Source organism: Hippocampus zosterae, chromosome 6, assembly GCF_025434085.1.
Source record: "Hippocampus zosterae strain Florida chromosome 6, ASM2543408v3, whole genome shotgun sequence".
In the NCBI taxonomy this organism is placed as follows: Eukaryota; Metazoa; Chordata; class Actinopteri; order Syngnathiformes; family Syngnathidae; genus Hippocampus; species Hippocampus zosterae.
This window is the reverse complement of record NC_067456.1, coordinates 24,131,600-24,275,778: the sequence shown is the minus strand read 5'-3', so window position 1 is coordinate 24,275,778 and position 144,179 is coordinate 24,131,600. Positions and strand designations below refer to the sequence as shown.

Sequence of the window (144,179 nt, the reverse complement as noted above, 5' to 3'; positions counted from 1 at the left end):
ATGTTTGTTGTTTTTTTCTCTTTCTTCTTTCTTCTTTCTACATACATTCTTGCTGCTGGAGGCTGTAAATTTCCCCAGTGTGGGATGAATAAATGATATCTTATCTTATCTTATCTTAAAAGAAGACAGAGGTGATATTCTTTGGTCCCAGTGGCCCTTGTACATTCCATCCTGTAGACTTGGGCCCCCTGTCTCCTTATTTGAAATCAACGGTCTCAAACTTGGACCTTAAACTGGACAGTGATTTCAAACTCGATCGGCAAATTGGTGCCGTTGTTAAATCCAGCTTCTTTCACCTTAGACAGCTGGCCAAAATAAAACCTTTCCTCTCACATGAACACTTTGAAACAGTAATCCATGCCTTTGTCACATCCCGGCTCGATTACTGTAATGCCCTGTACTTTGGAGTCAGCCAGTCCTCCATTAAGCGCCTTCAGCTGGTCCAGAATGCCGCTGCTTGCCTCTTGACTGGTACTCGTAAGAGGGAGCACATAACTCCTACTCTGGCATCCCTTCACTGGCTCCCCATTCATTTTAGAGTTATTTTCAAGATCCTCCTCTTTGTTTTCAAATCTCTGAATAATCTCGCGCCACCTTACCTCTCTGAGCTCATCCGCTCCTACACACCTGCCTCAGGTCTGTGGACCAGTCTTTGTTAGAAGTACCAAGAACTAAACTGAGGCTCAGAGGGGATCGAGCCTTTTCTGTTGCTGGTCCCTCTCTCTGGAATGACCTCCCACTGAACATTCGGCAAGCCTCCTCGCTGCCCATCTTTAAAGCCCTCCTCAAAACCCACTTAAGATAAGATAAGATATCCTTTATTCACTTGTATTCTTTGGCGTTCGACTCAGCATGATTTTACTGCTTGGTGCTTTCTACCGCCTTTATTACCATTTCATCTTACTGTTTATTGTGTATGTTAAATCGCTCCATGTACAGCACTTTGTATGCAGCGATGGCTGTTTGAAAGTGCTCTATAAATACTGTTGACTTGACTTGACTTGACTTGATATCTGCAACTAGTCATTTAAAGTCAGTATTTTTCCACCAAAAATGAAAACAGCTAAGTCATTCCAATTTTTAAAAGTGTAGAAAGACAATTCTTTACAAATTATAGACCAATATCACTGCTACCCCAATTTTCAAAAATATTAGAAAAATTATTTTCTCGCAGACTTGATAACTTCATATATAAACACATGTTATTAAGTGAAAATCAATATGGCTTCAGAGAAAAACAGACCACCTTAATGGCAGCAATGGAGTTTGTGGAAGCAATAGCTACTAATATAGATAATAAAGAATTCACGGTTGGGATATTTCTAGATCTTTTGATACAATATGTCATACTATATTATTGAATAAATTAGAGAGGTATGGTATCAGAGGCTTAGCATATAAATGGATTGAAAGTTATTAAGAAAACAGATATCAGTACGTGCAGTTCAATAACAAAAATTCAAATTTACTGAAGATTATCCATGGAGTCCCTCAGGGGTCAGTGCTTGGACCAAAACTATTCATTTATATATATAAATGATATCTGTAGTGTGTCAAAACAATTCAAATGCGTCCTATTTGCCGATGACACAACCTTTTATTGCTCTGGAAAAAATATGAAACAACTCCTGAAAACTGGAAAATGAATTGACAAAATTAAAAAACTGGTTCGACAGAAATAAGTTATCTTTAAATTTATCAAAAACTAAGTTAGCTGTTTTTGGCACGAGACCAATCAAAGACCAAGTTAAAATAAAGATAAATTCAATTGAAATAGAACGAGTTTATGAAAATAAGTTTCTTGGACTAGTAATAGATACTAAAATGTCCTGGAAGCCACACATAGATAACGTTAAAAGAAAAATATCCAAAACTAGCGGGATACTCCACAAAACTACTAATGTGTTGAATAAAAGTTCCTTGCACTCATTATATTACTCATTATTACTCCCATATATGACATACTGTGTGTAAATATGGGAGAAAGCCTGTAAAACAAACACACTCCCTGTTTTAAAACTACAAAAAAAGCAATCACAATAATCAGTAGGTCTAAATAAATAGAACTCACAAATCCAATATTCATCAAATTAAACACAATGAAATTCTAAGATCTGGTTGACTTCAAAAACACCCAATTAATGTACGAAGCACATAACAATCTCCTTTGCCAAAATATCCAGAAGCTTTTTGAAATTAGAGAGAGCTGTTATATTCTAAGGGGTACTAAACAATGCAAAAAATCCAGAACAAGAACAAACATCAAGCAAAGGTGTGTATCGGTAATAGGTGTCAATCTGTGGAATAAGCTTGAAACGGACTTGAAAATGAATAAATCGTTGGAGGAGTTCAAAAACAAATTCAAAAGATTAGTACAAAAAATCTACATGAATCAAAATTAATGTCGATTTTTCGAGATACATTTGATATACTTATAAAATATAGTATTACAACTGTTTGTTCTTGTTTTGGATTTTGATCAACTTATCAATTGTATTCAAGAAATGCTAATTGTAATGAATATGAGAAAATTGAAATAAAAAGGAGAAAGAATAATTATATACTGTATATACAAACCGAAAGATGTATAAATAGAAAAGTATAGTATTCATAAGGGTAAGATTATTTGATGATATGTAGATTTTTCTTCTTCTTAGTTTTGAAAAATGATCAATTCAAATTGCTACATAATAAGGGGTAGGACTAGATTTACTTCTTCCTCGTCCTTTCAGCATACAACTGTGATGATGTGTTTTTTTTCTTTTACTTACTTTTAATTTTCCTTCATAATTTTTGTTTGCCTTTTGTCAATCTGTTATTGTGTGTACTATATATGCTCAATAAACAAACACGAAAATAAAACATTCGTCACGAGGTATAGCAATGCTAATGTTAACCGTTGGTAGAACTAATGATGACGTGGTTCAATTCTTTTGTCAAATTGACTACACATGCATTGTCTTAGGAAAAGGATGTCAAGCCACATCAATGCTTACCTGTATTAACGATTATCAGAAAATTAAACTTTTCAGTGTGAGATTGGAAAAAATACTCTGATGATGCCACATGAGTACACCAGTTTTTGATCCATTTATTAAACCCTCCTCAAAACTCACTTGTATTCTTTGGCATTCAACTCAGCATGACTTCGATTTGTTATTGGTTTTACTGTTTGGTGCTTTCTACCGTCTTTATTACCATTTTGTCTTACGGTTTATTGTGCATCTTAAATTGCTCCACTTTGTATGCAGCGATGACTTTGAAAGTGCTCTATAAATACAGTTGACTTGACTTGACTTGGCTTATTTTTTTGGAATAAACCTGGAGTATGTGTTGTGTTTATTATTTTACTTTATGTTAACTGTTTTGTTAAGCGCTTTGTTACAGCTGCCGCTGTTGTGAAAGCGCTATATAAATCAGCATGTATTGTATTATTGTATTGTATTGTATTGTATTGTATTGTATTGTATTGTATTGTATTGTATTGTACACAGCTGCTGATGTAATGTTCATTGTTAATGCATAGTTTTCAAACATTTACCCTTGAAACATTATACTTTTGAGTGTCAGAATTCTTGATTATGAATATCAGTCAAAATAGAAAAATGGGTTCCCATACAACCGCCAGCGTACGGACAATTAGCTACGTACCGTGGTTTCCCATTGGGTAATCCGACGGAACTGAAAAACAGTTACCGTGAATTTCTGAAATCCTCAGGCCTGCTACTAAATTATTAAAATCTTTGCAGCTATGTATATGTTGTTGTTTGTGTTATTATCATATGCAATCGAATAAGTAGACCATTTCAGAATTTAAAAATTGGGACTCTCTAAATGCATAATGGGACTCATAATTTTCTGATCATCGAGTCCCTGGGACTCACTGGCGGTAAACTGTAAAATTATCACTGCTATACACATTTACATTGTGATGCGATAGGTAGATATATTCATTCAATTGCATTTGTTTACTTTAGGTTATTACCTGCTACTGCTCCTTATCCTGAATCTGCTACTTATCCTGCATTTGCTTATAGTATCTGCTACTGCTTCTGATATCATTCTACAGTTTCTGCAACTACCATCTGCTTCAATAAATGATCAAAAACGGACAGCGCGAGTAATCCTTCCATGCCGACTGACAAACCCTATTCAGAGGGCAGCGAAAACGGAAATAACTGAACACATATAAAATTACAAATTTTTTTCGCCTACAAGTGATACATCATTCATTCATATTCCGTAACGCTTGATCCTCACGAGGGTCGCGGGTGTGCTGGAGCCTATCCCAGCTGTAGGCTGGGGGGACACCCTGAATCGGTTGCCAGCCAATCGCAGGGCACACAGAGACGAACAACCATCCGCGCTCACACTCACACCTGGGGACAATTTAGAGTGTTCAATCAGCCTGCCACGAATGTTTTTGGAATGTGGGAGGAAACCGGAGCACCCGGAGAAAACCCACGCAGACCCGGGGATAACATGTAAACTCCACACAGGGAGGCCGGAGCTGGAATCGAACCCGGTACCTCTGCACCGTGAAGCCGATGTGCTAACCACTGGACTACCGGGCCGCCCGTGATACATCATTTTTGGCTATTTTATCACCCAAGAAATTACTTTTATCGCAACTCTTGCTTTACTTCACGAAAACATAATTTCTTCGATCGCCATGTATATCAATACGGCTATTTCGCCCAACATATTACTTTTATCACAGCTGTTGCTTTACTTATGTGATCATTATGAAAATTAATTTGTTCGATCGACTTGTATAACATGCTTATCTGCGTATTTTTTTAAAGCAGACTTTTCGCTTGACTCCTCTTAGTATTCAATATCAGTCCGTGGCCTTGGCCTTGGCCTCGGGTTGCCGGTCCTCGGACACAACACTGATATATATGTGTGTGTGTGTGTGTGTGTGTCCACCCATCCATCTTACTTTGTAATCCGCTGGGGTGCTGGAGCCGATCCCAGCTGTCTTCGGGCAGTCGACAGAGGACACCCTGGACTGGCCATCCACGCTCACAATCACACCTCGGGACAATTTAGAGTGTTCCATTAACCTCCCATGTATGTTTTTTGGAATGTGGGTGGAAACCGGAGTACCCGGAGATAAGCCACACAGACACGGGGAGAACATACAAACACTACACAGGAAAGCCGGAGCCAGAATCGAATCCTGTACTTCTGCATTGTGAGGCAAACATGCTAACCAGTCGGTAAAACCAACTCAGCTTGACTGATTCCAAAATGTTAAAAAAAAAACAACAACAACATTGTTGTCATAACAAGTAAGTTCTCTTAATAGTCTGGCATCAACAAAGTCAAGCAAAAAGTCAAGAAAAAATGGATGCTGCATAATTGCATTCAGTTTTATTACCTTGGGGTGGAGCTTGGTCCATGTATGGGCTTGCACAATGCTTACCTGGTGTATATCTGATGCTGTGGGAGGCAAGTGTGTGTGTATGGGGGGGGGGGGGTGTCAGGTAACAAGGCCAAAGTGGGTGTTATCAGTGGTGTGCGTGTACGTGTTTGCGTGTAACATCAACTGCACTCAATCTGCCTGCCTGATAAAGATATGGAATCTCTCGCCTGAAACAACAGTTGACGAGCCCCCCAAGGGCGCGGACCACACACTAACACACACCTGTACTCGTAGCCATGGCAGCAGGCACCTTGTGATCTCCAAGGAAGGTATTTATGATCACCCACCTGCTATTGGCAGCTGCCCTGACTCACTGATGGACCTGACAACAGAAAAACATCTATAAGTTTAACAAATGTTTGGGAAAAAAACGGTTTTTTTTTGTTTTAATCAGTCATTTATCCTCTTCTGCTACAAGCAAACGGGGGAAATTCAATACAAGAACACTTACAGAATGCACGTATTGACCAAATCCTCAACATTATTTACTTGAAAAATCAATGAGAACGCAGGTGCAACCCTGAGTACTGTCAAAAGTGGAAGTCTTATGATAGCAACACACACACACGTACAACTTTATCTCCTTGACACAGGTGAATAGTCGATTAATATATCGCACTGGTGTTCAGTTCAATGCAAAATGAAAAAATTCAGACCTTGTTAAAGGCAACATACTGTACGCTGAACCATTTTAAATTTGCTGATAGCATTTAAACTGAGAGCATCCTGCCTCGAGGCCAAAGAAAAAAAGATAGTCTGTGCCCAACAGGTGGGTAGTCATATCTGCAATCCATGCGTATCTCACTATTCACAAATGAACAAGAGAAATGTGGATCTTTCTACCTTGGTGACCAAGTAACACAAAGGTAATTAAGCCGCATTTGTCTTCAAGGATCTCTTCATTGGCCCTTTGAAGAAAGAATTTTAAATAAATAAAATAATACTTGGTCATACCCTGCATGGAGGATTTGTGTTCTCTCTGTGTTCCAAGCAGCATAGCTTTCCCACAAATTAAAAATAAAACATGCTGGGTAGGTTAATTGATGACATTAAATTGCCAATAGGCGTGAATGAGAGCACGACTGGTTGTCTAAACGTGCCCTGAAATTGACTGGAATTGACTGCCGAGCAGTCCAAAGTGTAGCTGGGTGAGGCTCCAGGTGGAGTGGTTTAGAAAACAGACTGATGAAAGGATGTTTTTGCTGAAAGAAAATGAAAGTTTTAAGCTGATTTTAACACAGAAATAAGTTAATAATAATCTGATATTAAACTTAAATTCATTTGTATATTTTCTAGTCGAATGGTTGAAATTTACACACACACACACGCACGCACACACACACACACACACGAATCCAATAAGATATCTCCCTTGGCAGTGTGCTGTGGGAGCTGGTCAGCAGCATTCGTCAATTGATTGAGCACGGAGAAGGAGAAAGCGGAAGGAGCCGCAGGCCAAGAACAGCAGAGAAGGTGAAGACCTATTGGAAATCACTTCATCATGAGCATTTCAACCCCACATGGGCAAACACGTTCAGACAGCCGCCACAGTCGTAAGCAGCCTGCCCCATTGCCAGCAAACATTTTACCATTCAGGGCTTTAATAGAATTGACTTTGTGCTCTTAATTTTCCATTTTGGATTTTCAGCAATGACTAAGACCTTTTTTTTTTTTGCAATGTTACTTTTCTTCCTAAGAAATCCAAAGAATGCAAAGACAATGTTTGATCATTCCACTTTCACAAGGCACAGAATTGGTCAGTCAATAGACATCTCGTTCAAAAACAGAAAATCATTTTAATATTCCATAAGAAACTTGCTTTGACGGCATCCAAATAGAAGACATTAAACCACCCCACTTAAAAGGTACGTCCTGGTGTTTTTGGCTTGCAACGGAGGTCAAATGGGCTCCTCAGCAGTGGCCGACTACATTGCAATTGTTGTTACCACACTTTTTTTTCCTCATGGGAAAAAGAATGCAATTTGGGAAAGGTGTCTATTTGTTTCAAATGTGCGGCACTGCAGCGCTGAATTGAGACATGAGGCTTATTAGAACGGAGACCACTATGTGAGAAAGTATCGTAATATGGCTCCCGGTACCTATTTTAAAAGGCAAAATTGGTACATTTTCAACCACGAGGCTTCACTTTTTGCCTCATTTTTTTCAACTAATCATTAAATGCACTCAGGTTTTAAGCCTTCTATTATCCTCAAATATTACTAACACATTTTACCCTCTGGGTCAATTTGAGGGCGACTGGTTAGCATGTCGGCCTCACAGTGCAGAGGTGGAGTTTGCATGTTCTCCCCGTGCCTGTGCGGGTTTTCTCCAGGTACTCCTGTTTCCTCCCACATTCCAAATACATGCATGACAGCCTGATTGAACACTCTAAATTGTCTCTTGGTGTGATTGTGGGCGCGAACGGTTGTTCATCTACGTGTGCCCTGTGATTGACTAGCAACCAGTCCAAGGAGTACCTCGCTTACTGCCCGAAGACAGCTGGGATAGGCTCCAGCACGCCTGTGACGCTTGTGAAGATAAGTAGATTAGAAAGTGGATAGATGGATGGGTCAAAATGACCCAAGGGATATTTGGCTCCAGAAAATGATGTACACATACATGTTGACCCAGCTTATGTGTCAGGCACTTTGTTTATTTGTTGAATACGTAAAACTCATCAGTGAGTATACCTGTCCTCTAGCGCCACCGTCAGGTCAAATTATATTCAAAGTCATGTCTCTCAAAAAGTTTTCATACAAATCAGAAATTTTCTGACAACGTTAATAGACGCAAGAGGAAGAAACCTATTGGTTTTGGTAATTTCAAAAAAAAAAAAATTACAAAAAAGGTACTACCTTTTCTGTAGTATCAACATCCATCCATCCATTTTCCGAACCGCTTGATCTTCACTAGGGTCGCGGGGGGTGCTGGAGCCTATCCCAGCCGTCTTCGGGCAGTAGGCGGGGGACACCCTGAATCAGTTGCCAGCCAATCGCAGGGCACACAGAGACGAACAACCATCCACGCCCACACCCACACCGAGGGACAATTTAGAGCACCCAATCAGCCTGCCATGCATGTTTTTGGAATGTGGGAGGAAACCGGAGCACCCGGAGAAAACCCACGCAGGCCCAGGGAGAACATGCAAACTCCACACAGGGAGGCCGGAGCTGGAATCGAACCCGGTATTTCTGCACTGTGAAGCCGACGTGCTAACCACTGGACTACCGGGCCGCCTCAGTACCAACATTGGGTCAAAAATTCTATTTTTAGAGTTCGGGTCTTTCACCCAAATTGTTTTCTAATTTGGGGTGTGCATTCATGACTCTCACAGGATGAACTCAACTGATTAATGTTGGGAACCTTATTTCCCCACTCTGCCCTCTCTCCTCATGAAGATGTTTATTTACTTATTTTTATCTCCTTTCTAGGTCAATTAGTTGTCATCTTGCAGAAATAGTTACTCTCCCCGCCCCCTGCAATATATCAACTCAAAAGTATCAACTCTACACCTGCAAGTGTGAGGATGTTTGGTCACACACACACAGAAGTTTTCTGCAGCTAAAACAACTAGCCGTCAAATTGACCACTGAGGATCACCAATGCGTGCAAAATGTTTTCAGGACATTGAATACGATAATTCTTATGTTTAATCAGTTGCCCCTATCAAATAAGAAAAAAGTCTTGAAATATGGAGCAAAAGGAAAAACAAAAGGAAAACAATTATTTTTTTAATGATAAAGATACCCCCTCCCCCAATTTTGCTGCTGTAGACTGCAAATTTTCCCAATGTGGGACAAATAAAGGTTATCTTATCCTATCTTATTGAATGGGGTCAAAATGACCCCAAGGTTAATAGGAGGGTTAAATGAGGAGACCAAGGAGTATTGCCTCATATCCCCTAATGACGTGCCTGCTCCTGCCTGGCTACTTGAGTACTTTAGATAGATGAGATTATAAAATGAGCCCCCCCCCCCCCCCCCCACCCACACACACACACACGGGACCACTTCCGTAAATACGCGCAACGTGACGTGTTTTTTTTGTTTTTTCTGTTTTTTTTGCACGTTACTCAACATTGTGCTTTGTGCACAGGCATGTTCCATCACGGATGCGTTTCTCATTACAATTTTTCGTGATGTGAACGAGTACAAAAAAACCCATCACATTTAATAAAATATTTTAATTGGGAATCATTTCCTACAATGTGAGCAAAAGACATGGTGGTAAGTATTTGCGATGTTATATCAGAAAAAAAAGGGATCCTAGTTTTACCGAGTATCACCAGCCATCACAATATTGACTGCAGCAGACCAGTACATGAGAAAAGAAGAGTTTTAAAGTGTCTGTTTGAATTTGTTTACTCAGAACAGTTATGTTTCATTATTAGCCATGGTGCAAGAAGAGCTGTTCTGCAAATGGCTGCTCATTTTTCAGTACAGATCTCAGTGCTTTCATTGGCAAACACAGTTGGCAACTTATGAACAAGCTGACCAAATAAAGCATGCTCTTTTGTCTTTTCTTCAAGCAGCGATCAAGTTTTTTGCACAGCAACAGCAAATCTCTTCAAATCAAAATCGGATTCAACTACCTTTCATGGCGCCATCCATGCTAGCACTGCCACTGCACCCAGGCACACAGCTTTTCCTCGGGTGCAAAACACTTGAGCAGCCAGTGTCGTTTGTGGTCCAGTAACATGACACAAAAACTGCCTTGCTCTTACTTTTTGTTGTCGTGTTCAAAACCATTCATTAATTTATCCATTTTCCGAAGCGCTTCATCCTCCCGAGGGTCGCGGTGGGTACTGGAGCCTATCCCAGCTGTCTTCGGGCAGTAGGCACGGGACACCCTGAACTAGTTGCTAGCCAATAACAGGGGACACATAGACAAACAACCATCCGCGCTTACACTCACACCTAGGGACAATTTAGAGTGTTCCATTAACCTGCCATGCATGTTTTTGGAATGTGGGAGAAAAGCGGAGTACCCGGAGAAAACCCACACAGGCATGGGAGAACATGTAAACTCCACACAGGAAGGCCGGGCTGGAATTGAACCCTGTACCTCTGCACTGTGAAGTCGACGTGCTAACCATTCAACTACTGGGCCACCCAAAAGCGTTCACATTCGTTGTAATATGTAACATTAAATATGTATTCGTACATTCATGAATATCTCAAGTAGTACCAGTCGTGTTCGTGCGTGTGTGTGTGTGTGTGTGCGTGTGTGTGTGTGTGTGTGTGTGTGTGTGTGTGTGTGTGTGTGTGTGTGTGTGTGTGTGTGTGTGTGTGTAAGATTGGATAAAACAAAATAACCTATATTTGTCGTATACTGGGAAAAAATGGGGTGCGGGGGGGATATGTCAGTAACAGGGCAGCCGCCCTAAACCTTTTTTATGCCGTCTACCAACTGACATTATGTAATGGCAAGAAAACATTAAAAGTCCTACAACGGGCGATAACATTAGGGCACATATGCTCCGCTCTAGAAGTAATCTTATTGATATACTGTATATTTTTTAAATATTGTTGCAACCTCATACCCAATGGCCTGCAGACTCATACGGGGCAGAAGACTGGCAGTTGACCAATGTAGTCGGGGGCCTGTGTCAGAGTAGAGCTATATGCCTCGCAACACGCCTTGGTGTGACATAATTGAAGAAGGTAAAATAAAATGGTATCTATTGTATCATTTGCTGTGGTCTTGTCTTGGTGCCTGGATCCCATGTTGTACTTTAGGAAAAGTTCCACTGAGCAAATAAATGTATTAACTTCATTTAACCGTGCTAACTTTTCGCACTGGTTGAACTTATTTTATTATTCTCATTATTTTTAGGGGTTGCACCAATATTTTCAACCGTATCACATTCACAGAGCAGTAGTAAACCTATAGAAATTCACTTCCTAAACATTCTACCTGTATTTTCGTATTTTTAAGTTTTCTCAGGTAGATTACAACACGACTGCTCGTGGGAGAGTGTTTTATATACCGAATTGGCCCGAATATAAGATGGCCCTGATTACAAGACGACCCCCTCTTTTTCAAGACTAAAGTTTGAAAAAAGACAAACACCAAAAAAAAAAAAACCACCAAAAAACACCAAATTAATTCTTATACATAAAATAATGACAGTACATCTGAAACAAATGATCATAACAATACATTTGAGAGAAAAAGCATGTTATTTTGCCTCATTCAAATCTTAATATATGAACATTTAAATATGTAAACTAAAGTGCAATCACATTCGTAAATGAATGGCTTCTGGTTTTTGAAATGCAAATTACATCATAACTTCTCAGCTGCCGGTTAACCTGGCCGATCTTCAACCCACTTTTCTCCAGATTGTTGCTACGTTTCCCCATTTTCTATTATCTCTTCTATTATTTTCTTCTCTTTTCTTTTTTTATCACTATTTTAATTTTTATTCTTCATGACAGGGGTTCACTGTGGTCTGGGGAGTCAGGTTCAGCATTCGCTTCAATGATCTATGGCGCCATCTAGCGTCATGAATGGGTATAATGTCGAGACCCCGAATATAAGATGACCCCCACTTTTTCTTCTTATTTCAGTGCAAAAAAACAACAAAACGCCGTCTTATATTCGGGCCAATACAGTATATTTAAAAGTACTGCTTCAAAGGATAAACAATTTTCAAAATAATAATTTACTTTGCAGTGACATTTCAACGATGCACATTGCGCACACACCTATTTTTAAATTAAAGGCAGGATCCCAAATATTTTAGTGCGGCTGGTCATTTTCATGTAAAATCAGTTTCAGGGAACAGATTTAAAACTAATGATTAAAAAGATCATGTACTATTGCTATAGTTCAGCGAGCCGTGGATTTTTGTATTCTAACAAGTATTAATTACGATTAATGACACAGTACATACAGTGTCATTGCGTCTGTTATCCACGATTTTACTCTGCTTCAAAACCCCAATTTAAAAAGCTGTATTAAAACAACTTGCTCGTGAATTGTAGGTCTCCCCTACCATTCCCCAGAGACAAAAAACAAGGAAATTACTTTGCTGAATGTATCATCCGCAAGATGAGCTTCTATTGTGTGAGGATGGCTTCTTTTAGTTGTGAAGTGAAATTTGTGTGATTTTAATCTATGGCGAAGAGCTTGAAACCTTTGTTTTTTTTAGTGTGCGTGTGTATGTGTGTGTTTGCGTGTGTGTATGTGTGTGTGTGTGTGTGTGTGTGTGTGTGCGCCGAAATTAGCCTTTTGCAAATATTCAAACAGGTTGTAAAACAGAATGTAATGTATTGGAACAACTTTGTGATATTGTTAAGGTTCAATACACAAATCACAATTTCAAAATTTGAAAAAACATGTTCTAGTACATGGTGTCAATAAGCAGGTCTTTCGAGTGGCTGCGCTTGTGTGTGTGTGTCCAAGCGTCCTGCATGTGTGTGTGCATGCGTGTTTATGTCAGGAGTCTGGGCACAAAATGTGTTTTTGCACCAGGTCCTCTGGCCATGATGTTACACCTCAGGATGGCTTAGAAATGAATCAAATAAATATATAAATACAAGGTTCAGAGTTTGGACCCAACCCACTGCAACATGATTTGTCTCCACGCTGCTCAAAGGTTATGACACACATCGTCATGGATGCCGCTGCAGCCATGCACGCCACCATCTTGGATTAGCGCTCGTGAGAGAAAAAACAAAAAAAAAAAAACGCTGTGCAAAAGGGGCTGAATGCAATAGCCTCTCACCAAACCAATAGTTTTTTCAAAAACCATTCCACCCCTGCACAAGACATTTGTATTGAGAAAAAAAAGAATGACAGGTACACTCATTTGTAAAAATAATGTTCAACTCCTGTACTTGCATGAAAAAGAAGAGACGCTGTATAAATAAGCACTTTTTCTTTACTGTCACTCACTGCTTAAACATGACCTGTTTTATTAACTTGCCAAAAACTTCTACCCTGTGCCACAAAATAACTTCCCCTCTTTATCAGTTTACAAAGAGCTCAAATGAAAAGACCAAGAACACCCATAACGTTGCATATTGCTGTTAAAACACGAGCTAACATTGGTTTGACTTTTATGCTATCAAAACAACATGGTTCCATACGACAAAAATGCAACCTACTTGAATGATTAAATCAGATTAAATGGAGAATTTTTGGAGTGCCAGAAACTAGTGGCTTTGAGGCAGGCACAAGAAAACACATGCCATGATTATTATTTTAGTGCTCAACTTAAACAATTCTCTTCAATAAGACCAAGGATGGGAAATGCCTTGCCTGTTTGAGACTGTTGCCATCAAATTTGATGCTCCCTGGTTCAGTTCCATCTTGCCCTATGTTTTTCATACAAGGGTCTTCCATTGTTGACTTTACATCGAACTTTTTCTCTTTTTTACATTTTGTAACCATTGCAGAAGTTGTAAAAAAAAAGGAAGCCTACTTTGAAAAAGTCAAAAGGATAACGTGTCTTTTTAAAATGTAGGGAGTAGAAATAAAAAGTTGACCGAAGAATAAACACTCAAGCAAAGTACAGTTACCGTAAAAAAACGCACTGGAGTACAGCCACACTTTTTTTGAAGCGTTCAAACGCAAGACGTCAAGAGAAAAAAAAATTAAAAAGCCACGCCTACTATAAGACCACGGAATTGTTCAATTGTGGCAGTCAAAAGGAGCACACACAATGGTGCATTTTCTAGCTATGCAAAACCAAACAACGAAAGAATAAACCAGTTTTCATTGCAGAAACCTAGACTCTCAATTGCTTAATACATCCTTTTCATTCATTCATTCATTCATCTTCTTAACCGCTTGATCCTCACTAGGGTCGCGGGGGGTGCTGGAGCCTATCCCAGCTGTCTCCGGGGAGCTGGCGGGGGACACCCTGAATCGGTTGCCAGCCAATCGCAGGGCACACAGAGACGAACAACCATTCGCACTCACACTCACACCTAGGGACAACTTAGAGTGTTCAATCAGCCAGCTATGCATATTTTTGGAATGTGGGAGGAAACCGGAGCACCCGGAGAAAACCCACGCAGGCCCGGGGAGAACATGCAAACTCCACACAGGGAGGCAGGAGCTGGAATCGAACCCGGTACCTCTGCCTTGTGAAGCCGGCGTGCTAACCACTGGACTACCGGGCCGCCCTGCTTAATACAGTGGTTTTCAATTTTGCCCACCAAGTACCATCTAAAAAAATGCATAACACTTCACGTACCACCCTCATGGCCAAGCTTGAGTCACAAAAGCGTCCTACAATTAACCCCCCCAAAATGTTTCGTCTGCTTTTGCATTCAAACTCTTCATTTGAAATTGGTTAATTTTCAACACTTTATCGGTGCTTTACGGTCAAGTGAAAACAACTCCAATACTAACCAGTCTTGAATAAAAGACAACATACAGGCGTGTACTTCCAACACTTGACTTTCAATGTGATTGGGATGGGAGGGGACCGACTCGATGGCTGAGTGCGTGTAGTACTCAAGATGGCCTCTGGATGCCAGTGTGGTGCTAGTAAATATGCTGGACGCGGTGACAGTGGCCGGGCTGGTTGGATCGGGGGGAGCTGAGTAAAGAAACAGCACAGGAAACTCTCCTTTCCTTTCACTTGGGTCCAGCTGTACCTCTGAGATTTAATGCAATATTCACCGTGAACGTAGATTTGTAGTTTATAGCCTTGACTTGTGGGGGAAAAAACTGTATGTAATAGGGGAAGACGTGGCTGGCTTCAAATTAATAATTTAGAGCCTCTGAGGTGTTTATGTGTATAAAATGCGTCGAGTGTGCATTTTCGCTCTTGCAGTAATATGGCTGGGCTTTGTGTGACACAACGGAGAGATTGGTGTTGGTGAGTATATTACCCGACACTCCCTCCCTTCACTCATCCTCCTACCCGAGACACCACACCCCCCAGAGGCATGAAGCAGACTGTAGGGCTGGTACAGGAACAGAGCTGGGATCATGGAGGGAGCACTGCAGGCATCTGCCCGCAGGAAGCAGCACCAGCCCCATGCATCTGGCACCAAGGCCTCCATGAGCCAGGAAATGGCACACCTCAGCAGCTACACCGCACTCCCCCCCCCCCCCCCCCACACACACACACAAACATTGCTCATCAACGGGTGTACATAAATCAAATTTGTGGATTGTTGAATGAGGGCTACATTTTGAGTCTTGTGGTATTTAATTTTGTCCATTCATCACGCATACTGTTTGAAAATTGTGTGGACAGTATTTACATAAACCGTTCTATGGGGAATTCAGTGATGGACAATTTGACAATTACCCCCACACCAACACACCCATGCTTAAGCAGATCCTCAAATTCCCTAAAGAATAGAGCTACCACGGCATAAATGCATGTGTATCTAGCTACCTCTCTGTAGATTTCATGGAAATATAGTTTGGTTTATTGTTTGCAAGTGTTGTGCGTGGGTGTTTCTGTCTACATATATGTTTCCAATACACACCATTATGTGGAAGCACAAAGCTCAGTCTACATATCTGGTTTGGTTTTCCATCGTTCTTCAGAGTATGGAGACAACCAGCTGACAGAGCGACAGACCCTCACCTTGCATTACTCCCATGATGAGGAGGCTGCTCTGGGCCTGGCCGCTAGGCTAACAGGGCTCTCGCCGTCTGCATTCGTACAATATACAGGCTGGACTGCAGGATACAATTAGGGGGACGGAGCGTCATTCCATTGCTCACCTGTCAGCTAGACTAGAGATGTGCATGAGGTGCAAATTGACACGAGTGCCACAACCAGGCAGACAGGGGATCTGTGGCAGGGACAAATCTCCCTAACAAACCACGTTGTCCTGCCAGTCAGCGTAGAGGCCACTTCACGTTGACCCCTGCATCACGTAGTGGGTTGTTGCCTGTTTCCTGGCGGCATACGACGACCACCACAGATCTAGTCATTGAGTTTTGATGACATGGTCACATGCAGACACAGCCATCCTCCTAAGTCATTACCTTCCATCAGCCAACAAGAACAAATATGACTGGTAAAAACTAGGAGAAAATGACCTAAAGGTCTGACCTGAAAATGGCACAAAAAGCTCAGAGATGGTACTTCTGCCCCTAAAAGCTCACCTGGCCACTAGCCACTGGCCATATCAGCAGCTACATAGAAGAGACAATAGCAAAACCTATGCTGTCAAAAATGGTCTTTCCCTCAGAAATGTGAATTTTCAAGCACAACAGATCCACAATGGCTTGGCTTGATAATTGGAGAGAAAAATGGAAGAGAACTTCAGCGCATGGTTGGCATAACAACAGAGGAGTGTGTGTGTCTGTGTGTGTGCGTGTGTGTGTCTCTCTCTCTCTCTCTCTCTCTCTCTCTCTCTCTCTCTCTCTCTCTCTCTCTCTCTCTCTCTCTCTCTATATATATATATATATATATATATATATATATATATAAATAATGTGGAAACTTGGTTCCAAACTGCCATTACACTGACTGACACATGATCGCTTGCTGATGAGAGGAATAAGAGTTAAAAAATAGAAGAAACACGTTGCTATAACAAATAGGAGGCAAATTTAATTTGAAAAAAAAAAGATACCAGATTAGAAATATTCTTAAATGTGTTTTGTGCAAATTATGCCAAAAAGGTGTTTGCCTCCCACTGAAGTGTTTCAAGTGGACTACTACGGAGCTCGGGCGTATCTCTTTTTGTGTTGAGATCCTCGGCCGGCACAACAATCTACTGTAAGTAAAATAAAAGTGTGGAGCATCGAGCATATATAAAATGTATGCCAACGTGTTTCTTCTATTTTTTATGTGTGTGTGTGTGTGCACGCGTGTGCGTGTGTATGAGTCTTTGGGACAAAACATTACTTCAGACAAGGAGCGGGAACTCAAGTCATCCATTTGTCCAACTGCGATTTGCCTTTTGTAAATGTTGCAGGGGTAATGCACCGCTAAATTTACTGACGTTTCCGCTAATCCACTTAATTTTCTTTTAAGGGGCAAGTGTCCACATGAGCGAGCTCCGTATTTTAAAGTAGATGATTTCACGATGGACAAAGTTATGGAAGCAGACAGATCCATCCACGCAGCCCACATGGGTAAAAGAATGAAAGATGCTCCGAGTTTTTAAATGGGGGTGGGGTACTACTCCAGGTGGAGTTGAAGAACGTTTTTTCGACTTTCATCTTTGTGGAATTGAGGGGGCAGGTTAGCAGTCAATTAAGGTTTCCATATCTTTTTGAAAGGAGTAATGGCTCTCCATTGTGGGGACTATATTAACCAAATGTTGTTCTTGTATGTGGGGCCGTCCCCCTGGCTAGGCGGGCTCATCCCAGCCCATTGTTCTCTATCAGTGGACAGGGCTGATTCCTGTAATTAGCTGTCAGCGCAGAGCCCTCAGCAGCTTAGTGCTGTCCGCTCAAATCAAACTAATGAAATGCAATCCGCTCAAATGTCCTGGATGCATATCTGTAACAGGCCTACGCACACGAGGAAGGGGAGGCAGAGGGAGCCTGTGCCACAACTTGGATACCTCCCTGCTATTGCCAAATTCAAGATTCAAATCCAAGCTCATTAATCTGTTAATTCAGCACATTTTGACAGCCAATTAATGCAGTTGAGGAGGGGGTGATCTATGGTGGACAAGAGGTGCCTGAGCGCCACAAGAGGAGAGGGGAAGGGGGGAGGGGGTGAGAAGAGGGGCTTGGAAAGAAGCAACATACGCCACTTTCCATATCTTTATCCCCTTGGTACCTTCATTTACAATTGACTCGAGTGAGGTATTTGAGACGCAAACCGTTATGGTGATGATTTTTAGTCTTGAGTAAAGGGCAAACATTTGTGTGTTGATAGCAGCAAACATCGCAACAAGTAGCAGTTGAGCAGATCGCAAACAATTCTGAAAAACGAGGCCAAGTGCTTGCTTCAAGCTGTTTTTTGCCAACCCCAATTGAAGTTTGCTTCAAAACTAAATGTAAAACAGTTTATTTCACTAAATAACATAAACTTTGTAATACGAAAGTGCACCACCTAAATGCCAACACACAACGTGAAATGCGCTGGATGAGCTAAGAAAATTTGCATCGTTGTTAATAATTATAAACCATTCAAAAACCTGGAAATACATGCTTAAAGCAACACGTGCAAATGGAGCATACATTAATACTCAAAGGCCTATATTCTTTATCATGTGCCAAAAGCAACAAATATTATTGCAGCTTTTTTTGTGTTTCATCATCAAATTTACATGTAGCATATCAATATAGTCCTGCTCCCTGGTGCCGAAGGCGTGCACGCCAGAATGAACAGCTCAACATCCGTTGAAATATGTTGCACAAACTGCTTAATTAAAACCCCTTAGGCTATGGGCAACTTTGTCTACAATGCCTGAAAAAAAGGTGCACCGAAAGTAAATTTGTAGCTGTTCTTGAACCATTTGGAGTATCAGCATAGTTTTGGTCTCTTTTTGAAATATTCAAAATGTTATCATCTTGAATATTTCTCTCAAACAGTCAGAATCTGTTGGATGTTTGAGAACAGAAAAAAAGGCGAATGTTATGTTCGTCTAATTTCTTTTCACAAAATCTCCTTTGAAAATGGATTGAGAATGTTGATTAGGACTTGAAAAGACTACAGGATCAAAGCTCGAGGTCTCCCCAAGTTCCAGTTCAAATTTGACAATTGTAAAATGTTGGGCACCATTCAAATCTCCAGAAACTCAGCTTTTAAAAGATGTATAAGATGTTCACACATGTACTCAGCTGACAACGTACATCAGCAATTTGTTTTGACAAATGATGGAGGGCCCCTCGGTGGTCCGTCCCAACTTCAAAGGGTTAAATCTTAATATTCTAAGGGAAATACATGGACTGCTGGAATGAATGAATGGTATTTCCATTCATTTCAAAGGGGAAATATGACTTGCTTTCTGATTTGAGTTGCGAGCATGGTCATGCAATAAATTAAACTTGGAAGTCAAGGCACTACTGTACAGTGATCCTGAATAATTAGGAATGAAATATTCCTTGTATTGTACGCCTTCCTGGAAAGACAGATATATGTGCATGTTAATATGTTTGTTGTATCAAATGATATTTCCGGAAATTTCATTCATCTCACCCCTACCACTTTGACACCCTCCCTTCTTTCCTCTCTATGTTGTGCAGGTGCGTGTGCGAGTCCAGGCCAATGCGATGTGAACGTGCGAGAAGCCTGGGGGCATTGAAAGCAGTCAGGGTTGTGCCGTAGTGTTGGTGGGCTCGTGGTCTCCACTGAGCTGTGATCAGATGGGTTTAGGCCACTCAGGGAGATGGCCTCAGGCATTTGACAACATTGCCAGCCCTGCCATGTGTGAACGCTTGTTCTCTTCAATTAAAACAGTCATCTGAATATTCAAATCACATTGCTTCATGACAGCTCTCCACCATACATGCATGAAATTGAAGAAGGGTTCAAACACGCCCTGCAAGGGCAGAAACACTGACCCAGACAGAGAAATGGGTTTCACTACTTCTCTTATTTGTCTAATTAGTTTGCCTCTGTAAAAGATTTACAGTAATTCATAATGAGTAGGTATTCTTTCTACATTACCAAAATATATTTGTGACAATCCTGCGATTCATTATACAAAACAAACTGTAGCATTTAAGAAAAAAGTTTCATTTTGCATATTATATAGAACTAAATGTAATAAAATTGAGTACTCATTTACCGGTACAGTGGTGCCTCTACTTATGAAATTAATTGGTTCTGGAAGAAATTTCCTGACTTGCATATTTTGTAAGTTTAGACACATTTTCCATGTAAATGCCCTAATCCGTTCCAAGCCCCAAGATTCAGACATAAATGTTTTAAGAAGCATAAAAATGCATAAAAAATATGTAACAAATACATGTTATGATTACATAATTGCGCAATAAATGAGAGTTGTGCATAATGTGAAAAAAATTGTCAAGAATAAAAATGATCGTCATTTAATTCTTAACTGCGTCCTCATCGGGGTTTTTTTTGCCCTCTTTAGTTCTTGTTCTCTCTCAGAAGTCTCTCTCACTTGTTTCAGCTCCTTCAACAGATTTTCACTCGGTTTTAGATGAGAGCTCTTCAATAGTCTGATGTTTTGTTCTTTGCCATTATTGGCTCTTGTCGCTGTGTGTTTCAGGTCATTTTCCTATTTCAGTACCAATGACCTGCTTCATTGTTTGCATCATTTTTGTATTTGCAAACATAGATGTATAGCCCATTTACTGGTAATGGTTTTTGTATGCTGGTCACGATAATTAATGTCACTACCGTGTTTTGTCACATTGAAGCAGGAACCATGAATGACTGAACAGGTGTGTCGCTAGACGGAGGGACACATGTTTTTTTTTACCGCTACGTCTAATTTGTTGGTTATATTAGAGCTACGTTCACACTGCAGGGCGTAACGCCCAACTTTTTTTTGTTGTTGTTGCTAAATCTGATCCTTTTATGCAGTCCTTTACAGTACAAAAATAAATATGACTTCTAATGTGATGTGCATATGGAAAAAGCATGACGTCGAGTAACATGCACCAAAAAGAAAAAAAAAAAACATCATGTGCTGCATTCTGAACAGAAGTAAATATGGGTTGACTGTAGGGGCTCGTATTATTATTCCATATTGCCAGAGTAGCTAGATGGAGGAAGGCATGAATATTTTGGTGAAATGAAGCAACTCTCCTCAATCTCCTTATTTCATGGAGACATTTACTGAAGATGATGTTTCGTCATTGTCGCACATAATGAATGAACTATTTGCGTGGCTCAATTATTATCACTACAAATGTCCACTTTAAGCTTCATCTTTCAAGTGGGATTCAATTCAAGCCAAATGAAAAAACAAAAAACAATTGTTTCTCAAAACAACTTTGCTGATTCATGGATGTTGTCCATAGTCTACCGAGCACCCTATTATGTCTGCGGGTGAGCGTTCTTACTGCATATGCATCATATAGATATCCGATTTATATCCAAATGCAAAAGAGGCCCAGGTTGGATTTGAACAAATTCGAATTGTACTGTTCACACCGAATGAAAAAAAAAAACATGTGTTGCATATGGACAATTTGATTTATATAATTTGAAATTCAATTTTTGAATTTGAATTTAACATTTAAAACCAAAGTACCTGAAGAAAATCCACCGATAGGACTTTCCACAATATCACTAATTGGTAGTGGTTCACTTGCCTGACTTCTGTGCAGGCCACGTGATGCTGTGAATGTGAGTGAGTGTGGCGTGTTGTCTCTGTGTGATGTGCGAATAATTTTCGACCAGTCAATGGTGTAGCCTGCCTTTTGACAAAGTCAGCTGGAATACGTTCCTCATTCTAAAAACAGGTGGGTTAAAAAAATAATAACCCCAAAATGGATGGAGCCAACTTTTGGGGTTATTTGGGTTGTTTAACTCTCAAAGTTGGGTCAAATGAATAACCCACAAAAGAAGACAATTTTCCCCCTGTGGCATTATGGTTTGAAATATTGTAGTGTATATTTTGAACGGATGCTACTAATGGACTGTTTTTCATGAATATTCATGCAAATATTATAGATTATGTATACGCATGTACATGCACTCACTGATTCCTTGGGTCCAGCTTCTGCCATTTTTGTCTGTGGAAAGTTATCTATCCAACCACTCATTTTGTATAAGGATTATCTTCTTGATAATCCTTATACAGTCCTTATATTTTGCAAGGTGCTGCACTCGAAAAACATCCATCCATCCGTCATATGAACCACTTTTTCCTCACAAGAGTCACGGGCCCTCTGGAGCCTACCTCAGCTGACTACGGGTAGTAGGCGTGGTACAACCTGAACTGATTGCCAGCCAATTGCAGGCCACGCATAGGCAAGCAACCATTCGCTCTCTCTTAATCACATCGACAAACAATTTTGAGTGTTCAGTTAACCTACCGTGCAGGTTATTGGAAAATGGGAGGAAATCAAAGTACCTGGAGAAAAACCACGCATGCACGGGCAGAACACGCAAATTCCACCAAGGAAGGCCAGAGCCGGGAATCGACCCCATGACGTCTGCATTGTGAGGCAGATGTACTAACCGTCCACCGTGCTACCCATTGGAAAATCTGCTAGATCAAAACTAACCCAAATTAGGTTACAAAATAACCGACCCAACTTTTTGGGTTATTCATTCAACCCAAGGGCGGCCCGGTAGTCCAGTGGTTAGCACGTTGGTTTCACAGTTCGATTCCAGCTCCGGCCTCCATGTGTGGAGTTTGCATGTTCTCCCCGGGGCTGCGTCGGTTTTCTCCGGGTGCTCCAGTTTCCTCCCACATTCCAAAAACATGCGTTGCAGGCTGATTGAACACTCTAAATTGTCCCTAGATGTGAGTGTGAGTGCGAATGGTTGTTCGTTTCTGTGTGCCCTGCGATTGGCTGGCAACCGATTCAGGGTGTCCCCTGCCTACTGCCCGAATGCAGCTGGGATAGGCTCCAGCACCCCCCGCGACCCTAGTGAGGATGAAGCGGCTCGGAAGATGAATGAATGAATGAATCATTCAACCCAAAAAGAGCAACAAAGCAACCTCAAAAATTGGTTGTTTAGCCCAAAATGCTGAAAATTGGATTGCTTTACACCCTATAATGTTTCAAAGCAAACTTAGTTTGTTTTTTTTAATTGCTCATTCTGTATGTGTGTTTTTGCCCAGGTATTCAATCTTCTTTTGCATGTGTACGAGCATCTGGGGAACCAAAAAAGCAGACAAGTTGTTCATTTAAAACAGGCCATATTGAGGCCTGGCCAAGCAGGTTCAGGTAAGGAGCTTTAAATACAGCTCATTACTCATTACTGCCGAGCCAGGGACCTTTAATTTGTGGAGCTTGGCAGCTGGACCACCTGGCCACACATTAAACACTAAAGGCTGATCTCTCTAATGGCCACAGATTAGATCATTACCTTAACAAATCAGAAAGGAGTTTGTCTGGGCCAAGCTGGCAACCATGAGAGATGTCAGGAGGAAGGACGAGAATGGCTGAGTTTACAAGCAAGGCCGAGCATGAAACCTTACACTGCATCCATTTATTGACTGCATTCATTGGAGGAGTTTGCATTCGGAGTCGTTTTGAAGAGATGTTTTCAAAGTCGCGTAATGAGGAATCTCATCTCAAACCCAACGTGGGGCAACTCTGGAATGAGGTGTTTGATAACAAATATTTTTGTCAGCCTTTTGAGATGTTGTGTCCACTTTAGTGTGTTGGGGTGGGAGTAGGAGGATTTCGGATCAAGTAGCACTTCAAAGCTTATATCATTAAGTCACGTGTATGTTTTTTGTTTTTTCGCTGGATGCTTTCTGGTGAATGTGCATGGACATAATAAACGAGACTTCAACTTGTCAGCGGGCATGTGAACAAAGAGTTCATGGAGTGAGACGACGGAAACACTGACGATCATGTGTGTGCAGAGCAAAAAAACAACGACATGAAGCTTTCCTGCATCTGCGTATTGAACGATGTTATGTTATCATGTACAAAGTATGTACATTAATTACATACAGTGTGTACAGATATCAGCATCTGGTAAAGATGAAATGTTGCTGCATCCTGGTCTACAGAATGTTCTTTCTGGGTCAAAACTAATTGGTGCGGCAACACAGAGACTTGCTCTGATAATGACCACAAGCACTACAGCTGCTCTCGCATGACCGACCGAGCACTGCCGACCCACTACGATCTTCTCCTCCCTCAGCCTTAGAACCCCCCCCCCCCCCCCCCCCCCACCGCCCAACCCCTCAGCACACAGAATGGTGCTGGGGCAAATAAGGAGGAGTGAGAAAGATGTCGGGTGAAAAAAGTCCAAGTCAGGCACAACTTAGGGTGGCACACAAAGCGATAGTGAGTATATACAGTATGCGGATTATGTTAAGACAAAACTTGGCCATCGTAAAATTATTGCGCCTGTTGCATTTAACATGTCTCAAAACATGATGTTATCAGACTGTAATTCAGGGGTGCAGATGGGATTTTGGAACAGTGAGGGACGGGGACCAAGCTTAAAAAAATATTTTATATATTTTTTTATATTTATATAAAAAATATAATTTTATATATAAAAAAAAAAAATCCTCATCTCACCCCTTGGGTGGTGTCCGTCCCTCATTCAGCTCGGGTCCTCTACCAGAGGCCAGGAAGCTTGAGGGTTCTGCGCAGTATCCTTGCTGTTCCCAGCACTGCACATTTCTGGACTGAGATGTCCGATGTTGTTCCAGGGATCTGTTGCAACCACTCATCTAGTTTGGGGGTCACTGCCCCGAGTGCTCCGACCACCACAGGCACGACTGTCAACTTTACCTTCCAGGCTCTCTCCAGCTCCTCTCTGAGCCCTTGGTATTTCTCGAGTTTCTCGTGTTCCTTCTTTCTGTCCCACAGGATCTTCGCTCTGTCATTCTCCACCACCTTCGGAGGTGTTTCCCATTTTGACCTTGGGGTTTCCAGTCCATACTCCGCACAGATGTTTCGGTAGACTATGCCAGCCACCTTGTTATGGCGTTCCATGTAGGCTTTCCCTGCCAGCATCTTACACCCTGCAGTTTATATATATATATATATACTTACCCAAGTGTCCATCAAATGTGGCATATACCAAAGTGATTCACTCTCCCCACTGCTGTTCTGCATAGGACTGAACCACCAATGAATCACCAAGACAGGCTCTGGATACCGCCTCAGAAATGGAGCTACAATCAGTCACCTCCTCTACGTGGATGACATAAAGCTGTATGCTAAGAGCGAAAGGGACATAGACTCCCTGATCCACACAACCAGGAGCTACAGCAGGTAGTGTGATTTTATATTCTGATATATATGCAGTATTATATATATATATATATATATATATATATATATATATATATATATATATATATATATATATATATATATATATATATATATATCTATATATATATATATATATATATATATCTATATATATATATATATATATATATATATATATATATAGATATATATATATATATATAAGATGCTGGCAGGGAAAGCCTACATGGAACGCCATAACAAGGTGGCTGGCATAGTCTACCGAATATATATATATATATATATATATATATATATATATATATATATATATATAGAGAGAGAGAGAGAGAGAGAGAGAGAGATATTTCAGAGCGGCTGGATAGCTCAGTTTGGCATACGGGAGACGGTGGTTCGAATCCCGCTTGGGGCAATAAATGAGCACTTAACACCATCCAGTGTGGGTCCTTGGGCAAGATCCTTCACGCTAATGCCTACCTCATACAATGATGAGAGACAATAAAATGAATGACATGACGTCAGACGTCGCCCGGCCAAACAAGGTCTACGTTAGGGATGTGAATCTCAGCACTGAGGACGATTCGATACACATCTCGATGCACTACCAGCGATACGATACTTAAACGATACATGGAATTTCCTGGCGACACGATGCGATACGTTTCACCGTCTTCACGATGTAATACGACGCGATACACATTTAGTTCAAATCAATGCGATCCGATACGATACAGTGCAATTTGTTGTGATATTGTGCAATTAAACATGATGCAAATAAGCAAAGAAAAAAAGTTTAAAAAAAGATGGAATTCAGTATGGTATTGTAAAAAGTAAACCACTTTATTCCTTATAAACAGTAGAACGTGCAAAACAACTTATTTAAGCCCTTCCACAACTGGGTTTTGTGCAAAGAAAGTGTAAACAATTTGGCACCTGAGACTCACAGCTGTTGCTGTAGTGTAAACACAAACAGACTACTCACTGAGTGTCTTATATGAAATATCCATCTCCACAGGACAGAAAAAAAATACAATTGAAACAATGTGGCAGTCACAGCCTCAAAGCCGCTGTGTGTATTGTAGCGTACACAGAGTGTCAAAATGAAATGTCCAAAATAGTCATCCATATATAGTTTTTCCTTGCGCGGTCACAGTGAGCTGCAAGGGGACCCCCAAAATAAGAGGCAATTTTTTTTCTGATCCTGACGTGGTTTGCCAAGAGTTTCTCCGGTGTCCAACGAGGAAATGGACAGGGAGGCGGGGGAGGGGGCGGGAAACTTGTCGGTGATGTGGGGCCAACATTTTAAGTGGTCTGCATATTTGTGGTGCTGCCGTTGTATGGCTTCGTAGTGCGACATTCTTTGCAAATTACGGAGCTTTTATCAATCTTTCCGTCTTTCTTTTCGAAGCTGTAGTATTTCCAAACATAAGATCTGAATGTTGCGGAAGCATTAAATACAGTAGTTTCCTCGCTGCTGCTTGCGCGAACTTCCATAGTGTTTCGCTAGTTGTGTACTGGACTGTATGTGACGCACGGCTACCGTCCGTATTCAACACAAAATGCAAAACAATGATGGTGCATTCATTGCGCCTAGGAAAGAGCAGATAGGTGACGTTTAACATGAATAAAACGGATTTTACCGATACCCACCAATGCATCGTGATGAATCTCGATTTCAGACGTCAATCGCGTCGTACCCAGTGAATGAGCCGATGCACTCGCATCGCGCACGCGCGCATCGATGTATCGATTAATATCGATTATTTTCCACACCCTTAGTCTGCGTCAGGTGCTGGGGAACCAGAGCACCTTGATGAAAAATGGGCTACTGGAAAAAAGCGGAGATGGGCGAGATGCGATAACATGGCTCTGTTGGAATGCTACTACTCAAGCAACCCTAGTCAGAGCGGTTACATGCAGAGAATGTGGGCTAAATGGTTACTTCGAAACCCACAGTCATGATTGACAACGAAACAACTAGTAGCTCAGTTTTCCAACATCCAAAAACGGCAACTGCTGTCACAACTTGAAATTCATGAGGTACAACGCAGTGAAGGGCCCCAGGCTGCCAGATCAGAGGAGGAGGTCAAACCAGAGATTGGGAGGCAAGCCCCAATGACTGCAGATGATCAGAATGGGAGGCCAGCCCCAATGAAGGAAATGCTGAGCGAGGCAGCAACTGACCTGAAAGCTAAGATCATGGCGAGAATGAAAGCTCGGCAACCTAGAAACCGATTACAACGGCTATGCGAAGTACCATCTGAAAGTCTCATAAAAAATGTGAATGCAGCACTGAGGGCGATCCAGACCGTAACGATCACAGAAACCAATGAGCTGATATACGCTTCAGCATTAGTGATCCTAGAGATGCTTGGCTATAAGAGCAACCATAGAAGCCATTAGATACGTTACCCACCATGGAAAAGACGGTTGGAGGCTAAGATCAAGGCGGCCCGGAAAGATGTGAGTCAATTGACGGAGGCCCAGAGAGGTGTGATGAAAAGGCCGATACCCGAGAGGTACATCCAGATGACCATACCTGAAGCACTCGAAACTGCCAAACAAAGGCTCCAAGCCCTGTCCAGCTGCCTAAAGCGGTACACGAAAGAGAATGAGGCCAGACGAATAAACAGGCTGTTCGCAACACAACCTGCCAAAGTGTACGCTCAGTGACAGGGTCCTAACAACAGAGCTGACCCACCAAGACTCGAAACTGAAAGGTACTGGAAAGGCATATGGGAGAAGGAGGTTGCACATAACAGCAGTGCACAATGGTTGGTGGCCCTGAGAGAGGAGCACAGCAACCTCCCTGAACAGAACCCAGTTACCATAACAGTGGCAGACATACAGGAAAGAGTCTCAGATATGAAGAACTGGACAGCACCAGGCCCGGACATGGTCCACACCTACTGGCCAAAGAAACTCACAGCACTCCATGAGCGCCTAGCAGTACAAATGAACCAGCTGCTGAGGGATGGGACTCACCCAGAATGGCTAATCGAAGGGCGAACGATCCTGATCATGAAGGATCCCTCGAAGGGTGCAGTCCCATCTAACTATCAATAACCTGTCTCTCCACAACATGGAAGCTCATGTCAGGCATCATTGCGGCCAAGATAAGTGGACACATGGATCAATACATGAACGAAGCACAGAAGGGCATTGGTAGAGATACCAGAGAAGCAAAACATCAGCTCCTGGTTGACAGAACAGTCGCACAAGACTGCAGGTCCCGACGTACCAACCTGTGCACAACCTGGATTGAGAACAAGAAAGCCTATGACTCGATGCCACATACATGGATCACTGAATGCTTGGAGTTGTATAAGGTGAACAGGACCCTAAGAGCCTTCGTTGCGAACTCGATGAGGATGTGGAAAACCACACTTGAAGCCAATGGCAAGCCACTTACCCAAGTGTCCATCAAATGTGGCATATACCAAGGTGATGCACTCTCCCCACTGCTGTTCTGCATAGGACTGAACCCCCTAAGCCAAGTAATCACCAAGAAAGGCTATGGATACCGCCTCAGAAATGGAGCTACAATCAGTCACCTCCTCTACATGGATGACATAAAGCTGTATGCTAAGAGCGAAAGGGACATAGACTCCCTGATCCACACAACCAGGATCTACAGCAGCGACATCGGGATGTCATTCGGGCTTGAGAAATGTAGTCGGATGGTGACTAAGAAAGGAAAGGTAGTCCGCACTGAAGGGGTCTCGCTCCCTGAAGGAACAATAGCAGACATTGAGGACAGCTACAAGTACCTCGGTATACCACAAGCCAATGGCAACCTTGAACTGGCAATCCTGGAGAACAGGATCCTGTACTCTCAACGGTAAAACGTCGCAAAATGACCTGGTATGGCCACGTTACAAGAGTAAGAGGCAGACAGAGAAAGTGCTGGATGGACAAAATCAAGGAATGGACTGACTGCAGCGTCCAGACCCTGCTACGAAAAGCCGAGGACCGAGAGTGCTGGAGATCACTTTCTGCCCAGACGTCCACCATGGCACCCCTACGGTCTCTTAGGCCATGGGATGAGTGAGTGAGAGAGTTAGTGAGTGACCTTTGTAATGTGTTGGATATTATTTTGTAGACCTTTGCATATTCTCCCCATGTCTGCATTGGTTGTCTCCTTTTCCTCCGGTTTCCTCCCTCATTCCAAACTCATGTATGCTAGGTTAAGAGATACATGCAGTCCTTTGTGGCGAAAGTCCGGGGGGGAGGGGGGGGAGGGAGACACATAGTGCAGCCATCATGAAGGTGGCCAGGACGTGTCCCTTCCGCCCACCATGCCATCTGCACCCATGCTGTAATTAAATTACTCAGGGTGCGTTTAAAGCAATTTTCTCTCCTTCAGAAAACATTGTCGTCCCAAATCTTTTTTTTGAACATGTCATCATTTCATCTCTGATTATTTCACAGCACTGAAATGTGACAGGTGGAGATTATTTTAATTTACCCTCTAAACTTGTTGTCTCCATTTTTTATTGATTACAACTGATTGTAACCGTAGATACTGTGCATCAGACACTCCCTCCGTCTCATGGCCGTCTTTTCCCTTTCCCAAAGATGCTTGTTTTTTACTCATTTTGCTAGCTCCATGATTTCATTTTAGCGGGAAACTATCACATGATCGAAAGCGTGGCCTTGACCTGCGTCAAGTGTTACATACTGTAGACGGATGTAACAGAGAATTCGGTTGTTTTTCAAAATAAAACATCTTTCAGATTCCGTTAATGAATAAAATTGAAGTAATATAAGTTATTCATTCTTTCTGAACGGCCCAGTACCAAATGACCCACGGACCGGTCGACTGCCGTAGTGGATCTTTCTGGCAGAACATGTTGCTCGTGTGTGTGGGTACTTAATTACCTGGATTGAGAAGATTAACCCCACCAAGCACTGCATAATATACCCAAATAATTAACGATGGAGGTTTGGCTCAATGGGCATGCCCTCTCTGCGTCATGTATTTCTGGTGAGTTTGCTTTAAAATCTGTTATTTTGTAACACATTTTCAAAATATGATAAAGAGAAGTTGTTTACAACATGAGTTCACATTTTGTAGTTTACTTGCATGACAATTAATACTATTAAATACTATTTTACTACTATTAAATACTATTAAAATGTTACTTATAATGCCTTAGAGGAAAAAAAATTCCCTAAGCTTAACCCCCAAAATGCTGTTTTTTAAAAACAATTCCAGTTGTTTGGAATCCATCAAATTGGGGGTCGACAAACTCCATATTGCATTTCAGCTGGAAGATGCTTCTGTATTATCTTGAACTATATTTTCTGTAGCACCGCCCTCTGCATCTAACTTGGTGATTGTCAATGTCTGGTGGGGGAACTCAATTTTCATCAGATCAGGTTGTATTTGTTGTGCTTATAGGACCTTATTATATTTTCATCTAAATCATTCAATGAAACAAATAATTTTTTCTTCAGTGTCAATGTCTCTTCTGACCACAGAAACACTCCCCTAATTTGTTCCATATGTGCCTGCGGACTCTGAAAATGACCGCATACCAAGCTCTGTCACCGTTGTGCCGTGCACCTCTCTTATCAAACAACTTTGACTGGTCTGTCTCGCACTTCATTTGCTGTATCGTAACTTATTGCTTCCATCCTGTGTCAACCCAGTGAAGTTGAGGAAACACCTTAACAGCCACCTGAAAACATGACGAGAAATGAAAACCAATCAATCAGCAGACGGCCCAGCAGAGTGGAAACGGAGACGGAAGTCAATAATGAAAGGGAGGAGTCGCTTAAAGCTTTATAGCATTCCTGTATAGATGGAGGTGCGGGCCTGGCAGGCCAGAGTGGCCTCTGATGTTCCACAGTGGTCCCAGTACTTTACTTTCATTAGTGGACTGGGCCATAAAGGGGCACGCAGAGCACCTGACGGCTGGCCCAGGCACCGCGGCACCCCTCTGCCTCCGTGCTTAATGCGTGCCTCCGCCATGCCGCCTACCCTATAAAACATCTGGTGACACAAGACTTCGACTGTTTCACCTAAGTCTGCCCAGTTCACTCGTAAACAGTCTCTGGTCTAATCCAAAACAGTGGTGCAAGCCAGACAAGATCAAGTTTAGCCCTTTTAATACAGGAGACAATGCTCAGCGTCTGAAACCCAGGAAGTAGAAGGTCTGGTGTTTACTCTCTGACAGTGGTTCCCAACCATTTTAGAGGGAGGGACTGATTTCAAGTAGTCATACTTGGACAGACCAACATAGAAACAAATACAAAACCAAATTAACCAGCAACTCACCATTAATTTTGTGGGGTGGGGGGGCTTTTACTGCCAAGTGCCACGTGCTTGGGCTCCATGCATGCATATCAACTTGAATGAAAACATAAGAGGACTTTCTTTGGGCCCTTAGCACAGTCAGCAATGGTGGCGGGCAGCTGTACTAAAAATAAATAAATAAATAAAATTCTCAGTCAGCGATCCCATAGCATATCATGTTCGTAATCTTAGCTAGCTTTGGATTTTGATCATACCGTACGTGAACAAACTGTGTGCCATTGCTGTAGTACATTTTAATATTCATATACAATTTACACAATACTTTTTACCTATACCAATTAGGCAATCAACTTTCAACTGTGCATGTGCAACGACTGTTTTATTCTCAACACGATTGTCAGTGATTTGACCCAACCGAATGCAATAGGAAAAAATGCCTCAGTTTATGAAAGGTGAAGTACCGAACTTAAAAAACAGATTCCGGACCATATTTAGAATGAGTCAGGCAGAGTGGCTTGGGCGGATCAAAGGCTAGTAGCGTGCCACTGCAGCTTCTAACCACTTATCACCTTGTCACTGCCTTTGATCACCTTATTAAGAGGCTCCTCCAAGAGCAGGTGGCACTGATAAGCATGGCCCAAAGCCACACAGAGAATTGACTATATTCTCTCCTAGTGTTGTTTTGTGTTTCTAAATTGACACAACACTCAGATGCAAAAGAGTCTGGCTCATCCATTTTGAAGTAAAACACAAGCCAGTGATGTGTAAATTGCACCAAACACTCCAGTCAATGAAAAGGCAAAGATGAAAGTCATAATAGTCGGAGCCTTGAAGGAGGATGTTGACCACTCAGAGCACGGAGGGGGAACAGAAAGGCCAAAAAGACAGAAGTAGAGAAGCAGGGCATATTAAGGTCGGTTTTCCAGTATAGAGTGTGAGCTGTGGAGGTGATTCTTTGTTGTTTTTGTTAGCCACATGTACTACATGTTGTTTCACTCTCTTTGAACTTGTCCCTACTTGGAACAGAATGAGCGCACCACAACACAACTCAGGTGACTGTTCAAGAGAGCATAGAAGAAGAGTTGACAGTTGAGATCAGAGTAGTGTGATGTATAAATTAAAATTCCTCATCTCACCCCCCCTCGGGTGGCGTCCGTCCCTCATTCAGCTCGGGTCGTCTACCAGAGGCCAGGAAGCTTGAGGGTTCTGCGCAGTATCCTTGCTGTTCCCAGCACTGCACATATCTGGACTGAGATGTCCGATGTTATATGTTAAAGGTTATCTTACGACTGTATTACTACTGCGTTTATTCTTTTGGATCCGTCCCTCTACATCAATATTAGCATACTACTGAATGGAACAGTTCCTCATGACTCTATTTAATTTTTCTCATGACTCTCTTTCATTTGTTGTACGTTATTACTGGTAGTATTACTGCACTGCTGGAGACTTTATATCACTTAATGACTTTTCAGTTGCAGCTCCAACTACTGGAAACAAAATGATTGTGTATTTTAACTTGTAAAAATGATTCCTGTTTAGATGATGCGTCTATATTTTTTTCCACTCCGATAATTCATGTTCATTTAATGGCCTTCAGTTTAAACCAAAAACTATAGTCTCTAACCATTCTCCGACTAGAGTGCAACATCAGCCAATATAGAATGAGAAGTTAGACATGCAAATTTCTTGAATGGAAATGTGTAAACACATTTTTTTTAACAAAGAGCAGAGTCCAAGTGGACCAAAGTATTGCAACCCACAGCCAATCCATCAACAGGAATTCACAGCTAATGAAAATAGGATTGTACTGTATATGCTTTTTGGTTTTTCCAGCAGATACATTTAGGATACTTCTCATCATGCAAAGGAGGGAGTTGTGTCTAAACTACATGGAGACAGTTCTCTTTTAAAACAGCAATGTTGGCAGACTGAGATAAGCAATGTTTGATAGTCAGATTAATGAAAACTGAACATTCTAATACTTTATATCATTCATTCATTCATCTTCCGAGCCGCTCGATCCTCACTAGGGTCGCGGGGGGTGCTGGAGCCTATCCCAGCTGTCTTCGGGCAGCAGGCGGGGGACACCCTGAATTGGTTGCCAGCCAATCACAGGGCACACAGAGACGAACAACCATCCACGCTCACACTCACACCTAGGGACAATTTTAGAGTGTTCAATCAGCCTGCCATGCATGTTTTTGGAATGTGGGAGGAAACCGGAGCTACTTTATATCAGTACTTTGAATTCTCTCTCCTGAGAGGAAAAAAAAATCATCTGTGCTGTATGTTGCACATAGAGCATATTTGACAATAAAGTTGACTTGCCTTGACTTGAATACTTTTAAGTTTTGGGAATTTGCATCAAAGTTAAATCTTCATGGCAAACCTCAATTTAATTTAGCTTTGACCTTAAGGAACAAAACAGAAGCACCCATTCGTATTTTTTTGTGTCTATAAACAGACAGTACACTAGAGATCAATGGTGCCGCGCGATTTGGATTAGTGTTTTTAAATGAGGCTGTCACAAACAATGGGGAACTGGATCTCTCCAGTAGCCTTTAAATTGGGTTTTATGAGTGTTGAGAGTTGCAAAGTATCACACCAAGACAAATGAGGTAATGAGAGGCAATAGAAAGTCAAAGACATCAGCCACAGGTTGTTGGGCTCCATCCATCGATGGCTTCCATAAATCAATGCTCTGGCTCTTCCCTCTCTAAACAGGAAAGCATCCAAACTGGGGTGAGGTGCAAAAACTCTCTCTTCGCTCTTCTTAATAGAGCTGCTGTGTGAGTAAGAAAAAGGGGGACATTTAACTTCAACACATACACTATTCTAATTATTCAGATGGAAACACTGATTTACACGTTGGGCCCTGTTTGCATTCCATGTGCAAGCTCAGCGCAAAGCACCATCTAACTGTACACATCTGTGGAATTTTCTCTCTTTTGGTATTTTGCTAGACTTTGTAGCAGTAAAACCGGGTGTAATGGGAGGTATTTGGCTTTGTGCATGATTGTGGGATGGATCGTAGTGTTTCCCAGCCAGTCGTTGCGGCATCCTTCATTTGCATCAAGTTCAGGGCGGTACAGAGCCCACATCCGACCGAGTAAGCCGTGCTTGAACACCGAGGAAACAGAAATGAGACTTTCCGGAGTTTGTGCCAGATATTGGCACTTAAGCAGCAATATCTACCCTTTTCGATGAAATCGTCGGTCCGCCATGTGTTACGTGTAACTGGAGACCGCCTAGCACCTCCCGATCATGCGTCCATGTGTGAATTGACCACATAGAATGCTACACAGTCTCTTTATATTCCCCTTTTAGTTTTTTCCCGATGCATATTCCGATGCCATCCAGTGGTGATTATTAGCATGAACCAAATGTAACGTGAAAGGGTTCTGTGCCACAAACATGTGCATTTGCTAACACACACTCAAACAGAGAGCTGCTTTGTAAACTCTGCGCAGCCACTATGAAATGAAGATAATCCCAAAAGTATAGTTAAATACTGACTAAACGAAGGAAGTAGAGAAGCAAGACTTTTAAGGATATTTAGCCCCTTGTGGATGTGAGCCCACGAGGTTTGTGCACATTTTTGTTGAATCAATTTTCTTCATAACATACATTAAAACAAACATATTTTGCTGGCAACCGGTTCAGGGTGTACCTGCCTACTGCCCGAAGACAGCTGGGATAGGCTCCAGCACGTGTGAGGATAATCGGATTTCAGTAGATGAATGGCTGGATGAATGAATGATTCCCTGAAATCCATCCATCCATCCATCCATCCATCATCTACCGCTTATCCGGGGCCGGGTCGCGGGGGCAACAGCTTTAGCAGGGAAGCCCAGACTTCCCTCTCCCTAGCTACTTCTTCCAGCTCTCCCCGGGGGATCCCGAGTCGTTCCCAGGCCAGCTGGGTGACATAGTCTCTCCAGCGTGTCCTGGGTCTTCCTCTGGGTCTCCTCCCGGTGGGACATGACCGGAACACCTCACCGGGGAGGCGCTCAGGAGGCATCCGAATCAGATGCCCAAGCCACCTCATCTGGCTCCTCTCGATGTGGAGGAGAAGCGGCTCGACTCTGAGCCCCTCCCGGATGACTGAGCTTCTCACCTTATCTCTAAGGGAGAGCCCGGACACCCTGCGGAGAAAACTCATTTCAGCCGCTTGTATCCGGGATCTCGTTCTTTCGGTCACGACCCATAGCTCGTGACCATAGGTGAGGGTTGGGACGTAGATCGACCGGTAAATTGAGAGCTTCGCCTTTTGGCTCAGCTCCTTCTTCACCACGACAGACCGATACAACGTCCGCATCACAGCAGACGCTGCACCGATCCGCCTGTCGATCTCCCGCTCCCTCCTACCCCCACTCGTGAACAAGACCCCAAGATACTTGAACTCCTCCACTTGGGGTAAGATCTCCTCCCCGACCCGGAGGGGGCACTCCACCCTTTTCCGACTGAGGACCATGGTTTCAGATTTGGAGGTGCTGATTTTCATCCCCACCGCTTCACACTCGGCTGCGAAACGCTCCAGTGAGAGTTGGAGAGCCCCGTTTGAAGGAGCCAACAGCACCACATCATCTGCAAAAAGCAGGGATGAAATACTGAGGCCCCCAAAACGGACCCCCTCAACGCTTCGGCTGCGCCTAGAAATTCTGTCCATAAAGGTTATGAACAGAATCGGCGACAAAGGGCAGCCTTGGCGGAGTCCTACCTCCACTGGAAACGATTCCGACTTACTGCCGGCAATGCGAACCAAACTCTGACATCGGTGGTATAGTGACCGAACAGCCCGTATCAGGGGGTTCGGTACTCCATACCCACGAAGCACCCCCCACAGAACTCCCCGAGGGACACGGTCAAACGCCTTCTCCAGGTCCACAAAACACATGTAGACTGGTTGGGCGAATTCCCACATACCCTCAAGGACCCTGCTAAGGGTGTAGAGCTGGTCCACTGTTCCACGGCCGGGACGAAAACCACACTGCTCCTCCTCAATCTGAGGCTCGACTTCCTGACGGACCCTCCTCTCCAGCACCCCTGAATAGACCTTACCAGGGAGGCGGAGGAGTGTGATCCCTCTGTAGTTGGAACACACCCTCCGGTCCCCCTTTTTAAAAAGAGGGACTACCACCCCGGTCTGCCAATCCAGAGGCACTCTCCCTGTTGTCCACGCGATGTTGCAGAGGCGTGTCAACCAGGACAGCCCCACAACATCCAGAGCCTTGAGGAACTCCGGGCGGATCTCATCCACCCCTGGGGCCTTGCCACCGAGGAGCTTTTTAACCACATCGGTGACTTCAACCACAGAGATAGGAGAGCCCACCTCAGAGTCCCCGGGCTCTGCTTCCTCCAAGGAAGGCGTGTTGGTGGAGTTGAGGAGGTCTTCGAAGTACTCTGCCCACCGGTTCACAACGTCCCGAGTCGAAGTCAGCAGCGCCCCATCCCCACTGTACACAGCGTTCGTGGTGCACTGCTTCCCCCTCCTGAGACGTCGGATGGTGGACCAGAATTTCCTCGAAGCCGTCCGGAAGTCGGCTTCCATGGCCTCACCGAACTCTTCCCACGCTCGGGTTTTTGCCTCGGCGACCACCGAAGCCGCGGCCCGCTTGGCCAATCGATACCCGTCAGCTGCCTCTGGGGTCCCACAGGCCATAAAGGCTCGATAGGACTCCTTCTTCAGCTTGACGGCATCCCTTACTGCTGGTGTCCACCAGCGAGTACGGGGGTTGCCGCCACGACAGGCACCAACCACCTTACGGCCACAACTCAGATTGGCCGCCTCAACAATAGAGGCACGGAACACGGTCCACTCGGGCTCAATGTCCCCCGCCTCCCCCGGAACATGGGAAAAGCTCTGTCGGAGGTGGGAGTTGAAACTCCTTCTGACAGGGGATTCCGCCAGACGCTCCCAACAAACCCTCACTATACGTTTGGGTCTGCCAGGACGGACCGGCATCTTCCCCCACCATCGGAGCCTACTCACCACCAGGTGGTGATCAGTTGACAGCTCCGCCCCTCTCTTCACCCGAGTGTCCAGAACATGCGGCCGCAAATCCGATGATACCACAACAAAGTCGATCATCGAACGGCGACCTAGGGTGTCCTGGTGCCAAGTGCACATATGGACACCCTTATGTTTGAACAAGGTGTTCGTTATGGACAATCCGTGACGAGCACAGAAGTCCAATAACAAAACACCACTCGGGTTCAGATCGGGGGGGTCGTTCCTCCCAATCACGCCCCTCCAGGTCTCACTGTCATTGCCCACGTGAGCATTGAAGTCCCCCAGCAGAACAAGGGAGTCCCCAGCAGGAGTACTCTCCAGCACACCCTCCAAGGACTCCAAAAAGGGTGGGTATGCTGAGCTGCTGTTTGGTGCATATGCACAAACAACAGTCAGGACCCGTCCCCCCACCCGCAGGCGGAGGGAGGCAACCCTCTCGTCTACCGGTGTGAACCCCAATGTACAGGCACTGAGCCGGGGGGCAATGAGAATGCCCACACCTGCTCTGCGCCTCTCACCGTGAGCAACTCCAGAGTGGAAGAGAGTCCAACCCCTCTCGAGAGAACTGGTACCAGAACCCAGGCTGTGTGTGGAGGCAAGTCCGACTATATCCAGTCGGAAATTCTCTGCCTCACACACCAGCTCGGGCTCCTTCCCTGCCAGAGAGGTGACATTCCATGTCCCAAGAGCTAGCTTCTGCAGCCGAGGATCGGACCGCCAGGGTCCCCGTCTTTGGCTGCCGCCCAGCTCACATTGCACCCGACCCCTTTGGCCCCTCTCATGGGTGGTGAGCCCATGGGAAGGGGGACCCACGTTGCCTCTTCGGGCTGTGCCCGGCCAGGCCCCATGGGTGTAGGCCCGGCCACCAGGCGCTTGCCAACGAGCCCCACCTCCAGGCCTGGCTCCAGAGGGGGGCCCCGGTGACCCGCGTCCGGGCAAGGGAAACCTTGGTCCATATATTTTGCTCATCATAAGGGGTCTTTGAGCCGTGCTTTGTCTGGCCCCTCACCTAGAACCTGTTTGCCATGGGTGACCCTGCCAGGGGCATAAAGCCCCAGACAACCTAGCTTCTAGGATCATTGGGACACACAAACCCCTCCACCACGGTAAGGTGACGACTCACGGAGGGGGATTCCCTGAAATGTTGCGATTATTTGTAAATTAAAGAACACATAGAAATTATGCCAGAAAGCCATATCCTTTCCATCAGACGCAACAAAAAATGTCAACATCTTTTGAGATAACCAGGTCCAGAATAAGACCTTGAATATGTGTCCAACTTTTCACGTTGTGAGAGACCAAAAGTATGTATGTAACAGGAATGTAAGAGTCTCAAGTTCTTAACGAAAAGATGTGTTCACTCCAGATAACTGAAAGCATTTCTTCAAACTCTTACATAAATTTACCATTTTGCCTTGGAGGTCTATAAATGACTATAACAAAAAAAAACTTTGCATCAACTTTGACTGAAAACCAAGATACAGTATTCAAAGGAGTTAGGGTCACCCAATTAAAGTTCCTTCCAATTAAATAGTGATTTAAAACTGGTACCAACTCTGCTGCCATTTTTTTTTTGCCAATATGACGTTTGTTTAATGAAACTAATATTTGTTGGTACTGCCTTATTAAGAATGTAGTGAGAGTGACCTACTGTCAGTCATCTTTCACTGATGAGTTAAGAAACTAGATTGGTCATAATTATGTCATTAATCAACAATGATTTGTTAAATCGTGGTCTAATATTGGCGAGAGCTAACCTTGTACAGATAACTGTGACGCTGTTTTGTTTCGAATTTGACAAGCAATAGTAAGACCTCCCCCCTTCTCCCCACTGACCCCCATTCTCATGACTTCACCCAACTTTACTCTAAGCAACCTGCTTTCTGCCCCTTGTAGTCACAGAAATAGAAAATGCTTCACATTCATCTCATTGACTAAGTCAATCACCTTTTCGTTTCATAATCAGATGTATATGAAAAGAAATACATACAAATGCTCAGGGCTTTTAAAACGACTTTTTTTTTACCATTGCCAAAGGGCATTACAGAAATAGGTCATATCGATGTTTACAATTAACCAAATGATGAACTCCTGCCACACTCTGCGAATGAGAGTCAGAGATCTACCTCCATCCCCCAGCAGCTAGTAGCACATGGTGAAAAAAGGTTGGGGGCGAAGAAAGAAGAACAGAAAAATAATTGGACTTCCCAACCCCCATGACCCCCCCCCACCACCCCCACTACACACACAAACACACACGTACACGTACACGAACACACACGCACACCAGTAACCATCGTTCACCGACACAATTAATACCGCCATAGTCAGGAGGCCTGGAGAGAAAATCTGCTGTTTGTAAAATAAAAATAAATAAATATATATATAGCACACGGACATATTGTCTCCTTTACATACATGCGTGCAAATCAGACTGCTGGCACTGACCATTGTAATGAACTGCTGCAAAAAGACTGGCAGTCATTCATTCATAAAATCCCAATGTGTGACTTACTCTAATTACAGAGCATGTCGGCCCCAATTAGCCCACTGCATCTCCTCTGTTTCATTCTTAATTAACAAAGCCTTGGTAATTACAGGTTCCGCGATGGTGGGGTGGGTTTAAGGCATTAACTGGCTGATGAAGCAAGCTGTTAACTTCATCCATATCAGTACGGAGTACAGAAAATTTTTTTTTGTTTGTTTGTTTTGTTTGGTTGTTTTTTACACCAAGGCCCATCCATGCATTGCCAACTGCCTGGCCTTCTTCATCAAGTTGTTGTCTTCGGCTGGCACTTTTAATCACAGCATGCAGTCCGGAGGCCATGATGCCTCCTAATAAAAAAGAGAGAGAAGGGTTAAAGAATTGTTGAGAAAAGGAAAGAAAGAGACAATGAGGTAAGGTTACAGAGCAGTGTCAAGGTTTGAGGCAATGCAAGCAGCAATGTGTTAATTACACATGTCAAACCCATTATATTTGGGGGTGGACACCTGCTGGCAAGAGAAATGAGGCCATCAAAAACGTGAGCTGCATAGGATAGAGGAAAATCTCTCTCTGCCGGAGTGATGATAGTACTATGATTACCTTTTCATATGGTCTCTAAATGGGAGGGCACACTTCAGGCACACATAATACCTATGGGCACTGTCATAGGTTTAAATGTTTCAGGTTGAAGGGTCATCACTTAGAGAAGAGCGCTCTCAACTCGTCATCTCCATCATTGCTGGGATGCAGGAGTTGAAGGGAAACCGATGTTGAGTAACGTCGTGCGGACCTGGATGACAATTGAAATTTAATATTTGATTTGGTTTATTATATTAATTGTTAGTGCTGTGTGTCATGAAAAAACAATCGGGATTTGGGCTATTTTATATCATAACGGTATACCATAATGGTATACCAAAATATATTTTCAGTTATTCTATTAAAAAAATATATATACCGTGTAGAAAAATTCCTCGTCTCACCCCCCCTCGGGTGGTGTCCGTCTCTCATTCAGCTCGGGTCCTCTACCAGAGGCCAGGAAGCTTGAGGGTTCTGCGCAATATCCTTGCTGTTCCCAGCACTGCACATTTCTGGACTGAGATGTCCGATGTTGTTCCCGGGATCTGTTGCAACCACTCATCTAGTTTGGGGGTCACTGCCCCGAGTGCTCCGACCACCACAGGCACGACTGTCAACTTTACCTTCCAGGCTCTCTCCAGCTCCTCTCTGAGCCCTTGGTATTTCTCGAGTTTCTCGTGTTCCTTCTTTCTGATGTTTCCATCACTTGGGACCGCTACATCCACTACCACGGCTTTCCTCTGCCCTTTATCTATGATCACGATATATGGTTGGTTCGCCAACCAGAATATATATATATATATATATATAAATAATTGGGGCTTGCTTCCCAATCTCTGGTATGACCTCCTCCTCTGATCCGGCCATGGAACCTGCATTGCACCTCATCAATCTCAAGTTGTGACAGCAGTTGCCATTTGTGGATGTTGGAACACTGAGCTACTAGTTGTTTTGTGGTCAACCATGACTGTGGGTTTCGAAGTAACCATTTAGCCCACATTCTCTGCATGTAGCCTCTCTGACTAGCGTTGCTTGAGTAGTAGCATTCCAACAGGGCTATGTTATCGCAACTTGCCCATCTTCGCTTTGTTCCAGTAGCCCATTTTTCATCACGGTGCTCTGGTTCCCCAGCACCTGACGCAGACCTTGTTTGGCCAGGCGACGTCTGAGCCGGTCATTCATTTTATTGTCGCTCATCATTGTATGAGGTAGGCATTAGCGTGAAGGATCTTGCCCAAGGACCCACAATTGATGGTATTATGTGCTCATTTTTGCCCCAAGCAGGATTCGAACTACCTTCTCCCGTACGTCAAACCGATGGCTTACCAACTGAGCTATACATGCATTCGGTCACACTGCTTTTGTTACATTATGCATTGTAAATCGAAACAATGTAACCTACATATTTTGCACAAATGTAGATATCAATCTATATAAGAGGCATAAAAATACTGTTTCCGACAGAAATTGTTTAAAAATAAATAAACAAATAAAAAGAGGAGCTTCGCTGTAATGACATTTTGAGAACATTTATTGTGCAGCTCTCCAAAGTCCCAAATCTCCAAAATCAAAACTCAGGACTCCATTGGGAAAACAAATCACATTTATTTGTGCTTGGTGGTTGCGCCTTCTCGGCAGCACATGTGTACCAGCACTGATTTTGATTGGGAGGAATGCCGGCGCCATCTCACTGTCATTGCTGGACCGTCCCGGGCGCTTGTGTTTTTTGCACCTGAAATAGGCAGTATTTTTTCACAGCCCCGCTTTGTGCAGCGGAAAGGTTGATGCTGTTGGACTGTATGCGGCTGGATGGATGCATGACTTGAGAATCCGACGATGAAAAGAAAGGAGTGTCAGCGCAGAGTGCCGATGCGTATGTGGAACTGGGAGTAGCGGCTTGGAATTGAACCGGATTTACATTGGACGGGGGATGAGAGCCAATCTCTTTTTCGTCAGTGGACGCGACAGCTTCTTGTTTGCTTTCAAACTTAGCTTGTAGCAGAAGTGTGCACATTTTCAACATGACGTCTTTGATCCACTGGTGAAAAGGACACTTTGATTCACTCCTCTTTGTCTATAATTGCTTCAAACAACAAAGTGTATGTAGGAAAAGTGATTACGATTGCACGACTGTCTGTGTCTTATGTGTTGTTGTGTTATTTCGTCATTTTATGGGAACTGTTCTTTTGATGGGGGCACAGGCACCCACAGCGGCTCCTCTTGTTGTCTTGTTGTCTGGTTGAGAGGGAGGAAATTTCATCTGTGCTGTATGTTGCACATACATTTGACAATAAAGTTGTACTTGACTTGACCATATATTTTATGTATGCAACTTTCTATATGCATGCATTTTCTAAATGGCTTATCCTCAATATTAACATACTTTTAATCTTCACTCCTTATGGCTGTGTGTTTAGCATTATTTTGTGTTCATTTCCTCTCCAGACACTTATTAAATTGCTTGCTGTTTTGCCATTGAAAGTTGGCTACGATTCGCCTTAATGTGGTTCCAGCGAGATCTCTGTGAAGTGTACTCCGTCACCTAAGCACTAAATTTCGGTCTTTTCACGGTTCCAGTAGGTTAGCGCAGCAGTTAGCAATGATTTCTCCGTCTTTCCCTCTGTTAATTCAACTAGTGGAAATAAGTTAAAAATCTGTGATTATCAATTTTGTTATTCTTTGTGCTTTGATGAGGCTCGAAATGGAAACCGTAATGAATAATTATGTTTTAGTGGTTTATTCTTTCCTAAAGTAGTAGCAGGAATGATTTGCATTCACCCACCTAGTTATTTATTTAATTTTCATTGACTTTTATTTAAATTTTGCACTGAATGTTTATAATACAGGATGACGTAATACAATTCCCTTTTATTGTATTGCTGTTCAGTCTGCCACCTGGTGCAGCTTTGTGGCATAAGTGAATGCTTTTGCCTCTCAAATCAAGCTTCCTCTGAAGTTCCGACTTGCAGAGTTCGCATTTTTCTGTTTAAAGTTTATTGACACTGGATCTACAAAGGAATGGATTGTCTATACTCACAGCCATGTTACAACGTCCAACATCCCTTTGTGGTGGCAGACAGACTATATTTATTTGTGTCCAGAATCTTTGACAGGACTCTTCTACATCGTACTGCATAGCACATTGTGGTCAGATAAATCTGCATTTCAAATGAAGTTTTGTTTTGCTTGTATGCATGTGTGTGTGTGTGTGTGTGTGTGTGTGTGTATGTGTGTTAGTGTTGTTTTTGTTTTTAAAGGATCATGTACACAAATGCTCTGGTAACAGAAACAGAGAATTAGCTGAACAGAAAATGGAAAACCCATCAAGTGGCAACAAGGCAATGAAATGGTCAGAAAAATGTTGATTGCTGATTCTGGATTTTAGGTAGTAACTACATCCTGGAATTTGACTAATTGTTCCCATCACGCTGCAATGATTTCTTGTATGCAAAGTCTTTTGAGGTGAGCCACATCACAGTGAGCTCTGGTTTAAATTCAACTAAATGAGTCCTACTCTCTGGAAGGAAATTATATGATCAACTTCACACCCATCAGGGGAGCTTGTGTACATCAAGCCTAGGGTCTTACATCCTCATACATATTCAAAGGAGGCTCACAGTTCATTATTATCTAAAAAATATCTACTCCTTCCCTGTTCTAGATGGCCATGTTACATTCATTAAAAGGGAGGAATACAAAGCCCAACCAAAATATAACGATACAAATTCCTCAAGCAATTATAATTTAACCATTCACGAGCTCACATCCACACATCGCATCAAAAACATCAAACGCAGGCCCGCCTAATGGTTGCCTCTCTATCTTGCACAATTAGCACTCAAGGACAAACAATAAAGCAGTGGAAATCGGGGGCTTCTGATGTCTCAGGCTTTTTTTTAAGCATATTTTGTCCTTCAAGGCCATTTGATATGCAGGTCTAAAAAGTAAACACCTTTGTTTCTATTAATCAAGAGTCATCCCTTGACAAAACCTAACTCAGATACAAGCACCTGTTCTTGACTTGTTCTTCCATAACCTTAACTCTTTTGTTGTATGGATTATGAAGATCCGTCGATACCAAGGACACCGTTGCAATTTATGTATATGCACAGTATGTGTATCAATCAAGCTTTGGATTTAAAAAAATTAGTGTATTTGTGAAGGCTACATCTCATATGAGGATGATGATGACTGATGCTAACAGTGCTCATTGCATCTCTGGGCTTGGCAGAGAAGAACTTCTCCTGCTGCTTGCCAGACCAGGCTGGCTGTTTCTAATGAGCCAGGCAGACAGGGAGCTGTCACACTGACTGGTGCTCCTGACACATGAAAATGAGACCAACAATTGACATGCAGGCATAGCGGGGGAATCTGGGGAGGACCGTGAGGCTGAAGGCGCAAAAAAGGAGGAAGGAAGGGAAAGAGGAGGGTGTCTTTGCAGCTGTCAGAGGAGTGAGTGACAGGTCAGAGAAGGTGGCTGAGCAGCAAAAACTCCTCCAAGGGCCTTTAAGTGGCAAAAGACAAAAGACATCTTTGCATGCAGAGGATTTAGTGCAAACTCCCTAGTCTAGTTTGTCACTGTGATCTGACGAGTCTACAAGAAGTTGTTTGAGAACAGTATTCTATACCAGGACTACAAGCTGGACTGATTATTGTTTTAATTTTAGAACCTCAACCCATTTCTCTCATTATGTCTGCTGGTTTTAACCCTTTCATGCACCCTGTAACCTGATAACATGATAAGCAGTCACCACTGTAGTAACCGCTGCCCCTGAAAGGCTTAGGCATTTTTAAAGCCCACACTTTCTCCATATTTCTTGGTTGTTATTTCATCCTATGATGCAACCAACGAGCATCATGGGTATGTACTTGTTAAATGTTGCAAAACACATCTAGCAATTGATACAAGATGCACTGAAGAGAAGCATTTCTGATTGAGCTCTGTTGATTTAGCACTCCATGACAATGAGTCTATCTGACAGGGCATTCTGTCACATCCCTCCATTGAAGATCCAGGTGCTCCCTCTGTGTCACTCACTTACGCACATATCCAGAGATTTGAGACAGCCCCGCATGATGTGTCATCTGCGTGGGAGAAAAAAAAAGCACTAGGGCTCAGCGACACTCCCTTCCTTCAAGGTGTTCTTGTTCCATCTGCTGGAGGGTCCAGCGGGAATACTTCTGTATGAGCTCCTTCTTCAGTCCCAGTGAGCAGTCTTTCATGTCAGACAGGATACCAGACAGGAATCCCAGCTAGCATTCAGCTTCATTTAAGACTTACATGTTGACAGAGCGAAAGAGGGGTGTTCTTTTATCTCTAAAAGGCCCCATTTTTTTCTTCGACAGCCCATACTCAGATGCCAAATTCAAAACGTATGTGGCATAGTCGAGGATGGATGACTGGAATACTGTACTTCCAGCAGTAGAGACAGTGCCGTCTTTGGCGTCTGTGCAGTGGAGGCAGGAGAAAATCAATTATGCCTTCATACAGTTTCAGACTCATAGTCCATGTGGAAATGAAGTGAATATTCTCAAATATTTTGAAATTGGGTACCAACCACGGAGCCGAAAAGAAATTCAGGTCAAATAATAATATTAATAAGGAAAATTGGCAGGTTTCGGACTGATGGAGATTTACATGAATTTATCCAATTTTTTGAAAATGTTTGCCTCACAACTGTTTTTAAATTGGTTTAAAATTCACTTCATTGCATGACATTAAATCGTTGATGGTGTATTGGTACAGCCGTCTGACGTTGGTGCAGGCAACATGGATTCAGTTTTTACTGAATGTGAGAGTGAATAGTTGTCTTTCTCGACATGTGACCTGTGACAGACTGATCAGACCTTTCATCCCAAGTCTGTTTGGATAGGCTCTAGCTCAGCGCAACCATATATAGGATCTGGGTGAGAATATAGATATATATCTGGGTGAGAATATAGAAACTGGGTGAGATATTTTCTTTTTTAAGGGAGAAAGGTCTTCTCTGCAAAACATGCAGCAAAGCTTAAGCTGTAAGCAAATTTTCCGATGGAAAAATACGGATTAAATGGAAGCTGGACTACCTCAAGCGGCACATTAAGCAGAAAAGTAATTTGAATGATGTTGGAATGATATAAAGACTCAAGACGGGATCAGGGATTGGTACAATATTGCAGTAGAGCGCAAACGACTGGGAGAAAAAGAACCGGCTGTCACAGAGAAAAAAATCTTATTGACTATATTTTACTTGCCATTAAAACGAATGCCCCAAATATTGCATTGATGTTGATTTGATTCATATTCAATGTGTTATAATATTGTGTTAATTTTCAATGTTAAAAAAAACGTTTATAGTTATATACGTATACATGCGCTTTTTTCACATTTTCAGGTAGTGGTATGCCAAGGCATTTTTTTCAATTAAATAAAAATGATGGATATGTGTTTTCAGACACACTTGATAAAGATTGGAAAACACTGCTCTGAATTGTCAGTCAGTCAGTCAGTCAGTCAGTCAGTCTATCTATCTATCTATCTATCTATCTATCTATCTATCTATCTATCTATCTATCTATCTATCTATCTATCTATCTATCTATCTATCTATCTATCTATCTATCTATCTATCTATCTATCTATCTATCTATCTATCTATCTATCTATCTATCTATCTATCTATCTATCTATCTATCTATCTATCTATCTATGTGAAGCTTTTGAGAGGAGGAAGCAGAATGACATTGCCAGTGAGTAAAAGGAATGTTGGGGAAATAAATAAAACTAGCTACCGTTTGAAAGTGTGGGTGAAGAATCAACATTGCTCTTCTTCTGGACAGAAAAAAGCAAACTGATGTTTAAGGTTGTTAAAACAATGTAAAGCTGGCAAGAAGTAAAGACTATATGTCAAGGAAGAGTGTCCGTGTGTGCTTAGTGGTACAAGCGAGGTGGCTTCTGAGGCCTCGCCTCTCCAGTGGAGTGGTAAATCAGCCATCAGCCATGTGACAGGCTCAGCACCCCCCTACTCTGCCCAATGAGACGTGACCCTGTTAGCCCATTTCCCGCCCCCTCCTTGACTGAGCTTTGATATCCGTCTCCGCTCCACTGACCAATCCATGGGAAGGGGGGCACCCGCAGCATTCCTCCAGACCAGCCGGACGGAGCAGCTGAGCATATCCCATCATGCAACAAAAGCCCAGAGGAACCACATTGACTTTTCGGAGGAAAGGGTGTTGGGGGAGGGAAAAGTGATGTTCAGACGGCCCCTTCAGACTTTTGTCCTGATAGAACCGGTCATCTTCTGAAGTCGCTGCTGACCCGGCAGGAGCCAACAACTGTTCCCTGTCGGTTGGCATCAGCTAAGCCAGTGGTGAGGGCTAAGGATAAGATGAGTGCACTCTGCGACCACTGCACTCTAACCTGGCTGCAGCTGAAAAGTTAACAAACATCCTGTTGCAAAGCACTGCAATCTTCAAAGACACAATGTCAGGGCTAGAGATGTAGACATTGGAATGTGAGTGCACTGTCCATCCATCCATCCATTCATCAATTCTCTTTATCCTCACAAGGGTCGCGGGGGGTGCTGGAGCCTATCCCAGCCGTCTGTGGGCAGTAGGCGGTGGACACCCTGAAGTGGTTGCCAGCCAATCGCAGTAAGTGTAAAGCATAATTGCTTAATGATCTTACCAACAAATGTAAAAAAAATTTTCAATTGAGTACAATAGCCATAATAAAACAGAGTGTACTATTTTCATCAACTAATTTTGCATTTGCATATACAGTGTTGTTTATAGTCGAATTGTAGATTGCAGTGTCAGCTCCTGCAGTGTCAGTTACTAAGATGGCAGTGCAGCTGATGTTGGTGTTTGCAGTATCTATGGCATCAGCCTCCAAGTTAAGCCACTGGGGTGCAACTCTCAAGAGGCTCAGGAGCAGGTTGCATTATGTAGCAACCTTGACACCTAATGCCACCGGCTGCAATGAGCACAAACACTGCCTCCGCCTCAGTGTGGTCCTCTGAGACAACAACGCACAGTTTCACTCACACACACTCATATTACATCACTTAAGGAGTAAAACAAAATCCTAGATCAGAGAAGGAGAGAGAGCGAGAACGAGAAAGAGCGATTAAGGAATTTACTTCCAGCTGCCAGGTGGAGATTACAGTTTTCAAAGCATTAAGATTGTACAATAAAGTTGCAGGGCAAGATTCTGATCTTTTGTGCACAGGACGTGTTTTTTTCACCACTTATTTCTCATTTTCACAATCAGACTGATCAATCAGCTTGAATGAATGAAACATTGTCATTGGGTCTAAGAAAAGAACTTGTGAATGAACAGAATGTTGGCAACTGGTAAAACTTTTAATATGATAACAGAGGCTGTTGGCAAAGAGGGATAGCCAAACTGGAGGAACTTTTTCTCAAGACACTTGAAGATGACCCCCCGTCATGATCTTCTGCTCTTCATTGGCCATGTCTTTGAGAAAGCTCCAACAACAGTGCAAGTAGACACGTTAGTACAAGCATCAGTAATCCATTCCCAAATTGTGGCATAATTTGGCCGATGCTGCCTCTCAGTCGTAGTAAAGTAGCCTTTCCATGTCGCTTGCAGCTTCACTCTGGCTGTTTCTCTCCATTGCCATGGCAACCAGGCAATGAGGGATACTACTAGGATTGGCCGAGAAAAGACTATTTCACACAAATACCCAGTTATGACCAAATGCCCCGTTACGACCAAGTTGAGCAAATACCAAAGGAAAGAAAAATCCACCCATATACACTGTTAGACTGTGCGTTTTGATACAGTTGCACTCTGAATGAAAATTGGTCCTTCAATGTTCAGTGATCTTTTTTTTAGTGCTGTCAAGTGAAAAATATGTGAGATTCATTATGATCTGTACTTAGTTGATCTATTTAATCTATATTTTAATCTCATCTAAAAAGTGTTGAGAAAAAAAAACTATTTTCATTTTTAATTCATTACATTATTGAGGCAGATCAAAATACACAAAAAAGTGGCATATATAAAGTCTTTCATTGTTTGGAAACAGACTTGAACAGGTGCAGTCCTAGCCATTCACTTGCTGCTGTACTTGAGACTACTCCTAAGTACTACCTGCAACCTTTAGTTTGGACTACCAGGGTGAGTATCACCGTTTTCTTTGTTCTCCAAATAATTAGAAAATAAAAATAAAAAGAGAACACAAGGTCCATAAAAAGTGCTTAGGTTAACATATCAAAAAACGCAAAGAACACTTTTCTGAGCAATACAAGTACTGAACATGGAACTTGCTTCAGATCATAAAAACTAAATAAGAGATCCTTAAATGACAGTGCTGTAAGTAAGCACTTCAGAAATAATACTGTTCATCATGAGAAAATAAAGTGCTGAAATAAACATCAACCACTTCTGGTAGGCTCCTGAGGACACGGCAACTATGCTGTCTTCATGCCTTGTGCGCGGGGTGTTCTCCTTGAGTTTAGTTTGGCGAAGAGCTTTGTTTCAACTCGCTATATTGCTCACACTTTCGGTGCTAACGTTAGCTGTGGATGCACTCACGACTGGGTGCTTTAATATTAATGTGGGAGGCTAAACCTGAGCTGTTTTGGTGGTCAGCAAAATCCTTCTTACAAATTAGGCACAACACTCTACTTTTATCAATAGTTCCATTAGGGCGTTTTTGAAAAGTAAATTTTTCATTCATTGTGCCAAGAACTCTCACATGCTCCTCCATTTTCACCTCTCCTCTCCTCGCCACTGCTTACTTAGACCGCCCAACTCCAATGGGAGCCAATCAGTTTATGCTAAACAAGCTTAACATAATGACAGCCAATCAATGCCCGCTTCAGGCTGTGACTGAGAGTTGTTTCTCCACCCTAATCTACACGAACACAGGAAGCCAACACATTAAAAGGGATATTATAAAAAAGTAACCCAGCTAAAGAAACAATAAAGTTTGAGATTAAAATTTAGATTAACGTGATTAAAAAACATAATGCGCTAAATACGACTGTAATTAATTATTCACACTTAACACGATAAATTCACACTTCTAATTTTTCCCCCAAATATTCTCTTTTTTTTTAAATTTAATAACATTCCAAAAATGCTAGCACAGCAAATCACAAAAACTGGAAAAGATGAAAGTGCTGAAATAAATAAAAACTATTTCGCACATTCCATTGGTGAACAGTTTAATTGGAAACAGGGACCGTATTTTCACGACTATAAGGTGCCATTAAAAGTCTTACATTTTCTCCAAAATGGACAGGACGCCTTATGATGCGGAGCATCTTGTGTATGCGCTGAGTTACAAAACCTGACTGACAGCCGACACGCTGTTTATATAGAGAAAAGGCGGAAGTGACTGTGGACAGGCATGCGACAAAGAAGTCGGCCAATCGGTGAAGGGTGGGTGTGTAAGTGGACGCTAAAGGGACGCCCCAAGCAGGTACCAACACCTGTATAGAGTGTGGCTATGTGCATTGTTGCAAAACTACCCCAAAAATAAATTCTACAAAGAGTCACGCCTTGGAAGCTCTGTTCAAACTTCAAGCCATCGGTTATGCTTTTGGCATGCGTGCCCAGCTCACAGCAGCAGTGAAAAACCAAGTCAAGCAAATGAACTCTTGAGCTTGCCGTTATTCCCGGAGGCTTGACTAAAGAACTCCAACCGCTGGACATCGGCATCAATCGGGCGTTCAAAGTAAAGTTGCGAACGGCATGGGAACAATGAATGATCGATGGCAAACACAACTTTACAAAGAGTGAGAGGCAGCGCTGGGCGAGTTACGCCACAATTTGCGAATGGATTGTGGCTGCTTCGACGAACGTGTGTCTGCTTGCACTGTTGTTCGAGTTTTTGGCAAAGCCGGCATCATTTCTGTGGAGCCACATGGCAATGAGAGTGACTCTGACAACGAGAGGGAACACGGCGTTTTTGATGGATTACCGGTACTTGCACAATTGTTCGATTTTGATACAGAGGATGAGGACTTTGGATTTCTGGGTGATGATTGATCGAAAAATGTGAGTACATTGTACGATGGCTAAATAGAATACAACGGAATTCAATTTTGCTTCCGTTGCCTTCTTAAAAACGTGTTTTTAGCTTGTATCTGTATGTCCATCACGGTTTGGTTTGGGGCCGCCACAAAAAAGGACAAAATCCGACTTCAACGGACAGTTAGGACGGCAGAAAAAATCGTTGGCACCGCCCTACCCACTCTTGAGGACTTGCACACTGCAAGAATCAAGACAAGGGCACGGAACATCCTCCTGGATCCCCCGCACCCTGCCCACCACCTTTTTCAGCCACTCCCCTCAGGCAGACGCTACAGATCCATGCGCACCAAATCCAGTAGACACTTAAACAGCTTCTTCCCTCTAGCCATTAACTCCTTAAACAGTCACTGACAGTCACTCTTCTTGCACCACAAAATGGTACTTCAAAACTAGTGGTTCCTCTAAAATGGTTCAATGATTTTGTTGTTTACGATGATACTAGTGCAGCGTGTTATACCGGAGACAAATTCCTTGTGTGTTCTACATACTTGGCCAATAAAGATGATTCTGATTCTTCTGATTCTTGGCATGCTACCGTATGCTTCAAGCTAACGTGTTTTTAGCGTGCCGCATGCATGCCGTATGTTTAAGCTGGCGTATGTTTTACCACTTTAAAACTGCGGCCAATAATACAGTGTGTTTTGTCCATGTGTAAAATACAGAAATAGCACCCATTAATGAGACTGCGCCCAACCATACGGTGCGCCGAATGGTCGTGAAAATACGGTAATTGGCTTCACTGGTTTTAAAAGGAGCATCCTCAAATAAGCAGTTGTAAGATTTGCCACATCAACATACAAAGTACAATTGCAAGTCATTTTGGGACTTCATCATCTATGGTCCATAAAATTATCAAAAGATTGATAGACAGCAGCATTAAAGCAACAAGGCCTTGAAGCTGAATTCCAGTGACCTTCGATTCCTCACGGCAGCACTGCATTAAAAAGATTCTCTGTGTGATGTGCACCAGGCAAATATAAACTAGAGTGTGAGTTCCATTTCAATTGTGGGATTATAATGAAGGTTACACACTAAATCAATTACATTCAAATTTTAGAAAGAAGTACACTGAAATAACTGACAAGACTGAAATTTACCAAAATGGATGTTGCTGCACAAGTCACAAAGCTTTTGAGAGAAGTACTTTGAGCGGTTGAGACAAAACTAAAACTTTTTGGCAAGTGTCATCAGCTCTCTGCTCACAGATGCAAAAATAAAACATACAAAAAACATGAGACTTGAGAGACTGTGAAACAGCGAGGAATCTTGATGATGTTCTAAAGTTGCGTTGCTAAACCTGACACGGGATGGCTTGTATACATGCAAGATAAAATGAAATTAGGAGACTCCTGTTGTATTTTGGAGTAAAACTGCAGAAAGCTTTGCTTCAGCTGCAGGTCATGCAGGTCACCCATCAGGATAATGACCAAAAATCACACAGCTAAAAAAAGAACACACACACACAACTGTATGAAATTATTCTGAATTTGCCTTTGATGAGCCCTGATCTCAGTCCATCTGTGAAGCCTGAGACAGCTGAGCAGTGTGCCATTGAGGAAAGGGCGCAGATGTGGAATGTGGAGCGCATTGAGATTTGGATAAATTGATGAAGAAAAAAAGAAACCGGACAGTATCGCCATATTTTTTTTTCAAGCTGGAAAAATTACTTTTTGGAAACTATTCTCTTGTCCACCATATCAGGGTGTGCACCGCCTCTCGCCCAAAGTTAACTCGGACTAAGCCCCCTCAATCGTAGTGAGTATAAGTGCAACAGAAAATGCAATACATTATTTCCTTGCTCAATTTTCATCCATCTATACAGCCATTTTCTACCGGGAGTGTCCTCAGTGTTGTGGTGAAATTCAATCTATTGCAGTTGACTAAAAAACTAAAAAAAGCAAGAGGTAGGGTACAAAATTCACACTTATATACTCCCATCTATGGATGATATGAAGTCTTTAATAAACCCACCATGCATATTTTTGAGAATGTCGGACGAAGCTAAAAGACCTGGAGAAAAAGCAAGAGTTGCACACACTGGGACCCGACCCAGCTTTGGAACCTCTACATCTCTTTCTTTTTCTTTGTTCTACGTGTGCATGTCACACTCCCTTAATCGGAAAAAAAAAACCCCACACTGCATAAATTTGATACTCCGGTGTGTATGTAAAACTCGAGCAAGAAAAACACAATAAAGGAAATCAACATCTACATAATCTCTGCTTTCCAAGAAAATTTGGACTTTTATACATTCACTGTCCGACCACCTTCAATAAATGTAACCTAGTATGATTAAAAACTATTCTTTCTCATACAGGCACACATACACACACACACACACACACACACACGCACACACACACACACACACGCACACACACACACACACACACACACACACACACACACACACACACACACACACGCACGGTATATGACATCACTCAAGGCTCCAATTGGCATTCATTTATTATTGCCCTGCCCATAAATGAACAATCATATCCATTTAGCCATTGCTTGTCAAAAATAGCCACTTAAATGGTCATAATTGGATCTATTTCTGTGGCAATGAATGGAATGGCTAATTACTACTTGCTCTCAAGGCCATATTCTCCATCCAGTAGAAACAGAGGAGACAGACTGTGTTTTAGCCACAAGGCTCCCCTGCAACTTAGAACCAACATCTTTCTTTCATTCCTCAGTCCGAGTGCATTCACACATCCGAAAACAGCCCATTGGAGATGGTTCACTGCCAAGTGAGCGCCCTCTATCCCAGAAACAAACACTAAAACAATTTTATGAGTCAAGCTGTTGTTTGTTCTCCTGGGCAGCAATATGACTGTAGCTGTGTGATTCCTCCCTCACAAAGCTTACCCTTGTTTGACCCATTTCTAAAGATTGAGTGCGGATGCGAGGAAGTGATCAAGCCGCAGCAGGTGGGATGAAACAATGTGCCAGTGCCTCGAAAAGGCTTTCCCCACCCATCGAGGCAACAACAATTGACAAGTGAGGGGATGTTTTGCAAATAGCACAGCTTTGCGTTAAAATTTTCAGTGCGTCGTTTCCTGACAACATCCGTTCGCGTGATTTCTTTGTCTTATCATCTTCATCTTTGGTTGTAATTTAATTTCATGTCATTGTTTTGTTTTGTTCATTATGAATCGGAGCAGCATACATTACTCCTTCGCAAGTCAAATCCAAAGATTGGCTACGAAAATTACACTCTCTGCATTCACTTGGCTAATTAAGAGCGTTGCGGCTGTGCACATTCCAGAGCAGATCAAACAGTCCCATCTTGATGTGGGAAACAGAGGAAGACGAATCTCCACCAACACTGTTATATCATAATCCTTCAACCTGATTAAAACATTTCAACAAGAAAAAGGATCGTGTGGAGTGGTACCGCCGCAAAGCTACTCCATGTAGGAATACTGTATGGCTGCGGCCTCATTAGTGAGAGGGGATTTCGTTTGCAATATCTCACTGTTCACTTTCAGAGAAACGGGCCGTATTTACTGTTGATTTAAAAGATCCAAAGTGAACATCTGAAGCTTTCACCCTCTGTCCTTAATTGCTGGCTTCGCTTGTCCATGAATATATCCACTTTATTACCGGCGCTCATTACTGGGTAGCAACAAGCAAAGTCTCTTTCTTCACCGCATCCATCTCTAAACGCTGCATGTCTCCGTCATTTTTCTCGCTCCTTTTCTCTAGATAGAGCACAACTCAATCAGAGTGGCAAATGTTCAAAAGGATGAGACTCTAATCCTGTTTTTACTTTCATTTTCCACATGTTCAAAAGAGAAGATCACTGGAGCATGCACTTCTTAAAGGCTAGACTCAGTGGTAAAATTAATTGAGGCACTCGAAAAACAATACTTTAAGTGATGGATCAAAAGTTAAAAAAAAAGAATAAGACAATGAGGCAACATTTTAGAAAGTTGTCAGAGTAGCCTGTGCCTGTGTTTTTCTTCCGTGACACGCTTAAATTAATTTTGAGGGTGTGTTTTTGCAGCACGCTTTTTTTTAAGAGCTTTTGAAGTCTGGATCTTGTTGACTCCCTGATTACCATTGCTGTCCTCAAATCGTAGCTGAAATTCTCCCAGGCTGCTAATCTGAATGAGCTTGGAGCATCTGAAATTTCAGGGATAGTAGTTACCGGGTCACTAATGGTATAGTGGTACATTCGCCTTCCTTCGGTGTGGGTAGAGTGAGTTCAGTCTGACTCAGTGATGCTGTGAATGTGTGTGTGAATGGTTGTCCGTTTCTGGATGTGCCCTGTGATTGACTGTTGACCAGTTCAGGATGTCTGAACATCTGAAGTCAGCTGGGATTGGCTCCAGCACATCATGACCAGCAGTGGAGATAAAGTTTGTATGGCAGTTGACAAGCCCTCAAATATATGAAAGGGACAGAAGCCGACAAATGTTTATGTTGACAAAAATTTATTAATTGTCCAGCGGTCAAACGGCGGTTTTGTCTCGGCCTTGAAGCTGATCGCTACCAGACACTTCTTTTTCTTCCCAGCAGTGTAGATGTCTTGAATTTGTAAATAAATCACATTTTCATTTTTCATGAATGAAGGGTTAGGTGAACGTGCATATGAACTGATTGGGTTGGGTCCCTCGAACAAGGTTAAGAACCACTGCTCTAGTGTTAATGTCTCCTCCATGTTTTTTGTTTTCATTTGTATTTGTGTATTTTGACTCTTTGTCCAGTTCAATAAATGGCTGACAGTGCGCTGGTGACGTTAACTCTCCTTACTGTTTACTTGTTTACCCTCTGGCATGAACAACAATATACATACACATACTAACGCACACTCACAATAGCATCAAAGAAGTGAAGAAATGCAACCAAGCACTTAAGCAGTAATTCTTGAAGGCCTCGAAGAATTCTATACAGAGTAATCCAACCCGATGTGGATAACTGCTATTCCCACAGGACAGATTGCGACTTTTACATCAACACTGGGATGACCTTGTTTCCCCGGGACCCTCTTGCCCTTCCTTCCTCACCATACAAACACATTAAAGGCTGGACAAGCCTCACCTGATCTATGTCACTCAACACATGGGCATGGAGTTTGTAGTACTGTGCTGTTGTGAACAATATGATGCTACTATCAATTTGTTTAAATGAAGACAGCAAGAGCATTAAATGGTCAAGCATAAAATGTAATAAATGCTGAAAAGCAAATAAAAAAAGAAAAAGGAAATCAGCGCCACATGTGAAGATATCAGAAAAAAATGTACAAAAGCACAGCACAGCTTGCTATACTTTCGTAACAACGACAAACACTACACACACGTGGCAAGTAATCATTCATTGTAAGCTACTAATATGGCCGAAATCAATCAGAGTAACATCCAAAGAATTTTAGCTTGAGTCCCAACAGGCGACATGTTTGCAGAAATGATCGCTGTATCTTTCATCATCCTGTGACATAGGCGGCGTTGTCTAGTTGTCAACAGGTTGCTGGGTCCAAAGCGGTGGGATTACACAGGAGCTGACAGCTGTCTGCTCCAATGTGTGGAAGCCACATGGCATCCATCCAAATGATTGCCCTGACACAGTTTTGTTGTTTGTTGTGGAAAAGTTCTAAATTCTCAATCTCCAAGGATGGTTTTTATATATACAGTGGTACCTCTACTTAAGAAATTAATTGGTTCTGAAAATTTTGTAAGTAGAGACGCGTTTTCCATGTAAATGACCGAATCCGTTTCAAGCCCCCCAAGATTCAGACATGGCGTTTTGTGAAGAACTGATCCAAGAACATTTGCTTTTGTCGGCTTTGAACAAATGTCCCAGGCAAAGATTAGCATATTGAGTAATCGCCCCACTGGTGAACACTTTTTCTGGGTGATTCACATTTACGTAAAATTAGGGAAACGCCTCATGGCCCAAGGGGTGAAAGACGAGGGAGGATAAGATAAGATAAGATAAGAAAACCTTTATTAGTCTCGCAATGGAAAAATTGCCAATTCACAGCAGCAAAGTTATGAAAGGAAGAAGTAGAAGAACAAACTATAGGAGCTGCTGGACAGGCAGCCACTCTCGCGGCATTTTGAAGTCAAAATAACAAAACAATACAACACATAAGACACAGAGAGTCATGCAATCTTAATCACTTTATCTGCATACACTTTGTTGTTTGAAAAAAAGAAAGAAAGATGCTGCACAGACACATATCGATTGATTTAACGACACACATAGACACAATAGAGGTTCGTCTTAGCCAATGGGATACCAGGAAAATGCTCACTAATAGCCAATGGCAGAGCAGCTATAAGTATGTTGCATTCAGGAAACTGTGTGTGTGTGTGTGTGTGTGTGTATGTATATAAAAAAAAATCCTCATCTCACCCCTCGGGTGGTGTCTGTCCCTCATTCAGCTCGGGTCCTCTACCAGAGGCCAGGAAGCTTGAGGGTTCTGCGCAGTATCCTTGCTGTTCCCAGCACTGCACATTTCTGGACTGAGATGTCCGATGTTGTTCCTGGGATCTGTTGCAACCATTCATCTAGTTTGGGGGTCACTGCCCCGAGTGCTCCGACCACCACAGGCACGACTGTCACCTTTACCTTCCAGGCTCTCTCCAGCTCCTCTCTGAGCCCTTGGTATTTCTCGAGTTTCTCATATTCCTTCTTCCTGATGTTTCCATCACTTGGGACCGCTACATCCACTACAACGGCTTTCCTCTGCCCTTTATCTATGATCACGATATCTGGTTGGTTCGCCATTACCATCTTTTCAGTCTGGATCTGGAAGTCCCACAGGATCTTTGCTCTGTCATTCTCCACCACCTTCGGAGGTGTTTCCCATTTTGACCTTGGGGTTTCCAGTCCATACTCCGCACAGATGTTTCGGTAGACTATGCCAGCCACCTGGTTATGGCGTTCCATGTAGGCTTTCCCTGCCAGCATCTTACACCCTGCAGTTATGTGTTGGATCGTCTCAGGTGCCTCTACAACCTACACCTTGGGTCTTGTCTGGTGTGGTATATCTGGGCCTCGATGGCTCTGGTGCTCAAGGCCTGCTCTTGAGCAGCCAGGATGAGTGCCTCTGTGCTGTCCTTCAGGCCAGCCCTCTCTAGCCACTGATAGGACTTCTTGAGATCGGCCACTTCAGTTATGGTCCGGTGGTACATCCCGTGTAGGTGCATGTCCTCCCATGATGGTCCCTCTTCCAGCGCCTCATCTTCTGTTCCCCATTGTCTGAAACTGCCAAACAAAGGCTCCAAGCCTTGTCCAGCCACCTAAAGCGGTACACAAAAGAGAATGAGGCCGGACGAATAAACCGGCTGTTCGCAACACAACGTGCCAAAGTGTACGCTCAGTGGCAGGGTCCTAACAACAGAGCTGACCCACCAAGACTGGAAACTGAAAGGTACTGCAAAGGCATATGGGAGAAGGAGGTTGCACATAACAGCAGTGCACAATGGCTGGTGACCCTGAGAGAGGAGCACAGCAACCTCCCTGAACAGAACCCAGTCACCATTACAGTGGCAGACATACAGGAAAGAGTCTCAGATATTAAGAACTGGACAGCACCAGGCCCGGACATGGTCCACACCTACTGGCTAAAGAAACTTACAGCACTCCATGAGCGCCTAGCAGCACAAATGAACCAGCTGCTGAGGGATGGGACTCACCCAGTATGGCTAACCGAAGCGCGAACGATCCTGATCATGAAGGATCCCTCAAAGGGTGCAGTCCCATCCAACTATCGGCCGTTAACCTGTCTCTCCACGACATGGAAGCTCATGTCAGGCATCATTGCAGCTAAGATAAGTGGACACATGGATCAATACATGAGCGAAGCACAGAAAGACATTGGCAGAGATACCAGAGGAGCCAAACATCAGCTCCTGGTTGACAGAACAGTCGCACAAGACTGCAAGTCCCGATGTACCAACCTGTGCACAGCCTGGATTGATTACAAGAAAGCCTATGACTCGATGCCACATATATGGATCACTGAATGCTTGGAGTTGTATAAGGTGAACAGGACCCTAAAATCATTTGTTGTGAACTTGATGAGGTTGTGGAAAACCACACTTGAAGCCAATGGCAAGCCACTTACCCAAGTGTCCATCAAATGCGGCATATACCAAGGTGATGGACTCTCCCCACCCTCTAAGCCAAGTAATCACCAAAACAGGCTATGGATACCGCCTCAGAAATGGAGCTACGATCAGTCACCTCCTCTACATGGATGACATAAAGCTGTATGCTAAGAGCGAAAGCAACATTGACTCCCTGATCCACACAACCAGGATCTACAGCAGCGACATCGGGATGTCATTCGGGCTTGAGAAGTGTAGTCGGAAGGTGACTAAGAGAGGGAACTTAGTCCGCACTGAAGGGGTCTCACTCCCTGAAGGAACAATAGCAGACATTGAGGACAACTACAAGTACCTCGGTATACCACAAGCCAATGGCAACCTCAAACTGGCCACAAGGAAAGCGGCTACGGCCAAATACCTCCAGCGAGTGAGGCAAGTCCTAGGAAGCCAGCTCAATGGCAAGAATAAGACCCGGGCAATAGACAGCAATGCCCTGCCAGTGATCAGATACCCTGCAGGAATATTAAGGTAGCCAAAGGAAGAGATTCAGACCACGGACGTTAAGACCCGAAAGCTCCTAACCATGCATAGAGGGTTCCATCCCAAATCCAGCACCCTGAGACTGTACACAAGCCGAAAGGAAGGAGGCCGGGGACTAGTGAGTGTGAGAGCCACTGTCCAGGATGAAAAATCCAAGCTCTCTGAATACATCAAGGAGAAGGCTCCAACGGATGATGTACTCAGAGAATGTCTCAGACAATGGGGAACAGAAGATGAGGCACTGGAAGAGGGACGATCATGGGAGGACAAGCCCCTACACGGGATGAACCACCGGACCATAACTGAAGTGGCCGATCTCAAGAAGTCCTATCAGTGGCTAGAGAGGGCTGGCCTGAATGACAGCTCAGAGGCACTCATCCTGGCTGCTCAGGAGCAGGCCCTCCGCACCAGAGCCATTGAGGCCCAGATATACCACACCAGACAAGACCCAAGTGTAGGTTGTTCAAAGAGGCACCTGTGATGATCCAACACATAATTGCAGGGTGTAAGATGCTGGCAGGGAAAGCCTACATGGAACGCCATAACCAGGTGGCTGGCATAGTCTACCGAAACATCTGTGCGGAGTATGGACTGGAAACCCCAAGGTCAAAATGGGAAACACCTCCGAAGATGTTGAGAATGACAGAGTGAAGATCCTGTGGGACTTCCAGATCCAGACTGACAAGATAGTAATGGCGAACCAACCAGATATCGTGATTATACATAAAGGGCAGAGGAAAGCCGTTGTAGTGGATGTAGCGGTCCCAAGTGATAGAAACATCAGAAAGAAGGAACACGAGAAACTCGAGAAATACCAAGGGCTCAGAGAGGAGCTGGAGAGAGCCTGGAAGTTAAAGGTGACAGTCGTGCCTGTGGTGGTCGGAGCACTCGGGGCAGTGACCCCCAAACTAGATGAGTGGTTGCAACAGATCCCGGGAACGACATCGGACATCTCAGTCCAGAAATGTGCAGTGCTGGGAACAGCAAAGATACTGCGAAGAACCCTCAAGCTTCCTGGCCACTGGTTGGTAGAGGACCTGAGCTGAATGAGGGACGGACACCACCTGAGGGACGGACACCACCCGACGGGGGGTGTGAGACAAGGATTATTTATATACACACACACACACACATATGTGTGTGTGTATATATATATATATATATATATATATATATATATATATATATATATATATATATATATATATATATATATATATATATATATATATATATATATATATATATATATATATATATATATATATATATATACACACACGTAAACGATATGAATTGCAAAATTGATTCATTCTAAATGTTATTGATCAATTGATAATGAAATCATTTTATTCTCAAATTTCCCAATGCCCTATTATCATTATTTTATTCAGGTTCGAAAGTAGTGAGTCTTTTTTTTTTTTTTTTTTTTTTTGCTCATGCACATCATCTCCGGTCAGCGTCAGGATGAAAGTCGCAACAAGCAACATAGATCATAATAGATCAACATAGATGTTGGTGGTGAGGGAGGAGGAGGTTTTTAAGATGAAGCGATGTGCTCGTTTCTATGGGAACAATTTGGGGTTGGAAGAAAGGAGAAAGTCTTGAGGAGATGGTTGCTCTGTATAACCTTTGCATATATGAAATGTAGCAAAAGGACTGTTTTATCTAAAAATGTTTTAAGACCAAGATTATTCATTCCGTATGTTTTCTGATTTTAAATGACACAAAAGAGTTACAAAATGCTTTTTATTTGAATTGTTTAGAAACCTATTCAGTTATTTTTCTTGTGTGTGACTGTTTTATATGTTAAATAATATTCATATTCCTTCTCAATCTTTCTGGTAATTATAATCAAGAACCTGCTGAACATTTACAAATCATTAATTCAGATGATGGGTTCTTCGCAAAGTGCTACCAAAATGTCATTTTTCTAAATAAAAGCGCTCAACATTTTGGGATTTTATTATGACTTTGCTGAAAGCTTTTGCCTGGGTCGGTCAGACTGTGGACAGGCCGTCTCCGTCTGGTGTTGATTATAATCTTTTGTTTTGTTTTTTTAAGAAGAAAAAGCAGGGTAAAATCCAGCTTTTGAATCCCTTATTTAAAAGCACAGACCAAAGTGAGGGTTTAAAACTTTATGATGAGCGTCTTGGTGCCACATGCTATTTCAGTAGCAGCTCTGTTGACAGGCTTGCCAATTTATGACTCATGGCACACACATATATATTTAATTTGTAACCAAACACTTCCTGTTTCCTTTTGCCTTCTCAGAAGCCAGAGACTTGTAGTGTTTTCGCAGGTCAGGGGTTAAACAAAGGCAACATAGTGCTGGCTCGCTGCATAGTCTGAGCTAAGGGGTGTCAAGGTTGCATCCACCTTTGAGGGACATGGTGGAAAAGATTTAGTTGTAAAATCTGGCAGGTGGGTTAGATCAGCGCAATGACGGTAAGTTGCCTTCTTCTTTGCACACAGTACAGTTGAACTCAATAAAAACTTTTAGACCCCACCCACTTGCTGTAGTTTGCTGTGACACCCTCATTGTCCTATTGGCATCAAATATTCAGGATAGTCCAACCATAGTTACCCCCCTCACCGGTGTATGTACATTGATTGTTTGGAACATTCCTTGGTGAACAGGTTCATCGAATACAGGTGAATGATTGGTCATGAAACGAGTAGGCACTTTTATCAGAAGCAAGGTTGGGGCAAGATTCACCACTTTGTGAACAATTGCATGAGCAAATAGTCCGACAGTTTTAAGAATGTTTTCAAGGAATTTAGGGATTTCATTATGTTTGGCCGATAATATTGTCAAATAATTCTTGCAACTTTCTTGCACTAACACATGCACACAATATGGGCAAATGTTATGGTACTGTACACTGGCATTTGTAATGCAGCCATCGATTTTCAATACTACTTAGTATAGACTCGCAGGTAAGCTGTAGTGCATCACAGCTAACTTTGTTGAAAAGGGGGGTGTAAGTGGTATACCCTGGACTGGTCGCCTGTCAATAGCAGGGCACAGACGGACAAATAATCATCCACACTCAGATGTAAACCTCCGGGCTATTTAGTCTTCAGTTAACCGAATAAAACTCCTGCAAAGACAGGAGAACCTGCAAATTATACACAGCAAAGCCCAAAACTTCTCCGTCAAAGACGTCTTTACCACTGTATTAACTACTGTATGAAGGGAGAAACACCATTTTTATGATTACAGTGACTGTCAAAAAGACTCTATGGAATAGGTCATGGAAGGAACATAAGTAACAAATAAAACAAAATTCACATTGTACTTTATTCGATGGTGCCCCACGATTGGCTGCTAACCTCTTGGCCAAAGTCAGCTTTGCTCACCCATAAGCCTTGTGAGGATCAGCAGCACAGAAAATGGATGAATGAATATTGTATGCTAGGTATTTTAATCATCAATTATCATATATTATATATTTCAATGATACCAATTAAGAATGTGATAATATTAATTATGTGTCATTTCTCATACCTTATGCATCAAAGATTCTTGTGCATAACACAATGACCTGCTATTTCTGCAATTAGGGCTAAAATATTACTGACTACTGTACAGTATGTCACTAACACTGGTACTGATCTAGTTAAAATGACATGTCAAACACTAGTTCCGTTTCTCCATATACAAAAAATAAACAAAACAAAAAACATGACAACAGAATTTTTGCCTCTCCATCTGCTCTGCACCGAAGGCTGCCAACTACAGTTGAGCAGCACCAAATTCCCCTGAGCTTACATTTGTCTAACAGTGTTAAAAAATAAACTTAAGTTGAAATTTTACTTTTGAAAGACGTGCTGTCAAAATACAGCCTTGGGAGCAACACATCAAAAATTTGAATAATTGCGTCGGGTTTCGATCCAAACAGATCTGAAATTCCTGTTATATGCATGAAGGAAACAAGGTTTAGCTCTGTGCTATAAACAGCGTTGCGGCCAAGTTCTGGGCTGCCGTTACAACCCCTGTATCATTTCGAAGGTTTTGATGGGCCATTGTTCACCATATGGGGCACGTAAAAGTCTAGTGTGTGTACGATTGGAACAGAGGCAGCATAAAAGAAGGGGTCTGTGGATGTTTGCGTGCCTGTATGCGTGCTTGTGTGTGTGTGTGTGTGTGTGTGTGTGTGCGTGTGTGTGTGTGTGTGTGCGCGTGTGTGCGTGCGTTTGTATTCATGACATCTCAGGACAATTTTATGATAACACACCTTCACAATGAGGACCTGTGGAAAAATGAGGACATTTTTCGCGTCCTCATATTTCCACGCAGTCTACACTACTCTAGAGCTCACGAGGATACTCCCACACCAAAAATAAGTGATGTCCTGAAAGAGCACAATTTTCAGAAATTGTGTGTTTAAGTGTGTTTAACTTTCGACTCACTTTTCATTTGGAAAACTAGTGGCCAACTTCGGTACTTAACACACTTTTAACACACTTTCAGTGACGTCATTGTGCAGGACCTCAAATGTCATCTTTTTCGGACTGACTCACACATTTTCCCCGCCCTCGTCCTGATAAGTCACATCAATTAGCAGTCACACAAAATCCAACATGTGAAGCAGCCAGACAATCCTACTCTCAAACACGACCACGCGTGGATGACCATCGGGTAAGCAATTCCTTTTCATTTATCTTACCGTAACATAGAAGTTGTTCAATATAACCGTGTTTAACAGTGCCCACCAAAGGTAATATCATTCAATAAGACAGCTAGCTAGCTAGCTAGCTCGATCGTTAGCATGCTAATAAGCTTCCAGTAAAAGTAATGTGGACATGTCCTGCAGGCAAGGTTCTGGAAAACTTTTCTAAATCTTTAACAACACAGTCTGTGGAACTTGGTTTTGGTACCATATGTTTATTTCAGTGCAGTATTTGTTTTATTCGATTGCAGTTAATTTAAATTAGTTAGTACAGGTAGCCTAATGAAAGTGGGCCAGGCACTTCTAGCATTTACGCTAAGCCCGGTGTATTTACACTGTTTATTCTTGTGCTGATTCAATTGTACACCGTTTCAATGAAAAAAACAAACAAACGTTTGCAATGAAATTATAGCAGAATTCAGCTTTGTTGGTACATTTGGTCAAGACAATATTGTGTTACTCTATTTTAATTTTACATTGTTATCTGCCTGACAAATGGTTTGCCCGAATCTATTAGTCTGACCAGCAAATGTTTGATGAAATGAATTTTTGTATTTTTGAGGAAGAAAATAATATTCCTTTGGCTCAGTACTTTTTGAGCCAAAATAAGTGCTGCCATAATATTGTGCTTGCTTGTCTGGCTGACTTCTTCTCACTTTCCATTGTAGATGTTTACTGGTGGTGATAATGTCACAAAGAAGAACCAGACTGAGCCCTGAATCTGAGGCTGCTGCTTTTATCTGGAGTCAACAAGCCTTGTTTGAAAGCCCAGTGGATCAATGATTATAAAGGTATGCTATCAATCTACCTGCTATCTAATTCTTATGGCTACCGCAAGCATATGACAAGAGCTGCAACCAAAGCCTGTCACAGTGACAGATTTTATTCGTACATTGTATTTACCCCAAAACTGTCACAGTAAACAGCATATTTTTTATGCCATTGATCATATTGGAGCAAAAATAATTGAAGTACTTTTGAAGAAAATGTTTAGCAGCCATTATCATTCAATTATTGAGAATATTGTATTGCCATGTAGAACTAGGAATATCTTGGAATGAAAAAATAGAAATAGAAATTATTCGGCTTCTGTTAAAATATTGTGCTTCACCAAATATCACAATTCATAAAAACGCATACATCCGTAATAGTCGAGGAAAATTAGATGCCTTTAAACTTCCTTCATAATGCTTATTTCACCTGATTGAAGAAGGCTGTGGTAGCTGTTTGACAAATCCACATTTTTATCAGCAATTTGTACTGCCCATCAAAAGTCTCTACTTAGTTGAAAACAACGAATGGTCACCGGAATTATTTTTCAGTCATTACATTGTTTTAGTCTGAAAGAGTATGTTTCGGGTGTTGTCTTTATTATTTGAACTCAGTCATGTCTGTTGTCCTGAAATTGTTAGCTATAAGAGCTGTACAGTGGTAACTACCATAAAGAGCCGGCTTGTGCTGTGTATGAAGTTTAATTTATTCAAAAGTCATGTAACTACGACATATTTCTGACACTCTATGGTTGCTATAATGTTGATTTTCATGATTTCAGTCATGCCCTCATACTTCCCAGTTACTGTAGAATACTTTTTAGAATATTTCTGATACTGTAATGTTGCTGAAAAACCTGAGTGTGATCAGGGGAAATGACTTTTGTCTGGACCTAACACTGGAGAGCCTGTGTTCGAATGTCCCGTAATGGCACCGTAATGGTGTTATGTTGCAGACACCAAGTGACGGGATCTTGACTGAACCTTCTGGAGACCAAGAAGGGAGTGAGAGATCCACTTCATCCTTACAACAGGTTACTACTTATCATGATATACTAGGTTTGAGTTTTCAGCTTTCTTTGACAAACACAGGAGAAGTTATAAATCAGAAACATGGACTCTCCATGATTTCAGTCGTCATTTCCTCATATTTCTTTAGACCTGAAAAACCCGAGTGTGTTTCAGGTGACATGACTTTTGCCTTAACCTAACATCTGGTGAGCCTGCGTTCGAATGTCCCCATATTGCTGTACCACAGAACTGAACAGTGTTAACTTTCTATAGTGTGGTATATTCATTCCCAAACTCTCCCGTGAGCAATGTTCAATGATAATTAATGTTTATTCATTTCTTAAATGGTCAGAATGAAGAATGCTGAATATTTTGACACCGTAATGTTATGTTGCAGACACCAAGTGACCTGACTGAACCCTCTGGAGACCATGAATGGAATGAGAGATCCACTTCATTCTTACAACAGGTTACTACTTCTTATCATGATATACTAGGTTTGAGGTTTCAGCTTTCTTTGACAAACACAGGAGAAGTTATAAGTCAGAAACATAGACTCTCCATAATTTCAGTCGTCATGTCCTCATATTTCTTCAGACCTGAAAAACCTGAGTGTGTTTCAGGTGACATGACTTTTGTCTTAACCTAACTCTGGAGAGCCTGTGTTCGAATGTCCCCATATTGCTGTTCCACAGAACTGAACAGTGTTAACTTTCTATAGTGTGGTATATTCATCCCGAACTCTCCCGTGAGCAATGTTCAATGATAATTAATATTTATTCATTTCTTAACTGGTCAAAATGAAGAATGCTGAATATTTTGACACCGTAATGTTATGTTGCAGACACCGAGTGACCTGACTGAACCCTCTGGAGACCATGAATGGAATGATAGATACACTTCATCCTTACAACAGGTTACTACTTCTTGTCATGATATACTAGGTTTGAGTTTTCAGCTTTCTTTGACAAACACAGGAGAAGTTATAAGTCAGAAACATAGACTCTCCATAATTTCAGTCGTCATGTCCTCATATTTCTTCAGACCTGAAAAACCTGAGTGTGTTTCAGGTGACATGACTTTTGTCTTAACCTAACTCTGGAGAGCCTGTGTTCGAATGTCCCCATATTGCTGTTCCACAGAACTGAACAGTGTTAACTTTCTATAGTGTGGTATATTCATCCCGAACTCTCCCGTGAGCAATGTTCAATGATAATTAATATTTATTCATTTCTTAACTGGTCAAAATGAAGAATGCTGAATATTTTGACACCGTAATGTTATGTTGCAGACACCGAGTGACCTGACTGAACCCTCTGGAGACCATGAATGGAATGATAGATACACTTCATCCTTACAACAGGTTACTACTTCTTGTCATGATATACTAGGTTTGAGTTTTCAGCTTTCTTTGACAAACACAGGAGAAGTTATAAATCAGAAACATGGACTCTCCATGATTTCAGTCGTCATGTCCTCATATTTCTTTAGACCTGAAAAACCTGAGTGTGTTTCAGGTGTCATGACTTTTGTCTTAACCTAACTCTGGAGAGGCTGTGTCTAAATGTCCCCATATTGCTGTTCCACAGAGAAGAACAGTGTTAACTTTCTATAGTGTGGTACATTATTCCCAAACTCTCCTGTGAGCAATGTTCAATGATAATTAATATTTATTCATTTCTTAACTGGTCAGAATGAAGAATGCTGAATATTTTGACACCGTAATGTTATGTTGCAGACACCAAGGGACCTGACTGAACCCTCTGGAGACCATGAATGGAGTGAGAGATCCACTTCATCCTTTCAACAGGTTACTACTTCTTATCATGATATACTAGGTTTGAGTTTTCAGCTTTCTTTGACAAACACAGGAGAAGTTCTAAATCAGAAACATAGACTCTCCATGATTTCAGTCGTCATGTCCTCATATTTCTTCAGACCCGAAAAACCTGAGTGTGTTTCAGGTGACATGACTTTTGTCTTAACCTAACTCTGGAGAGCCTGTGTTCGAATGTCCCCATATTGCTGTTCCACAGAACTGAACAGTGTTAACTTTCTATAGTGTGGTATATTCATCCCAAACTCTCCCGTGAGCAATGTTCAATGATAATTAATGTTTATTCATTTCTTAACTGGTCAAAATGAAAAATGCTGAGTATTTTGACACCGTAATGTTATGTTGCAGACACCAAGTGACCTGACTGAACCCTCTGGAGAACAAGAATGGAGTGAGAGATCCACTTCATCCTCACAACAGGTTACTACTTCTTATCATGATATACTAGGTTTGAGTTTTCAGCTTTCTTTGACAAACACAGGAGAAGTTATAAATCAGAAACATGGACTCTCCATGATTTCAGTCGTCATGTCCTCATATTTCTTGAGACCTGAAAAACCTGAGTGTGTTTCAGGTGACATGTCTTTTGTCTTAACCTAACTCTGGAGAGCCTGTGTTCGAATGTCCCCATATTGCTGTTCCACAGAACTGAACAGTGTTAACTTTCTATAGTGTGGTATATTCATCCCAAACTCTCCCGTGAGCAATGTTCAATGATAATTAATATTTATTCATTTCTTAACTGGTCAGAATGAAGAATGCTGAATATTTTGACACCGTAATGTTATGTTGCAGACACCAAGTGACCTGACTGAACCCTCTGGAGACCATGAATGGAGTGAGAGATCCACTTCATTCTTACAACAGGTTACTACTTCTTATCATGATATACTAGGTTTGAGTTTTCAGCTTTCTTTGACAAACACAGGAGAAGTTATAAGTCAGAAACATAGACTCTCCATGATTTCAGTCGTCATGTCCTCATATTTCTTCAGACCTGAAAAACCTGAGTGTGTTTCAGGTGACATGACTTTTGTCTTAACCTAACTCTGGAGAGCCTGTGTTCGAATGTCCCCATATTGCTGTTCCACAGAACTGAACAGTGTTAACTTTCTATAGTGTGGTATATTCATCCCAAACTCTCCCGTGAGCAATGTTCAATGATAATAAATGTTTATTCATTTCTTAACTGGTCAGAATGAAGAATGCTGAATATTTGACACCGTAATGTTATGTTCCAGACACCAAGTGACCTGACTGAACCCTCTGGAGACCATGAATGGAATGAGAGATCCACTTCATTCTTACAACAGGTTACTACTTCTTATCATGATATACTAGGTTTGAGTTTTCAGCTTTCTTTGACAAACACAGGAGAAGTTATAAGTCAGAAACATAGACTCTCCATAATTTCAGTCGTCATGTCCTCATATTTCTTCAGACCTGAAAAACCTGAGTGTGTTTCAGGTGACATGACTTTTGTCTTCACCTACCTCTGGAGAGCCTGTGTTCGAATGTCCCCATATTGCTGTTCCACAGAACTGAACAGTGTTAACTTTCTATAGTGTGGTATATTCATCCCGAACTCTCCCGTGAGCAATGTTCAATGATAATTAATATTTATTCATTTCTTAACTGGTCAAAATGAAGAATGCTGAATATTTTGACACCGTAATGTTATGTTGCAGACACCGAGTGACCTGACTGAACCCTCTGGAGACCATGAATGGAATGATAGATACACTTCATCCTTACAACAGGTTACTACTTCTTGTCATGATATACTAGGTTTGAGTTTTCAGCTTTCTTTGACAAACACAGAAGAAGTTATAAATCAGAAACATGGACTCTCCATGATTTCAGTCGTCATGTCCTCATATTTCTTTAGACCTGAAAAACCGGAGTGTGTTTCAGGTGATATGATTTTTGTCTGGACTTAACTCTGGAGAGCCTGTGTTCGAATGTCCCCATATTGCTGTTACACAGAGCTGAACAGTGTTAACTTTCTATAGTGTCTTATATTAATCCCAAACCCTCCTGTGAGCGATGTTCAATGAATAACAATGTTTATTCATTTATTAACTAATCAGGATGAATAAATTTGAATATTTCTGACACTGCACTGTTGCTATGTTGCAGACACCAAGTGTTCCGATCCTGATGAAACCTTTTGAAGATCAAGAAAGGAGTGGAAGATCCACTTCTTCCTTACAACAGGTTACTACGTCTTATCATTATATACTAGGTTTGAGTTTTCAGCTTTCTTTGACAAACACAGGAGAAGTTATAAATCAGAAACATGGACTCTCCATGATTTCAGTCGTCATGTCCTCATATTTCTTCAGACCTGAAAAACCTGAGTGTGTTTCAGGTGACATGACTTTTGTCTTAACCTAACTCTGGAGAGCCTGTGTTCGAATGTCCCCATATTGCTGTTCCACAGAACTGAACAGTGTTAACTTTCTATAGTGTGGTATATTCATCCCAAACTCTCCCGTGAGCAATGTTCAATGATAATTAATGTTTATTCATTTCTTAACTGGTCAGAATGAAGAATACGGAATATTTTGACACCGTAATGTTATGTTCCAGACACCAAGTGACCTGACTGAACCCTCTGGAGACCATGAATGGAATGAGAGATAAATTCTCAAAATTCTCAAATTTTCAAAATTCTCATTATTTCCTGGAATATCTTATTTTGATTATTTTATTTTTCCATTTTTAATAAATAATGCCTTCTTTTACAGGTGGGAATAAGAGACGCACGTGGACAGATTATGAAGTGAAGGCTGTTGAGCGACATATGTTTGATTTCATAACAAGCCATAAAGTTTCAGGTAAAACGAGCTGTGAGTCCTGTCTCCACGCAGAGCCAGCAGCTCTGAACGACAGAGGCTGGGTGTCCATCAAAAACTACATCCACAACAGGATATAACTGCATTAAAAAGGGAAATGAATGGCTAGTCCATTGAAATGCGAGCACGTCTGGGTACATTTCAGTTCAAGTTAACTAAAGCAATAGCAATGGTGCATTTAGGGTGGGATGGTCAATTATGGATTTCATATTTGTTGTTGGATACTGTGTTTCACGTTTGTTGTTTCATGATCTTCAAGAGCAATTTGGAAAATCCTTGAAGATGTATGAACATGTAAATTATACTGTATATCAGGCATGTTCCGATCTGGGCCTGGAGAGCCACTGTCGTGCCTGTTTTCCAGCTCTCCCGGCTGCATCACACCTGTTTCAGATGATCAGTTCATCAGTCAGCTCTGATGCAGCATTAGAACATCCTGGGAGAGCTGGAAAACAAAAAGACAGCGGCCCTTGAGGACCGACCTTGGACACTCCTGCTGTATATAAACGTACGTACGATATACAAACTTCTCACAAAAGATAGGCTTATTAGGTTTGAGGTGATATTTTGGAAAAACCCTAAAACATTTGAATTCATCCTATTTCAAGAATTTCAATACTTTTTGAAAAGTTGCTTTTGTCTAACGGTAGCTAAAGAAGTTGCTACACACATGGCACATTATATGGCCAGATTCATTAAAAATTCTTCATCGCAGTATTCACATTTTGACATAATCTTCTTCAGTTCAAACAACCCTCATCTATTGCAGTGCTTTGTGTCATGGAGAGGAGGTGGCATGTTTTCTGTGTTCATAATTTCATATTGTCAGCAATTAAAAAATAAGAAAGTGGACTGACCACATATTTAACCGTCTCTTCTTCTTCACAGCTTATTTTACTATCTTGTATTATTAATGTGAATATTTGAGGGATGACGGGTATAACGACTGTTTGGCACATTCGCCTCACAGTTCAGCAATTGATATTTGAATGTTTGAATCTGGGCATCCTTCCTTTGTAGAGTTCTCCCCATGCCTGAGCATGACAATTGGACACATGTGCCTAACATATACTGTTGTTATGTAACATGAGTCAATTTAAAAATACACACTTTACTCTTAGCTGGTCTTCATAAGTCATATATACTTGAAAATGATGTGTATCCAGGGGGCTCAAAATTCACAAAAACATGAAATGGTAGTGTGTTTGAGGTGACTGTCTCCATAATACACAAAAACCTGTCAATGTCCTCATATGTAGTAGTTTTGTCATAAATCAAAAAAAAATACGTCCTAGCCAAAATCTGAGTAGATGGCTGTCTTCCTGATTTTTTTTCATGGTTACCATATTTTTTTGGAGCCTGTAGGACCACGGGAAAGGCATGTACCCATATGTCGGGTGAACAAACGGACGTCCTGAAAATGCACCAAAACACGTATGTGTGTGTGTGTGTGTGTGTGTGTGTGTGTGTGTGTGTGTGTGTGTGTGTGTGTGTGTGTGTGTGCGCACCCTAATCTGTTTTACTGGACATAATGCTGTAGTCTCAAAAGGGAAACTGTCTGAAAAGTCCACTTTAAGTGTGTTGACACTTGCAATGCACAAAACATTTCCCACAGAAAGAATCAGTCCCATATCCAAAAAAGCTTCAGCTAATGTGCACAATCCTCCGTGCTCTTTGACCATCCCACAGTGCTGGTCTGCTCACCAGCATAGGGGCGTGTAATCCCAGCAGCACCATTGTGCAGAACAGCAGGTATTTCCCGTGGCCACTGAGCAGCGGCCTCAGCTGACTGGCAATGCTGTGAGAGAAAGAACAGTTATGCTGCTTCAAGCTGACACCCTTACTCTCTGTTTTTCAGACACCAGAATAAAGATGAAGGTACTCGTGCCACAGCATGACCCAGCATCTCCTGGACATTAGAGTAACATTTCAAGTCCATGCACCTGCATGTTTGCATTGGTATTTTGTTTTTGTTTGGTTTCATTACTTCCTTTATCCTTCCCATTGGCCCCAATGATCACCATTTAGTTTCCAGCTGCTTTCAGTTCAGTACAAAACAGGGGCAAGCTTAATCTGGACTGAAGTGAGTGGACAACATTCTCTATGTATTTGTGTGGGGCCCATTTGTCAGGTTTCATTTTACAGGTCTCCTATCGGTTTGAAGCGAAATGATTTATTGCATATTTTATCAGCAACCATCAATGAGATTAGTCACCGAAGACTTCCATTCAAAAAAGGAAGTGAAAGAAAAAAATAAGTAAATTCATTCACTAACTTCACTATTCATTAACTAATACAGTAACATCAAGCATTGCTTTTCGTTGTCCAACAACATGATGTCCTTTTAAACAAACTCTTCTAGCTGTCTCAGGTTTAAAATGTAACTTTCTCTACCATCATGTTTCACATTTAGACCAAGAGTCATTCAATGCCACTTCAGAGGAGCTCAATATTTTGTTTTTGCATTAGTGTCTCTTTTAAACTGTATGTTTTGGGTCATTGTCCTGTTAGAGAACCCATTACCTTGCTTTCTAAACACAAAAACACATTTTGCTCCAGAATGCCAGGGTAGCTTTCACATGTTATTGTGAACTGCAAAGATGAAAGAAATTTTGTGTCGGGTGTCACAAAGAAGCCTGTAAATTTAACTGAATCGAGTCTCTTCCATAAGGAGTGTAACGCGTTCAAGTTATGGTTTGCAGTTATGTATTATATTTGGGTGGTAACAAAATATAAAAAAAAATACTAGATTTATTTGAGTTACGTTATTAGAGTTAGTGAGTCCAATGAGAGCATGAAAACTAAAAATTTGTAAAAAAAAAAAACAACAGCAACAAAAAAAAAATCAGACATCACCAATTAATATAGATTGTAACAACACAGTCATCACTTTCACCTCTTAATGAGCATATACCATGGCTGAGAATTGATTGTTTCTCACACCATCCATGGTCATGGTTTAATGAATAAAATGCAAAACGTATTACACATCCAAGCAAGAACAACCCAAACAAAAAGCAGTGCTTGGAATTGTGAAGAGTTAAGAGATATCATGCTTTTCAGATATTATTTGAATAAATGTACCATCAACTGCAAAATGACTGAAAATCACTTTGATTGGCTGTTGGCTAGCAAATGAAATCCTGGTGCTGTCAAAAGATTTTCCATAAGTGTGAGATTAATTAATTATAAGATGTAATTAATTGATCTAATTAATCTATATTTTAATCTCATCTAAACAGTGTTGAGAAACCCCCTATTTTCGTTTTAAATTCGTTACATTATTGAGCATTAAGGCAGATCAAAAGATTAACATCACAAAAGTGGTATTATAAAGTATTTATTGTTTTTAGACAGGCTTGAACAATGCAATCCAAACCATTTACTTTCTACTGTATTTGAGACGAATCCCAAATCCTACCTGCAACCATTAGTTTTGACCACCGGGGGGAATATCACTGTTTTGTTTTTGTAAATCTTCAAATAATTACAAAATAAAAATAAAAGAGAACACAGGGTCCATAAAAAGTCCTTAGGTTAACAACACGGAATTTGCTTCAGATAATAAAAGCTACAGAACAGACTCGTAAATCACAGTGCTGTAAGTTAGCACTTCATAAATAACACTGTTCTTCATGACAAAATAAAGTGTGGGAATGAACATCAACCACTTCCAATAGGCTACACAGGACACAGCAGCTATGATGACTTCATGCCTCGTTTGCGCGGTATTATCCTCAAGTGTAGTTTTGCAAAGAGCTTTGCTTTAGGTTGCTACATTGCTCATGCTTTCGGTGCTATCGTTAGCTCTGGATGCACTTGCGACTGTGTGCTTTGCATGAATGTGGGAGGCCAAACTTGAGCTGCTTCGGTGGTCAGCAAACTCCTTCTTACAAATTAGGCACAACACTCTATCTTTATCAATAGTGCCGTCAGGGCATTTTTGGAATGTAAATTGTGCCGAGAACTCTCACATGCTCCTCCATTTTCACCTCTCCTCTCCTCACTGCTGCCTACTCAGCCCGCCCAACTCCAATGGGCTTATGATGATCAAGCCCAAACATAATGACAGCCAATCAATGTCCGCTTCAGGCTGTGACTGACAGTTGTTTCCCCACCTTCAACTACTCGAGCCAACACTCACATGAAAAGGGATATTATAAAAAGGCAATGTACCTACAGAAACAATAAAGTTAGAGATTAAAAGTTAGAGGAACGCTATAGTTAATTATTCGCAATTAACGCGATAATTTGACACCTCTAATAAATCCGCCTCTGGGCGGAAGGCTTGTGCTGGATGATGACGTCGCACAACGCCACCTCCAATCGGAAGTAATTTATGCACCATTAAATAAGAGTCTGATTTGCTTGTTTATTATTTCCATTCATTCAATGAATTCACTTTAAACCTTTGTCTCCTTGTAGTAAAGTGAATTACAATCAACATAAGTTTGAATTGTATTGTGTTATATTGTTTTCAGCAAAAACAGTATCAAAAAAACAACAACAATGTACTCAATTGGATTTCTCCGTATCAAGAGATGCACTGTAAAGAATTTTGCTCTGAACTAACAGCAGATGACTGCCGGTTGCCATGCTAGTTATTTACTGTTGTTTTACAATTTCTCTGCCGTAATTTATTTTAACAGAATAGTACTGTTTATTGAGTGAAAGTATATTACCACAGGACAACAGCGGTTGCTGTGGTAATTTTACACTTCGTCTACTGTTTTGGAGTAAGTATAATGACAGTAAATGAGAACAGGATAACTGTGTTATTTTATTTTTACACTACATGCCATTTAGATATTAAATCTGTTACTTAACACATACACGCGCGCACACACACACACACACGCACACACACACACACACACACACACACACACACACACACACACACACACAGACACACACACACAGAAAGCACCAGATGAAAATGCCGCATTTCTGTAACATACTCAAAGCACTCACAATGGATATGAACTCCCAGAACTCCTCATGACTTGGAGAGAACTGGATTCAAACAGAGGACCTTTCGGTGACCCATGGCCACTCAGTATTTTGACCGGAGTTCACTTCCACTCTGTATTTTAAAACGTCTATCTTCCTGTTGTTCTACCTCAAGCCTATCACTTCACGGTTCGTTTAAATCAGGAAACTCACATAAAGTGCACTTACGCCATAGCGTAAATGCCGGTGGATCCTAATTTTCATATCAGCACATGGCTTGCTGTACCTTTTTGCCAATATGGCAGAGTGGCACCGAGGAATTATGGCGATGAGCCCGGCGGAGTGACAATTTGGTATCAGAAAGTCCATCTAATGCTTCTGCTCACACCATGTCTAATTTTGGTGGAGTAGAGATAGCTGGTCGAAAGGGATGTATTTCATTCATCAATATCTGAATGGCGGGCATCAAATTCTCTTCATCATTTTAGTCTGTTTTTTAAGTCAACCCACTGGGAGGCACAGCTATGCAGTTGTACAAGAATGATCGAAGGTGCGGGGCAGTTTTCAAGAGCCCACTTCACGGTGCAGGGGTGCTTGAACCGCATGAATACTCTAGCACACGAATGTCACACTACATTTTAAAAAAATGAATAGAGCCTCTTTGATTAGCGATGATTGAAGCTGGCTATAACCACTCCCACAATGGCGCAGCCTTCCCTCTCGGCATGTGCTCGTATGCAAAATTGCCAACATCGGGTCTAAATGTACAGCATTATGCCCTGCACCACACAGGATTTGTTCTGAAAAGAGAGCTGAAAGTCTTGATGCGGCATTATTCGCTACAAAAGTAAAATACATTTCATAATACAAAGCCTAAACAGCAGTCAAGCTCTTCTCACATGACATTAGATTCAAACATATCTTGTGAAATATGAGACATCAGTGCAGTGAGGATTCATTTTGAGCATAATCACTTGTCAACATTTGTTTGTTATTTTGTTAACATGAGTGCACACAAGGCATGACATTGGTAATCCATGTTTCTTGAAAGGCTTCAATCAGAGTTTGGAGAAACATCTGACTGTTGTTTTCAACAGTAATAGGTAATTGTGAGTTGACACCAATGTATGATGACACAGCGCAGCTTTAGCATTAGATCAATACTTGTCCAATCTTGCTAAAGAATATATTGAGCTGCTCTCATTCTCTTGTAGCTTGATGGAAGTTCTGTCCTGCAGCCCTAGTGAGGTGCATTTGTCCCCCCTGCACTGCTATCCTGCCAGTTGGCAAGCCTAAGCCAGGAAACTGTCAGTGTCGATTGAGCTGAGTGGAAGAGGTCTTGCTGAAGGAGCCTTGCTAGTTCCAGAGCCCACCTCTGTTTCCAAAGCATGGGAATAAAGAGCTCTGCATTCCACAGAGCTGAGCTGCCAGCTTTCCCCCTGCCCATAGTTCACAGGGAACCCTGAATGAGATTAACAAAAGCGTTCTGTTGGACCTCTCTTGGCCAGCTTCCACGTCAACAGCTCGCAGGGTCAGGGGTCACACTAACTACATTCATTCCCAGCAGACCCCTTGCTCCAAACACAGGCTGCCAGTCGCACAAACTCCAAGCTTTTCCTCTAATCCTCCGAGATATGTCTGATCTCTCCACATGTTTCTGCTCAATTAAAGCAATATCACACCTTGCAAATGGAACAGATAGAGCAATCGAGAGGGGAAGCATAGGAGAATGCAACCTAATGAAGAACAGGCACATAAATGACAAAAGCAAATGAATGGAACATTGACAGTGAAAGAGGCAGAGGAAGCAACTAAGATGTGCACCCTATATGCACCTGGTTATGCAACAGAAGCAAGAAGAGAAATTATGCTCTTTTGATTCGCAAGTTAAACCAGTACTGTATCTTGGTGTCTTCACAAAATACTGTACTTAGAGGATGAAGAATCAGAGTACACTAAACATTTTTCACATTTTGTCTCATGCAAATGTGCCACTGCTCATCCTGTCTTCTTTGTTGTGCTTCACCAGTGGTGAGAACGATTGCCATGACCATGACAATCGGGGAAGATAATGTGTAGTCGTGTGACAAGCCCAGAATATTAACAAAAAGTATGTGATTTTCACATACACAGGCATCACTTCTCCAAACAATGTAACAGTACTTATGCAATGACTGTAGCAGATTCATGCATGTGGTGCATGCATCTGACACAATGCTGCACTCAAATACCCCAAGGCCTCCATGTCAGCAACATCGTCATACATTTAAGTATTTACCAGTTACCAGTGGATAATGCTGATAACACTGTTAGCTAACACTATTTACTAAACAGCGGAAGCTTTGATTACCTTTTGTCCTTATTATGATATGCCTCTGTGTGGTCCGGCATGCAGCCAGATACCGGCTGTTGCTTTAAAAATGACAAAGCTGTCTAGCTGCCAAGTCATGGGTAGAAAAACTCGTTTTGGCAGGAGTATCCTTATAATTCGTCAAATTGTTAGATCACAAATCGGCCAATTTCTGAACAGCTTCATCATGGACACATTTTTGGAAATGGACAGTGAACAAAATCATTTCCTTGTTGTTTTTTTTTCACACTTGCTGGGAAGTCACTCCAGGGACCCAAATGTTTGTATACAAGCAATTCAAATGTTCATTTTCCAAAACATGTCTATAGTGTAACATACCACTGTACCATTAGCTCTAATGCCATTTTTCTCATGCAGCTGGCCTATGCAGCTGGCTTGCACGAGTGCCCCATCCAGACTTTGTTTGCAACCACCAAAGAGGCATGACCCATTGAAGTTTAGGGTGGCCCTTATTCCTTAAGCGGGGCACTTTAATATAGATGTAAGTTCCATGGAGACCCATTTGAACAATATGTCACACTTTAAAAGTGAAATTAACTTGTGTAGCAGACCCATAAATTAAGTCAATCGTCGCCTGTTTCTGCACTCCTGTTCCATACACCTTGCCAAGAGCACACTTTCACTGACGCAGAATTCGTACTTGCAGATCTAAACAAGTTAATCTGGTGCTCAACATATTTGCCTAGGACAACTGGTTTAGGGGAAGCAACTTGACATGGTCGCGATCGTGTAGTATTCACTTTAATTAAAGTCCATACCTCACACTTTCACAGAGTCATATGGGTAAAAATCAATGACAAGTACAGCTGTGCATAGATGTAAAAATAATTGATGTTAAAAGAATCAATACTGTGTTTGAAGCAGGAGAGAAGTTAAGCTTTTATTCTAAAAAGAGTAAGATATTACCCAATCCAATGCGTTAGACCATGGTAGTAGGCTGTGTCACCTTTTCATTGCAAATGCCAGTACGTTGTTAGGTGTGAATATCTAGATTAGTTCATGGGCCTAGAAGTATTTAGTGGACTTTGACAATCTAGATTGCTAGATAAATGCTATCATACAGTAATAGACAGACCTGCTAATTCTAGCAACAACTTAGCTCCCGGTGGTAGATTGCTTTTCTTTTGGATGAGCATCAAATTCTTGGTTTGTGATGATTTTTGGGAGTTGAAAGAAAACTTTTCCTTCTTTTCCAAGGACTATTACAGACTACAAGAACAAAGCATGACAAATGGCAAATGAGACTTTGTTTGTGGGGCTAGACTTTCAATATGTCCACCTGCAATGCATTGTGGGAGAGAAGAAAAGGGCAAACGCCTCTATATTGTAAACGGCTCCATGCTCAGTAAGTCTGAAAAGGCAGACACGCGTACTTGCTGTTTGCCCATTTGATTGCATTGTTTTCAACCTGTTTGTAATCGTGCAGAACAGCATGTGGACGAGTTGACATTGGCGGCATCACTTCAGTGATATGTCAATTTTGCCAAATTGCTTCCCAGAAGTCAGATAATACGCATTACCATACCATCAAATTCGCCCCAACCCCACCTTTTTGGCATAATAGATCTAACCTAAGATTTGTGACTTGTGAGAATAGCAGGCACAGAAGGCTTTGCTTCATGGGATTTGAGTACTGCTGTCATCAAGGTCTTTCTTTCTTTTTTTTTAAATTTCTTTTCTTTTAATTATTATTATTTTTTTGACAGTTTATTGCAGTCAAACGAATGTTGACTGAAAGCTAACAGGAAAAAAAAATTAACAGAAAACCATTGTATTGCTTGATGGGCACTTCAGCCAAAATCGTCCCCAAATAAGACATATACAGTACATTGACAGTTACGGTCTTTGCAAAATTGCTGAAGTCATGTTGCCCCAGTTGACTAGTCCACATGTTCCGTGTTGTGAAAGCGCTCTATAAATCAGCATGTATTGTATTATTAATGTGTTGAAAACAATGTTACCAGACGGACGAACAACAGTTCTACATGATCTTCCCCTATCAGACTTAGTGAGCATGGAGCCGATCAAAGTATCGTTTCAAACATTTTAATGCTTCTTTTTGACATCAAATCTTTTTACATTCATGCACACCTGTAGTTGTCATCATTGATTTCTGCGAAGATGAGTGTCAGGTATGAACTTTAATTGGGGGGAAAACAACACTGCAACCATGTCAATTTGCTTCCCAGAAGATAGTTGACACGGGCGTATACGTTGAGCACCAGATTAACTTGGGCCGCCGTGGAGCTTGTTTTGATCTACAAATACAAATTTTGCGCGAGTAAAAGTGTGTCATGTGATGTCATAGTGGGTAGAGCGTTTGTTAACAGGGTGTTCCTTTATTCTTTTGCATCACGGGTTCAAATACCAATCTGTATCTTGATATTATTTTGTACACAATTTTTATTTTTTACGCTATTTGCAATTTCTTGTGGCGAGTGGGAAACTTTAAACGAGACGCTTTGTTTCACATGCTTCTTGAAAAATTGAGCAGGTTTGCAATTGAACAATTTCGGTGTAGCATGTGATGAATCTGAAGACAGGGAACACAATATTACTGGACTGACATTGCCCTCACTGCAACAAATGGAATCGGGAGCCAGTTAATCTGGAGGCTAGTTGAACTGTGACACCGGCATTGATCACCTAGAAAAATAAAAAATAAAAAAATCAACACCGAATTCACGGTGCAATTTTGATGACTATCGTTGTTTGTGATTGACACGTTCAAAATCCCCATCAACATTATGAATTGCTCCTCGCAGGTGAAAAAAAGTCCACTAAATTCCATATCAACCCCATTTTAAAAGTGCAAATAGGAATATGATTTCAAGCTGCACTTTGAGCTGACAGCAAATGCTTTTTCATTCATAAATTTCTGTTGGCTATATTGAACTTTTTAATTTTGTCAATTAGGCATTAATCGTTTCTCTTTGAGGTTCCAAGATATAAAAGGGAGCACTAGGCTTTTTTTGCTCTATGGCCCAAGGGCTGAAGTGAAGGATACCTGGACTTCAGGGCTATATCCTGTCTTCTCTCGACTGCAAGAATGAGTGTCCGAGACTCTGGTTGAGGTTTTCACGATGGATTTTTCATTGTTTATTGTCTGTGTGTTTGCGTGGGATTTCTCTGGATACGCCAGCCTCCTCCCACATTCTAAAAGCATACATCATAACTTCATGTAAGACTCTAAATCGTCCATAAGTGGGTGTGCGTGCGTGTGTGTGTGTGTGTGTGTTATTTTTCAATCTGTACCCCGAGATTGACTGACAGCCAAGTCCATAGTGGATCCTGATCTCTAGCTCAAAGTCAGCTGAATTAGAGGTCTCCCGTTCACTTACAACAGTGTAACCACTGTATACCTGTTAGGCTGAGCCTGAGATGAGCACAGGAACCACAGGCAGACATAATGAACTCAGATGTGGTTTATTTTCAGGAAGAGGGACAGGAACCAAAAGCAGTCGGAGGAACCAAAAAAAGGTGTACAGGAAGGCTTGAACGTAACAGCTAGGTGGCAGCAAGAACGGCTGGGAATACTGGCAGTTTTGTAGGCAGGTGCAATGATTGGGGAAGATGCCCAGCCCACACAGATTTTTTTGTGCTGCAAACAATGTAAATAAGGGGTCCCCAACCTTTTTTGCCCCACGGACCGGATTATGTCAGACAATATTTTCAGGGACCGGCATTTAAGGTGTGGCGGAAATAATACAACAAAATAATATGGTATGAGCTGCATGAAATCTGTGGCGTTTTTGAAATATAATAACAATAAACACAAGGAGTGTATAATCTGGCCGCAACACTCTGATCGCGATGGTAATGTTTAATACCTTCAAAATACGATACAATGCAAATTCAAAGTGCATGAAAATGACGACTCACCACAGCCCTGAGCTTGATTTTCTGCAACCAGACGGTCCCATCTCGTGGTAATAAGAGAAAATGGCACCTCAAGTGTGTGTTTTATGTCCAGTCTACTTCGTAATTTTGTTTTAGTCGCCATTGCTGCAGAAAAACCCCTCACATAGGTAGCATGTCGGAAATAGCAACAGTGCTATTGTGGCGATCTCAGAATATTCAGCCATAACTTTAATCTAGTTGTCTCGAACGTTTTTTTAGACCGCCGTCATTTGTGATCTCCAGGAGTTTTTTTTACTATTTTTTTCAGTCTTTTTTTTTTTATTGTAATCGGTCACATGACGCAGAAGCGTGGTTTGACGCGAGTCAAGCATGACACAGACGGATGTAACGGACAATCAAAATAAAACATCTTTCGTATTCCAAAATAAATAAAACAGAATTAAGGCAAGTCGTTTCTGTGCGGCCCGGTACGAAATGCCCTGCGGACCGGTACCGGTCCGCGGACCGGAGGTTGAGGATCCCTGATGTAAATAACACAACATAAAAATTTTACAAAATTGTAAGAGTTATACTTTAAGTTATTTCTGAATATTTTTTTACATTCAACCACTCAAAATGTTCAGTGGCATCAGTGCTACATTCACATATAGTTCTTATTTTTTTCTTTGTATTTTTTGCCCTCTATGGACAATAAAACGGTACTGTGCTATGACCAAAACATGGTTTGTCTTTGATTTAAAGATGAAAATAAGTAAACTAATGTCTTGGACTTTGATTTCCTTCCTCTTGGATGCTCATACTGTTTTGTGACATTGCATGTCCCTCTTGCAAACATGCAGTTCTCAAACAATGTCTGATAGTCGTACAGGGGATCCAACAAGGGTGCCGAAAGGGGGTAGAGAGGAATTATGTGTGATATAGTTCTCCCTCTTCACTTGCATTTCTATAGCTTAAGAGAAGGAAAAAAATGTGTGAAAATTAGTCATGGATACATTTGTATTCATTCCAATGACTTAAGTTTCTTTCTTGTTTTTACTCCAGTACACTATTTAGGACAATACAATACAAGACAAAAATAAGAAAAATAAGATAACCCGTTCAACTAATTAGCCCATGTAGCGCAGTATGCAAGTGCACAGCCTTTGCAGATATATTTCTTTCACCTAGCACACAGTATGTGTTTTACAGTCCTTCTTTTGAGGGCAGAACTGGCATTTCTTCTTACTTGCCCTCGCTGGGGAAGTGGCTGTGGAAGGTGGATCATCAGGTTTCTCAGGAGCTCCTGTACGTTTTGTTCTGCATGCCTGCCGTGTTGGTTGTATGCTGCTGAGGACCATGTTATTTTGCCATTTTTTGAAAGGAAAGTCTCTCTTTCAGCTTCAGGGATTTCTTCTTGTTCTGAAGATGATTCATCATACTCTGGGTTTATTCCTACCCATCTGCTATTGATACATCCTTTACTTCCTCTTCTGAATCAGTTGACTTGCTGGACAGCAGAAAAAAATCAGCTCTAGAGGCTCTTCAATGTCATAACGCACACTCATGGCGTCAGCACAGAGAGAATTCGGAGTCCTGTCATCTGTAGCACCTTTATAACCCCTTGGAATCCACAAAAAAGAGTTCTGAAAAAGAGTTCACGTGTTCTACTAATTGATCTGAGACACAATTAAAACATTGAACCATTCTATGGTGTGTAAATAACTTTGTGACCTTGATTTCAACCCTATTTGCCTCATGGGTCATTTTGACCTGAAGACCACCTTTGTACCTTTTTTTGTACAGCTTCCATGGAAATGTGAATAAAAAGAACATCTCAAATTTTCTGCAGTTGGGGCCAATCTAGGAAAAGTTATACAATTTCAAGTTCAAAAAATCATTTAGGGGGTTTTGGGGGCGTGTTTAACACAGTGACGGGTCATTTTGACCCGAGGACAACAGGAGGGTTAAGCTGGATCCAGATCCCCACCCTCTTGCAGTGTCTGTGACCCAGAAGAGGGGAGGCCTTGGCCAGCTGCAGGCTCCACTCGGCTCCTGTGCACTGGAGGAGGGGGCTGGAGCAGACGGGTTGTGTTGTAGTGCATGAAAGTGGAAACAGAATGAGAGGAGCGGAGAGAGGCAGCTGATGACAGCAACAGCGCAGCAGAGGATATTGCACTCCAAGACACAACACGGAACACGAAGCGATTGAGTTTCAAAGTGCCTCAAAGAGATGAGAATTTCCTGGCCCTCTCTATCTGTGTACAGCTTGAATTGTCAAGAAATTGTCAGCAGTGGTTAAACCTCAGTGTGATGCCAAATCTCGATCTAAATCTTTAAAGCTTTGAAACAGTGCTGGAATACCATCGCTACCTGACCTGGCTTGGTGTGATCCCCCCGTCCCCCTCCAAAGCTCAAAGGCATTGCCAAAGGGCCCTGTTTTGAAGACATGAATGACATAAAGACAGCTGGGACGATGGAAGTGCGAGGATCCTGGAAAGATCCTTGCCCTCCATGAGTGTATCAAGGTGTAGCAGAGAACACTCAGAAAGTGTGTTTAGCTCTGTAATTTTGTAGTTTGAATTTGAAATCTATCTTTTGTGACAGAGGTCCTGGAACTTTTCTTACACACCTCCGACAAGATTTTCACATTAAATTATTGGCTGCATTGTTACTGTTTAATCGCTTGTATCAATCCCCAAATCCAAGCAGGGAAAATCAAGAAACCACCACGAATGGAATAATTGCATCGTCTATGTGGAAGTTTAAATTTATAGTGCAGGGATTTAACAAAGTATACAGTGCAGCGAGAATGCCTTGCACTTCAGTCTCTTGAATTGATGCGTTTTGAAGTGTGTTCCCCTTTATTGTCAATAGAGGGCGCTACGCCGCAATATGTGGCTCTAGTCAAATGGACTCAGTGTGTACGTTTTATAGTCAGCATCGATCATAACAATAAAACCCCAAGTTTAATTGGTCAAACATGCATATGATTATGCAGATAGGTGATACAATAATTATTCCTGTGGATGCATCAATTTTCAAAACAACTGCGATGCCATAGTCATTCATTTCAGTGGGGTGACTTAGATGCAAAAGACATTAAAAAAAAAAAAGATCAGATATTCCCTCTCACGTGCAAACCCGACAGCATGACCATAAGGCGCAGCTCCAACACGTGTAACCAAACAGTCAAATCCCAACGATGGTGTTTTATGATCTGTTTGATAAGTTGTGTGAAAAAGCAATCCCTGTTCACTTATAAATCTTGACTAATCCCCGAGAGGTTGTGACAGCTGATTTAGAGAGGCTTGGGGCTCGGTTGGTGAAGATGAACTGAAGTACTTTTAGCAGAAAGGTCTGCTGAGGGCCTGCAGAGTTTAAATCACTCTTTAAAGAGACAGTGTTGGCATCACTGAGGACCACTAAACATGCTGTGGTCAAACAGTGAGAATATGTAATGCTGTTGGTGAGGTGAGCTGTGAAGGTTCTTTGAATTAGAAATATTATTGGTAGGAAAAGAAAAAGACTTGTAGTAAAACATTCTTCTTCCCGTAGTTATAAAATCCACTTGGTGACTCCACATACGGTAAAAAAAAAAAAACATTCCTCACTAGAGTGCGTAACCTAATTAAAAGGCCACAAATGAAGTAGATGAAAAAAACATCAATGTAAAAGTAAAAAAGGAATTATAGGCATAGCGGTATATCTGGTTAACAAAACAACAACAAAAACTGTGAGAAAATCATGGTTCATACCGCAGCGTGATCCGCACAATCAAAAGCGGGTGGGCTGTGGGGGCGCAGGGTAGAGGGGACATTGGGGTGACGATGAGCCCTGGAGCAGGGGTGAGACAGGAGGTGAGAGAGACCTGGTGGCAGGGCCTGGGCCTGGGTGGTGTGGCGTTAACAGGCCCCTGGGGATCTGGTACTGCAGGACCATATGGGGAGCAGTGAAAGGGAGGAAAACAGCGGGAGCCCCACAATGACAAGCCACCACTGCCCCTGCTTCAGCTGTTCCTCTGGAGCCCTGGGGACCTGGGGATTAGACACACACAACAAAGAAAACACATACAAGGCACACACACCACACAAACACATGCACCTTTACAACAAACTATGGAAAATGGGGGGGGGGGGGGGGGGAATCAATCCACGCACAAAACAGTGATGACAATGGTCACACCAACATGTATAATTTTGCGTGCCTGATGTATGTACCTAATGAAATGGAAAACAAAAAGCCAATCGACTGAGTTTTCGACTTTGCAGGCATTGAACAAGTGCCAGGGCCAAACTCTTATGTACTAAATTGTGCATGCCACACAAAGCCCCCACTATAACAACAAAGAGGCAAAGACCACTTGCTCACAGAAAGACATTTCACACAGCAGAAAAAGACACCCTGATGAGCTGACATTTTATAACTTAGATATTCTGTACCGCTCAGTTTCAAAGGTTGATTAATCTTTTTGGAATGCAGGTGGGACTTTGATGAATTGCTTCCATTTACTATGAAATGACAATGTTGATAGAGTAAACAATAGTCAGGGAAACATCCTCCAACAGATATTCGATACAACAGCTGCTAGCCTACACATACACTTCCTCACCTGAGCGAATCTACCAGGTGTGAAGAAAGGAAGGTTGACAGGAAATAAATGTGAAAGTAATCACAACTGTGCAGAGAGGCTAACCTGCGAGATCGTAGTCCATGATTGTGCTTGTTGTTTGAAAACGTATGACGCCACAGCCAAACGGAAGGGTTTTGAATATGAACGCCCTTAAACTATTCCAATCAATATCAGTATGATATAAAGAAAACAAAGTATGAAAAAAGAAGGTTTGACATGTATTTGTATGAAACATCATCCATGTTCGATACTGCTTGTCCTCATTCGAGATGGAGTGAGCTGAAGGCTAAATGCCGATCTTACATGTTACAATTCTGGACTGGTCGCCAGTCATTCGCAGGGCACCAAAAAAAAAAATTCACAGCCACATTCACGCATTGCTGCCATATGGAACTTCAACACAATGGTATTTTTAGCTACCTGCACTGGCAACCTGCCAAGTTGCTGTCAAGGCTGCTAACCAAACTTTCATCTTTATCTAATGGTTCTCTTAAAACTCTCTGTGAGATGTGTTTGTGGAGGTTGTCTGGTTTGATCAAATGATGGCTTATGGTGGGAGTGGTGGTGTCTGTGTGTGTGTGTGTGCGCGCGTATGTGTGGACCAAAACGAAAGCTTAACACAACTGCTAAATCTACCTCATGGCGGCAAATACCTGCTGCCTGCTGCCTCTCTGTCCCTCCTGTAGCCTGGGGCCACGAAAGCAGCCTTGGCTAACACTAAGCTGGATTTCCTGGGGCTGAAAGAGAGTACCACCTGTCCTCCTACTGTGAAGTAAAAGTAAAAAGTAGGTTTTCCCAGATTGTCGTTTGTCTTTTCTTAGACAAACGACTAAATGCTCGACCTCTAAATAAAATCGCAGACGGCCCAACTATTTCCGGTTTTCAGAATCTCTTAGAGCATTCGATTTTTCAAAACACCATCTGCTATGTACTAAAAGGGAATTGATAAAGTTACTGTGTGCCTTTGTGTAATTTTTACATTTCTCATGGGGGAGAAGATTTGACGACAATGTATTGTCGCCATTTGAAGAGAAAACTTTAGGATAAAAGATCACGGTTTGTAGCCGGCATTTTCAAAAAGAGAAAATACATGAGAAATTTGGCATAACGATGTTGTGCCATGTAGGGCGGTTCGGCAAATTGAGGGCATTTTCTTTTACATGCCCTTGGTACATCTGAAAATTTGGTGTCTAGAAGTAGATTAATCATTAGAGCAGCTAAAAGCAGGTCTAAGTTGTGGCGTAGGAAGTGTAACCCGTTTTTGTTGGAGTTTATTGGTGTGGAGGAAATCATGCAGCATATATTCAGAGTTATGAAAAAACTGACACCTACAGCTTTTAAGTCGTGTCCCTCCTTGCAGCTGCCAGATAAATTTGATAGAATGATAATGACGCATGTCATTCAGCAAAGGTTTTGGTTGGCCTTTGTCTTAGAGTGTTGTGATTGTCTTCTGATCTGTTCGGGGTGTCCCCTGCCACTTGCTGGGATAGTCTCTATAGCACAACTGACAACCCAGTGAGGATAAGTAGGAAGGACAATGGATGGATGAATGTCTTTGGCGTGATCTTGGCAATAGAGGGACAAGAAGAACTCAAGATGGATGAATCCGTACAACGAAAATGCGTGGAGTGTTTTTTAAATGAGTATGGGCTAATGAGAGGAGATTGCAAACCATCCATGTGCCTCAAGATAATGAAAATGCGGAGCATGATAAATAGCATCTCCCGTGTCACTAGTTATACGTCAACTAAATCACCCAAATAGCAGTATCAGTATTAGCATGAGGGTTCTGGTCTCATGTACGCCACACATGTACGCCAACACACCTGTATTGCACATTCACATTCAACTCCTTAGTCTACATCTTCTTCAACTTTGACGTTTGGTAATCTCCTTAATTGGGCTCATGCATCAGTGTGAAAGATATGCATATCGTTGACACTTTTTAAAAATTCAATTTTCAAGACATAGAACAAAAAATGACAGAGTAGAAGAGTACAAGTAAAACAAAATAAATAAATGGTCTGATTCAGTAGCTAGGTTTAACTTCTTTAATTAGAAGATTTATTGTCAGTTTGAAACAAAAAACATCCTGAATGTTTACTATATTACATAGTTAGAGAATGACGGATTAGCACAAGTGATTTTAATTTCTGCCATCTGGACACGGAGGGGTGACCTCTTCCTGCTCTAGAGGTAGTCTCAAAGTCTCCAGATGTCTGAAATAACACCTTTTTAGAAAGAAAAAGAAACGTGAACCTGGAATTAAGAAACATGGGAAATGTTCTAAATTTTGAAAAAAAAGTTAAATCTCTTTGATGTGTGTAATTTATCTCATTAAGGCTCTTCAGATATTTTGGGCTGTCGTTATATCATACTTTTAGTGAGGATATGATTCTAATCCCTCATATGAAACAGGCCATTAGTGATTTCACAGTAAAAAGGATCGCCAAAAAGGTGACTTCTGTGGAATAATCAGCCCGCTACTCTTAATAAGTGCATATACTGTATCATAAAGAAGTCTGAGAGCAACAATTGTTCATCATCAATGAAACAACTTTGCTTTAGCAAATCGGTGGGTGAATGTGAAACAAATTTTCTTCCTGGTGTGGTGCAGTTCTTGAAGCGAACTTTACGATGCAAGAGGAGCTTGAATTGTTGTTTTTGTTTTTTTGTTTGTTTGTTTTTTTAATCCAAGTAGCCGAATGCTTATTGGTGTTTTTTTTTCATTCAGAGCAACTAAAACAAACAAACAAAAATCTGATTAGATAATAATTTTCCAACTTTTTACTGTCATGCATGAATAATTCTTCAGTGTTTTCATGCAAACGTCACTCACATGGGGGGCAATAATGAAACACTTGTGTGGGTTACAGATTTATGAATTATAAATGTGAAACATCCAGCCAAACCAAATACTAATTACACACTTCCATTCCAAACACAATTCACAATAAAAAATATATTCGTGCTGGACAGACGCAATTTAACAGTAGCCTCCTGTTGTTTTGTATTAATTCAACAACCAGACATCACACAGTTCTAAAAAAAACTTTCAGATGTAGATAAGAAAAATGGAAATTATGAAACATTTGGCTTTTACAAAAATTATTTTCGCATGTATTCATATTGTTTGTACTCCATGCCTTTCAACACGCAACCCATTGATGTATTTATTCAAAGAGCACAAATACATGATTAAGTGAAAATGTTTTAAACCAATTTAGTGTGATCCACGCTGTACCTATGCTAAGGTAAAAGCATGCTATGTTTTATTACTTCCGTATTTGTCTATACTACTAGTTGTTGACATATTTTTTGGGAGTCCTGCGGGACGAATGAATCCACGGAATTCCAACGGGATAACTTAAAAATGGGGCTTAGGACCGTACAGGATGAAGAATTCAAACGTGTGGAATGATGCAGTACTAAAACTGGGACATATTCGCAGCCATTTTTAATGTAGCTAACCTCCACAATCAGAGTGTGAATCATTCAAAACGGGAGCAAAATGCCGTTCTGGCAGTTTTCACTGGGAATTGTTGGGAAGAGGCAGGATTTTATTTTTATTGTGGGACCAGAATGGGACGGGAGTGAAAATCCACTCCTATGCCACCCCTTAATCTAAACATCTTGTAGGAAAAAAAAACTCACCATTGCATGTATGTAGGCGAATGAAGAAACCCATTTTTTTTCTTATGCAGGTCCATATACAAGTGCTGATCGAGTACAGTAGCTATATTTAGTTTTCACTTTTGTTCATGTGGACAGCGCTTCTGAACAGCTGTGGCTGTTGCGAAAAGCCCATGTAAATAATCCTAAATTGAGTTGAGTTTTGGACTTGGCGTGATTTTCTGCACGGTGCTCTCTTTAGCGAAGAGCAGTTTTTGGTTTTCTTTTGTTTGTTCTTGCACAGACCTCGAAACAACCATGAAGAAATAAACACCCATGAAAACAAACAACTCAATTGGCGATCATTGTGATCATTGTGCAAATATAAATTTCAAGAATTGGGGCTCACAGACTTGGGACATCATCCTCATGTTTCGTGATTATATGCTATCATTGGGTACTTAACAATGAAAACACAACAAGGGAGAAACTTCTCACATAATGGAGTGTAAGAAACTGTGGTTTCATCTTTTTTTACTTTTTACCTGGCCAAATTAATAGTGCTCTGCATAAATTACAAAGAAAATTATATTTTGAGTGTGAACCTCATTAAAATCTCAATGGCTCCTATTGGTGGGACCACTATGTCGTTGAAAATATTGATTCTGTGTGTGTGTGTGTGTGTGTGTGTGTGTGTGTGTGTGTGAGTGTAGGTGTATGTGTACTTGCGTGTCTGTTTGTCTGAGTCCCAGAGCGTAAGGTGAGAGAGTTGTTGTCCTCTGTATTTTATTGTGCTTTCGCCAGCAACTGAACCAGACTTTTAATTGCAGTAGCAGTTATGGGAGGGGCTGGGTGAGGAGGGGCCGCTGGGGCGCCTCGTCACCCTGCTGTCGTGAGCTAGGAGCCTGAGAGTCAGGGCAGGTCCTGATCCCCTCCCAGGGGGCTCAGGGACCCAGCAAACAGTCACCTCTTCGTCTTGACGATGCACACCTGAGACTCCTGGCGCGCTCGCCATTGGATTACCCAACCCCCATCAACCGCCTTACAACTCCACCCCTTTCAGCTCACTTTCTCTCCAGTCCTCCCTTCAGCCTTACACGCACCGGCCCCCTGACATTATACAGCTCACAACATCTGTCTATACACATCCACTGATCAATAGGCTTGACTCGGAGCATATTGATGCTGGCATCGGCCTCATTGATCACATCCAGCCTCTGTGGTTATGTTTTCAAAGATAATTGGGCCCAGGAACCTGCCTCACTATGAGTGACAGTGAGCTGAAATGATAATCAACTGGATCCTGTCCAACTATAATCCCAACAGGACCAGCTGGACACGATGCAGACGACAGGCCTTCCTATTTTTAATGGCAACATTGAGCTGCAGTTTCCAACAGCCAGGAGTCATCGACGTGAACAACTGAAACGGGTGATCATGTCATGAAATGACACATCCAAAAATCACCCCATAGGAATGGATTAGAATGATTCTCGACCCAGTTGTAAAAATTTGAAAGAATAATCAATGCACTCCTCATACCGTATGCAGAAGACAAAATATTCACAGCACATAAATAGTCAAATAAAACTCTGAACAAGAAAGGAAGACAGAACCAACATCCGGTACCGACATCTTGTGTAAAAGAACTGTTGATGCAGTTCAACGTGTTTCTTAGAATCTGATACAAAACCAAAAATCAAACACACATCAGAGCATTTTAAACAGATACTAAAAACAGTTAAAAATGATAGTGTTCATTTTCCTCTTTCATTCGGCAGTATTCCTGGCAGGATGAAGGATAACACACCACGGACCCAGCAAAAGTCAAGTCAACAAGTCAAGTCACCAGTATTTATAGAGCACTTTCAAACAGCCATCGCTGCATACAAAGTGCTGTACATGGAGCAATTGAACATGCACAAAAGACGCTAAGGTAGCGCTACCCCCTGCCGGCTTCAACACGATTTCAAACTGAGTTGTCAGAGAGATGATGCAATGCTTTAATAAAACGACCGGCTCATATTGATAGTCATTATTACGCGGCCTTAGCTAACCCCATTATGTTCACATTAGAGGTAATAACATAAACTTCGACCTCATTTGTTTCATTTGGACGTTCTACGTATGCAAAATTAAATGGCACGGGATAGTGACAAAAGAAGACTGAGTGTGGTCTCACTTCATTAATATTAAACTTAGTCCTATGACGTCATTAAAAAAAAGACAAGTGACTCATCCAGATATCCAATGAGATTTATGTAGGATAATGTATGCAGTTAATCACTATTTCATGTAAAAAGAGTGAGATTTGTGGTCTGTTTTGTGTTTTGGAAAATATAGCAATGCTTTCAAACATCGACGCTACACGAGGTGAGGACTACGAGAATAGCTTTGTGGGTATCTAGTTGGTGAATGGGATGAGCGGCAGCAAGCCCAGGGCATCAGACTACATATTCAGAGAGAAGAGGACTCAACCTGCTTTCGGAGGATGAAGGCTGCTAAAAATAAGCAGAAATCACTGAAACTGACAGAGAGAAAGAGGATGCGCTGCCAGCCTAGGTTTTGACCCTCGCCTATTTAAGCCAGGGAGCTCCCACATCTCCGCTGCTGCCCCCTCTGCCCCCTCTCTGAGCAAAAACCCTCTGTAAGACGCTGTGCCCAGTGCTCAGACTGTCAGGCCAGCAAACCAGCTCACTACCGAGAGGCATTATGCTAATGCAAGGGCCTTCTTTCCTCTCTGCGCGGCCCTTCACTGCTCAGTGAATCGGCTTGCCTTAGGGCCCTGCTGCTTGTTTTGACAGTGCATCCCCTGATAGTTGGGATTAGTCCAGCTTGTTTGGCTAAACTAGGAGAGGGGGATCTTGGGCTACTTTGGGTTTTTGGAGCTCTGCTTGAGCCAGATGCCTCCTGCTTTTATCCCCACCAGGATAGAGCCTGCAACCCCCATGGCCTGCCCACAGCCATGGGCAGCCATAACCATCCAGGCGGTGTCAGGACCTTCAGCGTCACTTAAATGCACTCCTCATACCATATGCAGAAGACAAATTATTCACAGCACATAAATAGTCACATAAAACCCTGAACAAGAAAGGAAGTCAGAACCAACATCCGGTATGGACATCTTGTGGAAAAGAACTGTTGATGCAGTTCAACGTGTTTCTTAAAATCTGATACAAAACCAAACCAAAACAAATATCAAACACACATCAGAGCATTTTAAACCGATAATAAAAACAGTTCAAATGATTCATTCAGTCATCATTTTCCTCTTTCATTTGGCAGTATTCCTGGCAGGATGAAGGATAAAACACCACAGACCCAGCACCTTCCAGGGCAGCCTTACATGAGGAATTGCTGTTTTATGGCTACATTCCTGCTCTACATTAATGGAGGCGTCAGGCTGCTATCCCTTTGAGAGCGGCACGAACCCCTCTATTAAAGTGGCTGACCTGTGCTCAATGGTTCAAACAGCCAGTAGGCACATTAATGTCACATTGCCGGCATTAGTGTCTGAAGAAGGAGGTAAAGAGAATAAATAAGAGGTGGAGTGATCTCCTTTTCAGTAGCCATTCATAACAGAAGGACACACTATATTTTATTCACAAATCTCAGGTGAGTTCAGGGACACTCAAGGTCATCCAAAGAGCAAGCTGATCCCCATTTTTTCATCCAGGTCAGCCGGAGGAAAATGAATTATCTCCCTGTAGAAGGACTGCCAAATAGTTGCTGCTGAGGCATCGGAGGAAGAGGAAGATTTACTCCTAGGAGATGATGAGAAGTCAAAAAGAAAAGGAACAAAGGAGTCGAGGTGAAGAGCAAGATTAAAGACAGGCAATGACAATAAAGAAAAAATGGTCGATTAAATCAGAGTGGGAGAAGAACCAAGTGGCCAATACCGGGATAAAATAAGCAGAAGGAAGAGAAGTTGGTTGAAGAGCAGACAAAGTCTATGACAAGGAGAAAATGGTCTCAAGAGAGCCAGGTCACAGAGGCCCAGGGGTGATGTCAGCCTATTAAACTGATTTCACAGGTTCCCTTAACGAAGCCTCTGGCATGTTAAAGGGCAGGAAGCATCCTATTTCAGCCGCTACTTCCCCTCCCTTTTATTGTGGAGTGAGTGCAGGACTTATCGACAACTCTTGACAAACAGGCATGAAGGAGGGCAGCTGCTGCGGTGCTCCTCGCAGGATCTGTAACACGTAGTGGGAATCAGCAGAAGACCCCAGTGGATCTGTCTCATTGCTCAGTATTATCCTGACACAAATCTAACCGTGAATGTTGAACACTCAAGTGTAATCAATACAGTTGTCTGTTGATATGTGCGGAATGATGGGTCCAACGACTTATTGATTTTTGAATTACAAATATATGGGCATATAACAGTTTGCTTTTATAACATGAGTGGTGTTACAAAATGCTGTAAGAACAAATATGGAAGAATGTGCAACAGTATTGAATAATACAGAATAACATGCTACCGAGTGATATGGAATGGGAATGTATTGGGAATCTTTATGTATTTAATGGCGAGAATGTGGAATTTTTGCTGAATGGCAACTCTGGTCTTGTTTATAATCATTTCCAAGGTGAATACAATGTTTTGAATTTCAATGGGGAGCAATGTGAATCTGTTTTGTTGAATGTGCCGTGAGTCGTTAATGGTGTAGTGGTACACAGGCCGGACTTGTGTGCGGGCTGCGTGGGATCAGCAATGTGCCATTGGGAAGGGAAATTCTGTTTGAAAAATGTTTAATTCTTGATTCTCTGTTCCTTTTTTCTTCCATTTCAAATAAATCACATACACATTTGTGACAAAGCACATAAAAAGCAATGTAACACAATACAACGACAGTATTTACAAGCATGCTGGGTACGTTGTGGCTTCACCATCACTACATTGACCCAACAAAGCAGTCAACTGTCCTCTGCAACTCAAAGAAAGTCTTGGAAGTGTTGGTTGCGCAGAGGAAGGCTGAGTCCCTAGAGGATGGACCACCAGGCTGGCCTACATCTCTGGTCATGTCAAGGGGTGGGGCAGGGGCAGTTTGTCTCTTTTGTAGCTGCACTCATTATACCACGTATGCTACTTTCTCCAGGAAGGTGCGATGGTCCCATCCAGGGGCTCATCAGCTTGGGACACTTCAATGAACTGTAGACCCATACCTATATGGCAGCAAAACCGGGAGTCATTCCTCCTATTTAGACAGATGCCAGCCTGACCAAGCATCTGGCGAGCCACATCAAGCATTTCCCAAAGACCATCTGACATCCTGGCAAACAAGTCCAAACTTCTGGCTGCAGAAGAGGTCCAAACAGACCTAGGCGTAGGTCCCAGTCCTGCTGTTCATGGCTGGTAAGGATAGCAAGCTGGTTGAATTGCTCAACCAGAACTTCACATTGGGAATACAGATGTGCTGTACGGGTCTTACCCATGCCATTGGCAGAACTCTTCAAAGTTCTCTATCTGGTCACTGTTCAGCACCTCTGGTGCACCAAACCGACAAAACATATTGTTGACTCGTTATTCAGCACTGGTGGTGGTGCATTGGTCCATAACGGTGTGAGTGTTGGTTAAGTCATTTATTGCGACAAGGCCTTAATGACTTCCTTGTTCGAGAACTGAAAGGGCCCAGAATGTCAACAGACACCTGCACCATGAGTACCCCCATTTGGTATTGTTTTAAGGGCATGGGAGTGCCAATCTAGATGTTTGTTTTAGTTTTCCTTATTCTCCTGGGGGTTAAAATCAGGGGATGTTGTCAACTGTGGCCATGTGAAGCCCTTTAAGACTTTGTGTGAGCTCATATTATCTGTCCTTAGAGGAGACCTTAACAAGACTTTGCACCAACTATGTACCCTGGTAACTGCATTCTTCTAATCACCTGCCTACTAAGGGTGTGGAAAATAATCGATATTAATCGATACATCGATGCGCACGTGCGCGATGCGAGTGCATCGGCTCATTCACTGGGAACAACGCGATTGACGGGTGAAATCGAGATTCGATAAAATCCGATTCAAGCGCAGTTTTACTCATGTTAAACGTCACATATCTGCCCTTTCCTAGGTGCAATGAATGCACCATCATTGTTTTGCGTTTTGTGTTGAATACGGACGGTAGCCGTGCGTCACATACAGTCCAGTACATAACTAGCGAAACACTATGGAAGTTCGCGCAAGTGGCAGCGAGGAAACTACTGTATTCAATGCTTCCGCAACATTCAGATCTTATGTTTGGAAATACTACGGCTTCGAAAAGAAAGACGGAAAGATTGATAAAAGCTCCGTAATTTGCAAAGAATGTCACACTACGAAGCCATACAACGGCAGCACCACAAATATGCAGACCACTTAAAACGATGGCACCACATCACCGACAAGTTTCCCGCCCCCTCCCCGCGCCTCCCCGTCCAGTTCCTCGTTGGACACCGGAGAAACTCTTGGCAAACCGGGTCAGGATCAGAAAAAAATCACCTCTTATTTTGGGGGTCCCCTTGCAGCTCACTGTGACCGCACAGGGAAAAACTATATATGGATGACTCTTTTGGACATTTCATTTTGACACTCAGTGAGAGTGGTCTGTGTACGCTACAATACACACAGCGGCTTTGAGGCTGTGACTGCCACATTGTTTCAATTGTATTTTTTTTCTGTCCTATGGAGATGGATATTTCATATAAGACACTCAGTGAGTAGTCTGTTTGTGTTTACACTACAACAACAGCTGTGAGTCTCAGGTGCCAAATTGTTTACATTTTCTTTGCACAAAACCCAATTGTTAAAGGGCTTAAATAAGTTGTTTTACACGTTCTACTGTTTATAAGGAATAAAGTGGTCTACTTTTTGCAATACCATAATGAATTACATCTTTTTTGAAACTTTTTTTCTTTGCGTATTTGCATCATGTTTAATTGCACAATATCACAACAAATTGCACTGTATTGTATCTGATCGCATTGATTTGAACTAAATGTGTATCGCGTCGTATCACATCGTGAAGACGGTGAAACATATCGCATCGTGTTGCCAGAAAATTCCATGTATCGTTTAAGTATCGCATCGCTGGTAGTGCATCGAGATGTGTATCGAATCATCCTCAGTGCTGAGATTCACATCCCTACTGCCTACCTGCCAATACCCATTTTGAGGTACCGCCCAGAGCATCTGGAATGAGGATTATCTCTGACCGTGAAAGCGGGAGCAGTATTAATAATCACCAGTCGCCACTTTAAATGTCACCAGAAGCCTCAAGAACTTATTTTGTCAGCTCCAAAGTGGTCTGAAAGGGGGTGAGGATCACCCACCAGCCTCAAGAAAGGTTTCAAAGCTTTACTATAAGCAAAGTACAATTTTAAATTCTATTACCACAGATGGGCCATTATTTTCACCCTCAAATTTTACTATGTGATGGGAGGAGGGAGTCGACAACTCCCCACAGCCTGCATTGTGTATGACTGTATGTCGTGTTCGTGCGTGCGTGCGTGTGTGTGTGTGTGGGGGGGGGGGGGTGGTTGAGGCTAGAGCTCGAGATTCTGAAGGCATTGGGCAAATAATATTTGCATGGCAAATTATCAATGCGTGTGTTTCAATAAAAGTTATTAACCACAAAGCATAAAAAAGAACTAAAATCAACTGTATTTATAGAGCACTTTAAAACATCCTTCACTGTATACTTCACTGTACATGAAGCAATTATCATAATACATCACATTTAAAAAGCACCAAACAGTAAGACTAAGATCAAGATCAAGTCTGAGTCATACCGTGTCAAATGCCATTGAATAAAAATGAGTTTTGAGACGATTTTTAATCATCTTTGCCTACCTTCATCTAACACAGAGGAACTCACCTCTTGGTTCAACTCTTCCTGCCGTGCTATCCTGGATTCGGTTGCTCCTGTAAAAACTGTGCTCTCAAAACCTAAACCCGAGCCTTGGTTTAACAACAAAACTCATGCAGCTGGGCAGGGGTGTCGTAAAGCCGAACGCAAGAGGAAAAAATACAAACTGCAGGTCTCTTATCAAATCTCGAAAGACTGCTGACATAACTACCAGATCACAGTTGAAGAGGTCAAAGGAGAATATTTATCAAACTAAATTCAGGCTAACCGTCACAACCCACGTGCACAATTTAAAACAATTGATTCAGTACTCCCCTCCGTGAGTCGTCATCTTACCGTGGTGGAGGGGTTTGTGTGTCCCAATGATCCTAGAAGCTAAGTTGTCTGGGGCTTTATGCCCCTGTCAGAGTCACCCATGGCAAACAGGTTCTTGGTGAGGGGCCAGACAAAGCACGACTCAAAGACCCCAATGATGATCGAAATAAATGGATCTAGGTTTCCCTTGCCCGGACGCGGGTCACCGGGGCCCCCCTCTGGAGCCAGGCCTGGATGTGGGGCTCATTGGCAGGCGCCTGGTGGCCGGGCTTACACCCATGGGGCCCGGCTGGGCACACCCCGAAGAGGCAACGTGGGTCCCCCTTCCCATGGGCTCACCTCCCATGAGAGGGGCCAAAGGGGTCGGGTGCAATGTGAGCTGGGCGGCAGCCAAAGGCGGGGACCCTGGCGGTCCGATCCTCGGCTACAGAAGCTAGCTCTTGGGATATGGAATGTCACCTCTCTGGCAGGGAAGGAGCCCGAGCTGGTGTGTGAGGCAGAGAATTTGCGACTGGATATAGTCGGACTTGCCTCCACACACAGCCTGGGTTCTGGTACCAGTTCTCTCGAGAGGGGTTGGACTCTCTTCCACTCTGGAGTTGCTCACGGTGAGAGGCGCAGAGCAGGTGTGGGCATACTCATTGCTCCCCGGCTCAGTGCCTGTACATTGGGATTCACACCGGTAGACGAGAGGGTTGCCTCCCTCCGCCTTCGGGTGGGTGGACGGGTCCTGACTGTTGTTTGTGCATATGCACCAAACAGCAGCTCAGTATACCCACCCTTTTTGGAGTCCTTGGAGGGTGTGCTGGAGAGTACTCCTGCTGGGGACTCCCTTGTTCTGCTGGGGGACTTCAATGCTCACGTGGGCAATGACAGTGATACCTGGAGGGGCGTGATTGGGAGGAACGGCCCCCCCGATCAGAACCCGAGTGGTGTTTTGTTATGGGATTTCTGTGCTCGTCACGGATTGTCCATAACGAACACCTTGTTCAAACATAAGGGTGTCCATATGCGCACTTGGCACCAGGACACCCTAGGCCGCAGTTCGATGATCGACTTTGTAGTTGTATCATCGGATTTGCGGCCGCATGTTCTGGACACTCGGGTGAAGAGAGGGGCGGAGCTGTCAAATGATCACCACCTGGTGGTGAGTAGGTTCCGATGGTGGGGGAAGATGCCGGTCCGTCCTGGCAGACCCAAACATATAGTGAGGGTTTGTTGGGAGCGTCTGGCGGAATCCCCTGTCAGAAGGAGTTTCAACTCCCACCTCCGACAGAGCTTTTCCCATGTTCCGGGGGAGGCGGGGGACATTGATCCCGAGTGGACCATGTTCCGTGCCTCTATTGTTGAGGCGGCCAATCTGAGTTGTGGCCGTAAGGTGGTTGGTGCCTGTCGTGGCGGCAATCCCCGTACACCAGCAGTAAGGGATGCCGTCAAGCTGAAGAAGGAGTCCTATCGAGCCTTTATGGCCTGTGGGACCCCAGAGGCAGCTGACGGGTATCTACTGGCCAAGCGGACCGCGGCTTCGGTGGTCGCCGAGGCAAAAACCCGAGCGTCGGAAGAGTTCGGTGAGGCCATGGAAGCCGACTTCCGGACGGCTTCGAGGAAATTCTGGTCCACCATCCGACGTCTCAGGAGGGGGGAAGCAGTGCACCACTAACACTGTGTACAGTGGGGATGGGGCGCTGCTGACTTCGACTCGGGACGTTGTGACAATCACACAGGTCGAGGTGATGCGCAAGACTATAGCCTCTCCCCCGACAAGACCCTAGCGTAACCTCCCAGAGGTGCACCACGGTAATGGCAACATGCCAGCTGATCAGCTAGGGATCTCGGAGCAGGAGGGAGCCCCAGAGGTGTTGAGTGCTGGGCCCACGGATGTGGATACGTCCCGATTATTCACCAATCCCTTCCCCAGCTATGGGTCAAACTGGTCCCGCTTCCTTAAATTTGAAAGGCTAAGGGAGAAAACCCTAACAGAAAATCAACGGGCCAGGTGAGCTGGCCTCCTGAAGCGGACTGTGACAGACTGCAGACCCGGCAGCTCACTGCAACCACACAGCCCTCAGCCGTCTTGGACTCTTCCTTGCCGCTGACTCAAGGGTAGTGAGGTCAAGTCGTGGACTGGGCATTGTTCAGGCCCCTTCCACGTAAAACATCATCAAACACCATTTGCACCCCTCCCCTTCACCCCGCTTCATCACAACATTGACAAAGTCCTGCGGCGACGGGGAAGGTGGGCGACGGGGGCAGGTTATGACTAGACTGGAAGCCTTCAGCACACCCCCTGCACGTGGGCGGCTCGGGTCGGCGTCGTTGAGTTGCTGGAAAAATGGGGCAGCGGCGCTCTCCGGTGAGCATCCGAGTGACGAGGCAGCCCTTTTCAGGGTCCGCACTGCCTCCCTCACTCCGAGGAAGGGTCTAGAAAATGTGACCTAGAAAAATGTCTGCCCCAAGACTAAACCCGAGACGGGTAGCCGCACCCGTCGGGAGTCCCCTTTTTAGCGCCCGCAACAACAGGAAAAGTTCACATACCTCTCTCAAGGTAGCAACCTGGAACGTACGTACGCTCCTGGACAACGAAGATCGCCCCTCCAGAAAAACCGCACTGGTAGCAGAAGAACTGCGCCGGTATAACATTGACATCTCGGCTCTGAGTGAGACCCGCTTCCATGAGGAAGGCTCTCTGTCGGAGCCTGAAGGTGGCTACACCTTCTTCTGGAAGGGTCTCCCCAATGACAACAGAAGACTATATGGGGTCGGCTTTGCTGTGAAGCAGAGCCTACTAAGATCAATCCCAACGTCTCCAATCGGTGTCTCCGAACGCCTTATGAGATGGCGAATTCCACTGGCCCACGGACGCTTTGTCACCCTCCTTAGTGTATACGCCCCGACCCTCACATCCGACGAGGCTTCCAAGGACGCTTTTTATCTACTGCTGAGCCAACAGCTGAGTAACATTGACTCAAGGGACTCCATCCTCCTACTCGGGGATTTCAACGCCAGAGTTGGCAGAGACTGGATGACCTGGAACAGAGTCATCGGCAAACACGGTATCTGTTCACGCAACCCAAACGGAGAACGCCTACTAACTTTATGCACGGAGCATGAGCTACCAATAACAAACACCATGTTCCAGCTCCGTGACATGCACAAGACCACCTGGATGCATCCTCGTTCCCGTCACTGGCATCTGCTTGACTATGTCATCGTCCGTCAAGTGGACCGGAAATTTGTCTCCCTCACGCGTGTCATGCGTGGAGCGGAAGCATCCACTGACCATCGGCTGGTTGTGAGCTCACTACGCATCCGCGTCCGTCCACCGGCAAGAAGAACTCCAGCTGTACCAACAATAAACATCAACAAGATCTTCGACCCAGGGTACAGAAACAAGTATCAGGGAGCTATTGCTCAATGGCTCCAACAACGAGACGACAGCAGTGACCCAGCATCAAACGAAGACCAGAGCCTCTCCGAAAGATGGGAGAACACCAGCAAAGGGATCCTCACAACAGCACGAGAGGTTCTTGGCGTAACTAGTCGCAAACATCGCGACTGGTTCTGCGAGAACAACACTTCCATCAAGAATCTCTTAAAGAAGAAAAACGAAGCACACGACCATGCATTGCGTTCGGGTTCCCTGCAGGCATGGAATAATTTCCGCACGCAACGCGCAGAGGCCCAGCGGCAATTAAGAACGCTGGAGAACACCTGGTGGACCTCCTACGCAAATCAGCTACAACAGCACGCCGACCAAAATCAGCTTCACCAATTCTATGACGGTCTGAAAGCTGTCTGCGGCCCAATAAAGGGTTCTGTAAGCCCCGTGCGATCAGCCAACGGCGATCAACTACTCACTGACCGCCCTTCTATACTCGCAAGGTGGGCTGAGTACTCTCGTGCTCCCCGAATCACAGTGCGGCTTTCGCAGAGACCGCTGCACTGCAGACATGATCTTCGTCTTGCGCCAGCTACAAGAAAAATGTAGAGAACAACATCGGAACCTCTACATCGCCTTCATAGATCTAGCTAAGGCTTTCGATACAATCTGCAGGGAGCTCCTATGGGGTGTGCTGGGACGCATTGGTTGCCCCCCAAAATTTGTTGCGGTGTTAAAGGCCCTTCACCATGGTATGCAAGGCCGGGTGGTGTGTGGAAGTGAAAAGTCCGACCCTTTCCCAGTGGCTGTGGGGGTCAAACAGGGATGTGTCCTTGCACCCATCCTGTTCAACATCTACCTTGCTGTCATGATGAAACATGTTTACAACAATACCGACCCAAGACGAGACGGTATCTCGATCAATTACCGTCTCGATGGCAGCCTTTTTAACCTAAGAAGATTGAAAGCCAGAACGAAGATCAGTAACACGTCTGTGCTGGACTTGCAGTATGCCGATGACGCTGCAATGCTGAGTCACACGCCACCAGGACTGCAGCTGTCCCTTGACGTCCTCACGGACATGTATACCCGCGCTGGCCTCGTCCTAAATGCAACAAAGACAGAGATTTTGCAGCAGACCACCGACGCTGACCCCTTTATCTTCCACTCCGGGGAAAATGCTCTGAAGAACACTGGCGACTTCGTCTACCTTGGCTCATCTGTCAACATGAAGCTCGACCTCACACCCGAGATCCAAAGGCGGATCGGGTCGTCAGCTGCAGCATTTGGACGGCTGTCTAAGCGATGCTTCCTCAACAAGAACTTAACTCTTACCACAAAAACTAAGGTCTTTAACGCTGTGTGTGTGTCTATCCTACTCTATGGTTCAGAAGCATGGGTGCCCTATGCTAAACATCTTAAGCAACTGGAGCGCTTCTACATGAACTGCCTAATGAAGATCCTGGGCATTCACTGGTGGGACAGAATTCCGCACACGGACTTCAGAAGCAAGTCCCACCGCTAACGACTCTCCTCCTCCAGCGTCAATTGAGATGGCTCCGCCACATTGTTCGCATGCCACCGGACAGACTCCCGAAGAAGGTGCTGTACGGTGAATTAAGTACGGGGGAGAGGAGCAGCGGCGGGCAGCTGAAGCGTTTTAAAGAAGGCATAAAGGTCACAATCAAGAAGTTCGCCATCGATCCGACCAACATGGAGGAAGCGGCATCGGATCGGGTGGAGTGGCGACGACGCACCCTAGAGGGGGCAGCGCATCACGACGCCTCATACAACCTGGCGGCCCTGCAGCGCAGGGAGAAGCGACATGCCGGACCGGTTATGGACGGCCACTATCGCTGCGACCTTTGCGGGCGCGGCTGCGCTTCTCTGGCGGGTCTGAGGGCGCACCAACGTGCGCATCAGCGGCGTCAACAGCCCGGGGATCGAAGGATGGGGGAGCGCAACGTCGTCTTCGGCTACGAAGGACTGGAATCAGCAAGAAGTAACTTCGAAGACCTCCTCAACTCCACCAACACGCCTTCCTTGGAGGAAGCAGAGCCTGGGGACTCTGAGGTGGGCTCTCCTATCTCTGTGGTTGAAGTCACCGATGTGGTTAAAAAGCTCCTCGGTGGCAAGGCCCCAGCGGTGGATGAGATCCGCCCGGAGTTCCTCAAGGCTCTGGATGTTGTGGGGCTGTCCTGGTTGACACGCCTCTGCAACATCGCGTGGTCAACAGGGAGAGTGCCTCTGGATTGGCAGACCGGGGTGGTAGTCCCTCTTTTTAAAAAGGGGGCCCGGAGGGTGTGTTCCAACTACAGAGGGATTACACTCCTCAGCCTCCCTGGTAAGGTCTATTCAAGGGTGCTGGAGAGGAGGGTCCGTCAGGAAGTCGAGCCTCAGATTGAGGAGGAGCAGTGTGGTTTTCGTCCCGGCCGTGGAACAGTGGACCAGCTCTACACCCTTAGCAGGGTCCTTGAGGGTATGTGGGAATTCGCCCAACCAGTCTACATGTGTTTTGTGGACTTGGAGAAGGCGTTTGACCGTGTCCCTCTGGGAGTTCTGTGGGGGGTGCTTCGTGGGTATAGGGTACCGAACCCCCTGATACGGGCTGTTCGGTCACTATACCACCGATGTCAGAGTTTGGTTCGCATTGCCGGCAGTAAGTCGCAATCGTTTCCAGTGGGGGTAGGACTCCGCCAAGGCTGCCCTTTGTCGCCGATTCTGTTCATAACCTTTATGGACAGAATTTCTAGGCGTAGCCGAAGCGTTGAGGGGGTCCGTTTTGGGGGCCTCAGTATTACATCCCTGCTTTTTGCAGATGATGTGGTGCTGTTGGCTCCTTCAAACGGGGCTCTCCAACTCTCACTGGAGGGTTTCGCAGCCGAGTGTGAAGCGGTTGGGATGAAAATAAGCACCTCCAAATCTGAAACCATGGTCCTAGGTCGGAAAAGGGTGGAGTGCCCCCTCCGGGTCGGGGGGGGAGACTTGCCCCAAGTGGAGGAGTTTAAGTATCTTGGGGTCTTGTTCACGAGTGAGGGCAGGAGGGAGCGAGAGATCGACAGGCGGATCCGTGCAGCGTCTGCTGTGATGCGGACGTTGTATCGGTCTGTCGTGGTGAAGAAGGAGCTGAGCCAAAGGGCGAAGCTCTCAATTTACTGGTCGATCTACGTCCCAACCCTCACCTATGGTCACGAGCTATGGGTCGTGACCGAAAGAACGAGATCCCGGTTACAAGCGGCTGAAATGAGTTTTCTCCGCAGGGTGTCCGGGCTCTCCCTTAGAGATAAGGTGAGAAGCTCAGTCATCCGGGAGGGGCTCAGAGTCGAGTCGCTTCTCCTCCACATCGAGAGGAGCCAGATGAGGTGGCTTGGGCATCTGATTCGGATGCCTCCTGAGCGCCTCCCCGGTGAGGTGTTCCGGGCATGTCCCACCGGGAGGAGACCCAGAGGAAGACCCAGGACATGCTGGAGAGACTATGTCACCCAGCTTGCCTGGGAACGACTCGGGATCCCCCGGGGAGAGCTTGAATAAGTAGCTAGGGAGAGGGAAGTGTGGGCTTCCCTGCTAAAGCTGTTGCCCCCGCGACCCGGCCCCGGATAAGCAGTAGATAATGGATGGATGGATGGATGATTCTGTACTCAAACCCCCTCAGCCTACTTGCTCAGAATCTTCACCGAAAATGTAACATATTACTTCAGTTTTTCACTGATGAGGTTTCAACAGCCAGGAATCCTGTCTCAAATACAATGTTTGACCCCTGTGTCTATTTTTCGTGTTCAGCTGTGTTAAATTCTTTTGAAGGTATGTCCTTGACGTTTTTAGAGAATGTGCACATTTCTTGAAAGAGGTTCTCCTGATTGTAGGTATATCAATCGGCCTTGGCCATTATCAACAGCAGTCTCTCTTCTGCTATAGTTGCCCAACAGTTTAAACATGCTTTGATGCAACCCTTGATCAAAAACTTGGCCCTGATCAAGATGGGCTGTCAGATTTTATACCCATTCCACAATTGCCTTTCTTTTAAAAAAATCTGGAAAAAGTGGTGCACATGCAGTTGAAATTGTTCTTGGATGAATATAACATCTTGGAGGTCTTCTAGTCGGGTTTCAAGACAATGCATAGCATGCAGTCAGCCCTGCGAGGCGTTTCTAATGATATCATGCTGGCAAATTACACTGGAGACTATGTGTGTGTGGTTTTATTGGATTTAACTGCAGCGTTTGATACAGTGGATCACAGTATTCTGTTGACTCGTTTGCAGCACTTGGACAAAACCTTTGTCAGCTAAGGCTGTTAGCCTTCGCTGCTCTGAGTCACATACTGCCCCACTGTCATGTGGTGTTCCACAGGGCTCAATTCTGGGGCCTCTGCTGTTCTCACTGTACCTGCTCCCATTGGGTACCATGTTTTCCTTAAGATAGTATTAACATGGTATTTCCTTCCACTGCTATGCAGAAGACTGTCAGATCTATGTCCCATTGAGCAAAAAAGACACTTTCTCATGAAGGCCACTTTTATCCTGTCTGGAGGAAATCAAAACCTGGATGGCACAACATTTCTTGAATTTCAATGAGTGTTTGATCCCAGTCACCCTTGAACATCCCATACTGTAGATTTGGGCCCCCTGTCACCTTATCTCAAGTCAACTTGGGTCTTAAACTGGGCAGTGATTTTAAATTGGACCGGCAAATCCAGCTTCTTTCATCTTAGGCAGCTGGCTGAAGTAAAAACTGTAATTCATGCCTTCGTCACATCCCAGCTGGATTACTATAATGCACTTTACTTTGGAGTCAGCCAATCATCCAATAAGCAGCTACCGCTGGTCCAGAATGCTGCTGCTCTCCTCTTGACTGGTACTCCTAAGAGAGAGCACATAACTCCTACTCTGGCATCCGTTCACTTCCGTTGAACCGTTCTTTTTAAGAGCCTATTATTTGTTTTCAAATCTTTAAATGGCCTCGCGCCACCTTAATTTTGAAGTCAAGATGGCGCCCGAGTAGGCAGCCGTCAGCAAGTGCTCTCATGAGCCTTGCTTTTTTTGTTGTTTTTGTTTCTTTTTTCACTTTGTGTTTGTTGTTACGTCGTGTGGACTTGATGTGGACCTTTTTCAGCATTTTTTGGCCACGACATTCATCAAGGAGGACTCTGTGCTTGGTGGTTGCGCCTTCTCGGCAGCATGGGTATACCAGCACTGTTTTTGACTGGAGGAATGTCGGCGCCATTTGACTGTCGTTGCTGGACAGTCCCGGGGCGCTTGTGTCTTGCGCCTGTAATGGGCAGCATTTTTCACAGCCCCGCTTTGTTCAGCGGAGAGATCGGTGCTGTTGAACGGTCTGCGGCTGGATGGATGGAGGTCTTGAGGAGCCGACGATGAGAAGAAAGGAGCGAATGCGGATCTGGAGCTGGGAGTCGCGGCTTGGAGTTTGAAGCGGATTACGTGGGACAGGAGAAGTGAACTAATCTCTTTTCGTCAATGGATGCTACAGCTTTGTGTTTGCTTTCAAAACTTAGCTTGTAGCAGACGTGTGCACATTTTTAGCATGACGTCTCTGATCCACTGGAGAAAGGACACTTTGATCCTCTCCTCTTTCATCTAGAACTGCTTCAGACAACAAAGTGTATGCAGAAAATTGGTGAAGATTGAACGACTGTCTGTGTCCTATGTGTTGTCTTGTGTTATTTTTGTTATTTTTGACTTCAAAATGGCGCAGCGAGAGTGGCTGCCTTTCCAGCAGCTCCTTTATTTTGTTGTTCTACTTCTTACTTTCATAACTTTGCTGCTGTGAATTGGGAATTTCTCCATTGTGCGACTAATAAAGGTTTTCTTATCTTATCTTAATTCTGTGAGCTCATCCGCCCCAACACACCTGCCTCAGATCTGCGGACCAGACATTATTAGTACCAAAAACTAAACGGAGGCTCAGAGGGGATCAAGTGTTTTCTGTTGCTGGTCCCTCTCTTTGGAATGACCTGCCATTGAACATTCGGCAAGCCCCCTCGCTGCCCATCTTTAAAAGCATCAGAGAACTGACTAGCAGTGAGAGGGTTAAGAATTCGGCCGTTGCAACCAGAAGCGGCAGATTTAACAGCAGCACGCGATAAGACTACATCAAATAAAACTGCCATGTGATCTGAAATCCCATTTTCAAAGACTTCCAAGTTTGACACCGGTAGACCATACGCAAGAACGAGGTCTAAAATATGTCCTTGACCATCGCTATTTTATATTGGTCGATATTCTTGTTGTCTAATCTAATTTTAAATTAATGTACCCTGTTGTTTTGTACATTGTAACTGAGTGTGATGTTTATTTTTTTTATTATTCATTCACTGTCAATTTCTTCATTTGCCGTCCATTCCGAAACTCACACAGGTAGGGAAGGGGGCGTTGTGGGATGAATGAGTATCCGTGCCTGGATCATTCCTTTTTTTTTCACCATTCTTCACCATCCTGTAAGAGAACTCTCTTCCTTCATCTTTACCTAATCATCCATCCATCCATCCATTATCAGAATTTATCCTCACAAGGGTCGTGGGGCCCTGCTGGAGCCTATCCCAGCTGTCTTCGGGCAGCAGGTAGGGTACACCCTAGTTGCCAGCCAATCACGGGCACACACAGAAGAACAACCATTCCCGCGCACAATGACTCCTAAAGGACAATTTGGAGTGCTCCATTAACCTGTCATACATGTTTTTGGAATGTAGGAGGAAGCCGGAGTACCCGGAGAAACCCATGCAGGCATGGGGAGAAAATGCAAACTCCACGCAGGAAGGCCGGAGCCGGAATCGAACCCTGCAACTCAGCAATGTGAGGGACATGCTAACCAGTCAACCACCTTTACCTAATCAGTATGTTGTAATGTAAGGAGAAAGAGAGTGTGTTCAACAGGCTATATTTAGTCATGATTGCATCATGTTTTTAATTTATTGCTCAGATGTAGTGCTGGTGCACAAGATTCAACTATGGTATTCTAACTTAGAAATCGCTGGAGTGAAATACACAAACACATACCAAGTTAAAGGGAGCTCCAAGAATCTTCTTGGAGCTCCCTTACGGATGATGTTGGCAGCTATGGATGGGCGATTAGAGACTGCCATCCACCCCAGAACATGCATCTGTCGGTGACGATTTACACTGCACATATTTATTTTCACAAAGCACAATGCACGCTTTCATTCAGGGCACGTACGCCAAATGCATTTAGTGTGTGCGTCTTCTTCACTAGTTCCGTAGCTATTTCTTCAGGTCTGCAGAGGAACACTCGAGCATCTAACCTCACCTGCCCGTTTCTTGTGCACTGAAAAAATGCTTTTGTGCTCAAAATGTCCTCTTATGTGCTTGCAATTGTGGCTCAAATCTAACACCACACCAGAGCTTCTCTTTCCAACGGAGAGAAAGCCTCGTTTTTCGGGATTGTGATTTTCTTCCTTTTTTTTAATTGAATGCTTGATCAAACCTATTTTCTATGGTTATTGATCTCACATCGAGACAAACTGATCATGATTTCTCGCCACAGGTATGATTTTTGAGCATGATGCTGATTCTAACACAGACACTTTTATTGCGGTTTTCTAACTCAGGTACTCAAAGCGCTCTTTCACCTACTCTTGATGCAGAATCAGGAGCAACTTGGGGAGAGGTTCAGACACTTTGACATGATCGCAATGGCTGGGAATCGAACCACCAACCTCTGGGTTGGGAAACGACCACTCTGCCACTCAGCCCTTCTCATTAATCGATTCCCAGTAAGTAGCTTTCAGCTTCTCAAATATCAGCGACCCGTGGTGTACACTGTATGCATTTTGGATTGGATTGGATACAACTTTATTGTCAAATGTGCTGTATGTGTTGTATACAGCACAGATGAAATTTCTTCCCTCTCAAGACAACATAAAATAAGAGAAGCTGCTGCGGGTGTCTGCGCCGCCATCAAAAGAAAGTTAAAAAATGACAAATGAATACATGAGACACAGACAATCGTGCAATCTTAACCACTTTCCTGCATACACTTTGTTGTCTGAAGCAGTTATAGATGAAAGAGGAGCAAAGTCATCTTTACCCCCAAAATCATATTTGAATTTTATTTGATTTTTTTTTAGATTGACCACACTGTCTTGAATGTCCACCGATAATTCCCCATTTTTGCTCCATATACTGATGTGCACCCTTATTTGAAGGTTAAATGAGACACATTGCTGCTAATTTACCCCTGCTTAGATCTCTTCAGTGGTATCGAACCTTCGGCACGACAGTTCATGTTCATGAATGTCCTCTTTTCAAAACACACACAATCTGCTGATGAATCGTTCTGGCTGTTAGCTGCAGCTGGTGCTCTGTTGCCTTGCAATCAGTCCCTGCAGCATATGTTACCAGGTGTTCTCCCCTTCCAAATGCAATCTTTCATCAAGGTAGCCCAACTGCAGACAAATTAATTAGGAGAATATCAAGTAAACATAGTGGCGCGCAGAAGCTGAATGTGGAATATCAAAGAGACAAGACTTTTTAGGTTGCGTGCTTACTATCTATTTTACCCTCTCTAGCATAATGCTTAGGGCTAGGCTAGGGTCATTGTGTCAAGAATTTAAATTTCAGCACTATATTGGTGTCACTATGTGAAATAGTTATTTACAATTACCAATTAAACTATATACTAAATATTTAAACTGTTAAATATCACAGATTTACATTTCTGAAGCATGCTGCCTCTGGTAAAATAATCCACCTACAAAGACACCAGTTCTTAAAATACAAAATTCAGTGCAGCATTGTTTACTGTTGTCAATTAAAACTTGAATTTACCATGTAGGTTCACACACCACAACATGGCAATGGCAATGGCAGGACTTTTAACCCCCTGTTAGTCTTCTGAAGCCAAATGACCACAAACCCTCAATGAAGAACATGTCTCTTCAAGGTGAATCAAAAGTTGCTTTTCAGAATTGTGTCCAGATCCTTGCAGCTTTGGTCGATGCATTGTCATGCAGAAAGATTAGGCAATATAGTACAGAGTATAGAGTATACATAGTATAGAATAGTACCATGGCACAATGGGCCCGGATCTCAATACGATATATCCGCATAGCCCAAGTGATCATCTGTGAATTAAATGCATTGAAAGTGCGGCCTTAAAAAAACATGTCATTCTTTCATACCATTTTAAATTCAGTCAAAAAAAAAAAGCCAGACTTTTCATGTTACAATTTCAGGCTTATTTGAAACGAGGAAAACAGGCCATTGGTCATGATTTTGATATTTAATGAACTGATCCAGAAAGTTGATCATCAATTTTCTTCTGCTCTGTCGATTTGCAACAAACTGACTGTTAAACGGGAAGTAAAGTCAGACATGTACTTCATAGCAATATTTTCTCTGCATCCCTACTCATCTAAACATGGTATAATGATTAGTATTACATTGGTAGGATTGGAATTAAGCAGCAAAAGCCATTCTTTTTTATCCTCTCAGCGAGCGGCCATTTTGCCACTTGCACAGCACCCAAAGAGCTCAGGTCATGACCGTCATGGCCGTGTCATAGACACTTAGTCCACATAATCACATATCATTGTGCAACGGTTGAAAGATGAATGAAAATAACAGTGAAGTGATTTGGCCTGGCTATTAGTCCATGTGTAGCGTTCTGTGTGGACATGCGTGAATGAGTTGAAAACAATGCAGAGACAGACGAAGAGATCAAAGCACAAATTCCACGTATGCCTATTTGTTACTACAATAACAAAGGGCTGCACGAATTTGGGAAAACATGTATATTGCAATATCGATATGATTGCGATATTTAAGAAGTATCTAAGAAATTATATCTTTATCATCTAATGAAAGTAATACATGCCGTAAAGTATGACTTTATTCATATCTAATTACTGGTAAGTTGTTTTGTGGCAGTACTGCCCCGAGATACTGTTCTTTTGGATGGCAAAGCACATTAAATTTCCATTTGATTGGTCAGAGTTAAATTCAAGCATATCATTACCTATTAATTAATTCCACATCTTTTGCATTCTGCATGGCATGTGCCATTATCACAATGACAATAATTTTTCAAAATATTGTGCAGTCCTGATTGGAATTATGCCTCCTCTGTATGGGTTGAAATTAAACAAACAAAAAGCATAATTATAGGTCTCTATTAAAGTCTTCCTTACATATGATTTGGAAAATCCAGCTTAAACACAGTATTTTTTAAGTGTTGTAATGTAATGTAACAAAAGTCACTTCAGTTTTTCGTTTTCTTCCTTATAATCGTTTTCTTCTCCATCCTGGGTTCCCAGGTCTAACAAGGAACTCAAACAATTTTTGCAGATAAACACTGTCCTCATACAGCTCTTTTGTGTTTTTCTGCATCCGTACGGGCTTTGAGATCTCCAGCCAACACCTTTATCAGACATTGAAACATCGACGTGCGAGCTTTGCACACTGTTAGCTTTTTGTTGTGTTGTCACTGTCCTCATCTCCAAACCGTCATCGTAACGCATCTCACAGTTCAGTAACTTCAACCACACTGGTGAAACAGACAAATGAACAGGGTTGCTTGCTTATTTGACTGCGGCTGCATTCCATCCCATCTCAGCAGCAAACAGTTTTTCTGAGGCACTGATGCTTGTAACTCAGCACACCCGCTCCACACGCTTGTCTTAACTGCCACTGCCTTCTCTTCTGGGTTGTCCCATGCCAGTTTCTATGTCACACACGCCGGTAACAGTGCACTCCACGTGTCATAAAAGAGAAAAAAAAGAGCTCTACCTCTCATTTGTTGCGCCAAATGTCAGTCAAATTAAACACATGCTAATTGGTGCTGTGAAAACAATTAAAATCTGACATTTTCATAAATGAATAAAACTCCCTTCGACGCCCGTGCAAGGTGTAAAAATCTGGACGTGTTCAAACTAAAGAGGTCATTTAGTCACCCGATGCTAATGTGACTGCAGCATACGGTAAATGGACATATCTGATACAACACCCTCAATACAAGCTTGGCATCAAGGTTATTATTGTGCTTATGAAAGGTTTACTCAGCAAATAAAGCTTTAATGAAGTATTTTTTTTGGTATTTTTTTTTTACATTTTTCAGCACTCGACATCCCGACATCTCAACGGCTGCATAAGCTTTTACATGGTCCTGACCAGATCGGTTGACACATTTCTTGTGTTGGCTTGTGCCATTATTGCTTTGAGTAGAGCCAACATCAGCACAAACATAACTATTAATATATTTTAATCCATGAACTAAAAAAAACTGTATGTTTTGATACAAGTAAAAAACATCAATAGCAGATCGTGAATGGTAACAAAAGGATTTGAAATGACATCCATACAGATTTAGACTCAATGTAGTCTTTGGAGCAGTTCTAGAAAGATTCTCATTTAGTGTATTTTTCTTTTGCTGAAAGACGTCAGTCTTGGCTAAATGTCTTTTTTATCAATGACAAATTACATAAGCAGACATTCTTTTTGTGCATTTTTTTTTGTACGGTAGACTCATTCAATTGAAACATACACACACGCTCGCAAACAAGCACACACATGTACACTTAAGTAATTTTTTCACTGCCCAGGTCTGACAACTAAATAACCGGCATTATATCAACGCTTTGACAACACATAGTGCAAAGAGTAACACGCCACGTTGCTTTTTATTTCCTGCACGTTGCATGAGGTACCTCATTCTGAAGGTCAGTTATTTGAATAGTCCTCCATTATAGGCTAGCACCTTCTTTTTGCCTTCCAGTTAAACCAGGCTTACATTAGCCACTTCAAAAGAGCCTGGCTTCAAACATCCCATTCCCAATATAACAAACGTATTTCACAGTAACAGCTATGACAAAATCTGCAGCCGCCAAAAGTAAAAGATGAAACTTGTAAAAATCAAGACTGAGCTCCGCTGGTGTCAAAGAGTAGACACAAGAGGCAGGAAACAAGAGAGTGAGAGGAGGAAAGGATGTCAGACTGAGAAAGCAAAAACAGAGCACAGTTTTGCGTGAAGAGAAAAGCCCAAACAAGCTTTGTTGTAATTACTAAGACAGAAACACAGACATTCGTACTCGTGAGACAATCAAACGCTATATTTACCCTACCTGATTAAACAAACATGAAATGTGAGTTTTGAAGTAGGACTTATTTAATAGCCCACATTTGATGGGAGGGACAATTTGAGCACAAAATGGCATCGATAGGAGCAGCAAGTCGAACAGTTGATCAAGGCTTCTTTATACATCAAAAACACACATTTCATGACAAACGTGATCATTTTTTGGAAAATTGGCCGAATCCTGAGCAGTTTGCAAGTTCTTATCAAGCTAGCCAATTAGAGGCCCCGATAGGTCAAAGTGCATTCTGGAAGGTGGTGGGAGTTTAGAAGCGGCAGAAACACACTGAGACGGACTCCCTTTCCTTTCATCGTTCCTTTCTTCCACAGCCTTTCTTCTCTCTGCTGTAGCGGCAGAGGAGCGAGCTTTGTAGCTTAAGGGATTCACTCGAACGGCCGTTATTATTCCCTCTCAGATGCAAGTCTGGCCTCCGCCCCGCCACCATCACTCTTTCCCTGAACCATACCCCTCCACCACCATCCCCCCTGCACAGAGTGCTAAGCTAGCACTGGCACACAGTGCAAGCACCATGCACTTGGATTTCATGGACTACGTGGTCCACTCTAAAACCAGCGTCTTGTAATGAAATCTGTGAATGATTCTTGAACTCTCTCAGATGACAAGTTGATTTTGGAAAAAGGACAATGGCATGAACAAAAGTTAAAAAAAAATCATTCTCAGCAACATTCCCACTATATATTTTTTACTCACATAATTTGTGATATGATCCCTTTCTCATTAACAAAGGGTTGGTGATTAATTGATACAGTCGTTGCAAAGTGTAAACAACCTTTTTGTCTAGTTGCAAAAACAATGCAAGTGATTTAGGCAAACAACCCACATGACTTAGTATGAGATTTGGAAAATGTCATGTTGTCGCACATCCATAACTAAAATTAATAAAACAATTCCCTCTTTATATACAGTACTGTATATGAGTGATTCAGGGATGGAGCCCAAAACCCAAGTCACACCCCGCACAACCTCCTCCACACACACACACACACGCACACACACACATGTTCACACACACACACGCACACATTTTTTCCCATCATGCAATGTCAGATATATCAGCAGTATCCTGTGCCTCTCTTCCTGAACCAATGAAAAGACAGCCATTTAGGCTTTAAAAGACACACATAAACAAAAAAAAGCAGAGATGAAAGGAGAGCAGGGAGAGTGACAGAAAGCAAGAAGGAGAGAGAAAAAAAGAACGAAGCGACGGGAGGGTGTAGTGGGGGGGGGGGTTAATGGGGGGGGGGGTTAGGCTACAGAAAGAGGAAGTCAATTATGTATTCTGAACCTGGCTGATGTCGTCCTCAGGGATCTGGCTTTGCACCTCAGGATCTGTAAATAATTGACAGATAATATTAATTGGCTTTGGATTAGTGAGCAAGCTCAGTATCATACATTAATATTTGATCAGAGGATGATAGGGACCCTGGCAGGGGATCCGAAGGGGCAGCTGAGGCTGTTTTGTTGATTAGGCCAGAAAAGCGAGGAGACAGAGGCAAGTAGTAGTAGCACCAGCAGCAACAATACACACACACACGCACACACACAAACACACTTTCAATGGATGGCAGCGCACCACTGTGGTTTTATGCTTCCTGCTCCAGGCTGCTAAAAGCTCCCATTCCTAGAAAACTGCTAGCTCCTTGTATCTCAAGAAAGAATAAAGAAGAAGAAGAAAAAAAAGGACTTCCGGAGTCCTTTTGATTGCTTTTTCCCCTTTTCATTAGGGTGTGCAAGTGCGGTCTGGTAGGTAAGATGGTGTGTTTATGTGACAGTACTCCCAAGATAAAAAACAGATGATGCTGTCAAAAGGAGGTGCCTCGGAGTGACATACTCATGTGACTGCATCCACCATTGGCTATAAAAATACAGGATTTTTTTGTTTTGTTATGAAACTTTAAAAAAAAAAAATCTTTTAAATGCATCATGAGTAGCACCAATAGTTGTCATTTTTTCCCGACCTCTACAATTTTTTTGTTTAATCAATAAATTGTCTTTTACTTAAATGTCAACAATCTTTTTCTCCTTCATGACCATATCTATAAATCTATTTATTTTTTAGCCCACTCAATGTGAAAATATCAACAGTGAAAGTCAAAGCTTATTTCCGAATGTCAAAACAGTTATGAAATGTTCTGCAGCAGTCGTTAGGCAGAGTGAAGCGACATGAACAATTTTGTTTGCCAATGTTGGTGTTGTGGATAGCCAAGGTAAAGACGGCAGTGGATCCAAAAGCGAATGGGAGGTAGGATGGGTGCAGGGTCAAGTGGTCCGTGGGGTGGTGGTGGGGGTTGAGAACGCAAAGCCAGGCTGGGCAGGGAGGCACTGGAAAAAGACAAACGAGAACAACTGATTGCACAAATATAAGAAAACGGCAAGCGTGTGCACTAGCAATGGCCAAGATACCACTCATTATGCGTGAATCATCTGGCATCCACTTGCCGATCAGCAAAGCTCTTATACATAGGAGGTGATTGCTGATCAGCTGCAGGTGTGGGAGTACCCTCCGGCCCAGCTTGGTAATTAAAGGAAAAAGACACAAAAGGTCCCCGGAAGTGGACTCTCCAAAATAAAAGCACAGAAGGAAGAAGGTCTCTGACGACATATCACCGTTGGCATAAAACACCAATATAGGGCTGATCAGGCATCATATATATCTATAGACATAAAAAAAATAATCCTCGTCTCACCCCCCCTCGGGTGGTGTCCATCCCTCATTCAGCTCGGGTCCTCTACCAGAGGCCAGGAAGCTTGAGGGTTCTTCGCAGTATCTTTGCTGTTCCCAGCACTGCACATTTCTGGACTGAGATGTTGCAACCACTCATCTAGTTTGGGGGTCACTGCCCCGAGTGCTCTGACCACCACAGGCACGATTGACACCTTTACCTTCCAGGCTCTCTCCAGCTCCTCTCTGAGCCCTTGGTATTTGTCGAGTTTCTCGTGTTCTTTCTTTCTGATGTTTCCATCACTTGGAACCGCTACATCCACTACAACGGCTTTCCTGTGCCCTTTATCTATGATCACGATATCTGGTTGGTTCCCCATTACCATCTTGTCATTCTGGATCTGGAAGTCCCACAGGATCTTCGCTCTGTCATTCTCCACCACCTTCGGAGGTGGTTCCCATTTTGACCTTGGGGTTACCAGTCCATACTCCGCACAGATGTTTCGGTAGACTATGCCAGCCACCTGGTTATGGCGTTCCATGTAGGCTTTCCCTGCCAGCATCTTACACCCTGCAGTTATGTGTTGGATCGTCTCAGGTGCCTCTTTGCACAACCTACACCTTGGGTCTTGTCTGGTGTGGTTTATCTGGGCCTCAATGGCTCTGGTGCTCAGGACCTGCTCCTGAGCAGCCAGGATGAGTGCCTCTGTGCTGTCCTTCAGGCCAGCCCTCTCTAGCCACTGATAGGACTTCTTGAGATCGGCCACTTCAGTTATGGTCCGGTGGTACATCCCGTGTAGGGGCTTGTTCTCCCATGATGGTCCCTCTTCCAGCGCCTCATCTTCTGTTCCCCGTTGTCTGAGACATTCTCTGAGTACGTCATCTGTTGGAGCCTTCTCCTTAATGTATTCATGGAGCTTGGATGTTTCATCCTGGACAGTGGCTCTCACACTCACTAGTCCCCGGCCTCCTTCCTTTCGGCTTGCGTACAGTCTCAGGGTGCTGGATTTGGGATGGAACCCTCTATGCATGGTTAGGAGCCAAGACAGGCTATGGATACCGCCTCAGAAATGGAGCTACGATCAGTCACCTCCTCTACATGGATGACATAAAGCTGTATGCTAAGAGCGAAAGGGACATACACTCCCTGATCCACACAACCAGGATCTACAGCAGCGACATCGGGATGTCATTCGGGTTTGAGTAATGTAGTCGGATAGTGACTAAGAGAGGAAAGGTAGTCCGCATTGAAGGGGTCTCTTTCCCTGAAGGAACAATAGCAGACATTGAGTACAGCTACAAGTACCTCGGTATACCACAAGCCAATGGCAACCTCGAACTGGCAACAAGGAAAGCGGCAACAACCAAATACCTCCAGCGAGTGAGGCAAGTCCTAAGAAGCCAGCTCAATGGCACGAATAAGACCCGGGCAATAAACAGCTATGCCCTGCCAGTGATCAGATACCCTGCAGGAATAATAAAGTGGACAAAGGAAGAGATTCAGACCACGGACGTTAATACCCGAAAGGTCCTTACCATGCATGGAGGGTTCCATCCCAAATCCAGCACCCTGAGACTGTAAAGCCTACATGGAACGCCATAACCAAAACATCTGTGCGGCGGATGGACTGGAAACCCCAAGGACAAAATGGGAAACACCTCCGAAGGTGATGGAGAATGACAGAGCGAAGATCCTGTGGGACTTCCAGATCCAGATTGACAAGATGGTAATGGCGAACCAACCAGATATCGTGATCATAGATAAAGGGCAAAGGAAATCCGTTGTCGTGGATGTAGCGGTCCCAAGTGATGGAAACATCAGAAAGAAGGAACATGAGAAACTCGAGAAATACCAAGTGCCCAGAGAGGAGCTGAAGAGAGCCTGGAAGGTAAAGGTGACAGTCGTGCCTTTGGTGGTCGGAGCACTCGGGGCAGTGACCCCCAAACTCGATGAGTGGTTGCAATAGATCCCGGGAACATCGGACATCTCAGTCCATAAATGTGCAGTGCTGGGAACAGCAAGGATACTGCGCAGAACCCTCAAGCTTCCTGGCCTCTGGTAGAGGACCCGAGCTAAATGAGGGACGGACACCACCCGAGGGGTGAGATGAGGATTTTTTTTTTATATTCTGTTTTATGTGTGTGTGTGTGTACACACACACACACACACACACAAAATGGCATTTCACATTGGCCACAAGGTTGGTTGTGTAAAAGGTGAAGGTAGGCAGAGTGAGAAGCAAGGGTGTACTGTAAAACTTTTCGCTATAGTATTCGAAGATCCAAATTAAACATTAATGATTAAAAGAATAACACAATTTATCTTCAAAACAGTGTAGTAAATAAAGATAATTCAATTTTAGAGGCAAAAATAGTTTCTTCCACTTTGTGCTCTATGGGGGATTTATCATATTAATGATCCTCATGTAAGTGAAAAATGGTCACCTTACTCCAGTTTTTCTTTTTTTGTTGTTGTTCTGAATGTGGAGATGGGATTCGGCTGCTGCTCAGTGCAGGGCTGGATCTATTCTGCGAGATAGACAGCTGTTGTCCACCCCAAAAAAGAGATAATCAATTATTTGCCTTACCACCTTCAACAGAAAGCTGATAAAATTAACTCGACAATATAAACAATATATATTCCGATAATTGCATTCTTGACTGACTTTGGCGTATTTCAAAAAGTTGACGAATCTTAAAGTGGCCCTTTCATCTGTCCATTTTTCTGTATGCTGCCCTCAAACGAAATAATTTGGACACCTGATTTAACTAGACTATTCATTTTACTAGAAACGGTACAGGTATCGAAATCCAGATGATTCTATTGTGTGCGGCAACTTCATCCAACCATCCATTTTCTAATCCGTTTATCCTCACGAGGGCCGCAGACGTGCTGGAGCCAATCCCAGCCGTCTTCGGGAAGGATGCGAGGGACACTCTGAACTGGTTGCCAGCCAATCGCAGAGCACAAATAGCTGTCCCTCTATTTGACGAGAATTCACAATCACACCTAGGGACAGTTTGATGTTCCATTAACCTGCAGCTAATTGACAAAAAACAAAACAAACAAAAATAATCATTTGTAGATCATTTGTCTCTGTGTTATTGGCTGGCAACCAGTTCAGTGTCCCCCGCCTACTGCCTGAAGACAGCTGGGATAGGCTCCACCACGCCTGTGACACTCGTGACACTATGCGGACCAGAAAATGGATGGATGGATGGATGGATGGATAGATAAGATAAGATAAGATAAGATAAGATAAGATAAGATAAGATAAGATGAGATAAGATACCCTTTATTTGTCCCACACTGAGGAAATTTGTAGTGTACAGCAGCAAAATTGGGGGGGGGGGGGAGACAAAGTGTTTCATTGAACAAAATAAATGTTTCAGAAAAGAACTGTACACAGTTCAATATAAGTGCAATTGTAGAAAAAATATAAATAAATCTAAAAATATAAATACATATAATCACAGAGTCTAGTTCGATTCACCTTTGTTTCCATTGAAAACTTTGTGGCACTTTTCAAATTGGCTTGCTTCAACCTGACCTTCAACCTTTTGATCATTGTGAAGTGCTTTGAGTTTTCTGTACATGTACTCTGACATCCTCACATTTTCCCCAAAACATGCATGTTCGGTTCAAAGACTCCAAATCTTTGAAGTCAAGATCGCGCCCGAGTAGGCAGCCGTCGACAAGTGCTCTCATGAGCTTTGCTTTTTTTGTTGTTTTTCTGTTTGTTTTGTCACTTTGTGTTTGTTGTTACGTCGTGTGGACCTCATGTGGACTTTTTTCGGCATTTTTTGGCCACAACATTCATCAAGGAGAAGACTCTGTGCTTGGTGGTTGCGCCTTTTCGGCAGCATGGGTTTACCAGCACTGTTTTTGACTGGAAGGAATGTCGGCGCCATTTGTTTGTCGTTGCTGGACAGTCCCGGGGCGCTTGTGTCTTGCGCCTCTAATGGGCGCCTCTAATGGGCAGCATTTTTTCACAGCCCCCGCTTTGTTCAGCGGAGAGATCGGTGCTGTTGAACGGTCTGCGGCTGGATGGATGTAAGGCTTGAGGAGACGACATGAGAAGAAAGGAGGGTTTGCGCGGAGCGCCGAGTTGGATTTGCAACTGGAAGTCGCGGCTTGGAGTTTGAAGCGGATTACATGGGACAGGAGAAGTGAATTAATTTATTTTCGTCAATGGACGCTACAGCTTTGTGTTTGCTTTCAAAACTTAGCTTGTAGCAGATGTGAGCACATTTTCAGCATGACGTCACTGCCCCACTGGTGAAAGGACACTTTGATCCTCTCCTCCATCTCCATCTATAAACTGCTTCAGACAACAAGTGTATGCAGAAAAGTGGTGAAGATTACACGACTGTCTGTGTCCTATGTGTTGTGTTATTTTTGTTATTTTGACTTCAAAATGGCTCCGCGAGAGTGGCTGCCTTTCCAGCAGCTCCTACATTTAGTTTTCTACTTCTCCTTTTCATAACTTTGCTGCTGTGAATTGGGAATTTCTCCATTGCGAGACTAATTAAGGTTTTCTTATCTTATCTTAAATTGTTGTCAGGACTGACTGTCTGTCTGAATGGTTGTTTGTCTACATGCACCCTAAGATTGGCTGACAAACAGACCAGGATGTAGTCCACCTTTCGAGTGCTCCTGCCACTCTAGTGAACGAGTGTAGTGAAAGTAATATTCATTCATACATCTTCCGAACCGCTTGATCCTCACTAGGGTCGCGGGGGGTGCTGGAGCCCATCCCAGCCGTCTCCGGGCAGTAGGCGGGGGACACCCTGAATTGGTTGCCAGCCAATCGCAGGGCACACATAGACGAACAACCATCCACGCTCACACTCACACCTAGGGACAATTTCAGAGAGTTCAATCAGCCTGCCACGCATGTTTTTGGAATGTGGGAGGAAACCGGAGCACCCGGAGAAAACCCACGCAGGCCCGGGGAGAACATGCAAACTCCACACAGGGAGGCCGGAGCTGGAATCGAACCCGGTACCTCCGCACTGTGAAGCCGACGTGCTAACCACTGGACTACCGGGCCGCCCGTGAAAGTAATAGATGTGATTAAACAGTGAATCAAGATCCTCTTAGATATTTTATCAGACAATCAATTAAACACTATCCAAACGATTGGTTAGTTTTTAATCGCCACAAATGAAAATGTAGCAACTAGTTACTCAAGCTTTGACATGGCAATCAGAGAGATTACAAAAGATACCTTCCTGTTGACATTTCCCACCTGGAATCAAACATAGCCTACTCGTGAAAGGCACAGCTCTTTTTGAGGAGCTGTGAAGCAGTTATATTCAAAACACCAACAAAATCAGGATAAAAAATTAATAGTCGAGATTTTTCCCGCAGCAGTGCAAAACACAGAGAAGGAAAAATTCAAAAGCAAACAAGACAGATTTACGCACCACAACAAGCTGGCACACATATATGCACAATTAAACTCATGAAGGCTAATTAAAGTGCTACTGGAAGCACACAGCTAGAGTGTGACAACATAATGAAAGATTGAAGGGGCTGAGAGGAGGTGGAGGGGGGAGGCAGGACCCTATACTCCCAACACCTACTCTCTCTCCCTTTTTCTTTGACAACAATGGCAACTCACCCTTTCTCCACTTCCTGTTCTCTCTCATCTACCATATGCTGCCATTTGTTTAGTCAAATCTCATTTAAGTGCTGCAGATCTACCGCTCGGAGGCAGTGCTTTGCTACAACTTGGACCACTCTCCACAGACACATGGGCTGCTCGTATCCCTCATGGCCCGTGTCACCCGACCAGCTAGAAGAGTCTCCAGGGAGTGGCTTTTTATTGGTTTTCCACATCATTTGTCTGGTGATTACTACTATCCTCTCCTGAACCAGGGGAATAATCACAATATTTCAATTTAAAGAGAGAAGGCGGTAGGGGTAGGAGCTTGGAGACTCATGCTGTGAGTTGGGGATAATAGTGAAGCACCTTCTGGCAGATGTGAAATTTGAAAAAAAAAACAGTCCCGAGAGGTATGTCAGAAAAGTTCCAGGATTGGTCTCACAAAGGATATATTTCAAATCCATACAACAAACGGCAAACTTTGCCCTTCGCAGTTATCTCCTTGGTGTCTAACGCATCTTCCAAGTCATCTCTACCATGTCTTCATACATACATAGGAATTCTTGCAGGATCCTCCACAGCTCTGACATCACTGCCATTTTGATACTGTCCCCTCCTTAAAAATTGGTCTCCTGGATGACCACCATGAGCTTGGGAAAGAGAGGGAGGGAAAAAAAATCACACTGACCCTGTACAGGTGATTTAGAAGGTAGCTCCAGCACAGAGATATTCCATTTGCTAAGGAACTATTGAATGATCAGTGTAATGTAAGCACTTTGTCACGGGTTGTGCTGAAACAATTCTCGTCAAAGCAAGTTGTGTAGAACAAGTGTAGGGAACTCCGGTTCCTCCAAAGCACAAGTGTCAAACTGAGACCCTGGAGGGCCGCTGTCCTACATGTTTTCCAAGTCTCCCTGTTGCAATACACCTAATTCAAATGATTAAATCATCAGCAAGCTCTGGGGAAGCCTGACATTGAACCTGTTTTTGACACCTTCGCTCTGTCACGTTCCGTGCCTGCCTGCAGGGGGCGGGCTTTCTCCCCGCCGACTGCACACCTGTTATTCATTCGGGATGATTATGCTTCCTTTATTAGGAGACTCCGGCTGTTTACTCACTGCCGGAGAATTCCACGCCGTGCCATATTGCTCGCGTGCTCAATTTCGCTATTTGTTATTTGACTCGTTGCCTTTTTGCCCTACGGCCGATACTCTTGTGATTCGCGTTTTGCCTTTAAGATTTTGTACTTATCGTATTTCCGCCAATTCAGGCCCTCCTCGCGTTTTTTTTGTTTTCCGCGAGCGTTCTCAGTTGTTATTTCTTTCTTTGTTATTCCTGGTCCTTATTTGATCAGCGTTTTGTGTTACCGTTATTTCCCTGTCGGGCTCGTTCTGTTTTTTGTCATTAAAGACACCCTTTTGTTTGACAAGATTTTTTCGTTGTCTGCTTTCCGGGGATCCAACCCTTTACTTCCTTGTTCTGCACGGAGCGATCTGTTATCGCTTCGGGCAGAACGTGACACGCTCAGAGCCATAACCTGCCTGGTTTAGAGCTCCCCCTACTCCTACACACCTGATTCAATTTATCATGATCGTTTCAGGCTGCAACAGAAGCTTGTTGATGAGCTGTTCATTTGAATCAGGTTGTTGAGGTTGTTGAGTTCCCGACCCCTGGTGAAGAATACCGGTGATGTTTTGGTTTATCCTTTAGGTATGTGGCAAGCAGTCGCTGTGTGGACGAAGCCCCTCACAATGAAGATACAATCTATATAACTTTGATTCGAAACTATCTTGCTCTATTCGGCCTTGGCAATTTCCGACTTTTCCAATGAATTATTTTGTTCTCTGTGGTGGAAGAGATCGTCATTTTGGAAGACTCATGACTCATCACTGGTGATGACTCTACCAAGCAAGTCTAGTCTCATTAAGTTCATCATCACTCGCTTTGCTCATTGCTTGACAACCTGACACAGAGGATATGGACATAAGCATGTGGGAGGTGGGGCTCTATGGATGCAGAAAACTGTGCTCACAGTTATAAACAGGCTGATTGTTTTGAAGGGCAAAATTCATGGTTTGTAGTTTGGGTTTGGAATACAGTATAGCTTTTATGACACCATACCAACTACTTTTTTGTCACATTTAATTCAGCATTTATACATGCAACAATTTGAACAAGGCAGCATATTATTACTGTATATTGATTTTGTACCCAACCTACTTCCAGCATGCCCTCTGTGTGTGTGCGGCTGGATAGCTTAGTTGGTAAGGCATCGGTTTGGCATACGGGAGACGGTGGTTCGAAAAATGAGCACATAACACCATCCTTCACACTAATGCCTACCTCATACAATTATGAGAGACAATAAAATGCCGGCTCAGACGTCGGCTCAGACGTCGCCCGGCCAAACAAGGTCTGCGTCAGGTGCTGGGGAACCAGAGCACGTTGATGAAAAATGGGCTACTGGAACAAAGCGGAGATGGACGAGATGCGATAACATGGCTCTGTTGGAATGCTACTACTCAAGCAACCCTACATGCAGAGAATGTGGGCTAAATGGTAACTTCGAAACCCACAGTCACGGTTGACCATGAGACAACTAGTAACTCAGTGTTCCAACATCCACAAACGGCAACTGCTGTCACAACTTGAGATTGATGAGGTACAACGCAGGTTCCATGGTGAAGGCTGCCAGATCAGAGGAGGAGGTCATACCAGTGATTGGGAAGCCCCAATGAATGCAGATGATGAGATTGGGAGGCCATCCCCAATGAATGAAATGCTGAGCGAGGCAGTGGCTGACCTGAAAGCGAAGATCATGGCGAGAACGAAAGCTGGGCAACAGCGATCGATTACAGCGGCTATGTGAAGTACCACCTGAAAGTCTCATGGAAAGTGTGAATGCAGCACTGAGGGCGATCCCTACCGTAACGATCACAGAAACCAATGAGCTGATATACGCTTCAGCATCAGTGATCCTTGAGATGCTTGGCTATAAGAGCAACGATGGAAGCCATGAGATACGTTACCCACCATGGAAAAGACGGTTGGAGGCGAAGATCAAGGCGGCTCGGAAAGATGTGAGTCAATTGACGGAGGCCCATAGAGGTGTGATGAAAAGGCAGAGATACCCGAGAGGTACATCCAGATGACCATACCTGAAGCACTCGAAACTGCCAAACAAAGGCTCCAAGCCTTGTCCAGCCGCCTAAAGCGGTACACGAAAGAGAATGAGGCCAGACGAATAAACAGGCTGTTCGCAACACAACCTGCGAAAATTCCTTGTGGGTTGTTTACATACTTGACCAATAAATTTGATTCAACATGTATCCTCCCAGCGACCTGTCTCATTTAATTGCTGGCCAACAAAAAACTTAGGTCGGACAAGCTATATCGTAGAGTTATCCCCCTACTGTAACTGGGGGAAATCTTGTTTGGCCAATAGGTTTTGAGAAGTGAGGACTTGACTATACCAAAGCAAAAAAAAAAAAAAAATCAAATAAATTTGTGCACATGATGTAACTATTATGTGTGCACGAGGAACTACTTTGTGGGCACGAACTACTACTCCGTGTGCATGGACTCCTACATCTTGTGCACAAAAATAGAAAGCGTCCACAAAGTAGTTTTTCATGCTCATGAAGGCTCCTTGTAGATCAATTGAACAAGAACATCGAACGCACCTTCATTCGAATTTGAAAGGTCAAAGGAAAGCTACATAATCCACGAGGACAAAATGATAAAATTTTATTTTTACGAGGAAGTTGTGAAAAGCTTGGGATTGCAAAGAATCATTATCACAGAGAGACTGGGAATAGGCTGTTGACAATCAGCTTGCTTTCCCGGCAGAGGAACATATTGGATGTGGGGATCGATTTAATCGTTCAGCAACTGCAACACTCTGGGCGGGAATATGGAGATCAGTGGATGTATACGAAATGAATGTTTTTGTCATACTATCATGACTGATTGCTTGTGTAAAATAAAATGTCAGATGCAAATATTTGTAGCGTTTTGAAGACACCATTTAGGTAAGTGAGAAGAGAGTGTTGAATGTGTGCTCGATTTATTTAACTTCTTGTACAATAAAATATCAGCTCTACTTCATGTGCACGCTGTAACTATTTTGTTTGAGGGTCTAACTACTTCATGTACACGAAGTAATACATGAAGGAGTTAGACCCTCAAACAAAATACTTCGTGCACGCAAAGTAGTCATTGGTGTGCACGAACAAGTAATTAGTGTGAACAAAAAAGTAGCTTGTGCGCACAAAGTAGTTTTATTTTTCAAATGGAATGTGTGGGGCTCCGTACGACTATGCTGTTGCTCTCCCCGCATTTAAAATGTAATCCTGCAAAAGAATCCACATTTTCATTGAATGTACCCTCACTCTCATTCCATGTTTTTTTTTCCGGAAAAGTAAAAGAATACAGTTACTTTTTTTACGATACATGTACCGTAGTCTGTTACTCCCCAAATATTGCCATGGCAAAACCTTGTGGAACTGTCTGGAGGAAGTGGTCAGAGAGATGAAACACTTAATAATTATATGATGTGAAGGAAAATTGTAAATAGTACTGCGATTTATCAATTTTGTATTCATATTGCATTTAATTGAAAGATGTTTGTTGTTTTTTTTCTCTTTCTTCTTTCTACATACATTCTTGCTGCTGGAGGCTGTAAATTTCCCCAGTGTGGGTCGAATAAAGGATATCTTAAAACTTACCTGCCAGGAGTGCTGCCCCTGCAACCTACAACCATATTTTTTAAGTCGTTGTGGTCTATCAATCTTAGGTTAAGACATTTGGGTTACATTTTATAACCACTGCAGAATATGAATGCAAAAAGCTACTCTAAATAACTCGTATAAGAAGTATTGTACAATTCATTAACTAATAACCTGGACGAATGATTTTAAGACAAACCAGAAAACACAAAAAGATCAAAAAGAATATTGAAGGATGACAAATCTATTTAAAGAGGAATGTCTGGGACTTATGCATTGACTTGTAAATCCCATTGCACCATTTCATGGAGTTTTAGCCAGAAGAGCTTATCCTCAGCATCTATCCTCTCTCATACCCTACTTGGCAAGAGTGGAAACAGACTGCAATAAACCAGGAAATTTATGGGAAAGTTCCCAAGGACTGTTGAAGTCCCATGGAGTTTACTAATTAAATCTCTCAACCAAATTGCACAATATAATGTGCTTCCGAGTATCTTTCCTTTTGGCAGACATGGTGCTAAATTTCCTGTTGCCTGTTCAATGGAATTATTTCTACATGGGTTTATATGTTGTATATTTACACTTTAGTGATGTCATTTCAAGTTTACAATGAATATTTTAAATGGTGTTAAATGAATGGTCAGATCACTTAAAAGAGAGAAAATGGTAACTTCTGCAAAGGGTATTTCATGCAATTTATGATCTGAACTCAGTTTAGAATTGACTTCCAAGTCGATTCTCTTCCGGGGCTAGGGAAACATGATATTGTTAAAAATAATAACAATTCAATTTCGAAATGAAAAAAAAGTTTATTTGCAAATTCATATACTGTAATGAATTTATGTATTGCCTTTCATCTGCATTACAAGCATTTATTTTTGGAGTGAAATTTGGCCCTCCAAGTGCTGGTGGAAATCGAGGGGATATAACAGCAAAAGGGATGCAATTATATAGTCACGAAATAATGATTAGACCACCGTTGTTTCTTCAGTGTTTTGCACAATTTTAATTGCCTGGTACAGCTGAAATTTGTTCGGGCAAATGCAGTATAGTGATGACCACAAACATAGCACAAAAAGTTTCATTTAAGAGCTGATATCTAGCATAGATATGTACTGCCTGGCAAGCGGTCTCCAAGTGCCCACATCCCAGTGGTGATCTGTGATGGCCAACTTTAGGTCTGCTTGCTGTTTTTTTATTAACGTACTTTGCACACTTCGACCTTAACTCCAGAGCGAATCTGCGTCTGCATGTCACAAACTCAGTCTCTCACACACCGATTTTAAAAGGTATGAGAGGATAGAGAGACTCTTCCATGATAGAAAATAAAGAAACTACAAATACATAAACGATAAAATAATCAACAAATGAATAAGTAAAGGGCGGCCCGGTGCTTGACTTGTTAGCACGTTGATCTGTGCAAATATTAAAACGTAGTCTGCGCATCCTTGCGCAGAGTTAGATTGTGCATCCTGCCAGACTTGTACTGGGCGCGAAAATAGAGCCCAAATAGATGAAACATGAGGGAAAAGTTCAGTCTGTCCGCATGCAGGTGCCTATTTGAAATCTCAACTTTAAATTGTAATTTGAAATCACTAACAAAGTATAGTGTGGGTATAAAACTCTGGTGTTAGACCCTTTTATAGTGTTAGGATTGAAAAAGAGAGAATTCAGTTCACAGCTCTTTTGTAAACCGAAGACTTTAGGTACCGGTATGTGTTTTGTAAAAATGAAAAATCACACCAATTTGGGTTTATCATTGTTACAATATAAATTCTGTTTTTGCTCATAAAGTGTGTCAAGTTGCTGCAAAAACATAATGCTCAATCTCCACTGCAAAAGCTGTCAAATGACAGGCTGTGCATTTCGATTTGTCTTAATTCCAAGAGAGGACTGGAGTGTGTCAGCCTATGGACCAGAGGGAGGAATACTGTTGTGATCCACTCATAGCCTTTGATCCCTGGGATGACCTGCGCCACCGGCTGGACTCTGAAAATGAACACACCAGAGACATGCGGGGCCCAATCCATCACTATTGAGTGCAGCAGTCTAGCACTGTTGTTGTGTCCTTGTGCATGTGCTCTCAGGAACACACATGGGCACAGCACCACAGTCTTACTTGTCAAATAAGCCACAGAAATAGATGGTTTTGCGACCTACTAATAACCTACTGTGGATGTGATCAAAGAGTTGTGTTGTAGCGCCCCCCACCCCAAAAAAAACAACAACAACAAAAATAAACTAAGCACAGGTTTACCCGCTTGGACAAGCCAAATAATACAAATGTGACAACTCGCAAACAACTACACTGGTAACAACTAGTATATAGATTTTGTTTTTCACTTTGTTGACTGGTTACACAGAAAAAAAAATCATCTGGATTCATTTTGTAAGTAGACCACTTCTCTTCCTAAATATCTATACAATATTTGGATCCAGATGGGTATTCGTGCAACAACTTGATGAATTAACATTGAGTAAATTCAACCCACCCTCCCATTTTTTTTCACTGTATGAATTCAGCAGGAATTGAAGCGACAGAAAGCGATACAGGAGCCACAAAGTTATAAACAGGGGAAAAGTTTTAAACAGAGGAAACAATTTGTATTTCTATTTGGTGTTTGTTGATAAAAGTGCAGCAATAAATCTCATTAGACAGAGCAATACCCAGAGTAAATTCAACCATTAGCCTCCGACATGTTTAAAGGAAGACTTTAAGATCACTTCCTATTAAGGCTTGCCAGTAAACAGGCCTTTGAAATGAAGCCCTCAACTCAGAGCGGAGCAGCGTTGCAGACATCTGCCATGCCCAGCCAAGCCCACAGTAAACTGCAAGGAAATGCCTCCTCTGCTGCATGTCACACTGTATAACACTCTACACGTACATTGGGGCAAAACAGGCCCTTGGGATGGATGGTCTTGTAAGGTTGAACACATAAAAATGAGATTTCGCAGTTAGGGTCTGTTGACTACATTTACAAGTAATAAATAACCCAACATACTTACTTAATTTGTAGGAAGTGACTTGTCCCGCCTTAAATAATGATTGGATTACTTGATGTCAAACATAAACTTGCTTTACACTAATGTTCACATAAAGTGACATACAGTATTACCCCATTATTATAATTATCAAGAGCACAGAGACAATGGAAAGATTTGTACATCTTTTTTGCAAATACCGGAACATGAATTTGAGCTAAACCGCTCATTGTCTAAAAAAAGAGTAGTTAGACTCAAATGCATTTATTGATGACGAAACTTAAAAGTGCCATGATTGGCTATTGACCAGTCCAGGCCCAAAGTCACCTGGATTTGGGTGAAGCTCACCCATGACCCGAATGAGGTTAAATCATAAACCCAACGGATTGGCCACCCTTAAGAGCGGGTTTTCATTCATTGAAAAGAAAGATGAATCATTGCGCTTGTACGTGCATTATCATTGTGTCAATGACATTACTACCCATCCATCCGTCCATCCATCCATCTATCCATTTTCCGACCCGCTTTATACTCACAAGGGTCCCTGGGAGTGCTCGAGCCTATCCCTATTTTTGGGGTTTATGATTGAACGTAGTAAGCTCAGGCCCCTGGGCCTTGACTTTAACACCTGTAATGTACACAGACCAAAAGGACCTTGCATACATCCGAGCAGCCAAGAGACTGAATTCCGGACAAGCATGTTGGACGATGCTTTTTACCAGATAAAACTTCGTATTGTCCTGTCGCAAGGGATCCAAGAACATGAAGCCCAACACCATGGCTTGAATACACCACCCTGCGGAGGAGACCCAAAGAACATCTTACCGCACAACTGCATTGTGGAGGCTTTGAGGTGGGGGATAGAGATGAAGGTCATGAAGTCTCAGGACAGAACCCAAATCCCGACTGGAGGCTCTGTCCTTCTCACCGCTGTAGATCGCTTCTCCAACTTGCCCACTTCAGGGAGAAAATGCAAACTCCACACGAAAAGGCGAGAGCCCTGATGACAAACCCCTACCTCTGTGATCCTTTGTGTTCTTCATTTTCTACCAGTGAGATGGAGTAGCACTAGATGTGCATGATGATTACAGTGTAATTTTGGAAACTGAATAATGATACGCATAGTAGGTATGTGAATCTCAGCACTGAGGACGATTCGATACACATCTCGATCCACTGCCAGCGATGCGATACTTAAACGATACATGGAATTTTCTGGCGATACGATGCGATACGTTTCACCGTCGTCACGATGTGATACGATTCGATACACATTAAGTTCAAATCAATGCGATCCGATACGATACAATGCAATTTGTTGCGATATTGTGCAATTAAACATGATGCAAATAAGCAAAGAAAAAAAGCTTTTAAAAAGATGGAATTCAGTATGGTATGACAAAAAGGATACCACTTTATTCCTTATAAACAGTAGAACTTGTAAAACAACTTATTTAAGCCATTTCACAATTGGGTTTTGTGCAAAGAAAATGTAAACAATTTGGCACCTGAGACTCACAGATGTTGCTATAGTGTAAACACAAACAGACTATTCTCACTGATTGTCTTACATGAAATATAATAATAATAATTATATATATATATATATGTATATATATATATACATATGAATCTATAGCGCAAGATGTCCACTCACCCACTTTAAGTGCAACTCTTTGCGCACTGTTCAGCGACACAGTAATCTCACTTCTCACTTTGTTGTACACATCGGGAATATGTTTGTAAGTGAACACAGACCTATCTGGTATTTTATACCTGGGTTCCAAAACGTGCACGAGCTGTCTGAAACCCTCGTTGTCCACCACGCAAAGGCTGGAGGTCTTTGCATATGAAATAAGCAGTGGCCTTAGTTATAGCCATTGCGCGGTCACAGTGAGTTGCAAGGGGACTCTCAAAATAAGAGGCAATTTTTTTCTGATCCTGACCTGGTTTACCAAGAGTTTCTCCGGTGTCCGACAAGGAACTGGGCGGGGAAGCGGGAGGGTAACTTGTCGGTGATCTGGTGCCATCGGTTTAAGTGGGTCTGCATATTTGTGGTGCTGCCGTTGTATGGCTTCTTAGTGCGACATTCCTTGCAAATTACGGAGGTTTTATCAAGCTTTCCGTCTTTCTTTTCGAAGCCATAGTATTTCCAAACATAAGATTTGAATGTTGCGGCTGCATTAAATATAGTAGTTTCCTTGCTGCTGCTTGCGCTAACTTCCATAATGTTTCGCTAGTTGTGTACTGGACTGTATGTGACGCACGGCTACCGTCCGTGTTCAACACAAAACGCAAAGCAATGATGGTGCGTTCATGGCGCCTAGGAAAGGGCAGATATGTGACGTTTAACATGAAAAAAACGGCGCTTAAATCGGATTTTAGCGATACCCTTCAATGCATCGTGATGAATCGCGATTTCACCCGTCATTCGCGTCGTACCCAGTGAATGAGCCGATGCACTCGGATCGTGCACGTGCGCATTGATGTATCGATTAATATCGATTATTTTCCACACCCTTAACGCATAGCTTTCTTTTTACACTTTTTTAAACGCAAAGTCAGTTATCTTTCCACGTATTTTCATTTTATGAGGCTAAATCAAGCTGTCTGCAAAAAAACATGTAAAAATTTGTTTGAAAAATAACTTCATCATGACGACATGGCCAAACACACCTTGCTACAAGGCACTGACATGACAGTGTGCGACAAGTAGATGTAATCCAAAATAGACTATTTTTGGTGGTTTTATTGCAAGTTACCCTCAGCCAAATAAACTGTTTCAGACAACCATTTAGTCCCGAAGAGGACACAAATTACAAATGTCAACCTTGTCTTTGTACTTTGAAAGTGGATTTTCATAACCCCCCCCCTCCCCAAAAAAATGGCTGATTAAAAAGATCGTGAAACATCAAAGCGGTTCGCCCTCCAACAGAAAGGTTAAAAGTTGAGCCTGAACAGTGTTTCGCTTGCATTATCCCTGGCTCGATTCCCATTAGCCGCTTGTTTTAATCAGATGTGCCATCAATTAGTTTGACTTCTCACTGTGTTTGATGCTTAAAAGTTAGATCTCAAGGACACAGATCTCCCCTATACCCTATACTCACGTGAAAAGCAGACGATGTGTAGATCCTTACTGCATTCCAGATTCTGTTGTTTTTGTCACACTCAGCCAGAATGTGATTAAAGTCCAAAAATGAAAATGGGGATCAAACATGAATGTATTCTTTTGTGTTACAAATGACTGATCATGACTCCTTATTGCACAGGTATGTCAAGAAATATTTCATTTCAAGGAATACATCTTATTAAATTAAATTTTGTGTTGATCAACAAACCGCAGAGGTCGTGGGTTCGATTCCGGCTCCGGCCTCCCTGTGTGGACTTTGCATGTTCTCCCCGAACCTGCGTGGGTTTTCTCCAGGTACTCCAGTTTCCTCCCCCATTCCAAAAATATGCATGGCAGGCTAATTGAATACTCGAAATCGTCCTTCGGTGTGAGTCTGAGCTGAGATTGTTGTTCATGTTTGTGTGCGCTACGATTGGCTGGCAACCAGTTCAGGGTGTGCTCCGCCTACTGCTCGAAGATGGCTGGGATAGGCTCCAGCATCCCCCGCGACCCTTGCGAGGACAAAGCAGACTAGAAAATGGATGGATGGATGGAAAAGATATAGTAGGTAGCGTGACACTCGGCTGTGGGTTATCTTCATCGGAAGACTTGGTTTTACACTGAGACTGCAATTTTCATGAGTGCAATTTGGACTAAATGCTAGCTTTTACTCCAGTGCTGAGATTGTGCTTAGCCGTTTTCTGTTGCCCTGCCGCCCTATTAAAAAAAATGTAATCACCATTTAGCACCATCGGGGGCAGCAGTTTTAGCAGGGAAGGCCAGACTTCCATCTCCCTAGCTACTTCTTCCAGCTCTCCCGAGGCGTTCCCAGGCCAGCTGGGTGATATAGTCTCTCCAGCGTGTCTTGGGTCTCCTCCCGGTGGGACATGCCCGGAATACCTCACCAGGGAGGCGTTCAGGAGGCATCCTAATCAGATGCCCAAGCCACCTCATCTGGCTCCTCTCGATGTGGAGGAGAAGCGGCTCTACTCTTAGCCCCTCGCGGATGACCGAGCTTCTCACCGTATCTCTAAGGGAAAGCCCGGACACCCTACGGAGAAAACTCATTTCCGCCGCTTGTATCTGTGATCTCGTTCTTTCGGTCACGACCCATAGCTCGTGACCATAGATGAGGATTGGAACGTAGATCGACCGGTAAATTAAGAGCTTCGCCCTTTGGCTCAGCTCCTTCTTTACCACGACAGACCGAAACAACGTCCGCATCACAGCATACGCTGCACCCATTCGCCTGTCGATCTCTCGCATGTGAGATTTCAAAAGGGACAATGGGTGGGGGGGGGCAACATTTTTGATCAATTTGTTTCTGTCACGTTCTGCCCGAAGCGATAACTATCGCTCCGTGCAGAACAATGAAATAAAGGGTTGGATCCCCGGAGAACAGGCAACGAAAAAATCTTGTCAAAGAAAAAGAGTGTCTTTAATGACAAAAAACAGAAAGAGCCCGACAGGGAAAAACGGTAACACAAAACGCCGGTCAAATAAGGACCAGGAATAACAAAGAAGGATACTACAACTGAAAACGCTCGCGGAAAACAAAACGACGCGAGGAGGGCCTGAATTGGCGGAAATACGAGTAATACAAAATCTAGGAGCTAAACGCGAATAACAAGAGTAACGGCCGTAAGGCAAAAAGGCAACTGGTCAAATGACAAAATAGCGAGATCGAGCGCGAGAGCAATATGGCACGGCGTGGAATTCTCCGGCAGTGAGTAAACTGCCGGAGTCTCCTAATAAAGGAAGCATAATCATCCCGAAATGAACAACAGGTGTGCAGTCGGCGGAGAGAAAGCCCGCCCCCTGCAGGCAGGCACGGAACGTGACAGTTTCTGACAGCATGTTGATGTCTTTCCAAAATCCACTCATTTAGTACTGTATGTTAATGTGTTTAGATATCTACAAAAACTTGAAATTGATTCTCGATTAGTGCCTCTTGAGCCTTTTAAATAAGAGGCAGAGACGCTTACCACTATTTCACTGTGCAACCAACATACCTGAAATCATATACAGTACATTAAATAGGCTATTATACCGAATTCTTTTTGTGGTTGAAATGTGCATTCCACATTGAGTAGGAGACATGGATAGTAATTCTGAATTCCCAAAGTGAGTTGGAGCTCGTGCTTTGAAAGAACGGGATGGTACGTTCCAATGATAAGGGGCTCACACTCCTTTCGCCTACCTGGAAGAGAGTTGGACTATTGTTTAACCCATCATATTGAGAAAGAACAGTGAGGTTTGGCCTATCTGCTAGTCACTGGACCTGCTGTTTATCTCAAAAGAGTTGTCATCACCAAACAAATTCAGCTGGTGACTCTCGCTACCGCTGTATTTGTAGACAAGCAATGAAAAATAAAGTCAATTTCCATAATATGCCCTACAACTCTGGGCTCGTCCCTCCAGCGATGGCCACAGAATGTCAGTAGCATGATTTGTTTGGCACAGTTTTTACACCAGATGCCCTTCTTGACACAACCCACACCTTTTTTATGCAGACTTGGCTCGCCATAGCTGGGTATTGCAACACTGGCTGGAAATCAAACACACACATTCTGCATGGGAGTCAGCGCAGCTATAGAGACAGTGAAATATGTTGTCCTTAAAAAAAAAAAAATTAAATCTGTAACTCATTACATTATCAAATGCTAAAAATGGTTCAAGGTAGTGGAGGCAAGGGAACCTGCTATCGGAGATAATGCCGTTAGTAACGCACATAAACAAGATTTGAAGTCCAGGTGAGGCAGGGTGCCAACAATGACAAGGGATACAGAAAATGCTTTAACACAGAGCTAAAGAGGAAGGAGGTATCTTCAAAAAATCAGATGACAATTAATCTCAAAGAATAATTGATCAACCACAGTCCACATTTTTATGAAAAGGATGTTTGTTTTAGCAATGTGAGAAAAAGGTTCCCTGACAGTATGCTGATTGAATGTTCTTTAGCTTGGTAGCAGAGGCCAGAGAAAAGCCATCTGAGAGTTGAGGGAGCCGAATGCTGTGCTGTCAAAGCCTTGTGATGCCTGGTGTCTTACACCCCAAGCAACTATACTGTGATCACACCCAGCCACCGACTTAGAGGCTTTCAATGAGAACAGGAATTGGTGAAGGATGATAGCGAGTGTACATGAGATTGTGTGTGCGCGCGCTGGTGTGTGTGTGTGTGTGTGTGTGTGTGTGTGTCGCAGAGGGTGCAAAGGAGAGTGCAGGAGGTACTTGGTTGGGAATAAAGGTCGAAATCCTTGACTGTGAAAACTGTCATAGCAGGGGACATGTGCAGAATCCGTTTGCCTAATAATATATGATTGGAGTTCTCTGGAGCATATAATTTAACACCTCAATGCCAAGGGAGATGAGTGAGAATTGAAGGGAGTACACCTTGACAAAGGCCATTCTCTTGGTTTCACACTGGCAGAAAGCGACCGAGCAGGGTGCTGATGCTGATGTTAAGGGTGGCTCAGCGACCAGGCCTTTGAATCAAAAGCTGTACAAAAAGCACAGTCACATTCAAAGCCAGTTAATTTTATACACCTCTAGATATGTATACCGCTGGAGGTTGTCCATCTCTGGCTGACTTGAGAATTTCAGTTCACGAATCTTCTTTTTTTTTTGTTGGTTGAGGCGATGAGGCAGAGTTATGAGCTGTTATTTTTTTTTACAATTAAGCAAACTATACATAAGTGAGGTTTAATATTATAAATGTGGCTGAATATAAAAACATGCAATCAGACTGCTGATATGACACAATTCTAAAAGTCCCTGTGCTACAAAGCTAGCATTTGTAATGTAGAAATAAAACCGTCAATTTTTTTCCCATAAAATGTGCAAAAATTTGTTGAGCCCAACTTCGGACTCCCGATATTTATTTACGTTTAAATAAATTTTCACAAGTTCACAATAGCCATTCCGTTCCAATGCAAATGCTGTTTCCATGTTTGTGCTGCAGCTTTACTGCGTGTCTGTTTGTGAGGGCATGGAAGGGTGGGGTGAGTCTTTCAGTTATTTGTACATGGCTTGTTCAGAAATAGTCTCTGAGCATGCAGTAGTTCACGCCGACTGTTTGGAAATCAACAATAAATAAGTAAATAAATCAATTAAAGACTTGCAAACAAAGCCAATATATCCAAAGGGTAAAAACATTGATTTTGTTGACATGAAATAATTTATTGTGAAACTATAAAATTTCTTCGCGTATTCCGATTTTTTTTGGTTGCAAATTTTAAAAATCTGTTTGCATATTCAGAAAGTTTAAACATTTTTGCTACATGTTCTAAATGTGGCGGTCCGGTAGTCAGGTGGTTAGTGCATCAACCTCACAGTGCAGTGGTACCGGGATCAATTCCTGCTCCGGCTTCCCTGTGTGGAGTTTGCATGTTCTTCCCGGCCTGCGTGGGTTTTCTCCGGGTACTCCGGTTTCCTCCCACATTCCAAAAACATGCATGGCAGGCTTATTGAACACTCTAAATTGTCCCTTGGTTTGAGTGTGAGCGCGGATGGTTGTTTGTCTCTGTGTGCCTTGCGATTGGTTGTCAACCGGTTCAGGGTGTCTTGTCATGAACACAATATTAAATGAAGAAGTTGGGTTCAATACAGAGTAAGTACAACAACATGTTGATAAGGCTCAATGAGACATGAGGTTAAATACACGAGGTAATCGGGTGGGACCAGACACAGGAGTGGGAAAGCAAAATCGGGGCAGGTCAAACACATCCGCACGCACACATGACATTAGCAGAGAGTGATTTTCTTTTTTTTCTAGTTTGCCGCGAACTGTTATCCAGCGCAACTGTCGGAAATTTCCTGAAAAGCAAATACTGGCAGTGTTCTGGAGCAGCTTAACTCATTCTTATTCATAAGGTCGACTGGGCACACAGCTCTTGACTGGCTCCAACCCAAGTCATTCACTCCGTTCAGTCATGGGGTTTTGGAGGACTTTTGCTGCTGGGATTGCATTCGAAACAAAACTGCTGCTTTCTTTTGTCTCCTTTCTTCCCTTCCTTGTACTGCGTCTGAATCTATCCCGCATCTGCAAGACGGATTAGGCCGATAGGATGAAGGTTGCATTATGTCCTGGGGGGGCTTTACTGTAAGGTTCGCCACCAGTTCTCTTTCCCCTCTCTCTTTTCCCACTTAATATACTGCTTCACTCAAAAGGAGCTAAATCTTTGTTAATAGAGAAACGACAAACTCACTGGGAGTTAATCAGAGTCAGTGCAGAGCAAACCATTTGCATATGAATTGGTTTTGGCTGTATACCGGGTCTTTTTATGTCGTTCAATCCACAATGCCTCAGGCTTCTGTCTTGCAAGGCGTCACGCTGACGTAGGTACATAATTCTGGAAAAATATCTGTACATTCTCAGGGGGAGGAAAAAAAACCCAAACAGTAAACAAATGTAAAATTGATCTTGGTTTTAATGCAGTAAAATCATGACAGATCTTGCATGCATGCATTGTTATCAATCACAATCTAATCTATAATTTAAACATTTGCTCTTGGATATGACCCTACGTTTAACAAAGCTTTGTGCTCCTCAATGTGAGATGATTGTTGTATTAAAAAAAGACCTGAGTTGAATGTGGAATGCTAAAAGATTTCCAGATATGGTGCCAGGCTACATAGTGGTGTGCTAATAAATTGGTTACTTTGGATAGTGGTATTGAGAGTGGGAGGTGAAATGACCTTCAGAAGAGTGTAAATCCGATGTGGAAATGTAGTCTTAGTTGGGTTTATCTATTTGAGAAAAAACCTTTTCACTTGTTTTGTTGGTTTATCCCCTAAACCCCATCTCACCCCCCAGCCTAAAAGCTTTTGACATCTTCATCTTGTTCACAGTGGGCAGCCTTTGTTTGTTCTGCTTGAAAAAGCGACTGGGGCTCAGACCCCCCCCCCCCCCCGCCCCTCTCTGTGGCACAAGTGTAGGACTTTGCCATGGCAAGGGGGGGGGGAATTTCTCTTTCCTCCCACCCCCTCCTTTTTCACATAACTACAATATGGTCATTGTCTACCAGTGAATAATGTGGCCACTCGGGCAGCATGGACTGCTCCTCGGGCTTTGACTGTGAACCAGCTCTTTTCTTCAGCGTGAAAGGATTCTAATCCATGTAAATATAAGACTCCGGGTACAGCTTGGCCACGGTGAGGAGAGTGAGAGGGAGGAATGAAGGGGAGGGTCAGCAATTTAACCTTTGACCCAACAAATAAGAGGCATGTAAGTTTTAGAATTACTCTCCAAAGAGGGGCTCCTGTGGCAGAATGAGCTTCTTTTGTAATGCTCGCAGTCTGGGGCTGATTGCAGGGGCTTGCATGGGAGCATGGTGCAAAGCAAAACCAGGGCACAAACAGTTGTGCAAAACTTAACAGCGACAAAAAGACAATGCTAATTATTTATGGGGATGAAGTATGATTATTTGCCTCCCGGGATATAGCGCTGATCAGGGAAGAGTCTTGATTCATCATGTCAAAAATGAGGACTTGATGATATGGATTAAACTGTGAAATCGAAAATATATTCCCATGTTGAGTTTCGTTGCACTGAACTGGTTTCAGTCAATTTATTGTGTTTTCTTGCTCCTTCTAATGCCATAAAATATGAAGGGAGTTCAGGAGTCAGGCTAGTTAGATGCAGCGGAGTCAGAAAAAGAGAATTAGAAAAGAGACTCAATAGTTTTCATTAGTTAGAATAAATATGATTTGGCCCTTTGTAACGATTCACTTTTGTCCGACAATCCAAAATTAAAAATATTCTATGACATTTGTAATAAATATGTGTCACCTTCAACATCATTTTTGTGCGAGTGTTTAGATGAGTCAGTAAGTCACCTTGAATGCAACACAGTGGACTGCAGTCGACTTGTGGGCCCCCATTTCTGTCGATTTTTTGCGACCTTGTCCTCAGCTAATCATATGTTTCTTATGCGCTTTCGATAGTGTTTGGTTCATAATATGCAACAATAGGGGTGGGGTTCCCACATTTTAATTGAGAGACTAATGTTTTATGTCGTAAAGGTTGTTAGCCTAAGTTATTCTCAACTCTCAACTCAAGTGTATTTATAGAGCACTTTCAAACAGCCATCGCTATTGACTATCTTCATGTTTTTGCTCTGCTGAAATCGAGCTAACAAACTACAGTGGTCTCATTCTTGTTTGTCAACTTGTATTTTGTAATGTGGCAACACACATGCCAGCATCTTCACGCATTTTTTTTTGCGAGACCTGCAAAACTTATTTTTACCTCTTGCCCCATTCTCGCATATCTTCCCAAACCGTCCATTTAAAAAATATTGAATAGGCAAACAAACATTAGCACCAAAAAGTCATCCAAAGCCGGGAAGACATGTCATTGGTTAAAGCCTTTGAAAACAGAAGCAGAGCAATTAAGGCAGGGGTGTCAAAGTCAAATGGACGGAAGGCCAGATAAAAAAAATTGCCGCAAGCCGAGGGCCGGACTAATCGAATGTTCATTGAAAAATTGAAAAATGACCACATATAGTTTATTGAACTAAAGTTAATTGACTGAAAACCTAACAAATACATTCCAATATGATCAGATAAAGCAAGCAACATTTTCTTATGGCTCTGTCAGTAAACTTAAATTTTCAACAGGCACAAAAACACATTTCCTTTGTATAAAAATACCCATAGATGAATGAAAGAAGCTATTCAATTTTTATTGTATTATTCAAGGCACCATCAATAGCCCATAGTTTCTCTTTTAGTAAAAGTAGGCTAAATTTAGGTACAAGAAAAACAAATGATAGCAACGTTCGATCATTTACTCAAATAAAATATTTTTAAAACACAACTGGATTTAAATACAATAAAATAAAGTGCAAAAATGAATTAACCAAAAACAACAATTCAAGGAGAAGTAACATACAGTGAAAGACAATATTATACGTTAATTTTTAAACTTGAAGTGAGTAAAAACTCTTAATATGCTATATAAATCAGCATGTATTGTATTGTAATATGTGATTGCACAGTAAGATTCACTTCTTTGAGGCTGAGGCTGATACTCAGTGGTGTCTTTTCTACACGGGGCCACTGTGTTGGGGAGGAAACAGGGAGGGAAACGGGCAAACTGCGCAGCACCCACTGCCGTATCTTTTTCATGCATTGGATGTAAAGCCAAATACTCCTGTCGCGCTTAGGCGGGAGTCCACTACGCGGATGAAAATTGACAACTGGGCAACGTCAGAAACTTCAGCGTTTTCATCCACAGCAAAGGAATATTCGATGATCTTTTCCGTTTTTCTCAAGCTGCTCTTTTAGATAAATGGACAACTGCTCTACTCGCTCGGCAATTGCGTTTCCGCTCATGCTCACGTTTAAAAAGAGTTGCTTTTTTCAGTGCAAACTTCTTCACAAACTTTAAGGATACAGTTTTTAATGAAATCCCCCTCCCCCCTCAATGCCCATATTCTTGTTTTTGTTCACGTGTTTCGTTTTATGATGTCGTCTCAGATTACACTCTTTCAATACCGTCACACTTTCTCCGCACAGAAGACACACAGGTTTTCCAGCTACGTCCTTGAACATGTACTCCGACTCCCACCTTGTTTGAAACCCTCGGTTCTCAGTGTGCACCTTCCGTTTTGCCGTTTTTGTTGGGTATCTGAAAGCTTATGTCACTGCTATGTGAACGACTGCTGCAGTAATAAATATTGAAATAAAGCAGCCGACTGCTTGGCGCGTCACCGTTGCATTGTGGGAAATGTAGTATTGGTGCGTGTAATAGACCTGCGGGCTCCTGGATTGCTGCGGTCCGCGGGCCGGCTCTAATAATAAATGAAGATCATCCCAGGGGCCACTGAAAACATTCTGGCGGGCCGGATGTGGCCCGCGGGCCGGCACTTTACATAGGTGAATTAAGGAGTCTAAAACAAGAAAAGTGAAAAATGATGGTTGTATTGTACACACCTATGCATATGTATGTACACAGTACACATGTAACATCCATCCATTCATTGATCCTTTTATCTTCACGAGGGTCGCGGGGCGTGCTGGAGCCTATCCCGGCTAATTTTTGGCAATAGGCGGGGTGAACACTCTGAGCCGGTTGCCAGCCAATCGCAGGGCACACAGAGACATGCAACGATTTGTGCTCCCACTCACACCTACGGACAATTTAGAGGAGGGGTGCCCAATCTTTTTGAACTGAAGATCGACTTTTCGATCAACCAACCTCCCGGGATCGTGCACACACACACACACACACACACACACACACAATCACACACACACACACGCACACACACACACACACACACACACACACACGCACGCCATGATGAGAAACAGCCTGACACGGAGGCATGCGATGCACTTTTGCAGCCTGTTAACTATCGTAGCTCACAGTTACCATTTTAAAGTACTTCCCTAGCCCCTCTAGATTCCTATTCTTTGCCCGTGCCCTCTGTGAATTGTACACGAAGCAAACTCTGAACGAGAATAATGACGATAAAAGATAGAGCGCAACAGCTCTGATCACCAGCTGCAATTGCAGACTGCTGAGCGCTAACAACTTCCGTTGACGTAGGTCACGCGCCACGATAGGTTAAAGATTTACCTGCTTTATTTTATTTTATTATATTTATTTTTATTTTTTGCGAAAATGATAATGATAGGGGCGGCCCGGTAGTCCAGTGGTTAGCACGTCGGCTTCACAGTGCAGAGGTACCGGGTTCGATTCCAGCTCCGGCCTCCCTGTGTGGAGTTTGCATGTTCTCTAACTGTGAGCTCCGGTTTCCTCCCACATTCCAAAAACATGCGTGGCAGGCTGATTGAACACTCTAAATTGTCCCTAGGTGTGAGTGTGAGTGCGAATGGTTGTTTGTTTCTGTGTGCCCTTCGATTGGCTGGCAACCGATTCAGGGTGTCCCCCGCCTACTGCCCGGAGACGGCTGGGATGGGCTCCAGCACCCCCCGCGACCCTAGTGAGGATCAAGCGGTACGGAAGATGAATGAATGAATGAATGATACTGATAGGATGAAATAGCATGGAGTGTACATTAACACAAAAAAATGTATTACAAATATGTACAAAGACACACAAATGGTTGTTTATTTTTTTTCTCCTCTGCACCCCTCAGATCTACAGGCCTAGATCCACCGGTCGGTCGACGTAATGGGCACCCCTGATTTATTGAATTGAATTGAATACAACTTTATTGTCAACATACAGCACAGATGAAATTTCTTCCCTCTCAACATAAAACAAGAGGAGCCGCTGCGGGTGTCTGTGCCGCCATCAAAAGGAAAGTTAACAAAAAATGACAAAATAATACATGACAACACATGAGACACACAGACAATCGTGCAATCTTAACCACTTTCCTGCATACACTTTGTTGTCTGAAACAGTTTGAGATGAAAGAGGAGGGAATCAAAGTGTCCTTTTCACCAGTGGATTAAAGACGTCATGCTGCAACGTGCACACGTCTGCTACAAGCTAAGCTTGAAAGCAACAAGAAGCTGTGGCATCCATTAACGAAAAAGAGAGATTGGCTCTCTTCTCCTGTCCCAAGTAAATCCGCTTCAATTCCCAGCCGTGACTCCCAGTTTCACATACTCATCGGCGCTCTGCCGATGATTTAGAGTGTTCTATTAACCTGCCATGCATGTTATTGGAATGTGGGAGGAAA

At 42.9% G+C, this 144,179-nt stretch overlaps 1 protein-coding gene and 2 long non-coding RNA genes across 4 annotated transcripts; 2 read left to right on the top strand and 1 right to left on the bottom strand.

The window, feature by feature from the left end:
* Positions 1–57,963: 57,963 nt before the first annotated feature.
* LOC127602271 (uncharacterized) lies at positions 57,964–118,120 on the bottom strand. Its single transcript, XM_052068322.1, has 2 exons — positions 117,310–118,120; positions 57,964–58,184 (listed from the first exon to the last, which is right to left on the bottom strand). The coding sequence occupies exons 1-2, from the start codon at positions 118,117–118,119 to the stop codon at positions 58,008–58,010; spliced, it is 987 nt and encodes a 328-aa protein (XP_051924282.1). The 5' UTR covers position 118,120; the 3' UTR covers positions 57,964–58,007.
* Positions 66,983–68,475, top strand: LOC127602350 (uncharacterized). Of its 2 annotated transcripts, none has more exons than XR_007962772.1 (3): positions 66,983–67,134; positions 67,957–68,028; positions 68,404–68,475. It is a non-coding gene; the product is annotated as an uncharacterized LOC127602350 (long non-coding RNA). The 2 variants fall into 2 exon arrangements; XR_007962773.1 differs by lacking the exon at positions 67,957–68,028 and adding an exon at positions 67,510–67,581.
* LOC127602346 (uncharacterized) lies at positions 68,857–71,351 on the top strand. Its single transcript, XR_007962769.1, has 3 exons — positions 68,857–68,922; positions 70,642–70,719; positions 71,095–71,351. It is a non-coding gene; the product is annotated as an uncharacterized LOC127602346 (long non-coding RNA).
* Positions 118,121–144,179: the final 26,059 nt, after the last annotated feature.

What these genes read in the sequence shown, in the direction of transcription:
- LOC127602271 (XM_052068322.1), bottom strand. Translation starts at nt 118,119, where the DNA reads ATGCATAGAGGGTTCCATCCCAAATCCAGCACCCTGAGACTGTACGCA. An exon ending in AGCTGGAGAGAGCCTGGAAG is followed by an intron (nt 58,185 to 117,309) that starts GTAAAGGTGTCA and finishes AGAGCCTGGAAG; the next exon opens with GTAAAGGTGACAGTCGTGCC.